General features: G+C 42.0%; 1 protein-coding gene across 1 annotated transcript; it reads right to left on the bottom strand.

The window, feature by feature from the left end:
- Positions 1–34,826: 34,826 nt before the first annotated feature.
- LOC148016352 (Zn-dependent exopeptidases superfamily protein) lies at positions 34,827–130,099 on the bottom strand. Its single transcript, XM_087664470.1, has 16 exons — positions 129,879–130,099; positions 101,035–101,145; positions 100,765–100,882; positions 100,583–100,674; positions 100,393–100,469; positions 49,327–49,404; positions 49,170–49,238; positions 49,005–49,078; positions 48,675–48,804; positions 48,463–48,534; positions 36,847–36,966; positions 36,692–36,754; positions 36,408–36,557; positions 36,224–36,308; positions 35,710–36,142; positions 34,827–35,590 (listed from the first exon to the last, which is right to left on the bottom strand). Exons 1-16 carry the CDS (start codon positions 129,952–129,954, stop codon positions 35,326–35,328), a joined length of 2,013 nt encoding a protein of 670 aa, XP_087520596.1. The 5' UTR covers positions 129,955–130,099; the 3' UTR covers positions 34,827–35,325.
- Positions 130,100–144,179: the final 14,080 nt, after the last annotated feature.

Raw genomic sequence — 144,179 nt, 5'->3', positions numbered from 1 at the left:
GTTGGATGGTACCAACTATGGGTATTGGAAGTCCCAGATATGGTGGGTTTTGGTGCAGAAGTTGTAGATTAAACCCTTGCATTTCAAAGGTGTCAAACTCGAGGATATGGATGATGATGTTTGGATGGAAGTTGATGAGCTATGCAAGTCTACCATTATTTTGTCACTCTCAGAAGAGGTCCATCATAACGTTGTTGAAGATGAGAATCAGAGTGCATGAGATTTATGGGAGAAGATTCAGGAGCTTTATGCGTAGCAGAGTCCTGTGTCACCGATGTATTGGCTGAAGCAGTTAATGGACCTTTGCATGAAGGAGGGAACCTCCCTTTCATCTCATTTCAGTCAGTTTCATGCTATCATGAAGAGCCTGTTGTCATAGGGTATTGAGTTCAAAGACAACTTGCACCCGTTGTTTCTGCTTGGCACCTTGCCTGAATCATGGGATGTCTTCTGTACTGCCATATGCACGAACAAGCTTGATGGGCTGAAAATTAAAGATGTTGAGAGTGCTTTATTGATTGAGGAAATCAACAGGAGAAACAATGATGCTTCCCGCTCTTCACATGCATTGACCGTTAGAGGTGGCAGATATGGCATGCATGATAATGATCATAAGGACATGGAGTCTCAGAAGTCCAAGTCTAAGTCACGTGGTCGCAGTAAGTCCCATGGACGGAAGTCTGATCTTACCTGTCATTATTATGGGAAAGCATGACATATTAGGCCGCAGTGCCATAAAATGTGCGATGATAAGCACAAGGAAAAGAAAAAAGAATAAGTGTAGGAAAAGTATTCTGAGCGCAATATTGTACTTGCAAAGTCCAGTGTGAAGGTAGAAGAGGTTAATGTCATGCAGGCCACTGATTCAGATGATGATTACATACTTGTAGCTTCTTCATGTGATGCCTTACAGACTTTTGAGATACATTCTATGTATGCGCAGTGCTGGCTCTTGGATTCGGGTGCATCCTTTCATGTGATACCTTGTAGAGATTGGTTTCATATCTATCGTACCATGTCTGGTTCTGTGTGTCTTAGTGATGATAGGTCTCTTGACATTGTGGGCATTAGAGATAGACTGCAGTTTCCTTCTGGTAGCTCTTTTGTTTTGCATGATGTAATGTACCTGCGTTGACTCAGCAGCCTTATGTCAGTTAGACAGCTTGATGATGCATGGTATTTTGTGTCTTTTGGAGACTCTGCATGGAAGATTACTTGTGGCAGACTTGTACTTGTAAGAGGTGCTAAGTCTGGCAGCCTCTATCCCTTACTTGTATCTGGAGCTACATTGGATCATGTTTTGTCTGTGGGTTCAATTCCCCATATATTCCTTTGGCATGCTCGTTTGGAGCATATGTCTCTTAAAGGAATGAAAATGCTCTGTGCTTTGCAGTATCTTCCGCCTTTTGACTCTTTGTATTTAGATTCTTGTGATCATTGTTTGTATGGTAGGTCGGCTAGAAATACACATAAAAATTCTGGTAAGAAATGCATGGGGGTGAGCCCTTGGTTCTTGTGCACTCAGATATATGTGGGCCCATGCCTTGTCAGCCACTTGGTGGAGCAAAGTACTTTGTTAATTTCATAGATGATTACTCACGTAAGGTTTGGGCTTATCCCATAAAGAGAAAATCTGATGTCTTAGACACATTTATGCGTTGGCTTGCATTGGCAGTGAACCGGTCTGGGAAAAGGCTCAAATGCCTAAGGTCAGATAATGGGGGTGAGTATGTATCACGTTCTTTTGAGCAATTTTGTGATGAGCGGGGTATTAAGTGTCAGTTGGCTGCCCCTTACACCCCACCCTAGAATGGTATGACTGAATGCATGAATAGGACCATTTAGGAAAGGGTCCGTAGCATGCTTAGCCAGGCTGGCTTACTGCAGCACTTTTGGGCTAAGGCAGTTACTACTGCAGTACATCTCATTAATAGGTCGCCTAGCAGTGGCATTGACTTTTAGGTTGTAGAGGAGGTATGGGCAGGCAAGTCTTCCTCTTATGATAATTTACGTGTCTTTGGATGTGAGGCATTCTGCCATGTGTCCAAGGACAAACGCAACAAGCTGGATACTAAAAGTGTTAAATGCATTTTCATTGGCTCTGGAGATGTAGGAGAGATGGGTTATCGTCTATGGGATCCGCAGGCGCGAAAAGTGATCCGTAGCCATGATGTCATCTTTCATGAGGACAAAATGCATATGCAGCCTGAGAAAGTGGTTGAGGTACACAGAGTTATCTTTCATGAGGAGCCACCTGCTCCCATTCAGTCCGCTCCACGGCTAGCTAGATAGCATGCAGTATCACTTGATGCCCATGGTCCAGATGCTAGACATGTTGATGTTAGACAAGATGTTGGTGCCCATGGTCCAGATGCTAGACATGCTGATGTTAGACAAGATGTTGGTCAGGCAGCAGAGCCTGGATTCAGGCGTTCTACTAGAGATCGACAACCTCTTGACCGTTTTGTGCCCTCTATGGATTATGTTCAGGTTATAGATGCAGGAAAGTCTCTCACTTATGATGAGGCTATGCGCAGGCGTGATTGCCACTCTTGGGAGAGGGCTATGCAGTTTGAGCTTGACTCATTGCATAAGAATCACACTTGGGATTTGGTTTCCTTGCCTCAGGGTAAGAAGGCTTTGCCATGCAAGTGGGTATACAAGCTGAAAAGTACCCCTGGACACCCCAAGTCGGTATACAAGGCTCGATTGGTTGTTAAGGGTTTTAAGCATGAGCATGGTGTTGACTTTGATGAAGTCTTTTCTGCTGTGGTCAAGATGGCCATCCTACGCTTAGTCTTGGCCTTGGTTGCATAGCTTGACATGGACTTGTACCAGATGGATGTCAAGACGACTTTTCTACATGGGGACTTGCATGATGAGATTTACATGGAGTAACCTAAGGGCTTTGCAAACCCTAGTAGGGAACACCTAGTGTGCAAGCTAAAGAAGAGTCTATATGGCTTGAAGCAAACACCTAGGGAATGGTACCATAAGTTTGATGCATTCATGCAGTCACAGGGCTACAGCCGCAGTGCTATGGATCCGTCCTTGTACACCAAGCAAGCTCGTGACAGTTCTTTACGAATTTTGGTACTCTATGTGGATGTCATGCTTTTAGCATGGACAGCTCATGAGGAGCTAGATGCTCTTAAGACTCAGCTTAAAAAGAGCTTTGAGATACATTCATAAAGTCCTTGAGCCCCTTCGCATGTAAGATGTTAAGCCTATTGGCTGCCCATTACCTTCTCACATGTGAAGGTTTCACAGGCCGATTGTTCGCAGACAGATGAGCAGAGGGCCGAGATGGCCAAGGTTCCCTATGCATCAGTTGTGGGCAGTCTTATGTATGCCATGATAGCCACCCGTCCTGACATTGCTTTTGTAGTTGGGGTTGTGGTAGTCAGGATACAGGAGTCGTGGGGTACACTGACTCTGATTATGCAGACACATAGATAGTAGAAAGTCCACTTCTAGCTATGTGTTCACTTATGTTGGAGGGGCTATCTCTTGGATGTCCAGGGCGCAGAAGTGTACGACTCTTTCTACTATAGATACCGAGTATATTGCAGCCACAGAGGCTTGCAAGGAGGCTATCTGGTTAGGCCGTTTAAATGTAGACCTTGGTATGATAGATGCTATGCCTACATTCCATTCGGAGTTTATGAGTGCCATTCAGTTGGCCAAGAATCCTGTCTTCCATGTGAAGATGAAACGTATTGAGATGAGATATCACTTCATTCGTGAGGTCGTTGAGGATAGGTCTGTTGACCTTGTCAAGATTGCGATTGAGCAGAATCCTGTAGACTTGCTCACGAAGAGCCTCACTACTGAGTGCTTTGCCTTCCTTAGGAGATTGATGGGCATTGGATGAGATGATGTATTTTTCCTCATCCTGTTGTACATGTGTACATCTTGTACTGTGTTTTCTTTTCTCTCTCTCACTGGGGTAGATTCCCCTTTAAGTGGGAGGTTGTTGGGGGTAAAGGCGCCTCTGCCTAGCTGCCGATGTATTACTACATTGACAATACCCGCCACTGCACACTGCAAGTGGCGGGCGCCCGTCACAGTCACATATTCTTTATTATTTTAGTGACATTTTGAATAAAGGAAGGCCCGGCCACACATTCTGGTTGTTGGAGTTCCCACTTTTGAGTCTCTCTCTCTCTTGGCTCTTGCTTTCCATTCACCATAGCTCTTATCGCCAAGCTTCTTCCTCTTGGGTTCCACTTCCCTTTCATCTCTCTCTCTCTCTCTCTCTCTCTCTCTCTCTCCTATTACATTCGATGCCTTGCAATTGGTGTAGTCCTTGTTTTTCAACAAGGCCTCCCTATGCTTGTGTTATAGTAGTTTTGGATACTAGATACAAAGAACTTTAGGATATGACTATTGGGGATGTTACGTCTCATCTTTCCAATGGTTTCATTTCTTTTGAGCTTCGCCCAAAGTTTCATATTTTGTGAATGATCCTTATCTTGATATTTTGACCCTTAATGTTTGGACCACTCATCTAGAGATGAAGCAATCATCTATACATATTATTGTCCAATATTGGTTCATGCTCATCTAGTCTCAATGGCCATTCCTCTAGTCATTGAAGGGATCAACTCTAAGAAGAATCAATGCTAGAAAAAATATTATGAAAAGTGATGACAAGACCCAAAAGTATCTCTTGGGTAGATGTCAAACTCCCCAGGAATGGTAGATGAATATCTCTTGCTTACAAGTGTGGAGCTAAAACAACCTCAAGATATTCAAATCTACTTCCACACTGTAAAAGGCAAATATGTTATTGGTGCCCCTTCGACAACTAAATCCATCCAAAAGGAGAAGAAAACCTTCCAGGTACAATAGGATTTGTTCCCTTCCTTTGCCCACTCAATGGCAATCGGACTCTAGAGGAGCATGGCCTAAATTGGATGCATCTCTCCCGTCACCAACTCAGGGAACAAGTTGATTAGACTCATTGAAGTATTCACTCTCTCAATACCCATCTTGGTACTATTGAAGACTCTCTCAAACCGGTGGAATCCTTTGCGCTGTGAAGTCTGTCCACCCAACTTTCTACCACCACCACTTCCTCTTCTAAGAAAGTCCATCCCACTAGTATTGATAAGGGGTAGGAATTCCAACTACCTAACCTCCACAAAATTGACACCCTTTTAGCTGAAGACCATCTAACTCCTTCCTTGCCATGAGTGATCTCATGTATTGGGAATTTGAAATGGAATCTGAAGAAGATGATGAGGATGGGGAGGAAGAAGAAGATAACCTCTAAGCTATACCAAATATTAATTCTATTGCAACTATTAATGAACATGTTGTCTCTAGTTCTACTTCACCACGGGACATCCTTGAATATACCCTTGATACACCATTACCTATCCTTGCTCAATGGAGGACTTTTTGGGAAACAATGCAAAAATTTTCCATGTCCATTGCCCCTAATGAATAGACATTATTAGAAAGATCATGACATTGAAAATTTCCTTATGGAGGAGACTCTATGGCATCCAGATGGTATTGAAGAGAACTACTATGAAATCGATGATGACTATAGGGGCATCTATGGAGGCTATCTAGATTCTTTAGTAGATGATTAATATCGGCTAGATGATATTGCTAATATTGCTCTCAATGATGAAGATGAAGATGACTCCTCACAAGATAGTAATGAGTTTTAGGTAGTTTCCAGATTTCTTTATATAAATGCTCACTCTATTGCTGATGTGCTAGATAAAAAAGAATATGGTTCAAGTTTCTTCATTGAGCTTGATGCTATTGAAGCCAACTACCTTGATGCACATGGGGTAAAAGAGGAAGCTTCAACCTCTAGTATATCAAAGAAACTAGCTTGCACGGTCTTTCCAAAGTTCGAAATTTTCCCATCTGGAATTTTGATGACAAATCATAGAAAGAGATTAAAACTATCTCTCTCAAAAGCTTGGGAAAAATTGACCTGATTAATGCTCTCACTCATGGATTTGTGGGTATGCTTCGACTCTGGTGGAAAAGCATTTCCCTAGATCTCAAAGAAGAAATTGCTAGTAGTATTGATCATGTTTTCCCCTTTTTTGAACTTCTCCTTGTGGACTTTGTTGGTGATAGATATGATGATAAAACCAAAGCTAAAGAAGCATTCCAAAGGGCTTAGCTTTGTGATGTCAAAAGATACAAATAATACCAAATTTATATGAGTGACCTATTGTATGAATGGCCAGGGGCACATGATGCCACACTTAAGGAGCATTTGTTAAATTCATTCCTTGATCCTCTACCTACATTAGCCAAAAGCAAGATGAGTGAAGAGGGTTATGACTTCTTTGAAAGTTTTGGGCAACTTAGTCAGATTATGTGGAAAGGTGATGAAGGAGGTTTGCAATCAACAAAAGGTGGCCAAGTTACATCACCAAATCACCGATTCCATTTGTAAGTATGAACTAAAATTTCAAAAAGATTTTGGCTTCCAAAGATATGGTCATTGCTCTTGTCCGTGTTCTTATACCCATTATAAACACTATTCTTCTCACCATAAGAAGATGCCAACCCATTAAAAAGATTCACCCGAATAAAAAAAGGAAACTAAAACTCTATATTTGTAGAAGCTCTCACCATCGTCTAGCCCACCAATGCCCTCATCGCTAGAAGAAACTCAATGCTCATCAAGTTCACAAACCTAAAAGGCCTCTTTATCACTCTTTTGATACTGAGGCCATCAACTCCAAAGATACTTCTCATGATTTGGGTTCTGAATTAGAAGACATTGAGTCTTCTTCTTCTTCTTCTTCTTCTCTTGACAAATATAATCTCAATGCTCACTATTTTTCTTGCCACACACAAGCTCATGGTTTCTCCTCTTCCTTCTTTGATCGAGATGCATCAACCTCATTCTCTAAGAAAAGATTTGACCCCCAATACCTTGGACCTTCTAGTTTCCCCCCACAATCATTAAGAGAATTAGACACTTTGTCCAGTGACCATACTTCATCCCTTGCAGAACAGTGGCAAAACAAAAGGAAACAAAGAGAAAGAATACAATAAGAATTATTACAAACACCCTACGATCTACCAAAACCTCAAAGCATTCTTGGAACATTGAGTGAAAATACTCTCAGAAGAGGAAATCAATTTCTCTCCCCAATTCTAAATGAGATGACCAAACCACGATCTTCTGCAGTGATGCTAAGTCATAGACAACTTTGGATTATTGAAACTAATCTCCAGCAAATCGCCTTGGAAATCAGGCATCACTGTTCTCCTCCAATCCTTGGTGATTATACTGCATCTGAATTTGAAGTAGTACAAAGAATATCTTTCTACCCTACATAGTTCTGTTTAGCAGGAGACAACCCACACCAAGGAGTGAGTACTAGCCATTGCTAAAGGCAAAGAAAAGATTAAAGAATCCTTTCCTCTCTCAAAATCAATGCATTGAATAGAAATGGCTCAGCATGTTTGTGATCCTCAAAGATTCTAGATACTTCAAGATATTCGCTGATGCACTTATTAATATAGGCTCTATAATGGTTGTTGCCCCATAAGAATTATTCCCTCATGCAAGCTAGTAGAAAAGAGGTCCTCTCCTAGTAGAGTTCTTGAATTAAAATGATGGGTTGTTAATACTAATATAGTAGGAAATACTTGACTACATGGATAAATCTCAATAACACAATCAAACTCTCTTTAGGTTGAGCATAGCCTTCTGGATAGGCTCAATGACATCCTCTACGAGATTCAGATTAGCTTTAGGACACATAGAAAATCTTAATCCTAAGCTTAATACAATGGTGAAAGAGAGCGCAATTTTATAGATGGCATGCTTCAATATTTTTCAATGCACATAAAAGTGTACCATATTCTAAGGACGCTTGACATGAATCAAGTTAAAATACACCTAGTTCTAAGCATATGACTTGACAAGATCTAAGTACTATAAAGAGCTAAATTAGGGGCATATAAAAGGGCAAAGGCCACATGTATAGGCAATCAATTTTTACACAATAATACAACTTTTTCCTTCTTCTCTCTCTAGCTCCTCCTATCCTTTCATGGCTTCCAACCATCTCTCTTCTTCTTCTCAGTCTCTCTCTCTCTCTCTTTGTAGTCTTCTCTCTCCTCTTTTCCTCTATCCAATTCACTTCTTGACAAGGACAATGTTAAATTAATTTTCATGACATCAAAGTGAAAAGTGATATCAAAGTATACCCTAAAATATGCAATCAATTGATGATGATGAAGATCATGAAGCTGATTATAATGATGTTTGGTTCCTATTGTTACTCTAGATGATAGAGATGATGATGATGATTGATTTGTTGGTGATGATCACAAAGATAAAGAACAAGACTCTGGTAGGCTGAGCTTCTTCAAAGTCTTTCCCTTCTTTGTGAAAGCTAAAATCATGAACATCAAGTCTTGAATGACCTCCATCAAAACTTAGTTCACCATTTATGATTGATTCCATGTAACCTAGCTAATCTGAAGTTGTATTTTTCAGTATAGCTTGACTACTCTTCAGTTATCTAGTCTCCGTTGATCCAGTAGGATTTAGATCAACATGTTTCAGCTCTCTAGTGGAAACAACAAGCATTGAGCCAATCACCATCTGACCTAGGCATCTGAACGGAATCAAGAGTCTTATCAACAACTCAAAAATGGTTAGAGACTAGGAGGAAATGAGTTCAAGTGAAGAAGATCGCATTATCTGCTTTGTTGGTGCTGTCAATCTCTCATAAGGATTTTTTTTTTCTAATATTCAATATTGAAAGCACTTTAGAGTGTTGGCTCCACATAATGTAACACGCTTTTACATCAATAAAATGAAGAGATGTCTTTCCTATACTTTGTGCACCTGGAGTAGTTGATGTCATAAGGGCAGTTGTACTAAGCTTTCTAGGCATCACAAATCATTTACCACAGACGTTGGAAGCAAGTTGGATATTTCTAGAAGCAAGCTGGATATTTCTAGAAGTAAGTTGGATATTTCAAAAGAACTAAGTGGATTCTCTGACATCTGCTTCAAATTTGGAAACATAATTTCCAAAAGCAAATTTGTCTCCTGACATACTACTTGAGCTACAAATTTGAAAAAACATTTGCAAGAGCAATTTTGTCTCCCGACATGCTACTTGAGCTATTCTAGCAGATATGAGATGTTATAAGGGCCGCCATCATGTTTGGTGTTAAATGGATGTGTCAGAAGTGCATTTGCCCTAGGTCTGTGAGTTGGATCCTTCACCACGACTCTGAAGTGTCTTATAGGAGACAAGAGGCATCCAATAGCAATATTAGTGGTGCAAGGATCACTAGTCACTACTTTGGAGTAACTAAAGGAAGCAATACATGGGCGATACCTTCAGATGCCCTATCACACCAAGAAGATGAATGAGTTATTTATCTTGCACCAACAAGGATTGAGCTTAGAGTTATTTACCTTGCACTAGCAAGAATTGAGCTTAGAGGCTTATTACTCAAAATTCATTACACTCCAAAAATATGCACCATCCATGGACAATGCTCTAAATTTGCCATATTTTGTGGTGCCAAAATTTATTCATTTAATTAGTGACTTTTATGTTTGATGGGATTGATGTTTTAAGCTTAACCCGTCCTTGGATACCCAACTTGAAGTGATGCGACCCAAGGATCTTCAAGTTTTTTCACTTTGAGCTAAGCCTTTGTAGCAATAGATCTAATCTAACTCAAAGTAGAGAAGATGTTGGGACCAAGGCTCCCCAAACAAAGGACCACATGCATTCATCAAGATAACTCAATGTCTCCTGACCCAAGGAAAAGGGCTATGGCAACTGCAATAGGTAGTTTTGTTTCCATAATAAGAAACACTCAATGGTGATATCACTATAATGGGATGTGAGATTTCAAGAACCAATGCCTAGAATTGAACCAAACTATTTGCCAAGGGAAGATATGCAACCAAAATAAGAGGACAATGGTCAAAGGAAAGAAAAAGATTGCGGTAATTACCTTCAAGGGAAAGAAGAAGACTAACCCAGATTGGAAGCTAAAATTGAGAAAGAAACTATTCATTCTACCCTCAACAAGGACCAAATCACTATTTTTCGGCGATTCAAACCCCCACAAACTATCAAGGTAAAAGTTTCAAAATTCTTGTTAATTGTGGAAGCACTCATTTCTTTGTTTCACGAGATAGCAATTGCATCTACATCCAAGCTTTTGGTTGAGTTAGCCAATTGGAAAAAATTCTTCTCCACACAAATTTCTAGAGAAGTTGGATTCAATCTAGGTAGTGAGCCTACCAATATGAGGTTCCACGTCATGAATTTAGGTGCATGTGAGTGCCTTCTAGGGATGGATTGGTTAATCCCCAACAATGCCCACATCCATCGTGGGAAAGGCCAAAGTCACATATTGAAATGCAAAGGGAATTCAAGTGACTACATAGGGTGAAGCTAGAAGACCAAAGATACAACTAGCAAAGGCGTCATGAATTGTCCAAGGATGAAGAGAAGGGTTACCAATCTATTTGATCTGTTAGAAGATAGGCATAGGAACCCACTGTAAGCAAGGGTGCATGAGGGCAGATGCGTGTGAATAGCCTTAGGGGCAGGGGAAACCCTACCCTAGCTTGGCAGAGGCTATATAAACAGCCTATGGGTCACTATCAAGTGTGGGAGAGTGTATCCAAGTTGTACTTGTAAGCAACTTAGTAAACAAGATGTTGTTCTTGTACTTTGAGCTCTCTCCTTTCTCTTGTGCATGCATTCCAATACTGCAACTCTGATTTCTCACATGGTATTAGAGCCTTCTCTGATCTCTTCAACTTCCTATACCCTCAGCCTCACTAAGTGCACATGATTTTTTTTCCCATCATCTTCATCTTTTACCTCTTGCCTCCATAGCCAGCCAGACCCCTTGACCTTGGAGGAGTTGGTGTGGGCAAAAGGAGTTTCAGCTCCTGATTCCTTCTGGATATTTTCTTCTCAGCTCAGAGAAAATCATCCTAGCACAACAAAGCCTGGGATTAGTCGACGTGGTGGGTAGCATTCTCCAAATCTCAGAATTGACGCAGTTTCTGACAACGTGACGTCTTCAGGCTTGGAGTGGGCAGCAGGCGGCGCAATCTCCTTGGCCACCATAGGGATTCCATAGTCCCCTAGTTGGCCATCTCCTCCTAAGAGGGCTTGGGGAAATTTCATCTCTGTTGGCTGCTAGAAGCCAAACCATAACTGTTAGTCTGGCAACCATAGCCAGGAGCTTCAAGCTTCATCCATCTTCAATTTTTTTTCAATGTTTGGTCATCAATAGTGATTTTAATCACTGAATTAACTCTTCCAGAGTGAGTTATGAACCTGGGAACTTCATTTTAGTGGTTTTTCTACTCGAATGGTCATCATCAAGCTCATAAAGACCGACATTTACCATCTCTAGCAACATGAGCTACAGATGAGTGCTTGTAAGCACTAAGGCACATTGCCTAATCATCATTGTTGCTAATACTTACATAATCTGAATGTTTTTCATTAGGAAAATAAAACAACTAAGTACCCTGCATCAAGTTGTAAGGCTATGTGTACAACTTTAAACACATAGACCATCATACACTAGAAGTGTATTGCATAGCTTGAGCGATTTCTTCTTAAGTATATTGGTCAATGAAATTAGAGGGATGAGTGTCATTGTACTCTCCTCAGAATCATCAACAACAAGCATTGAAATCATAGACCATCCTTGTCCTACACAAGGGTCATCCACTGAGCCATACCACAAAGAGGAGCCCAAAGTCCAGTCTAGGTTCAAATCATTGAAGCCTAAAAAGACCATTAAACCTCAGAAGAAGATTGCCCCTAAGAAAGGACCACCAAAGTCATATTTTGAAATATTACATATATTGTTCTAACAAGTGGTAAGACCTTCCCAATAGCCACAACATATGTTGATGTTCGTCCTCAAATTCAAAAATTTGATGGCAAATATTTCCACCCATGGCAGGTACTTATCAAGTATAAAATGATGGAGAGAGGGTATTGGCCTCTCATTCAAGGCACTAGAGCTGCTAACTCTGCAAACCTAGTTGATATAGAGGATGACCAACATGCCCAAGCAATCATTATGTTACACTTAGATGAGTCATTGATTCATCATGTTGATCAACTAAGTACTGCTAAAGAAAAATAGGATTAGCTTGAAAAGATCTATGGAGCCACTGGTGGTAAAAATAATAAAATCTTCCTTAAAATTGAATTCTTTAGCTTGGAATATCGATCAGGAGAAGACTTGGGAGAATTCATCTCTCACATGAAGGGACATGGCACAACTTGCCTCAGTACAAGCTCCAATACATGAAGAAGATGCTATTGCTATTCTCTTAAAAACTGTAAAATAGGTGTTTCCTACTCTTGTGACCACTCTTACCAACATTCTAGATCCTACATTGGCAAGTACCATCCAATCCTATTTGGATGAAGAAAAGAGAAACCACAAAGAAGGCAACAACAGTCATGCATCTTCAACTTCCCATGATCAAGTATTGGTACATACAATTCTCACTAGATGTTCTTTCTGTAAGAAAAAAGGACATGGTGTAAACAACTATTGGAAGAAGTATCCTGAGAAAATGAAATGTAACAAATGCAAGAAGACAGGGCATATCACTAGTAAATTCCCCAACACTCCTGATGTACCCAAAGAACTGGAGGCCAATTATGCCTCCAATTCATTTGAAGATCGACCTTTTTGAGTCTTTAAACCATCTACCTAAAAACACTCTTGTAGCCTGATTTATAAAGGCATCCCGGTTGTTTAAAAGGGGGGACATCTTACATGCCTTGTAATCCAATGCCACCATGGCATTGAGGGGGGGTGTTAGAAGATAGGCATAGGGACCCACTGTAAGCAAGGGTGCATGAGGGAAGATGGGTGTGAATAGCCTTAGGGACAGGGAAACCCTAACCCTAGCTTGGCAGAGGCTATATAAACAACCTATGGGTCACTATTAAGTGTGGGAGAGTGTACCCAAGTTGTACTTGTAAGCAACTTAGTAAACAAGATGTTGTTCTTATGCTTTGAGCTCTCTCCTTCCTCTTGTGCACACATTCCAATGTTGCAACTCTGATTTCTCACATGATCAAGCTTAACAAGTTTGATCAAGATAAAGGAGGGGAGGAGGAACCTTCTTGGATGAAGAAATATGCCAATGCCTTCCAAGTAGAATTGACAGAGCATCCTCCACTAAGGAAAGTTGACCATAATATCTAGACCAAGGATACATTAGACCAAATAATTCACCATGGGGAGCCCCATTTCTATCTCAAAAAAAGAAAGATGGTACTCTCCATCTTTGCAAAGATGAGCATGGGCTAAACTAGGTAATATTCAAGAATGAAAATCTAATTCCTAGGATTGACAAGCTTCTTGATAAGCTTCAAGGAGCAAAGATTTTCTCAAAAAACAACTAAAGATTGGGCTATCACTAGATTAGCATCAAAGAGGAAGACATCCCAAACTACCTTCAACACAAGGTATGGACATTATGAACTCATTGTAATGTCTTTTGGGTTCAACCACTTTCAATAGGATGATGCATGATATTTTCAAATCCTACCTTAATGAGTTTGTTTAAGTCCTCTTCAATGATATCTTAACTTATTCTAAAGAAGAAGAAGATCACGAGGCACAATTGAGGATTGTGTTGGAAACCTTATAAATGCACAAGCTCTATGGCAACAAGAGCAAGTGTATATTCTCCAAAAGGCAAATAGAATACCTTGGATTTATTGTATCCAAGAAGGGGATTTCTAAAGTCAAGGATCTGAAAGAGTGACCACCTCAAAATTCAATCAAAGAAGTATGAATCTTTCTACGCCAAGGATCAACAAAAGGCCTACACTAATCTACGGAGGCAAGCATAAAACTTCAAGGAGGGAGAATGGTTTTTCTCCATGTCTATTCCCTATCATTGGGAGAATTCAAGCTTAACAAAGTGCTTGATGTAATAGAGAGTCCTTAGGAGTAGAACTCTTAGAGAATACCTCATCCATTGGAAAGAATGTATGTGGTCCAAAGACGAGTTCCCTATCATTGGGAGAATTCAAGCGTAACATAGTACTTGATGTAATATAGAGACTCATTAGGAGTAGAACTATTAGAGAATACCTCATCTAGTGGAAAGATTATCCCCAAGAGAATGCTACTTGGATTGAAAAGGATATCTTATTTTTGAAAGGTGAGAAGGATCAAGCAAGAGAGCACGGAGGTGAGAGCTATGGCAGATGGAGCAAGAGCAAGAAAGAGAGAGACTCCAAATGTGGGAACTCCAACAGTCACAATGTGTGACTGGCCTTCCCTTTATTCAAATGTCCACCACTGAAAGAATAAAGAATGAAGTGACAGTGATGGGCACCCATCACCTACAGTGTGCAGGTACAGGTATTGTCAATGTAGTAATACATAAGCGACTAGGCGGAGGCACCTCTACCCCCCAACAACCTCCTACTTAAAGGCGAATTTGCCTCATTAAGGAGTGAGAAGAAAAAAGAAAAAAGACAATACAACATGTACATAGATACAAGAGGATGAGAAAAGACATTATCTCATCCAATGCCCATCAACTGCATTTTGTAAAGAGGCTTTTTGTGAGAAAGTCTTCAAGATTTTGGTCAGTTGAGATGTTAACAAGGTCAACAAACTTGTCCTCAACAACCCCATGAATGAAGTGATACCTTACCTCAATGTGTTTTGTCTTCGCATGGAAGACCGGATTCTTGGGTAACTAGATAGCACTCATAGAATCCGAATGCAGTGGTGTAGGGATAGCATTTGTAATACCAAGGTCAACAAACCAAATGACCCAACCAAATGGCCTCTTTGCAAGCCTCAATGGCTGCAACATACTCGGCCTCTATAGTAGAACGAGCTGTGCATTTCTGTATCCTCGACATCCATGAAATAGCACCTCCAACAAAAGTGAACACATAGCCAGAGATGGACTTCCTACTATCTGCATGTCCTACATAGTCAGAGTCAGTGTATCCCACGACTCTTGTATCTTGGCTGCCATAACATATGCACATATCAGTAGTGCCCTTCAAGTACCTCATGATACCCTTCACGGTATCCCAATGCCTCTTGCTAGGTGTAGCCATATAGCATGCCACAACACCAATTGCAAAAGCAATATCTGGACGGGTGGCTATCATGGCATACATAAGATTGCCCACTGTGGATGCATAGGGAATCTTGGCCATCTCGCCCCTCTACCCATCCGTCTGTGGACAGCCAATAGGCTTTACATCCTGCATACGGAAGTGCTCAAGGACTTTATGAATATACTCTCTTTGCGATATATAGAGTAGTCCTTGATGCCTATCACACGTAATACACATACCAAGAATATGAGAGGCCTATCCCAGATCTTTCATCTCAAAGATTTTCTTGCACAGAGCCTTAAGAGCATCTAGCTCATCATGAGATTTCCTTGCCAAAAGCATGTCATCCACATAGAGTACCAAAATCAATAAAGATCCATCACGGGCTTTCTTCGTGTACAAGCACGGATCCATAGCACTATGGCTGTAGCCCTGTGATTGCATAATGCATCAAACTTATGATACCATTCCCTAGGTTCCTGCTTCAAGCCATAAAGACTTTTTCTCATTTTGCACACTAGGTGTTTCCTACCAGGCTCTGCAAATCCCTTAGGCTGCTCCATGTAAATCTCATCATGCAAGTCCCCACAAAAGAAAGCCATCTTGACATCCAACTGATATAAGTCCAAGTTAAGCTGTGCAGCCAAAGCCAAGACTAGGCATAGGGTGGTTATCTTAACCATAGGGGAGAAGATCTCATCAAAGTCAACACCATGCTCCTACTTAAAACCCTTTGCTACCAAGCTGGCCTTGTATGCCAGCATGGGGTGTCCAGGGGTACTTTTCAACTTATACACCCACTTGCAAGGTAAAGCCCTCTTGCCACTAGGCAAGGAAACCAAATCCCACGTATGATTCTTATGCAATGAGTCAATCTCAGACTACATAGCTCTCTCCCAAGAGGGACTGTCATCCCTGTGCATAGCCTCATCATAGGTGAGAGGCTCTCCTACATTTGTAACCAAGACATAATTTATGGAGAAACACCATATTGGGGAATATGGGGATTTCCCATAAGTTTGGAACACATGGTCGAATCTTTGGATTTGTCATAACTTGAACACTATAACTCCAAATCAAGCGCTCTATAGCTTAATAGATTCCATTTTTCAAGTGCTTTCCAATGATAGGTTAGATCATATGGTTTTGAGAAACTTATCGGCACATTATTTGGGTGCCACATTTTTAGTATTCAAAAAATGGGAATTGAGAGATTCCCAAACTCACTAATATTGCGTTGAGGGCTCATAGCGGTTAGGAGGTCATCTATCTCTAGTAAAATGCCTCAATGCAGGTTGTGCTGCCTATCTAATATCCTATCTAACATCTTGGCCATGAGGATTAGCTAGTGCAGGCTATCTGGCTAGCTGTATGAGAGAAGGGGCTCCTCTTGAAAGATAATCCTGCATATCTCAACAACTTTTTCAAGCTGCATATGCATTTTGTTCTCATAGAATACAACATCATGGCTGCAGATCACTTTCTGTGCTTGCATATCCCAAAGATGATATCCCATCTCGTCTACATCTCCATAGCCAAGGAAAATGAATTTCACACTTTGAAGCTCAAAAGGTGTGGCTATGGCTACCAAGAGTGAAGACAAGAGTGTAGGTATTTGAATTAATGCTCAAAGAGTGCCCAACCACATTCAAGACCTCATAGAACCAAGCTTTGATACTAGTTGAAAGCTGAGAAAGATCAAGTAAGAGAGCACGGAGATGAAAGCTATGGCAGATGGAGCAAGAGCAAGAAAGAGAGAGACTCCAAACATGGGAACTCCAACAGTCACAAAAACACCATGCCTACAATGTGTAGGTGCGGGTATTGTCAGTGTAGTAATGCACGGGTGGCTAGGCGGAGGCACCTTTACCCCCAACAATGTTAATAAGATCCCCAGTTTCTCTTGACATAAGGACATCTCAATTCCTCTAAGGGGGACAGGATGTAATATCCTCATGTCTAAAAGGAGATAATAAAATCATAATCTTGTAAGATTATCCCAAATAATTTGAGTAAAAAAACACAACACACATCATCTTCACCTTCATGCCACCATCATCGTAAATTTTGTGAGATTGTCATCTTCTTGAGAGAGAGAGAGAGAGAGAGAGAGAGAGAGAGAGAGAGAGAGAGAGAGAGAGAGAGAGAGAGAGAGAGAGAGAGAGAGAGAGAGAGGGAGAGGGAGAGGGAGAGGGAGAGGGAGAGGGAGAGGGAGAGGGAGAGGGAGAGGGAGGGAGAGGGAGAGGGAGAGGAGGAGGAGGAGGAGGAGGAGGAGGAGGAGGAGGAGGAGGAGGAGGAGGAGGAGGAGGAGGAGGAGGAGGAGGAGGAGGAGGAGGAGGAGGAGGAAGAAGAAGAAGAAGAAGAAGAAGAAGAAGAAGAAGAAGAAGAAGAAGAAGAAGAAGAAGAAGAAGAAGAAGAAGAAGAAGAAGAAGAAGAAGAAGAAGAAGAAGAAGAAGAGAGGAGGAGTAAGAGGGAAAGAAGGAGAAGGAAGAGGTAGGAGAAGAAGACAAGAGGAGTGAGAAGAAGGGTAAGAAGAAACAAGTACCATCGCCAACCATCGCATAAGCAGCAACACCTCTCTGATGTATGGGAGCTTCATCCACCTTGTCTCTAATATTTGTGGAATCCTCCTTCTCTCCACAAGATTTCCATCTCATAAGGAATCACCTTTAGCTGCTTCAGGTTGCTAATCAAGATAATCAAAGTTCAAAGCTAGTGATGCGGACTCTCTACTCATGATGGCCCCGAAGAGATGATATTCTGGAGTGGGGAGTGCGAGAGCTACAAATGTAGCCATGAATGTGGATAATACACAATCACACACAATTCCATCCCAAGTTCTTTAAAAAATTAAATTAGTTCAATATAAGGATTAAGAATGTAAGACAAAGATTTTTCAATAATTGGTGAAGAATTTATAGTTTACAAACTAGGTGAAAGTGAAAAATTCAGCAAGTAGGAACCATCTATTTAGATGTTTTTGAAAGTTAGAATAGATTGAATGACATCATAATACATTGAATGATTGCATGTAAATAAATAAATCAATTTTGACTCAAGAAGGATCATTAGAAAAGTCCACAACAATCTAGAAATCAACTAATAGCAAGGATATATTTTTTGGCTGTTATAAACCATGTAAACCTAGAGAAATATTTTCTTTGTATTCATAGATCATGTAAACATAGTGAAATATTTTCTTAGCCTTTATAGATCATGCAAACATAGATGAATATGATCTTGATATTTATAAATCATGCAATGTGTATTAAGAATATTAAAATAGGATATTAAGTTCATCAAATTAAAAATCATTCTTTAATATAAAAAATTCATCCATTGTTGATTAAGTCCAAATTATTAAAATCACAAATGTAGCTATTAGAAAGTTATGGAATGGCACAAGTAGCTATTAGAACCTAGGATATTCGAATCAATTCATTTTGATGACATGGGAAAGTGAAAATACGAACCCTAGAATTGTGAAGCAACCAAAGAAATAATATAATCTTCTTTCAAGAAAATTAGAAGCTTAAAAAAATTCCTAGAAAAAAATACTTGCTTGTGACTTACATATCTTCCAAAGAAAAACAATCAAGAATTCTAAGATTCCATTCCAATAACTAAGATTAAAAAAAAAAAAACTAATTTCCAACACATAGGAGTATAGAAAGTTAGTCAAGACTGGTAATAATGTCCATCGACCAACCTTAGATTATGAGAAATGACCATAATAAGATAGAAAAAAAAAGTTAATACTAGCCAAAGGAAGATCCAACAAAGGAAAACAAATTAGAAGGGAACTTACAGAATATAAAGGGAAGAGAAATCTAGAAAAAGGAGGGGGTGGGTAAGACCAAGTTGGAAAGAATTGCCACTAATTTAAAATCCTTACTCTAATTACCTCTCTATTTTGCATAAAATTATTACTTGGGAAAGAAGTATTTGTGTTTGCAAAATGTGCATACAAGTTTGCTTGATGCACTTAGGAAGTTGATTAGATTAACCAAAATTCTAATATACACCATACTTACCACAATGTAAAAAAAAAGCATGCTAGACCTTCCCTAAGGCTAGCGCGGCAGATCCCCTTTCCAAGGGGGATTTGTATTTGTTCCACCTCTGAGAGTTCAGATGGACCTCGATAGTGAGAGGTCACTTCATAGGGTGATTCTTGGGTAGGAGGAGTCGAGGGTGCGAGGGAGACTTTGACTAGTAAACTCTTAGACTCTTAGGATTCATCCAAACCCTTGCGTGACTCGGGATAGACTTCCTGAGGGCCCCGATTCTAGTTAGGGGTAAAAATCTTGGTAAAATAAAGGCCTTCAAGTCATTTTTCCATATGGACAAAAGGTAAACACTTGTATAAGAATTCTTTATTAAATAAAGAAGTTGACCTCCAAAACATTGTTTTCATTGTTTATGTGTTGTGACTTAAGTTACATGAACAAATATTGTGACTAAAGGAAGTATTTAAGAAAGCTAATTTGATATATATAACATAGATGTGATAGGATAATTAGATAACTAAAAACAAAACCTAAGGAAAGAAACAGGGTGAGATCCTCAATGGATCCATCCTACAAATGGGCGGTCTTGGTGAGTCAAGTGTTTTCCTCAGCACTAGATTTAGAAAGTGACTAACCATCTAGTGTAGATCCCGATCAAATGCTTGTTTAGGGGAAGAGAGTTGAGACTATATCCTATGGGTAGAGGGGTCAATGCATATTGCTCCCCCTCGTTTCTCACTTACTATGAACCAAGTGGGGCATTGATCTACTTCAGTTAGAGTTGACTTGCAAACATAGTGGTTTAAAGACCTAGGTTAGTTAACCTAAATAGGAGACCTTACTTTACTTGGAACCCAAAATTCAAGTCAATTCTCATGGGAACGGCCAAGGTCTTCCGATTGCGAAGTGGACTCGAGAGAGTATAAGTAGCAAACCTCATGTTAATCGAAAGAGTAATGAGTGATGTCGCCTAAAAAATCATCTTGATGGGTCACTAGATTGTGCCATTGAGGTTGTCTCAAAGTGGGTGTGTAGCATTACTTTCTCTACATTGTCTATCTGCCCCATTGTAATGGAGCATCCAAGTCTGCTCTCCTGCAATCAGGCTTTCCTCATCTGTCTCATGGGAAGATACCATGTAGTCGGGTTGAGGACCAAAAAGGCTTTTCTGCAATCGCTTAGAGTCCTAGTCGGAGATGTCGTACTCTGGTGTTGCATCCTTAATTTTCTTTTGGATGCTCACAATGGCAAAGATGTCATCGATATCGAGCTACCTCATCCACATGTGGTGGGACATCATGTACATCAAAATCTATAAAATCATCTGGTGCATCATGCACCATGATACAATATACTTCTTCTTCCCTTATCTTTGGAATCTCCAACACATCTAGCATGAATAGGTTTTCAACCCCCTCAATGGTGAAAGCATGGAGAGAAGCAACGAGTGGTTCATTGCTCAACATCTCAATAAGGCAAGGAGGTGAGTATACAATAGCTAAGCTCTATGCTGCCTCCTCACTTGGATTGAGAGCAATCTCCTTAGGCTCCCTCTCAAAATATTGTAGCTATAGTGAGAGGGTGCCTCGATATCTTCCTCACTGTCCTCGTGCACATCAGTGCATAAAACATAGATGGCAAAGGCTACATTATGCTCTCGATGAGATCCATTGTGATGTGGTCTTGGGATGAGGTGAGTATAACTCTAGCACAAAGTTGTTGCCCACATGCACCAGAGCTCGATCTATTACCTTTATATGGCTCGATCAGGTATATAGACTATATAAAAAATCTATTAGAATCCACCTAAGAGCAGAGTTCCGAATGGGGCAAGTGACAAGGTCCACCTTCTCACAAAAAATGATGCCAATATGCTTGAGCTAGGATCTACCATGGAAAGTGAGCTCTCTAGATTTAAGATCATACAAAACCTCAGGTAAATCTAGCCTCCTATAGGCACATAGCTTGTGGAGCTGATCCACGTGGCAAAGGCGAGAGTAGTAGCCATGGCACAGAGAGAGAGAGAACGAAGGAGAGCACATGTATAGAAAAGTAGAGAATGAAAGTAAATAGACAAACACTTCATTATATCCTCAAATATGTTTGGATCGTGCTGAGTATGTTCAAGTCTAGCTAGAGAAAATATTGGATTTTTAAAAGAAAAGAATCTAAAAGACCTTCAAACACAACTACTAGAAATCTAAATACTTCCAACATTTATTTTCATTTCTTTTAACAACAGAGCAAGTGCTCAAAAAGTGAGTAGAAGAGATGAGCTACAATATATGGTTGTGCAAAGGCAATATTCCAAAGGCTATAGAACTCCAGCCTGCAATTTAATCGTGATTTTATAACAAGTGTGATTGACTAATTACAACATATATACTCACATGCTTGGATCACAATAAACCAGTTGTATTCGCTCTTTATAAGAATTTTTACAAGAATTCAACTACTTCAAGGATATGTGGAGAAGCACATTGCTTACATGTCAAGGATTGTTCACTATGGGTCCTAATCTTTCTATTATCTAACTTGAAATAGAAGTTGCATAGGGGCTCATTGGGGACATTAATTGGATTTATTGTCTTAGAAAAGAAATGGGCCAATGACTCTCTACGCTGACTACAAAAGGATTATGACCATTCCACAAGATAACCATATATATGAGAGATGTATGTGTCTCATCTCAGGTATCTTGATCCAAGCTGATCTACTCCCCTTGCAAAAGTCGTCATCTTTTATATCGAAAGCAAATGCACAAAGTTTGTCTAACGATGAAATACCTATAAGTAAAACAAAAAATATGGTAAGTAAAAGTGACTAACACAACAATTCATCTAAGCAATACTTATATCAATTAAATCAAGGCATACAATTCAGTAAAAAAAGATTTACGTGAATGTAAGATCTGATTGGTTAACCCTTTACTCAATCATCTCATCAAGATGTGTTCTTTTGACCTGCCATGACTCGCCCAATAGTTGACTCATCCATTTCTTAGACGAACACTTGCATTGATAAGTAATCTTTATTTTTTTCAGAACCTCATATGAACCAAATACATGTGCAAACAATAAAAATGAAATAAACCAACTAAGATGCACATCTTTGGAGCATGTGGTTGGTTTTATAGCACTATTGATGTCAGATTTTATCTTTGACTTACATGCTCTTAACAACTCCAAGCTACCAATCAACCATTCATAACTAGATAATATCGGCAATGGGACATACTACAATCTCTCTTTCTACTATATACAATGAATTATAATAAATGATATTTCAAGTTGCAAGTTGACTTGCATAGTTATTATCATAGATCAAAGAACCAATGTCTTTATGCCAAACATGTATTTTTCCACTCAAACATTTCACATTTTGCTATTCATGCAGAGTCCATGGGGATATAAAGCTGTCAGTAAAACACATTTGAATTAGAACATTGCGAAGATTATAAAAAACAACTTTGATGCAAAAGAATAATCAATGATAAAATTTAGAAGCTATTTTGTTTATATTTTGCAATGTAGTTCTCATCGTACACATATTTGTTTATGCATATAAACATGTTGGATCAATGCTTCTGTTATTGTACTTGTCCCATTAAACACTTTTTTGAACTCTAAATTTCTACCTTTCCAATGTTTGCTCGGGTCTGCAATATCCTTATGCTTAACCTTGAAAATTTCTCGAGTACTTGGATGCATCAAAATCCAATCTAACTTATAGTATTTATCACAAATCCAATTACTGTAACTATCTTTCTTGTTGAAGATCTCCATTGCAAGTTTGCTACTGATGTTTTTTCTCTGTGATGACATCTACATTAACCAAATACAAAAGTTACCTATTAATGAAATTTTATGTGCTTTTATTATTATATAATAAATTAGAATTCTAATTAAAAACAATGGTTTTATAATCACATGATCAAATACATTGGAAATTAATACTCCGTCCCTCATGTAACTATGTAGATAATCATTGACTATATTTTTATGAGCCCCCTATATGAGGAGAATATATTTATGAGTAGAAAACTTACTTAGCAAGTTCTAGTTTCAACCTTAGATGGTGGCCAAGTTGGCTAGATAGCTAGAGGCAAACCATTGACGTCTTGCCACATTGCCATCTTGGCTTCATGCATATAGTCATTACTACACTAGGTCATTATGAGGAGGGTTTGTCATGTGTGGCTTTTTCCACTAGAATCCTTGGGGGGAGGTATGAAGGGGGGATGGAGCCCTCTTTGTGGGGATCCCACAGGGGGAGGGGGTAGCAATAGGTCCCCCTAGCCCAAAGGACCATTATTCTAAATACTATGCATAATTAATGGACCTATTGAATATACATTTGGTGCTTAGTTTTAGTCACATGCTCAAAAAAGTATCCATGGAATGATCTATTTAACATATAAATTTGTGGCTCATTTTAGTCACTCCACAACAATGTTTTTTTTGTATGCACAACCTTTGCTCTCATCCATTTTCTATGTGATATCGAGGCACATGATTGGAAAGCATTAACTATTTATTATACTCATCTATAATAATCAAAGATTTTATTTCTCTTATTCTCTATTCATGACTTTCTTACAAATTTCCTATATTGTGACGTGTCTTATTGTCTTGTAAATTGTATATGTGAGACTGCGTTTATTTGTTTTAAGGTATAAAAGGGTTAATATTTCATTATATTTTTTATTTGTAAGGATCAATAATTGCAAGTGAAACCCCTCAATCATCAATCCATATATTATTTTGAAGAGTACATTTTAAAAAATACCTAGCCATACAAGAATACAGTGAAACTTCACATGTCCACCCATGAATGCCACACTTCAAGTCCTTCATAGTACTTTTTTGACCACCTCACATGAGTATGGTTGCGAAGTTCTATCAGATTCTGATAAAAATTTAGGACCTTACAATCACATGATCAATTATACATATGAAACTACATTTAAATATTTTGAGGTATAAAAGGGTTAATAGCTTATCCTCCTTATTTTCACTTTACCAGTTTCATTCTTTTCTCCATTCTAGTATTCTTGGCTTCCATATTTTCTCTATTCTACTTTTCAAGCTTCTATGGCATGCACTAAGCAAGCTACTCACCGCTTCTCACCATCCAACAAACAATAGCAAATGAATACTTAATTGATATATTCAAGGATACATAGTTGGCCTCTATTAATGCAGAGCAAGTAAAATCACACATTGTCATCCATACACATATCATGCATGATCACATGTACATGTACCACATCTGTATTCAATGTATTTGGATGATCTTATTTCATATACAAGTACCCCACATTTATCTAATTGATTTGGATAACATGGTCAAAAGTTCACATACAATATATTTATCTAATCAAATTGTATTATGTTATCACATGTAGATGTATCACACATTATTGCATGTAAATATACTACATGTTATCATACATACATACGCCACATTATTGCATGTAGATGTGTCACACATCATTGCATGTAAACATGTTGTGTGTTATCATTTCATACATATACCACATGTTCATTTAACAAATTTAGATTTAATGAGATTAACCGAAGTGTCTTGTATTAATAAGAAACATGCAATATATTAGCAAAATATAGTGGGTTATAAGGAGGGGAAGTGCCCCTCCCTTGCCCCCCCTCTCCAATGGTAGGAATTTGGGTGTATGAATCCTATCTCAAAAAGGAATGCATGTATACATATTCAAAAAATTTAGAATGAAGTCTAAATATTGTGGGATTGGTATAAACCAACTTAGATGTACATTCATTGAGCTAGTTCTTGGCTTTATAGAGTTTATACGTCTACTAAAAACTTGTGTCTCTTTATAATGCATATGTAATAATATTATTATCAGAGAAAATATTCACAATGCCTATTTAGGTAGGTTCAAGGTACAATTATGTCATACCTTACATAAACCTTTCTTGAAAACCTTGTAGACTTTGTCTCCCATAGCTCTAAAGCTCTCAAGTCCTACCAAAATCTCTCCTTTATTCCTTATCCATCTATTCGTAGGAGCCTTAAAGCATTAGCGTATGATCCTCCGTTGAGATAGGTAGAGAGGAACCTAAGTCGACTAAAGATTAATAGACAACAAATTGAGGAAATATGGAGCTCATGACCCCAAGAAGAATGCAAACTTGACATGGGTAATTCTAATTTATTAAGCTTTATGAATAAGTTGCCAAGAAGGAATCAATAAGTTGATCACGATACCTTCTCTATAGGAGAGAGAATATATGTAGAGGAGATTTTCGTGATACAAAATCAAGGGATATTTTTCCTATAAGAGAGAGAATAACATCTGTAGAAGAGCTTTTGGTGGTATAGGGTTAAGGGATAGATTTTTGGTTCACACAAAGTAAGGCAACCCAACTAGACACCCTAGATACTATCCTTCTTTTTGCATCTTTTGTTGTTTTTTTGATAGGGTTTGATATTGATTTTAAGAGAAATGAGAATTTTGAGCATTGCTCTTAACTCTTGCTTTTATTCTTCTTGCAACAATCAAAATTTGAGGAAACATTTCCTCTCTCCTTTCCAGATCTTTGTATTTGTAAGTTTTCACTTCCTAATGCTAAAGATTTAGAGTTTGGTTACTCTTTTTGGGTTTGTAGGAAAGTATTTAACTTTTACAATGTGGAAGTGGAATATGATATCATAATGAAGTTTTTCTTATCTTAAAGAGTACCCTTGATGTGGTAAGATTACTATTTTTATTTGATAAGAGCAAACTTCTCTCCCTCATGTCACTATCCTACCGATTCTTTGGTTGATTTAGATCTTTGCGCTAAGAAAAATTGATGCTTTGAAGTGTGCAATCTTTATTCATAGTTCTCTATCACTTTTTTGTTAGGTTTGATGAATCATCTAACATAAATGAGTTTTGGAGCAATAATCATAGCATTGGAAATGATTTTGTTTGCAACAAACTAGGCAAAGCACATATCCCATATTGTCTTCATGCTTATTTTCTTATGGGTAAATTACCCTTCAATAATGTTTTTTTCTTGGAGCCCCAACTAAAAAATAAGATGAGAGGTAGGGATTGGTCCATTGCAACTCTAATGGGACATGGAGATACCATGAATGTTAAGATATCGAGCTCCACTCGTGATATGCCAGGGTGACCATTGTGCATTTATGTCACCGACTTGTCAGTTGGCAGATGCGGTTGGTACACGGCCCATGAATAATAGCTACATGATAGCTATCCTTATCTACTCTAGTTTGTGGCTCAGTTAGTATGCCACCTTAGTTAGTTGAGTTTGGTTTGAGACCCATATATAGGATTCTTTTATTTCCTTGTACTAGAGTTCTTTTGGCTTACACAACTAAGAAGAGGAAAACTGTTTTCAGCCTCCACTTGTGTGTGTATTTCCCCATTGTGCAAGCAAGAAAGCTACAAGTGAGACTTCTTCCTTCTCTCCCACAATCTTGACATGGTATCAGAGCCTTGTTCGTGGTAAGGAGCTCAAGAAAGCAAGCCAAGCTTGCGGTGTTCTAGTAAGAGGAGCAGTGTTGCTTTCATTTTCTATTTTGGGAGCAGATCTTTGCAGGTAGCACAGTCGGAAATTGCAAGAGTGCATTGTCTCAGGTTGAGACGCCCTTCGCGGTGAAGCAAGAGGGCAGTATATGCTGCGGGAGAGGGCTTTAGCCCATGGCGACCCTGTTTTTTTTATTTGAGGCCATTTCGGGGCCTGTTTTGGAGGCGAAAGTTTTCTACACGCACTCAGGAAAAGGCCCAGTTTTATGCTGTGCAGCCACTATTCTACAGGTCGGTGAAAAGTTATTGTAGAAATTGCATCGTATGCTTGTGCGCAGAGACATTGGGAGTTACAGAATCATCCTTGTTGCTTGTTGATGCAAAATCGTCACTAGGAAGTGACTGTGTGGTCAAATACCACTTTCGTCAGTTTTGCAGATTTGCCTTTGTGAGGCTGAAGCTGTGTTCTTTGCAGTGACAGAATTTTTTGCAGTGTTCTGTAATGGCGTCTGATTCTCTCTCACAGATTGTCACTGAAAAGCTTGACAAGAACAACTTCCAAGCATGGAAGTTTAGAATGACGAATTTCCTTATGGGAAAATGATATTGGAAATTTGTTGCAGGAAATGAAGAAGAACCAGTTCTTCCTGATGTTCCCAATCAACAGCAAATGCAGGCATTTAAAGCATGGCATGAGAGAGCCAGGAAAGTTATGTACTGGCTGTCTATTAGCATTTCAGACTCTATGATTGTGCATATTCAAGATGCAAGTACGCCAAAGGAGGCATGGGATACTTTGTCAAAAATGTATAGCACAAATACGCAAGCCAGGAAAATGCAGCTCAAGCAAGAGTTGCATAATGTGCAAAGAGAAAGTATGAGCATCAATGACTACCACATGAAGGTGAAGAAGATTGCAGATGCACTTGCTTCCATTGGGTCGCCAGTGGAAGATGATGATTTAGTTTCTGTGACCTTGAATGGTCTAGGAAAGGATTATGCACAGTTTCGAACATCCATTTCCGTCCGTGAAAGATTTCCTGATTTTGAGGAGTTGATTGCTCTTCTAATTTCTGAGGAGTAGAGAAATGGTGGTGCATCCTCTTCAGGAGGAACTTCAAAAGAAGCTCTCTTCTACTCAAATGCTGGAAGAGGTAGAGGCAGAGGTAGAGAAGGCCGATTTGGAGGCCGTGGTAGAAATCAGAATATGCAGCAAACTCAAGAAAACCAGTCCTATGGAGGAGGACGTGGTAACTCTAGACGCAGGGGGAGCCAAAGAGGTCGTGGTGAATGGCAAAGAGGCCAAAATGCAAATAGTAATGTTGAATGCTACTATTGTGGTAAAATGGGTCATATGGCTAAAGACTGCTATAAAAAGCAGAATGACATCATGAATGGAAAACTGCAACAAGGGAATTATGCATCTTCTAGTAGACAGGGTGATGACAGAAATGAGCATTTGTTTATGGTACAGCACATGAACAATTCTGTGACAAGTGCAGAAGAAAGCAATGATGTATGGTATGTTGACTCAGGTGCATCAAACCACATGACAGGTCATGCAGAATGGATGGAGGATGCAAGGAAAATGGAAAAACCAGGATTTGTGAAGACTGGTGATGATACTGCACATCCTATTGTGCAGATTGGAAAAATTCCTTTGTCTATGCAGGATGGGAAAAAGAAATACCTGTCTGATGTATTTCATGTCCCGAATATCACCAAGAATCTGGTTTCTGTTGGTCAAATGGTTGAGCAGGGCTTGCAAGTTAGATTTAATCCTCATGGATGCTTTGTTGAGGATATGAAAAATAAAGGTCGCTTGATAGCAAAAGGAAAGAAGAAGGGCAGAATGTTTACGTTGGATGCAGACATGTCTGAATTGAGTGCAGCAATGTTTGCACATGGGACCGGTGTAGTTGCAGATATTGATATCTGGCATAAATGCATTGGTCATGTTAATGTACAGCGACTTAAATCAATGCAGGCCCAAAATATTGTTGCAGGATTGCCAAAATTCAAGGTTACAGAAATGCATAAGGTATGTGAAGCCTGTCAATTTGGAAAACAGGCAAGGAAACCATTTCCTAGACATGTTCAAGAGAGTAAGAAGCCATTGGAATTAATCCACTCTGATGTGTGGACTACTAAAGCTGCATCTCTTGGAGGCTGTCATTATTTTGTCACTTTTATTGATGACTATAGCAGAAAAGTTTGGGTGTATTTTATGAAAAAGAAAAGTGAAATTTTTGGGCATTTCAAAACTTTTAAAGCTATGGCTGAAAAAGAAACAGGTCTGCAAATAAAATGCCTAAGGTCAGATGGAGGGGGAGAGTACCTCTCAAATGAGTTTGCAAGGTTCCTGCAGGAGCATGGCATAAAGCAGCAATATTCATGCAGTCATACCCCACAACAAAATGGAATTGCAGGAAGGAAAAACATGCATATTGGAGAGGTATCTCGTGCCATGCTCAATGAAAAAGACATGTCAGATTTTTATTGGGCTGAAGCAATTGCTACAGCAGTCTACATAATGAACAGGACTCCCACTGCAGCAATACATGGGATGACTCCAGAGGAGAGGTATATTGGTAGGAAACCAGAAATTTCTCATTTGAAAATTTTTGGTTGCATTGCCTATGGAGATCCAAGTTGGATCCAAAAGCTGAGAAGTGCATCTTTATTGGTTACTCTCTGCAGCAAAAAGGGTATAGATGCTATAACCCTTCTACTCGTAAGTTTACAGTGAGCAGAGATGTTGTTTTTGATGAGATGAGTAGCTGGTATAAACCAGTAAATGTGATTGATGATGTAGATGCACAAAATGGTAATGCTGCACAGAATTCACATCAGCAGTCACAAAATATTAGTGGACCTAGAGCGTCCTCTAGCAGTGGTTCACATTCTTCGCCATGGACAGGCAGATTGAGATCATGAGAATCTTCTCAAAGCAATGCAGATAGTGGTATGCAGGTATCACGAAAAGAAAAAGAGAAGGTTGATCAGCCCATGTTTGATGTGAATGCAGGTCACTTTTATGTGGATGGTGAATCCAGTGGCTCAGAACAGAGCATTGATGATCAGTTGGGTATTCCTTCTATTGTTACACCTGGAGTAAGGAAGACCAGGGATGTTTTGAGAGCACCTGGGAGTGAACCTATTTTGTGCAGGTATATGAGAGCTAGGTATCTTGTGGATAGGCTGAAATATGATGGATTTACAGCCATTCACTATGCATATATGGTCAAAGTGATACAGTAACCAGAACCCACTTCTTTTGAGCAAGCCATGGGAAAAGAAAAATGGGAGAAAGCCATGGATGAAGAAATGGATGCCTTGGAAGCAAATGCTACATGGGAATTGGTACCTTTGCCTAAAGGTAAGAATGCAATTGGCTGTAAGTGGGTTTATAAGGTGAAGCACAATGCAGATGGTTCTGTGAACAGATACAAGGCAAGATTAGTAGTCAAGGGGTATGCACAAACATATGGCATTGACTATGAAGAAACATTCAGTCCGGTTGCAAGGATGGCAACCGTAAGAGCAGTCATTGCTATGGCTACATCAAAGGGATGGTCTTTACATCAGATGGATGTAAAGAATGCCTTCTTGCATGGTGATTTGCAAGAAGAGGTCTATATGGAGCAGCCACCAGGTTATGTGCATGCTGTTCATCCTGAGTTTGTTTGCAGGTTGAAGAAAGCCTTGTATGGCTTGAAGCAAGCACCTAGAGCATGGTCTGACAAGATAGGACAATATCTTGTCACTATTGGCTTTCAGATTTCCAAGGCAGATTTCTCACTTTATGTGAGAAAAACAGAGAAAGGTATTATGCTACTTGTCATTTATGTTGATGATTTGATTATGACAGGTGACAGTGATGAAGATATCCTTCATGTGAAAATGGTATTGAAGCAGAAGTTTGAGATGAAGGATTTGGGAGAGCTGCGTTGTTTCTTGGGCATTGAGGTGATTAGATCACCAAGTGGGATACAGCTCTTGCAGAGGCAGTATGGATTGGACATGCTGTCCAAAAATGGGATGACAGGCTGTAAGCCTATTTCAGTTCCTTTGGAGCAGAATGTGAAGCTGAGCGCAGATGCAGGTGAGCTTCTGGAAGACCCTACTATGTACAGACGCATAGTAGGAAGCTTGATTTATATGACTATTACCAGGCCAGATTTGAGCTATGTTGTTAGATTGGTAAGTCAGTTTATGCAGGCTCCAAGGAAACCGCATTTGGATGCGGCTAGACGCATACTCAGGTATGTGAAGTCCACATTGCAGTATGGACTATTTTATGAGACTGGGGTTCAGATACAGTTGCATGGATACACTGATGCTGATTGGGCTGGTAGCATTTCTGATAGACGATCTACCAGTGGATATGTGTTCTCTTTTGGGAGTGCTGCAGTCACTTGGAGCAGCAAGAAACAGCCTACAGTTGCCTTGTCCAGCACAGAGGCTGAGTACAGGGGTGCAGCAATGGCTGTATGTGAGGTAGCTTGGTTGTATAAACTACTTTATGATATGCATCAGCCTACAGATGGGCCAGTTGTCATTTATTGTGACAACATGAGTAGTATACACTTGGCAAATAACCCAGTCTATCATGTTAGAACAAAGCACATTGAGGTGCATTATCACTATGTGCGGGAGAGGGTTTTACTAGGTCTTATTGATCTAGTTTATGTCAGCACAGAGGATCAGGTAGCTGACATATTTACGAAGGCATTGGGCGTAGAGAAGCTGTGCAAGTTCAGAGACCTACTTGGTGTGCAGGAATTGGGATTGAGCTCGAGGGGGAGTGTTGAGATATCGAGCTCCACTCGTGATATGCCAGGGTGACCGTTGTGCATTTATGTCACCGACTTGTCAGTTGTTTGCGGATGCGGTTGGTACACCGCCCATGAATAATAGCTACATGATAGCTATCCTTATCTACTCTAGTTCGTGGCTCAGTTAGTATGCCACCTTAGTTAGTTGAGTTTGGTTTGAGACCCATATACAGGGTTCTTTTATTTCCTTGTACTAGAGTTCTTTTGGCTTACACAACTAAGAAGAGGAAAACTGTTTTCAGCTTCCACCTGTGTGTGTATTCCCCCATTGTGCAAGCAAGAAAGCTACAAGTGAGACTCCTTCCTTCTCTCCCACAATCTTGACAATGAATTGTTAATATGGGGGCAAAGCATGGAGGGTGCTAATACATAGCCCATTATGTTGGCACCATGTCAGTGAGGGTAGCATGTGAATTTACTTACCTTGCCATCATCACACTTGAATAGATAGCTAGTAGGCATATTCAATTCTTGTTAATTTTTCAAGTTCATTTCTAATGACATAAAGAGCTAATTGATCTTACATTAATTACTATTAAGAGCCTATCCTTAAACCAAAACTCTAGCATAATTTTATTGTCATCCTATAAGTCTCGAGCAATTTCTATAAGATTTCCAACTACGCAATGGCATTGCATATAATAAAATGTCAAAATTAATATTCATGATTCATTTTTATAAGCTATGGGGAATAGATTTTTGTTGTACTTTGGAAGTGACCCCAAGTACTTCACATCCCAACTTTGACCTGACAAGTCCATGCATTTCTCCAATTTGCATACAAACATCGATTATGTTTCAAACCAAGAAGTCCACACATGTAATGGCATAAACATTTCAGTCTTCATATGTTGACTTGCTATAATAGGTCACAAAATTATTTGAATATTGCTACAAAGCTTTAATCTAAATTACTCATTTTTGGCTCCCTTGATGTTGACCATTTTACATTGGCCAAAGGAGGGGGTGGAAGAGGCTCTAGAGATCTATATCATGTAATGCTTGGGGGTAATGTGTACGTCATAAAAGGAAATCTCTTACTCATCCAAGGACCTATTTAATCTTGCTCATCCAAGGACCTATTTAAGAGAACCATGAAATGCATCGAAAATCCCAACTATACTATTGATAGGTTGTTGATCTTCAAGGTTTGGACAATATATATCTACAAATATACACATAAGAGAACTTTAGCAAAAAGCTCAAATACACAATCAATATGATGCCTTATTGATACACTTAGAAATCGGTCTATGGAAATGCATTTTAATGGGCCAATTTTGTAAGTGCAATCCTAAGTGCATATAGGCTTGTTGTATAAGCACTTGGTTAATCTTATCTCTTGTCTATTGGCCTTGAAGTCTCCTACTTGGCTCTTGTAAGTATCGATGAACTCGTTTCCATGTATGCTCCTATTTCATTGTAATATAATCCAACCACTAATGGAGATAATGGTAGGAATCCACATGTGATTATCAAAATCAAATTTATCGTATATTGTGATGAGCTACCATTCATAATAGAAATCTCTTTGGTCCATCTTCTCCTTGCGTAGTATGGCTACGCCCCCAAGTCCACTTCATAGGGAAGTGTCAATGTGACTAGTGTATCGAAAAGCCACATCTTTGCTGTGGATTCTAGAACTTTCCATAGGTGCATTCTCTCTCAAATACACTAGTGTTGCAAAATTGCATGCTAGCTTGGCCCCTGTTGCCTCTCACATAGAGAGTTATGACCCTTTGAGGTTAACACAATTATGCATATCATTTGATATCTCAAAAGGTTCTCTATCAAAGTGACCCGGTGCTTTAACTTGGTTGCCCAAGCTTGTATAATTAGATAAAATGACATTGGTCTTCCCAAGATTCATTGAGTGGTCTTTACATGTAACAAATGGTTTATAGGGGATCTTAGGTTTGTAGGCTCTTAAGAGGATTTGGAGAAGCACATTGTCACTTGCATAGAGCGAGGTGGGAATTTGCACTTTAACAAGGCTTACACTAAAGCCTCCCAATTTGTCTATAATTTGTTATCTCAGCAACATAGAGACCAAAGAAAGTAGGTGACAATGTGCATCCTTTCTTTATTCAAATGGTGCTAGTCACTGTCTTACAGTCCTCTAGGCGCTCAGACTCTACTTGCCACTAGCTCATATAGAGTGTGTATCCTCCAATGAGGCTTCTTCGACATGTGGATTTCTTATAGTGTTGTGGTAAGCTTGGCACATGGTACAATGTCAAAAGCTTTGCAAAAGTCTAGAGAATAACAATAAATCCTCCTAGCACATACATGTCCTAGCTATCGTGAGAGCACATATAATCAAGAGTAAATAGTGACAACACCCCACAATATCATTAGAGCAAAGTTGGGCTCTAGCATGGTTACAAAGGACCTCTTCAACGCAATGCCATTCTATCATAACCAATGGGAGCTTCCTTGACAAAGATGCCCTTGCTTGGTACTGATATCTTCCTAGGAAATTAGCAAAGGAGGGTCATACTTAATGTTGGTACACCCAAATGCGGACTTTGGATGAGCTTGCATGTGATGAGTATAGGTGCTTGTTTGACTACAAGCTTGCTTGTGTTCTCAACCTGATCTTAACCACCCAAAGCCAAATAGAGTGATTAGGATGGATATTGTGATATTAGATACTGAGTATACTTGGTTAAGCCCCATGCAACAATACCAAATACACTTCTTACAGCTCTCATGATGGATTTGTTACACTCCTGGCACACATGGATACATGCCTCACACACATATCAAATATGCCATTTGCCAGATCCACTACAGGACCCCACTACTCGCACCCTCTACACCCCTGTACAGACATAGGGTTTTACAGCTTGATTCATCTTTTAGATATAATTGAATTGTCTTTATGCTGGGCATCTGTTCATTTACACTATATGCACACAGGTCTCATGTTAATATATCCTCCCTTTCTTTCTTTCCTCTGTGTGCACATGTTTGCACATGGCTTAGTGATGCATGGCAATGTTTCTAGTATTGCGAAGGTTAAAAGTTGAACGATGTGCTATCATTAATGCCTTTTTCTGATCAACATCATAACCATGAATGTAAATAGATGAATATTGTCATGCTTACGTACTCAACCATGTATGTCATAGGCACTTAAAGCTAAAGCATCCCCTCAAAGAAACTCTCTTAATTTTGTCTTTAGAGTTTCTGCATATGCTCAAATGCAGACACCAGATAAACAGAAGTGATTGACCTGTGCCCTAGCTTAAAAGTCTTTGCACATGATATAACTGCAGTGGACTTTGCATTCCACAAAGTGTAACTCAAAGCACTTGCACTCTATGAACCCAAAAGGTGAAAGGTGCATGACCTTGCAATTGTGAAATTGAATAATGAGTAAGGACCATCCCATGTCCTTGTAAAAATCTACAAAGTTCAGTTTTGGGCCTGTCTTGCAGGTTCTCCTTTTCTACAAATGAAAAGAGCATATAAATAGACCATCCAAAATGTTACAATTTGCCCCAATCTCTCTGGGGATCAATTAACAAAGGAGCAATCACTGCACGAGGCATAAAATTCATAACTGGATGTTCACATGTTCCATGTATAATCATCCCTTTGAGTAGCTGAGGTCTGCCAACAGCACTCTATAACTCAGTCTTTACGAAAGATCTCATGTTCCAGAATGGCTTTCCGCTGGGCTGCTGCAAATAGGATTTATGAAAGACTGTTATGAACACAGTTAGATTGTGGCAGAAACATGTACACAGGCACATTCAGTGGTGTATTAACTTCGAAAGTGGGTGCCAACTGCATGGGAATCATCACATCAGGTCTCCTGGTAATTGCCATCATGCACACTTGAGCCGTTTTCTAAAAACAGCCTTTGTAGTTAAAATTGCAAAGAAAGATCCCACTGTTAAAAGAAGACCCATGACAAAGACTACAAAATTAAATGTAGAACTTTCTTTGGCATACACCCTCACTCCCAGTGTTTTCCAGTAACTCTCTGTGTAAACAGGATCCACCTCCCCCATGACATCACCAGATGCTGCTGGGACAACTCTCCAGCCATTTGTTCCGTACTGCAGCCTTGTTGAATAGGCTGGTACATACCTGCAAATGGAATATTCGAACTTTTTAGACTATAAAATGGGAGTGGACAAGAATGCCACCCGAACAGTATGCAGTTGAGCCTTGGGTAGGTGTAACAAGCAAATAAATGGTTTCCCCACCTTGTAGTAGAGAAAACACATGTTCCTTTGTGATCTATGGTTGATCCAACACAGACTTGCTCAGAATCTGTGCAAGTTGTTGAGCATGCTGAGCTTACATCAGCAGCTACTGCTGTGCGATTTGCAAGAAAGTTCCAAATGAATCGGCTGGTATCCTCGATATTCTCAAGAGCTGGTTCTGCAGATGGATCTCCAAGGAAGACTCCCACATAATGGTTAGGGCATGTCTGGGTAGGGGTAATGAATGTCTTCACAAGGCTGCAAGACATCCCTGGGTCACAAGTCAACAAGCAATCTACTAATTCCTCCACTAATGAGCTGTTCACAGAAATTGATGTTAGCTCTGAAACTGAGCTGGAATTTGTCACGAGTAGGTACAAAGTGCGTGCTACCAGTGAAGCTGCTGCAACTATTGAAGATATGTTTATATGACCTACAAAAGCACATTCAAGTCCTAAATGAGAAAAAAGGCCATGGCTGGAAGCAGGTGAAAGAAAAGCTGTTTAATAATAACCTGCATCATCCAAGCTGCTATAGAAATACTTGTTCAGAAAAGCAGTGTCATATTCTGTAAGCACCATGCCTGCAACTGACATATTCTACACAGAACAAGGATTTTGAAAATACCAAGCTGTTCTTGAATAAGGAGCATATGTATGGGAATGAAACTAACAAGTCATATATTTATAGGAAGCTACCTCATGCAGAAAAGACATCAACGATGATGGAGGTACACCAGGGTTGGTTTTGCTTGCAGATTTTACGGTTATTTGAGTTGAATTTTCCACAGATAAAGAGGATGCTGCACTTTGAAGTGCCTCTAGCAGTTCTTGTGTAGCAATTGAGTCCTGAAGGTAAATGTTTAACAGACAAGTGTTATCATGTAAGGAGGTACCAATTCTTTCCCTGCACCTAAAATACCAAAGTTCTTCTAATCAAAAGAGCAAATAAAAAGGCCTGATATCAATCTCCAACTAAATACCTGGCTGTGTGCATAGAAGCTGTTCTCTACAGCAAGACCACCCACAGAACCAACTTCCAGTATCTACACCAGCTTTGGGTACATGCAAATATTAGAAAATTTATAAAACACCAAGCGGTAGAAACAGAATCAAAACAGAAATGATAGAATCTGACCTGATATATAAGCGAGCTGTTCAGACCTTGGACAGAAGAACCCCCATTGGCAAGCTCACTCAGAAAATGGCGACTCCCCAAATAACCCCATGCTTCTCCAGTAAAGATAGTAACTATCAACTGAAAATGACAATATGGTAAAATATATAGCAAGCACTACCTGCATATAAATGCAGTACATTGTACTGAACAAAGAAAATGTACAAGAAATTTGAGGTTCACACAAATGCTTTTGTGCTTGATTTAATGAAAATAAGCTGGAGAAATATCATATTTGCAAACTGTGTTACCAGGACAAGAACCTGAAACTTCAAAACGAATCCCACTGTTTAACCTGTTGGCTTCACTCAAGGCCAATCAGGTGGCCCCAGAATGGTCCTCCTTGGAGCGATAGGTTTGAGTACATCTCTTACAAGGTGACTTTAGTAGCAGCTTTTATTTTCAAAAGAGCAATTGCCATCTTAAAGCAGACGTTTCAGAAAACTCTAGCAGCTCCAAACCATGATGTTCCTAGAGGGCCTCATGCACAGTAAGTGATCTTACACTAGATTCCATGAATCAATTTGATCTATAGGCTGATGGTATTCAGAGCTCTTGCACTAAGTTTGTTCTGTTGCAAGCCCCCCAATGAATCAAAACCCTAAAATGATGTACAGTTTGAGAGAGTTTTAAAACGGTGTGTGGTATGAGGTCCCAAAACTTTCTATGAATAGGCATGCTGCCCTCCATTCAGCCCAATCTCGTTTTTGCATGTTTCAAGCTCTCTAGCTTCGCTACCCAAACCCAATTCACAGTGGACACCTTAGCCAAAGCTGCCAATTGCTGTCTACATCCATTAGGCACCTCTTTCCAACCTCCATCACGTATTCTACATTGATTTCTGCTATGTTTGCTGATTAGCCACATCATCTACTGCTGGCGAACTGCTGAACTGCTGCGTTTGTGATCTGCAGCTGCTGTACAGATTGCCACATCATCATACCTGCATTTCTACTGCCGTCAGTCTGCCACCATCATACCTTCGTTTTTGCTGCTGTCAACCTGCCACTTCATCCTAGTGCTTGCGTTTGCACTCTTGTTCTGTCACCCAGTTTTTCTTTCTCCTCAGGTACCTGCGTTTTTATCTTTCTCTCTCCTCACTGCCTATCTACATTAGATCCAAATTCCAAAGCAGCGTTTGCTGGTGTTGGACCCTTAAGAGGCTACCTTGTTGCGTTTCAAGTTCCGTTCAAAGTACGACACTCTCTCTAGCTCATTACCTCTATCTTGGTCCTTGAGACATAAGGGTTTGAGGTTCAGTATTCATTCACTACATAGTGTGTTTGCTGCATAAGCATTGCATTTTCAATAGACATTCACTTCAATATTATCCGTCTTCATTGTCTCTTACTTAACGTAACCCTAATTGTGTTCTATCAGTTTGTGCTTTGTCGTACAATTGCTTTTATGTTTTCTATTTTAGAGCATTTATTCACATGTATCAAAGGCAAGTTCTCTTTGAGATACCTAGGAATTTGATCGGAAAGCTCATCCACAAAAACAAGAACAACAAAAGGGTCAGGACTCAGATGACTTCATATACTTCCACACCACTTCAATCTCCACAACCAAACATGTCCAAAAACAATCACAAGTGGGCCTCGTAACTTGCCACTAGATCTGGCATGGCTAGAGAAACTTCATACCACCATGGAGTCCACCGATCATATGAGATTTCAGCTGCGGAGTATGATCTCATCCTTATGCATAGGGCTCAGTAGTAGATTGAACGTAAGACTGAGTTTTCTCCTTTAGATTCGATACGTAGAACTAGTGACCATGCAGAAAAGACGGAATCTTCACCACGGACTAGCCGTCCGCGAGTGGAAACTGCCATGGACTATACACCACTTCTATCATTCATTTTTAGTCCGGTGTTAAGTATAAACACATGTTTTCTATTCAAGCTAATTCCTCTTTTTCTCAAGGGTCAGGAGATCCTCTTGATGAAGAGATTATCCATAAGGACTTTTGGTTTATGAGCAATGAAAAAGACAAAATTTTCTTTCTAAACTCAAAAGAAGGTAAGAAAAAGAAGCAAGAAGTTGTAAGCATCCCTTTTTCCTTTTCCTTCAAATGATTTTGTTTCTCATGGTCAAACTGGAGTAGATGCATCCACATCCATATCACAATCATCTTTTCAATTTGATGCACTTAATGGACAAAAGGAATGCACTTGGTTTCCTACTATTACACCCATCATAAATCCATTTCGTCTTAATTTTCACAAGGAAACCGCATCATTTCCCACTTCCATACCAATCACAAATCCTTTTGGACTCCCAACCATCCCGCTCTCATATTCCACCACACCTTCCTTTCAGCCTCCATTAAGTGCAGTACATGTTCCACCACACACTACCTTGGGGAGTTCCGCACACTTAGGCATAGCCTTTAGGACACCTTACACCTATCCAAGTAGTGTACTCGTGATAGAGGCTCGACCTTCCCCACACACACTTTCGGGCTATCCCTTTGGAAATGCCTCCCAAACATACTTGAGTGTGTGTTGAGCTAAAAATACATTAGCTTGACTTAAGCAACTCCAAATCATCTTAATTAACAAAAAAACCATCTTATTTTAAAAAGAAATGCGATCCTAGAGAGTTACCGTGTTCCACATGCACAACCCTAATTTGGGTACCCCAAACTTTCTATAAATAGGCATGCAATCCACCACTCAGCCATATCTCTACTTCCCACACCTTGTTCGTAGAGAACATTGTAGTCAGAGCTTCCCCTAGCCATCTACTACCATCTAGCACTTGATTCTAGCCTTCGGCTTCACTCTACAACAAGTACCCTAAAGCTATTGCATACTATCAAATTGTTGCATTTGTTGTGCTGATGTCATCATCCAGTACTATCCCCATCAGTCAAACACTGTCGCCATCTCCAAAATCTACATTTGCTGAGTTTCTCTCTCCTCCAATACCATTATTATGATTTTTGTATTATGGATGTCGGTTCTGTCACCTGCATCTTGTGCACAATCACCTGCTGATTGCAACTATTACCTAGTTTTTCTCTACTCAAGTATCTGCGTTTTTAGTTTGTCTCTCTCCTGCACTGCCATCTGCATCAGATCCAGCCTTCCTTGGCTGCATTTGTTGATATTCGACACACGGAGGCTGCCTTTGCTACGTTTCAGGATCCGTTCAAAGTACGACACACTCTCCAGGTCATAACCTGTGCCTTGTCCTAGAGATACGAGAGTTCGAGGTTTGGTATTCATTGCATAGTGAGTTTGCTGCATGAGCATTGTATATTCAATATTTATTCACTTCATTATTCATTGTGTTCATTGTCTCTGAGTTACCCTAAACCTAGCCCTAACCGTGTTCTGTGTTTATCAATCTTTGCTTTATCGTATGATAGGTTTGTGTTTTCTGCGTTTAGAGCATTTCTTTACATGGTACTAGAGCTAGATACTCTCTGAGAAACCTTGGCCTTTGATCGGAAAGCTCATCCACAAAAGTAAGAATAACAAAAGAGTTAGATGACTTCGAACACATTCACAATACCGCTCTAGTCTTTACAACCAAACATGGACAAAAATGACCAAGAGTGGCCTTCCCAGCTTGCTTTTGTCCGCAAAAGCGAGAACAACAAAAGGGTTAGATGACTTCGAACACATTCACAATACCACTCTAGTCTTTACAACCAAACACGGACATAAATGATCAAGAGTGGCCTTCCTAGCTTGCTTTTGCCCAATCTAACATGGGCGGTCTACCATAGAGTCCGCAGACCATACCAAATTTCTACTACCAAGTATGATCTCATCCTTATGCATAGGGCTCAACAAGAGGTTGAAGATAAGTCTCTGACTTCTCTACTTCAGATTCAGTGCACAAAACTAATGATCTTGCAGTATCTTCAAAATCTCCACTACTACGGACTAGCCTTCAGTAAGTGGAACTTGGCTCAGATTACACATCACTTACACAATACAGCTTTTCTCCAATGCTGGGTACAAATCCTATTATTTCATATTCTATGCTAACTAATTCTATATTTTCTCTTGGATCAGGGGATGCTCGTCAAGAAGGGACTCTTCAAAGCAACCTTTGGTTTCTAAGTAATGACAAAGACAGGTATTTCTTTATGAACTCAAAACTAGGTAAGAAACTGAAAAAAGAACTTGTAAGTATTCCCTCCCTTGCTTTTCCTTCAAATGATTTTATTTCATCTAATGCATTTAATAAACAAAAGGAACCAACCATGTTTTCCACAACAACATCCATCACAAATCCATTTGGTCTCCAAACCATCCCTCCCTTATCTTCCGTTGCACCTTTCTTTTCACTTCCATTAAGTGCACCCCATTATCCACTACACACCACATTAGGGGGTTCTACACATTCACGCATAGCCTTTAGGATCTCTACATACCCATTTCCAAGTGGTGTACCTGTGATGGACGCTTAACCTCCAACACATTCATTTTTGAGTTATCCCTCTGGGAGTGCATCGCAGACATACTTGAGTGTGGATCATTTGGTATCATACTTTGCCTCTATGGCATTACCTAGTGGACCATCTAGTCATTATGTTGTGCCCCAACCGACATTTGCATAGGGCTATCCTATCCCATTGCATCCACCTCCACTTATGGTATCGTATGGACCCATGTCTATTTCGGTACCTCTGCAATGGTCGGCACTCATTGGATATCAACATCCTATTTCTGCCTATCCGTCCTTACCTCCTCCTTACGCATTACAAGTTGATGCCACCATTATGGATGATACATAGTTATAGCATGCCCAATTTGGTTATCTCAATTATGGCAATTTGCTTCACTTGAGAACTAAAAATATGGTGCTTGATCTACCTCTGTTGAAAGCATCTACTCATAATGTATGTGAGAGTTGTATACTTGGCAAAATGCATTGCGCTCATTTCCCAAAAGTGGATCTATGCATGCTGATAAAAAATTACAGCTTATAATAGTGATATTTTTGTGCCTATACATATCAAACCCATTGAAGGATACTTGTTTTTTGTTACCTTCATTGATGATATGACACGCCATTGTTGGATATGTTGAGATGGCAAGCTCAACACGTGCGGACATTGATGATAGACCGCCTGGCTAGATGAGTCCGCATGTCTACACTTAGCACGTTGGTGGTCATTATGATACTCACATGGCCACTGACTTATCACTTATTATATTTAGTTTGTTACACCTACCTACAGCTGGCAAAGATATAACGCCAGTCGATTAGTGTAGTCGGTTATGCATTGTTTGACTTAGAAGGCCACTTTCCTTTATGTTGTATCTTATCTATACTTGGTGTACATTGTATAGTATGTGGTAGAAGAAGAAAAAACCAGCAAGAAAACGTTATTGCCTCCATCTCTCTTCTTGTGTTCTTGAGTGAGTTTCCTCTTGTGTATACCGTGTTTGTTTGGCGTAGCAGCTCAAGCATATCCCCCCATCACGCGATTCTTGACAGGATATATACTTTGAGGCACAAATTAGAAGTGTTTGCATGTTTTAAAACCTTCTTGGCCTTGGCTAAAAATGACAATTGATATAAGTTGATTACACTTCGTACAAATCGAGAGGGAAATATATGTCATGCGAGTTTAACTCTTTTTTGACTGAAAGGGGCATTAAACATCAATGCATACACCTTACACACCTCAACAAAATGGTATGGCTGAAAGAAAGAATAGGACTTTGATGGAGATGGGACATTGTATGCTTTCACACAATAAGCTGCCAGAGCTGACTACTCGAGTGCTAAGATATGGCCTTCAAGAACGGGAGCTTCCCACATGCACGGGAATCACGAAAGAGCAGCAATTTCACTACTTGCGCCGTGCCGGGATTTCTACTATTGAGCTTAAGAAACTAGGGTTCGAAGAACAGGAGCAGCCAACACCACCACCACAAGTGGGCCCAGCAGTGGTGAGCAGAATGCCGAAGAGGGTCTGGACTTGGAGCAAGATGCTGAAGAAGAACACGAAGAATGCCCAGTCTGCCTCTACCAGACCTCCCGCCTGAAGAGCCCGAAGGTGCCCACATGCCTGAGTGCATTGTGGTAGCCAGAAGAAGAAGGTTGGAACTGGTAGAGGAAGCACTATGCAGAGCACGGTCACTACCCAGACAATTCCTTAAAGAGCCGGTGCCACTATGAGAGGATCCCAACCCTATCGATTGGCCTCAGGAATTGATCATATGGCGTGACCGAGCGTTCCAGACGAGACCATTTGAGCTTTCATTTGCTTATCCATGCTCGTTGGACCGTGCGTTGCCTCTAGGCATTCTAGCCAAGATCAAGGACCTGGCCAATGATCTGGCGAACAGATGGATAGAAGAGAGGAGCCTCATAATAACCAGGTGGAGGCAAGAGCTTGCAGATTACTAGCAAGACAAGGTAAACAGGGTTCCCAAAGTTTTGGCTTGATGTGATTATGAGTGCAGTGTATGTGCTAAATTGCAGCCCCACTAAAGCATTGGCTAAATGTATGCCTTATGAGACTTGGATTGGCTAGAAACTAGTGGTATCACACATTCCTATCTTTGGTTGTTTAACATATGCTTTGGTGCCACAACCACAAAGACATAAATTGCAAGACAAGGTTGTCGAATGCATTTTCACTGGTTACAGCACAGAAAGTAAAGGGTACCGCTTGTATCAACCCTCCATAAACAAGGATTTTGTTAGTAGAGATGTGGTATTTGCTGAACATGCTAGTCAACCCTTCATAGACTGCAAAAATCAGCCCAATGTGGAGCCTATGCATATATATAACTGTTTGTTGCCATTGTTTCAACAAAATGTACCCCTTTTTTGTCAATTTCAGCACCCTATTGAGGGTTTACAACAATAAACACGTGCTAAACAACAGCCTGATTTTCAGCCCATTGATCAAGGCATTGCTGATGATGACGTGGCCAATGAGAGGGTTGCTATTCAAGAAGCTAAAACAATCCCTAGATGGTTATTGGATACATTACAAGACAGCAAACAGTCTGTTCCACTTCCTAATAGAACTATAGTCGCCACTCGCCATGCACAAGGTAACTTAGTTGCAGATGCACTTGTAGCTATTGCATGTAATGAGGAACCTATTTCTCTACATGATGCTTTAGAGGATGAGCATTGGATGATAGCTATGCAATCAAAGTTGGATTCTATCTATAAAAATGGCACATGGAAGTTAGGTGACTTGCTTGCTAGCAAGCGTGCTATATGCACGAAGTGGGTTTACAAATTAAAATGCAAATATTATGATAGCATTGATCGCTTCAAGGCATGTCTCGTTGCCAAAGGGTATGCCCAACAGCATGGAATTGACAATAACCAGCTAGCTCTAGATAGTAATTACAATAGTTTGAAGGATGTGATAAAAACTAGAGTGTGTTGAACAAGTGTTGAAGCAATTATGGAGGCTAATTGAGATGATGACAGCAATTGAATAATGACTAGAGTGGGATGCAAAAGGGATGCAAGTGACCTAACACATACACTATTCATAGAGATGGAACCAACAAAAGTATGTGGGTTTCTTCATAGGACATTGAAGCACACTTAGTGCATTTGGGTTTTGGGGCTGTTTAATGAGCTAATGATGGTCTAATGCATAATGTCCCTTTTTTAGCTTTATAGTTGGGTTTGTAATTAGTTGTACACTAGCCCCTTGACCACTTTTGTGCAAAGCCCCTAGGGCTATTGCATACTCATGAGCTAGATCCTCTATTGCTGCGCTTGCCTTGTTTTGGAGCAACCCAACTTGCTGGTCACCTATGCTACCTCTTGCGATCATCATTAAATAAAGCCACATCTGCCATTTCCAGCCACTACTCATTATCGCCTAGCTGGTAGACTGCTCTGAGAGACTGCTAATCATGCCGCCCTAACTGCCACATCATCATCCAAGCTGCCAACTGCTGCATTTTGAGTTTTCTACATCAGCTTGATTTGTGTTTTCATCTATAGCAGGTCATTTTTGCATTTTCAGCACTTTTCTTCATCGGCCTCTGCTCAAATTGGCGGTAACTGCACTCTGGATTTGTCTCTAGTGGATGTATGACACACTCAAACACCTTCCCCAACCCACTCCCTCCAGTCACATCAGCTGTCAGCCTACTCTACCCTTGAGCATTGTGTATGTACATTCATTCACTTATTTATTCATGATTTAACAGGCCTCATTCATTCAATTTATCTTAATGCTTTAGTTTGGTTTTTGCATTAGTCTCTTTGTTCAATATGTTTTAGTTGTGGTTGTACACTTTTTTTTTTTGCAAACCCTAGCATATCTTCACATGGTATCAAAGCCAGTGCTCTATGAAGAGTATCCTCTGGCTACCGTGGATTGCTTGGTTTGCTCTTAACTACATTATCAATCACACATTGACTAATAATGGCTAAGGTCACTCCATCTTGGGATCCTCTTGTGTATTCTACCACCACTCCTTGAATGGAGGTCCTATTGAGGCATTATGGTCTTGATGTAGACAACAACACTCCCATCATCATCTTCTATTTAATTTTCTTCTAGGAATCATTCACCAAAGCCCAACTCTTATTTTTTTCATATTCCTTCACAAGGTGCCTCTTAGTTGAGGCACTCAGTTAACAAGATTGATCACCTCTCAATCGAGGGAAGACAATCCACTTGAGATACAACCGGAAGCCTCAAGTCTTCATCACAGTCAAGCTTAGAGGCAAGTACATACAATCCGTTTTTGTGAGAGCCTAATCCTGTCCATGTTGCTCCTCCTAATTGCAAGAACCATTTGTAAGTCACCTTCAAGACCCAAATTTGTACCAGTATGGACCGGAAGCCTCAAGTCTTCATCACAGTCAAGCTTAGAGGCAAGTACATACAATCCGTTTTTGTGAGAGCCTAATCCTGTCCATGTTGCTCCTCCTAATTGCAAGAACCATTTGTAAGTCACCTTCAAGACCCAAATTTGTACCAGTATGGATATGGAGAAAACTTTGTATCAAAGGTGCTTCAAAAGGTAATTGTATACCTTTTGTTTCATCCGACTATGAGTTTGGAGCTTCACACTCACAATTCCCACCCTTTTCTCCCACTTTAAGTACACAATTAGATTCGTCTATATTAACTTTAGGACCCTATTTTATGGTAGCCTGCCATTTTGTTTTGTCAGTCTGTCATCTCCAGGTTGTGTGCTTCGTCAGAGTTTGACAGAGACATTGGAGCTCTAATTATATTTCCACGTAGTTTTGTGTGTGCATTTCTAAATTCTTCCCCTGGTTAGTGCCAGTCATATTCACACAATGTATGCAGCCATTTTCTAGCCCTGTCAGAGGCTGCACTGCCATATGATTGCCATCAGCCCCAATTTGTGCCACATCATTGTTTTGGTGGGATTTATTGCTAGTTGGCTAGTTTCTGATCTGGGTAACTTGTAACTACGGCCTGGCTCCTCCTATAATGTTGTGGACACAACTTGACTTGCAGATGAGGCCTCCTAGCTTTGCATAGCTCTAGCTCTTTCTAAGTGCCCCAAAACAGTCTTATATTATATGAAGCTGGTGCTAGTGGTCCAACCCATGCTGGTAGTGCTGTCACCTTGAAGATGTTTGGAAGTGTTTGCTATCTCATATCCTATACACCTACTACCACCACTGTTGCTCAGGTCCATGTCAATGGATCTTAATGCCAATGAATCCTTCATGGGATTATCCTAGAGGGATATCAAGTCCTCTATGATAACAGTAATGAATTGAAATGAATCTCTCTCCAGAACAGCCAGCTATGTTGAGAGATGATAGCCAAGGTCCTATACTGTCGTGGACACTACTTGGTAACTCGTAGAGGAGGCATTCATGAGGACCCAATGGTGTTGACTAATCACCTAGATCTCCAACTTTATTTGAATATATTTACTTGTGAGAATATGTACTTTAGAAACATTATATAATAATCATATTTTTTTCCATACATTTCCATATGGCAAACACACTTGGAGTATGATTGAGCCCCTAGGTCTTAATCATACATGACCCTAACCCTATCTATTAAGAAAACAAGGATATACACATTTTCCAAAGAGTTATAAATCTTAAACTTCAAATTCCATCTTTCAAACTTCATCGTCCTTGCATGAGACATGCTATTGCAAAAGTTGCAAATTTATTATATCTGGGACCCTGATCTGTTAATCTCACAATGATTGAGTATGTTTGTTCTTTTCCATACCGGTATGAGATTATTCATTTCCTGTGCCAGTTCAATCAACCATATGAGTATGATTCCTACTATGTCATGTTATATATAAATATTGTTGTATGAAGCTTGATTGGTGGAGGAAACCAATAAAAATTAGAAACCTGTCCTTTCTTTCCTTTTCCTGCTTTTTGGATATCTAAAATGTGTTTCTATGGCTGAATGGTTGTCGAGAGAATAATGGGGTTGCTGTCTACTAAAGTTAAGTGCCTGTTCTCCTCTCCCTCTCACTATTCCTTTGTCTCCTACTGCTGCACCAGTCTGATTTTGCCCTTGGATAACGTGCAAAGATTGTCCAATAACACTAGGCTTACTTTCCAAACCTTGATTACAGTATGTAAACTGTTTTGAAGAGCATTTCTAATGGCTGTGACAGTGGGGCAGATTGCTCTTGGTCCTGTTTTATGTCCCAGTGGTCAACAGTGGGTGGGCACTTTCAGGACAGAATATTGTTCCCCTTTGGTTCACCATTATAGATAATGGGCCGTTTATCGGGAACTCTCAATGTTTGCAGCCTACATCTCTATCTTATGTTGTTCTAAGGCTGAGAAGTGAATAGTAGAAAACATGCAAATGCCAATGGGATTGTGTAATGCCATGCCAGGAGCTTGTGTGTTGCAATCTTAATTTAATTAATAAAACCCACAATGGAGTCATTCTTCGGCTGAGAGTCAAGACCAGTTTGGTATCTATATATGCCTAGGGGCTCCCAGGCCACCTTGTCACCCTTGTCTCATGTGTTTTATTGATGTTATAAATACCCAAGGGATGTAATTAAGCTGTGAAATCAGCAACAAAAGTGCTGTGACTTGTAACAGATTCATAGCTGAAGCAAGCATGCTCCCTCAATCTCTTTATTAGTCTCTCTAAAGTTGGTTTTAAAGACTTGGACAGGCATTCAAACTTGCGAAGAAGCTTTGCACACTCAAGCACGCCTACATGTCTGAAGGATGGGAAGATGAACCCAATGCCCGTCGTTATCTTGGACACACCTCAAGATAACTTCAGAACATGGAGACTCGAGAGGAGTGGTTTAGATTAGATTTTGTTAGAAGCTGAACAAAAGGCATTGCCATCTCCATCTATAACTTGTAATTTATCATTTCAGACAAGGACACAAGCTCCTCCTGAGGGCAACTCATTTTGAGTGCACTTTACATTGTTGTTCTTTCGGTATGTTCCAAATTTTCTAAACAAAGTTAGTTCTTTCCTTTAGACACTCTCATAAAAGGGAATACTGGCAGGCTGAAAAGAAGAGTAAACATCACAACACTACACAAACTTTTCAATCTCATGACAAATGCCATCAATTGTGACTTTTAATATCTTTAGCATAGAGCATCTAGTACTTACTTGTTTTTCCCAGGCTTCTGAGTTGAAAATTTTTGATAGTGCATCCACAGCTACAAGCAATGCTATCATTCCCTGTAGATCTAGAGTTTAGATACTAAGATGAAAGAACTATACAAGATTTTAACTCACATAAGTATTCTTGATACTCTAAGAAAGAAAGTCCAAACCTACAGAAAGTCGAAATGACAATTGAAGTAACTCTGGATGCTTACAGAAAGTGGAGAATCTGCTCCTATAGTCTTGTCCCTAAAAAAGGAGGCAGCATCCATAGAAGCAACTGCTAATACGATTTGTTTTTCCAAGGACGCAGACGTGTTGATAGGTGGCAATGAAGACCAAACACTGCATAAACAAATGCAATGAATTGACAGAGTCCACTTTTTAAAATACACCCAACACATGAGTATGGGCAGAACCAAATCTGAACCTCAAATCGGCTGCTCTGCCCTGGTTTGCCTTCAGCTGCACTTTAAATCTTTGACTGATGGACACAAATATATGTACAGTGAAACCAATTTTGTCCTCATTATTTGTAGACTGACCTATAACCTCCCAATGGTAAGCAGGACCATTCTTGAAGGCATGCATCCGAAGTGGTAGTTCCCAGCTTTGTTGTCTGAAAACAAGTGACAGCATGCAAGTCAATCTAAGAAAAACTAGACATGACATCAGAAAAGACAATGTTTAAATGCCATCGCAAGTCTTACCTGCATCACCATGTCCAGTTCAGCTACATTGATGGGGTACTTGAAATCTTGTTGATTCTCTATTGCAACCTTTAGAAGCCAGAAATATGATGGTAAGAACCAATTTTACAGTTAAGTTTATCAACTAGCTCCAGCCAAGTGCACAATGTCAGTCTACCTCTTGAATCATTGAAGCACTATCCTCAGAAAGAAGGTACACAGGAAAATTATAACCCTGCCTTAATATTCCTGATCCCTGCATAGATATGACATTGTGAGCTACTTATTCTGAATCATCAGCATGCTATAATAACTGGAACATGTCAAGGCAACACAACCAAAAATCAGATATTGCTCTATGCATGCGTGGAACTAAATCACGAAAGATACTTGAAAATCAAACATACTGCCCTGACTGGACAACATGCAGTCATAAACACAAATGCACGAGCTAAAACTAGGGCATCGTCTATTGGAAAACCACATACAAATTTGAATATCTGTGATACTCAAACACTGACTCTACACGCATATTCATGTCTCATGCATCTTCCAACTTACTTGACTTCAATTGTGGCACATGATACATGCAAAATCTTGACAAGTGAGCTGGGTCTTTCTAACGAACCTAATCGCTTTGCTGCCAAGCACATTTTAAGAATAGCAACTGAATTCATGTTTGGTAGTTAGTATAGAGAAGTCACTATGGCAGACAACTACGTTGTGCTATCATCTTCTCTCTTTCCCCTTATAGGGGTTACTAATTCTTATCTACAGAGGCATCCTAGGGAAATGTTTAGGTCAAGAAGTCAAATAGGAACTAGGGCTGTGCGACACTTTTTGAGCCATGGATCTTGGACTATGGACCCTAGGCAGGTCCATGCACATGCTGGGATGGTGTGGGCTGGTGGTATGGGACATCAACCCTTGGAATGGCAGACATGTTGTTGGCTCCCAGGCTCAAGGGTGAGCCTATTAGGCTCTAGGACTTGGAGGTGTGCTTGTATGGCTTCTGTCATGTCGTGTGCAGGTAGGAGATCTCCATGGGGATATCAAGAGTGCTTTAGTGAGGTTGGTTGAGACATCTCTAGAAGTGTTTCCATGTGCTCTTGAATGCTGAGCTTTTCAAAACAAGGCTCAAGTATCAGTCACAAAGCATCCAAGTTTGGTGCCATGTAAGGAAATGCTCGGATAAACAGAGAAACACGGAGTGCACAACACACAATAGACACAATCTAATGAATGCTCAATGAAAAAGAGGGTGTATAAAAATGTGAATGATACAATGGGGCCTCAAGCCTCTATCTCAAGGAGTAGGCCAAAGGCAAGCTGAAAGATGTGTGAAAGATGCTGAGAACAGGTCCAAGAGTCTGTTGTACCCAAGAAGGATCCCAAACACAACAAATCAATGTCACTCAATAGTTGGGGATGTGGATGAAGACTCTAAGGCGGAGAGAGTGCAAAAATCTGTCAAACGGAGCCTTCGGTGTTAAAAGTGCTGAGATTGCAACGGAGCCTATCACAATAGTTAGAAATTGGGTTGGGGGCCCTACACCTCCCCTTCCCGAGAGGTCACCCATCCCAAATATTGTTCACACCAATGTACACTTAACTAGAAGATTCCCACAAATTGGATTAGCCATCTAGCCCCAAACCTTAAGGTGATGGATGACCTCTAATCTATCCAATTATGGAAATCTTCTAGGTAAGCACGCACTACCATGAACGAAATTGGGATGGGTGACCTCCCAAGAAGGGAAGGTGTAGGGCACCACCCAGTTTCTAGCTTGGTATTAGAGCATATCATTTTGCCCTTCAACATGGTATTAGAGTAGAGGTGCTCAGAGAGTTAAAGATGTTAGCAATCACGTTTATCATGCCTTGTTATCTCCTGCCTGTGAGCCTCAATTTGAGTCAGATGAGGACTTTAGGAGCTCTCACCTATCTATCACTTGTTTTGACAGGGAGGTAGCTCATTCTAGAGCACTCGGTTTATTGCATTTCAGTGCATTTTCTCCTCCAGTCAGGATTTTATGTGCATTTCCCGAGCAGTTTCTGCATTCTTCAGCCAGCCTCACTTGCCAGACATTGTCCACCCTTTTCGGGATTTTTCTGAGCATTTCTGACATTTTTACCAAGATTAAATGCTGGTCAGCCATATTTTTTGCCCCAAATTTCAGGTCAGTCAGTTTTTGGGATTTTTGGCTATTCATAGCCATTTCCCACTTGGTAGTCAGTCAGATTATCATCTTCCCTCTTCCTTGGCAGGTGCACACTCTGGCTCCGTCATCCTCCTCCGTCTCCGGTGCTGCCATCATCATCAGCTTGATCTAGTACCCTCATTGACATTGTGGGTTGCATGCAGGGACTGGTCAGTCCTTCTATATTCAGCATTTATTCCTTGTTCAGTGCAAGTTTCTTTTCTTGCAAATTGTCTCTCTCTCTCTCTTCCTCTATGTTTGAGTTTCTTCTTCCATTACACACTCTCACATGGTATCAAAACATGGTATCATTGTCTAAGAGAGGGACAAAGCTGACTTCTCGTGGAGGAGACCACCCCAAACTGCCAGGCGGCCTTGCCACATCAGCGTTTTGCTGAAAATGTAGCTTTTTGCTGCCCACTTCCTCTCTTGCTAGAGGCAACAATGTTCCTTGGTTAGGCGACAACTCTCCTCAACAAATGCACATAGTCATTGTGCAGATGATAGTCTATCTCTCCCAGGCAAACCCTCTACATCAACTTCCTTGTGATCCTGTAGCTGTTTCCTCTTGTTTCGGGGCTGTCTATCGCCAAAGCGCAAATTTCTTGTGGGTGTCTTGCAGGACATGAAGATGTCGTATCACCAGTTCTCTGTTGACTCAAAGGATGAGATCTTTGTTCCTTCCTCTAAGAGACGAAGAGATTTTCGTGCAAGTTCACGCAACGACCGAAGGTCACCAAGCCCGTTTGATCGAGATCCCTCTCCTCCATAGTTGTCAGGTATGAAAGGTACGATACGATACGATGTTGGGAATAAAGGGCCATCGTGCCTTTTATATGCACACGGGTGTGAACACACCCTTAGCACATTTGTACTTTCATATATATCTATCTAAAACCTAAAGAGGTACACACAAAAAAATTGTACCCAAGAACATCGTACATCTTTCTCTCTCTGACTCTGACTCTCACTCTCTACTCTTGCTCACGTTTTGCACTCTACCTAACATTTTTATCGCAGGACATTGCATCGCCACTATGCATTGTTCACTTCATACGGTACGATAAAATACAATACTAAATGGTACCTTATGATTTTATAAGGTACGGTACGATATTAGTATGAAAAAAAATTATGTTGATTTTTTAAATAACAAAAACCATAAATCATTAAATGATAGATCATAGAATACATGTTTAAAGTGGAAATAGCCATTTCATTACAGAATAAGATGAATACATGAGGGTGACCATCACGGTCACTTGGGCTGCGCAAAACATTTGATACAACTACAGTCTAGTATATCTGATACAAAAAAAAAAGGAGACCTATGTTATATGAATCTATGATGAGGCATCACTATCATCATCATCATCATCAGAACCATCTGAGTGCTCATCAAGAGAGTCTAAAGATGACTCCTCGGCATCTGATGATGAGACACATTCATGCTCATCCTCACTAATGAGGTTACCATCATCATCAAATGATGGCTCCCTAGGTGGTGGTGTGTGTAGGCAAAGGGGGGGGATTGTTGAGAAATCCTTCACCCTTCACTCGTAGTTTGCGTTTTTATGTTTCCTCATTTTGCGTTTAGGGTTTGCAGTCCCAAAAAGGGGTGCCATCCTAGACTAACTCTGCCTATTTATAGGCGGCTCTCTCATTCATTCCTTACGGCTGATTCATTCAGTCCGTCACTTCTTCTCTCCAACCTCTCCACTGCCCTCACACCCCTTCAGGAGGACATTGTGGTTCATGGTTCGTGACTGTCTTCATCATTTTCCTTGCGCTACGGCACCCTTGTTCCCTTGTATCACATTCACTCCATGATTCAGATCTTCATCATTCCATTCATCAAAGTTTCTTCTCTCTTCTCTTTTCTTCTCCATGTTTGCCGAGTTCATTCCATGTTCCTCCCCACAAACCCTACTGTCTCACTGGTACGTCATCTTTTGACATGGTATCAGAGCTGGATCTGCTCAAACATCAGCAAAGATCCTCCACTCCAATGAAGGCAAAGACTGGTGGCGGGTTCGGCATCCACTTCTCTTCTTCTTCCGCTGCATCAAAGTCTCGTTTTTGCAAGTTTCATGTGTTTTCAGCTTGCTGACTACACCTCTTTCACGGAGGACATCGTAGTCTCAGCTGTCCCTTGTTGTCATCTATAGTCTGGCGCCTGTTTCCAACCTTCCACCTGCAATTTGCAATTGTTTACAGCAGACCGACCGACTGTTGCTGATCACTCTCCATTCAGAAAATAATCTCGTTTTTGCAAATTTCAGTCTTTCTCTCTCCTGTAACTTGCATTTTTAGTCTTTCTCTCTCCTCCTCATCAAAAAAGGCAAAGCCTGGTGGCGGGTTCGGCATCAACATTTGATTTCTCTATCATTTCCGTTGCACATTGGGAGATATTCTTATTCTCCCTCCCACCCTCCCTTCTCCGATTTGCCACATCGGTACCATGGCGTCTCCACCGACAGATTACCCTTCTACTAAGTGCTACTACTGCGGCACGAACAGTCATCCCACCGAAGACTGTCGACATCGACCTTTGCTCTCCACCCCTCCGGAGTATATGCGTCTTCCACCAAGCACTCCTTGTGCCACCTCTCATTTTTGGGCCATAGAAATCATTCTGCTTCAGCTATCAACGTATTTTGCTCAAGGCAATAAGCCGCATCTGATGCGCACTAAGTCCTTTCGAGCACACGGAGGCTCTAAAACCTTACGAGGCGATAAGCCCTCCTAGAGACCACCCCACTGCGCGGAGGTTTTCCCCACCCACTTTCGGGTACAGTGGCTTCCCCAGCCCACATCTCCTCCACAGTCCACTCTTCTGAGAGCTCGCAACTGTTCCCCACCCTTGGCTCATCCTGAGCCCCCTTCTTCCCCACCCTCTTCCACTCAGGTTCGAGAGGCCACTTCTGGGTGCTTTTCGGCTTCTTTTTCCGAGTACCAGATACCTTCTTCGGCACAACTGGTGGCACTTCCTTCATCATCAGATGCTTCGCAGTCCATGAGCCGTGAGTGGTTGGATTCCCTTTCTCTCTAGGACTGGGATTCAGAGGGGGATTTTCTTACTTCGCCCTCAGAGAGGGCTTCTAGTTCTTCTTCGGCTTCACAGAGGGCTCCTACTTCTACTCCTTCAGATTTAGAGAGGGACCCTATGTGCCATGAAGTTCTCCACACATCACCACCTTTCACTTTCGAGGAGTGGCTCTCCTTTGAGCAATCATTTCCTCTACTCATACCCAAGATCTAGAGGATCTACCTAGATTGGGGCCCTTGGGTCTTCAACAGCAGCTTCGTGGCTAGGCCTTCGTATTCCTTTCACCGTGGAGTCACGGAGCGAGTGGCTTCTCTCCCAAGGTTGAGTTTCGGGTTCTACAGCTCATCCAGTCTCCTCACAATCTTCAAAGGTCTCCTTTCAGGTGGTATTCTCAGATTACAGGGTGGATCTTCTTCGTCCCTTGGTCAGCATGAAGCCACCTCCCGAGATCGAGTACGGGCATATCCTTATGGTTCTCGACACCACACAAAGTCCAACATTCCTTCTATGCATTGCATGTTTTCATCATCTTTGTACTAGGGGCGCTTGGGCAAGTAAACAATTTTCCCACGAGGGACACTGTCCAAGTGGCACCTGTTGCTACATGAGCATTCTTCAGCATGTAGCATTGCATCTCCAACTCACTCTTCTCGTTCCTCTTTTTGGGCCTGAGAGGGGGTGTTGGGAAATCCTTCACCCTTCACCCGCAATTTGCATTTTTGCGTTTTGCGTTTAGGGTTTGCAGCCCCAAAAAGGAGCGCCATCCTAGACTGATTCTGCCCATTTATAGGCCATTCTCTGATTCATTCAGTCCATCACATCTTCTTTCCAACCTCTCCACTGCCCTCACACCCCTTTAGGAGGACATTACGGTTCGTGGTTCGTGGCTGTCTTCATCATTTTTCTTGTGCTACGGCACCCTTGTTCCCTTGTATCACATTCACTCCATAATTCAAATCTTCATCATTCCATTCATCAGAGTTTCTTCTCTCTTCTCTTCTCTTCTCTATGTTTGTCGAGTTCACTCCATGTTCCTCCCCACAAACCCCTATTGTCTCGTTGGTATGTCATCTTTAGATAGGAATATCATCATGAGGTACAGGATGTGAGCTACTAGAGCCCCACCTTACATATGTCAGCAAGCCACTCAAGCTACCCCTCCTCGATGATGGAGGGCGTCAAATGACCATGCCCCTGCTACCACATACTCGAACTCCTCGCTCGCGAGCACGCTGAGTGCGAGTGTCATGAGTATCTGCTGCTATAAGCTCTCTATAGAGCTCTGCAAAAATTGTCTCCTCCTCGTCCACCTCCTTATGTATACTCAGAAGAGTGCTGCCTATCAACTTGAATGTATCAACATTCACCTACACAATGCAATGATATACGTAAGATTGATCATTGTAAATGCTCAAGTCTAAATTGTAAAGTATAAACTTCAAAGTTCAAAGTTTAAAAGTTAAAACAACAAATTTTAAATGTTATGGTTAAGTGTTTACCTGCTTCGGACTACCCATACTCATCATAGCCCTCATCGTGCATAAGTTAGTGTGGCAATAGACTAGCCGCTCTAACTGTCGTGTGCTAAGTCGATTGCGAATCTTTGTGTGAATGAGAGAATAGGCACTCCAGTTTCTCTCACATGCACCCGAAGAGCAATCTTGGGCAAGGACCCTCATGGCTAAGGGCTGAAGGGTCTCCAAAGTTTTGCCACCAAAATAACGGCTTTACAAGTGACTCTCTCCTCCAACAAGTGGGAGAAGCAAAAGCCACATGCCCTCTCTGATTTGTATAGCATTCTAGCTCATCCAGCACTGCATTGTGGTCGTCCATAGGGACCACACGAGTCAAATAAGCAAGCTGGTCCGAACGGAACTCTCTATCATCCATGACCGCCGGTGACTTATAGGCCGTATGTACCAATGCAGCAAAACCATGGATGGGCTTATACATCCACGCCCATCTCCCCTCTGTTATCTCTAAAACATGTGCACACTGTGTGATCACTGTACAAGTACGTGCCTTCGCCAATGCCGTTCTAAAGAGGTGAACGAGAAGGCCCATGGTGGACACCTTGCAATCACTCATACGTAACACCTTATAAAAGGGAGTCATGACAATGACAACGGTATGGAGTTTTTGCCAAAACTGCTCATTAAGGCACAAGCGTTGTATGGCTTTGGCCTCTTCTATCTCATGCTCGTCTCACTCATTCCATAGAGTCACCACTATCTGGACCACACCTCATAAAGGCACTCCAGTAATAACCACATGTAAGCAAAGCGAGTTGAAGAAGGCTTCTTCAACTCCAGTGTGCTATGCTCATGATACATCACAAGCACCTTTACCTTTATCATGAAGAATGTGATAATTGATGTAGCTTTACGAACCACCCTCTTCACCCACTTGAGCTTCCCAATGTCCTCCATGAGCAAGTCGAAACAATGACTTGCACATGGAGTCCACACAATCGTAGGGAACTTGGTCTCAAGCAAATGGCCCATACGCCGACAATTCGATGCATTATCGATAACAACTTGCACCAGATTTGAGGGGCCCACCTACATAGTACAACCACAATTTACAAATTACAAGTATACTTATTACTAACAATACTTGAAAATTGGAGGTTAGAGAGAGAAAGAGTCTAGAGAGAGTTGAAACTTGAGCCTTTCAAGTTTCAAGTTTCAAGTTTCAACTTTCAAGATTCAAGAATAAAGAGAGATGGGGCCTGGGGGTTGGGGGCCTTGCGGCCCGCGGGGAAAGAGAGAATCAAGATAGATCATAGATACTAGAGAGAAATTAATTATTAGAATAGGGAGATAGATAGTTATGAATAAATCAAATTTCAATTATGAATCATGATTTTATCATAATGAAAGAAAGTGAAACAAATTTAAAAGGCAAATTGCAATGTATACCTCAATGATAGCTTGTCGAATGTGGTGGTAGATAAATGCCCCCGCCGTTTTTCTCCCCCTCTTGTCGGTATCTATGGCCCGCAAAAAGTAAGTGCTGAGTGGACATGAGACGAGTATGTTGATAATGCCCTGTTTCTTATGATCACTCCATCCGTCCGTGAGATTGGAGCAACCATATTTTATCCATGCGGCCCGAATAGGATCAAGGGCTCTATCAATCCTCTACTTCTATTCATCAATCTTTTTCGTCTTCATGTCATTGTATGTAACACCGGTCCATCCTTCATATAGACCCACATTGGCAATGGCTTTTACCATCTTCCATTGCTCTTGCTTTAGGACATTGAATGCAAGATTACACTCAATCACCGTGCGTACAATTTCAATGTCCACAAGTCGTTGCCTTTCTCTAAGAAAGGCAACAGATCCACGTACATGACTGGGAGCTTGAGAGAGAGAGAATTGTCTCTCCGGCACTGCATGAGCCTCCACTCTTTGTCTTTTACTGGAGCCGGATGCGAATGTGGAGCCCCCACCCCAATGGTAGAGGTCTCTCCCGCATCGGTTGAAGATATGCCCACATTGGATGCTTCCTCATTAATAGGTATAGGAGTTGGTGCCGATAAACCACTTCCTCCTCCTCTTGTGGATCCCCCTCTCATCTTGGCGAGAATCTCCTCCACAATGTTTGGAGGGATCTCCTTGCATGGAGCAACTTGCCTCCCCGACTTGGAAAGATGTTGGAGAAGCCGAGTTGCACCACTTATATAGCACTTCCCGCAATACTTGCATGTCCAATGGTGGGAGTTGGACTTCTTTGTACCCCTCTCCACATGGATCGCATGCAAATTGAAGGCCTCTTGCTTCTCACAAGTCATGGTGCCGATGACGGATAAAGAGGCCACAGAGAGAGAGAGAGAGAGAGAGAGAGAGAGAGAGAGAGAGAGAGAGAGATGCCTGAGTCTCGACTCTTTAAACTTGAGTCTTGAAAGTTGAAAGGGAGGAAGGCTCGAGAGGCCCCAGGGTTGGGTTAAAGTTGAAATAGCAAGAGTGAGAGAGAGGGGATGGAATGGGAGATGACAATGGCAAATGCTTTGATAGGGTGTGGGATTGAGGGGATGGGAGATGAGATTTAAGAATGGCAAATGCTTCGATAGGGTGCGGGAAAGAGGGGATGGGAGGTGAGATTTGAAAATGAGGAGCACCTTTTGTAGATGAGAGAAGGGTCAAAGTTCAAACAATCAAAGAGGGTCAATGGTCAAAGAGAGGGCTTCCAGCTAGAAGGAATCCAAAGAGGGTTGGGGGAAGGGGGGGGGGGGGGGGGGGGCGGGAAGGGAGGGAGTGCATGGCTGGAAAAGGGGGTGGGATAAGGTATCCAAGGCTTCCCACTCCCCCCCCCCCCCCCCCCCCCCCAAAAAGTGCCACGCAAGCAAGCGGAACGTGCAGGAGTAAAGGCGAGGGCGCATGAAACGCGGGACGTGGGATCCAGGACGCGCAAACCAGGTGGCCCAAATAGGCCCAAAATCATGTACGAATTCGTACGGATACGTACCGTACATTACCGTACGAATCGTACCATACGGACAGTATTGTACGTCGTACAGAGGCAACTATGCTATCCTCCCCGTTCTCTCCATATTTCACAGAAGGCCCGTTCTACTGGCCTTCATATGCCTTCCATGGCATATATAGGTGTCTGTACTTCGTTGCCCAAAGAAGACTACTTGATAGTTCCAACTACTTGCTTTGGTAATGTAAGGTGAAGTATATCCTTGATACCTTCGATCTTTGGGAGTTTGTTACCCACTCTATTCTCCATCCAGTGGGAGTATATCCTTGATACCTTCGATCTTTGGGAGTTTGTTACCCACTCTATTCTCCATCCAGTGGAGGATCCCACTGTTGGATCATCGATGGATCGTGCGGCCTTATGGGATCAGCTCAACTCAACAGCTCGATCTTTTCTCTTTATGAGCTTACAAGCTTCTATCCTAGTGCATAAGTTACGCGAAGCACCGGAAGTGTGGACAAAGCTTACTTCTTTGTAAAATCAAAAGACATTTGCCCATCGGATTACTCTTGAGAAGAAATTACGAATGCTTGATGTTGATGATTCTTTTTCTATGAAGGATCATATCAACAGGTTGGACGTGAGGGATGAGCTTGCATCCCTTGGCAAGATGATCTCTTCTGAGGATATGGCCATGGTTCTTTTGACTCAACTACCATCTCCCCAATTTGATGTCTTCTACACCAACCTTCTTACATCAAGGACCCGTGAGAAGCTTCTATGGGAGGAGCTTGCCCCGCTTATTTTGGAGCATGATGAGCGCGCCAAAGAGGTAGCTAGTGGGATCCACCTCCACCAAAGCTTTTGTTGCACATTCGAGAGGGGGGACGAAGAAGAAAGGAAAGTCAAAGGCTAAAAGACAAGAGAGTTCTTCAGGTTCTGACTCCAACTCAAAGAAGCCTAAATGCCTATACTATAGGAAGGGGATACATCCAGAGGAGAAATATTGGAAGAAGTACCCTCACCTTCATCCAAGAGCAAAGGATGGAGCTAACACATCCGAGTCTTCTACCTCTACTCCAGCAATTACCCATGAGTCAATGTTCCTTCGTATTGTTGACTTGGAGGAACCTTCTTCAGTGGTTGCCTCATATTTTGAGAGGCCTTGGCTAGTTGATAGTTGAGCTTCTAGTCATATGCCTCCATTAGGTGATTTGTTGCAAGATCTATGCCCTTCTAAGGGTTCAGTCTCGCTGTTGGTGACATTGTATCGGTGCCTATTTGTGGAGTTGGCACTTTGCCTTTATTTTCACGACTGCACATCAAGTTCCCTCTCACAGGCCCTTTATGTTCCGAACTTGGGCTCTCCACTCCTCTTAGTTTATGGCCTCACCAGGCTTGGTACCCAAGTTGTCTTAACCGAACAGGCCGTTTGTATTGAGGATTCTACTACAAGGGTGAATCTCGCGACAGGTTGGCAGGAGAACGGGCTTTACAAGCTCCATTCCCCTTCTCTTATGCAGGGTCCTCCGAGGTAGTTGTCTATTGCTACACCCATTCCTCCTTGTGCACCCTCTTTTCTATAGGTTCCTTCCTATCCCCCACCCTCTCCTCTGGTGGTTCCCTCATACCCCCCATCCCTTTTAGAGGGGGACGATCTCGGTGATACAGCTATGGCCCCAAGTGTTTCAGAGGGGGCTTCCCAGGATCGTGAGGAGCTTCTTCATTAGCAGTCTTCATTGATGGACTTCATCGACATTGGCATTCCTCTTGCCACCCTAGGATCCAATTCTTGTTTGGCCTTTCGCTACATCCACAATCTTAGAGGGGGTATTAGCAGTCAAGTTTATCATGCCTTGTCATTTCCCACCTGTAGAGACGAGGACTTTAGGAGCTCTGACCTATCTATCACTTGTTTTAACAAAGGAGGTAGCTCATTCTTGAGCACTTAGTTTATTGCATTTCCGTGCATTTTCTTCTCCAATCGGGATTTTATGTCCATTCCCCCGAGCAGTTTCTGCATTCTTTAGCTTGCCTCACCTACTGGACATTGCCCACCCTTTCCGAGATTTTTATGAGTATTTTTGGCATTTTTACTAGCATTAAATACTGGTCAACCATATTTTTGGCCCCAAATTTCAAGTCAACCAATTTTTGGGATTTTTGGCTATTTATAGCCATTACCCACTTGGCACTCACTTAGATTATCATCTTCCCTCCTTCCTTGGCACGTGCACACTCCAACTCTATCATCTTTCTCCGTCTCCAGTGCTAACATCATCATCACCCTATATTGGTGCCCACACTCACACTGTGCGTTGCGTTCAAGGATTGATTAGTCCTCCTTCTGTATCCAATATTTATTCCTTGTTCAGTGTAGGTTTCTTTTCTTCTTCTCTTGTAGATTCTGTGTGTGTGTGTGTGTGTTCAAGTTCCTTCCTCCATTGTGTACTCTCACAAAAAAACCTCTTTATCAAAGAAGATCAAGAAAGGTGTAGGATTGGCAACACTTTCAAATTCCTGTTTATTTTTGTTGCGCCATCAAGGGATGCCATTATCTTCTTCTCCCACCAACCCCCCTTTTATACGTTTGCCACATTGACGTTATGGCTTCTCCAAAGATGGAAGCACGGACCACTAGGTGCTCCTATTGCAACAAGAACAGTGATTCTACTACAAGTTGTTATCATTGACATTTGCTCCCTACCCCACTGCAGTATACGCATCTACTCCCGACACTCCTTGTGCAACCTCGCCATTCTAGGCAACAAAGATCATTCTACATTGACTATCAAAGTTTTATGCTTAGGGCAATAAGATGCGTATGGCGTGCACTAGGCACTTGCAAGCAAAAGGAATCTCTAAGACCACAAGGGGATGAGTCACCTAGAGACCATTGCAATGCACTATGGACATTTTCCCCAAGTACTCTAGAGTCCACTAGCTTCCATGGTCTGTAGCTTTGCGTTCCGCCCCATCGAGAGACAAAGGCTGTTAGATTCCACCTTTTTGGTAGTGCGCTCCACCGAGAGACAAAGGCTATCCAACTCCTTTGGGTTCTAAGAGGAACCTTTTTCTTCATCTTCAAAGGGAATCTACTTCCTTCAATTTCAGAGGAGGTCCCTACTCATTGTACAGTTCTACATAAACCTTGGCGAAAATCCTTTGCATTCTTCATCTTCCCTTGGATGGGGTAGTTGACATCGAGCTGTCATCTTGCCTATTGATACCTAGGATCTACATGTTCTACCTAGGTCAGGGCCTTGGATGTTTCATCCATAACTTTGTGGCTACACCTTCGCGTTCTTATCAACATGGAGACACAGAGCTAGTGGCTTCTCTCCTGAGGTTGAGTTTTGGAATAGTTGGCTAGTCAAATTATTTATCTAAGCCATAAAATTATTAAATTAATTTTTAGAATCAATATTCTGAGGCTAGAGGAGAGAGAGAGGGGGGGGGGGGGGGGGGGGGGGGGGGGGGGGGCGATTCAAAAGAAGCATTGCTCTCTAATGTGCAGCGGGTTGTTTAGCAGTATGGGATCCATCATGCCTCTCTTTGTCGGCGGCGTCGACAAGTAGCGGAGGATTTACTGGCTTTGGTTCGTTCTCTACTGGTGGAGACTCCAGATGATGAATTTCTGTTGCCACTGGCTATGCGTTTGGCTGATCTTATTAAAGAGTTTCAATTGAAATCTTATTAGCAGGCCAAATTGCAAAATTTGACTGAGAATTTGCAAGATAGTGCTTGTCAGACTCATAAGTTCTTTCGAGCTCTACATGCATCTCCTGCTCGAGAAAATATGACTAGACTCCAAGATCCAGAAGGTCAAATGGTCATTGATCCTCAAACTATTGTGAATTTGTGCAGGAATTATTTTCTAGACCTTATTGGTTCTACTTCTTCACATTCTGACCAAGTTACTCATGCACGCTCAGTTTTCTATGATTTGGTCCGCAATCAGGTTCCACATGACATGCAAACTACTTTGGAGACAGATATTGGTGAGGCGGAGGTTATGGATGTTTTGTTACACTTGCCCAAGGATAAAAGTCCCGGTTGGGATGGTCTCAGCAATGAATTCTTTGAGGTCTTTGCGACCCAACTAGTGAAAAAATTGACGGCTATGTTTCAACAGGTTTTGATAACGGGGTTCATGCCTTCCTCATGGAAAGAAGTCTTATCAAATTGCTTCCAAAAGTTCCTTCGCTGTCAATGTTGAAACATTGGCGACCAATTTCTTTGATGGGTTCGATGTATAAAATCTTTTCCAACAAAGTGATGGCGAATCAGCTCCATAAGCATCTTCCTGCCATTGTGCATCCTCTTCAATATGGTTTCATTAAGGGCTGAAACATTCTACATAATATCTTAAATGTGCAAATGGCTATTGACTATGCAAGGCACTCTAATCAGGAGGTGGTATTGATTCAATTGGACCTAGAAAAGGCTTTTGATTATTTAGGCTGGTCCTTTATTGCAAAACTTATGTCTACTATGGGCTTTCGTACTCGGATGTCTCGTTTGATCTACACCATTAGTGCTGCGGCTTCTTTGCGAGTTATGCTAAATGGTGGTGTTACCGAGCTATTTGTCCTTGAACGCTCTGTGAGACAGGGTTTCCCTTTGAGTCCTCTCTTCTTTGCCCTTGCGACTCATCCAGTTCTTTCGATGTTATCTCATATGGCAGCTTCTACTCAATTGGCTGGATTGTCTCTTCCTTTTGGATAGCACTTCATTAGTCAATCCTTGGCTGATGACAACTTTATGATTTTGCGTGCGGACAAGGATAATCTTCGCAAAGCATTAGATGTTTGGACTCTCTTCGGTCATGCTTCTGGTCTTCATATCAATGCTTTGAAATCATCCATTCTCAGTTGCACGGAGTCAAATTTACAGTCACTGGACTGGCAGGGAATGGTTGTTCCCCGTGGTTTCATTGTCAGGTATCTTGGGTACCCTTTGGGTGTTGATGTTCGGCCAAAGCAACTACTAGAGTGGATTTCATAGAAACTCGCAGCTAAGTTTCTGAATTGGAAGTCGCAGGCTTGGCCCTTCCATGTTCGCCTTAAAGTGGCTCAGACAATTATGTTGCCAATGCTCACATATTTTTTGCCATTACTGCCTTGGACTACTACTACATTGAATGCTCTTACTCAGTACATTCGTTTCATGTTGTGGAATAAGGACTCCTTGCATGCAGGCATTTCATGGATTTCTTGGTCGCATGCATGTACCCCCAAACGCATGGGTGATGGGGCTATTTTGGATGTTGAAACTCATATGTTGGCACTTTGTTGGTCTCTTTTTCGTGCCATGTGCTTGGATCATCATCCGTGGGTCTTTATAGCCTGTTACTTTCTTGAGGATCACGGGCTTGTGCATGGTAATACTCAAATTCGGAGCTCCTCGTGGCATGTTCTTAATGTAGACTCTCGGTTTTCTAGTTCTTCTTCATCCCTGCTTGCTCATTTGGTATGCTCTTGGAAATTGGTTCTCCAGAAGGCTCGGTGGCATCCAACGGAGGACCGCTTAGATACTAACTCTTTTCAACTGGAATTGTTGGCAACCTCGTGATTACTTTCTTGGGAAGGCAAACATAAGCTCAGACCAAAATTTAACCGCATGGCACGTTTAGGCTTGACTTCCACCCTTGCCAGTCGCAATGTGTTGATATCGTTTCGTACAGCCAGAAGGCTTTTCAGGATCCCTCGTGGATACCGTGATTTATGGGAACAACTTTTGCTAGTGCTCCAAAGCAAGCAACCCTTTCCTGCCCTTGCTTTGGATTGTCCCTGGCAGGACTGGGACCTTGTAGATCGGCTGAATTTGGAAAAGGCCTCAGCTAACCAGGTGTATCATCATCTGATTAAAGATCATCAATGGCTGGTTACTAAAGCTAATACTGTATGGGGATTGCGTAAATCTCAGTCATGGTGGAAGGCAACTGTGATGGAGGGCTGGTTGAACAAGACACCTTTCAAATGCAAGGTCTTTCTTTGGAGGGTGATGATTGGTGGTCTTCCTCTTGCTTCAACCCTTTCCAAGCGTCGAATCTCCAACGGCAATTGTTTCTTTTGCACCACCAGTGTGGAATCGGCCCGTCATCGATTTATTTCTTGCTCTCTCGCTAAGAAAATCTGGTCACTCTTGTCAGCGGTTTGACACGCAGTGGTTGGTTTCTCGCTAAGCCCTTTTGATTGGGCTTTTGTACGGCCCAAATACCCCACACCGGCACAGTCGCATATGAAGATCTTGTTCCACTTTCTTAGATACTGGGGCTGCTAGCACAATTGGACCATTCGGAATGCTTTTCTTTTTGATTCAGCCTCTATTGTTCAGGGACATATTGCGAGGCTTAAAGGTCTCTTGCATTGGCAGATAGATCTCATTCGGTACTCTGACTTACTCCCTCGGGAGGACTTACTTTCCTGGCATATGGCAATTTCCTCGGCGTCTTTGCCATGACTTTTGTAACTCTTTTGTTGTGTAGTACTTTATAAATATAACATCCATTACGAAAACAAAAAGAGAGGGGGCGATTCCAACCTTGTGCAAGCTGAGAGAGAGAGAGAGAGAGAGGACTGCCATTGTTGCTGCAATAGTTGACAAGCCATTTCCAACCAGCAGGAGACCCTCTAAGAGGCTGACATGCCTAGAAGAGCCTGTAGCAGTAGATGACAACAATTTGGGGCCTTTTTCAACCAAGCAACATCATATTCGGGGTGCTCTATTAGTGGAGACAGCTTTCATGGCTGTCTAAACAGGGCAACAATTGATTTCTTCCATTTTCTCGTGATGAAAGTTTGACATTTCTCTCTCCTCAGCATTTTCTCTCATCCTCCAACCTATTCTCATCCTTCTTCAGAAGTTTACACCAAAATCAGCCATTGGAGATGGAGATTTTGACTAATCTCAGCTATAAACCCTAATTTACAGTAGAAATTAGGGTTTGACAACCACTTCAAGAAGCATGCTCAGAGATTGAAGGCCTAGAGGCTTGAATTTTGGTCATTGAAATCGGGGGGATTTCAAGAGATTCAAGTGATCATTCAATCAACAAACATTTGGGGTTGAATTTGTCACCCAAGGAGCACAATTGAAGGTCAATCCCCGAGCAAACCAAGGGGCGAATTTGTTTGAAGGCTTGCTGGTTATTTATGACAACAAGAGGCAATTGAAGAGCAAAGGAGATTTAGGAAATATCATTGTATTCCATCTAGATTGCAATTCAAGATAAAGAAATATTGCAAGGGGCGCCATTTTGGGGCCAACAGGCTGTCCATTGTCCAAGATTAAGTGATGACATTTGCATTTTCAGTTTATGTGAATTTGATGCTTGCTGGGATTATTATTAAATTAGGTTATTACCACCCTCTCCGAGGAGAAAGACTGGTTTCAGTCACTTACACAAAGAGATCTTCATCAAATACTCTTGTGTTTTCTTCTCCCATTGGCTGCCCCCTACAGTCGCCTTGATAGCAACCATCATCTCGGAGAGGATTGAACATATCCTTCATCTCCGATAGCAACGAAGGACTGTGTTTCTCTCCCTCTACTATTGTCCTTCATCTTTCACTATCTACTCTAACATTCCACTACCCGGAGGAGTGTGTTTCACTCCCTCCATAGAGCAGCCCTTTTCCTATTCATTGACACTTCTACCTAAAGGATTGCATTTCAGTCCCTTCACAATGCAGATCCCTTCTAGGTGCTGCCACTTGATCAACCAAGACAGTGCAATCATCTCCGAGCTCCACTCCATTGTATAAGCATGATTTAGTGTTCATCAATCTTCATTCTTCTTCTGTATTTTGAGTTTTCTTTGTCACAGTGTTTGTTGTACACACTAAGTTTCTTCCCACAAGCCCTGCTGCCTCTTGACATGGTATCAAAGCATACAATTTTGTCTTTCAATAGCAATCACTCCACTAGCTAGAGAATGAAAGAATGCAATCACAGCAATCTAGGGACAGCCGTTGATGGCACGTGGGAGTAACACATCGCCAACAAGACGAAACATAGTGATAATGATGCCATGAAAAAAGCTCCTAATGTTACCCAGCTCTTGAAGGTGTCACCTACAGCAACTCACACAACCAGTACTGCAATGATGTTGCTGATGATAACAGTGTGGTGCAGAGATGATAATAGACAGCAGGATGATGTGTAGGCTGATGGCATATAGCTATAATGGTAAAAGGGATGAGTAAGTCATTCCCAAAATGTAGGAGATTTTTGGCCATTTGTCCTACCATCGATTAAATATATTTTCCTTTTTAATAATTCTTTTTGGAGTTGTTTTAGTAGAGTTTCACTAGGCCTAAACTCATGATAATTTCTCTGAAATTGAGGCCCTGAATTTTACTTGCTCAACATCTTGGTCACAAGTTAGAGGATGATTGCAACTCACTAATCACGTTATTGAGGAGGTTCTTAGCCACATGCATGTGGGTTTCTACTCCCTTGTGGTAATAATTGTTCTAGTGGGCAATTTGATGGATACAAATATTATACAATTTACAGTTCTCGAGGAGGTTACGTCAACCGATCTTCCAATGTTAATGAGGACACCACATTTCCATAAGAGTGGGATATTGCAAAAGACACTACAGAGCATCTTAGAGGCTTTTGCAAGACTCTATAGAAAACATGTAAACAAGGCCGAAGTCCTTTGTATGCCATGGTGATTTACACTAGGTGCATCGTGACATACACACATTTTTTTTCAAATATCCTAAACGAGCACACACCACACACACTTTGCCTTGCTTGAATAATAATCAGCCTTTGATGGAATAGTTTTCCACTATCATGTCTCATGGAGGACATCATGATAAGGGGCATAATGAAGCAAAATTTGAATGACCTATGGATTGAGGCTATCATAAAATCAATCATAGGCTATCCATTCATGCACATAGATCATCTATACATATATCCCTTAGTTGTATGAGACACATTGTAATTTGTAGTTGTACACTTTTCATGATTAGAGAAGTTGTAAGTGTTCATGATTCCACTTCTTTTCTTCTTTTCACATTTTGAATACACACTCATCTTCATCTTGCTAAAAGTTGTCAATGCAATGACAAGGCCTCGCTACAAATTGTCAAGAAATACCCTAATGCAAAAACACAAATAAAAGCATACGAAAAAGCATAAACTCAATAGAACACAGAGGGTAACTCACAACACTAATAGTAGAGAGTGTGTCATACTCCTGATGGATCCCGAATCGCAGCAAGGCAGCCTTCAAAATGTCGGACAGCAGCAAACACAGCTAATGATGACGTGGCAGATTGATAGCAGCAAAACACAGGTTTGATGACATAGCATGCTGATGGCAGCAAAAAACGCAGGTATGATGACATGGCAATCCGTACAACAGTAGAAGATTGTTGCCAGCTGTAGACGATGTGGCTGATAAACAAACAGAGCAGAAATCGATGTAGACTGCACGATGGAGGCTGGAAACAAGTGTCGAATGGATGGAGAGCATGTTGGGCAGCCTTGACTGAGATGTCTTCTGTGAACAGAGTGTGGGCAGCGAAGCTAGATCACCTAAAACCTACAAAAACGAGATTGAGATTGCATGGAGAGTAGCATGCCTATTTATAGAAAGTTTTGAGTCCTCAACAATCTAAAATCTCTCCCCGTTTTTACTCTCTCAAACCACTCTCTGTTTTAGGATTTTTATATTAAATAAGCATTTTTGGGGCTGTTCAAGAGGCTAATCAGCATGTAATGCATATTTTAGCTCAAGACGAATATGTAACAGACAAAAAGCAGCTGCAAACATCTGTCTCACGTGATGGTTGGAGTCTATCTTGGAGAAATGTATAGTACCAACAACCAATCCCGTGAGGGTCCACCCAATACAGGATTTAAGAAAGCTATTCTCTATCACCTGCTTATTTACAACTCAAAAATCCAAACGGCACATATGCTGAGCTAAAAATACATTAGCTTCTTTAAGACAGTCCCAAAACATGCTCATTAATGAATTAAACCTCTTTATTAAAAAGAAATGCATTCATAGAGATGTTTGTGTCCCATAAGCACAAACCCTATTGGAAGGACCCGAACCAAGACTGCGGGTTTTGGAGTTCCTATTGTCAATTGCATCCATACAATTGCCACATCATCAACATATCTACATTTTGTTGATTTGCACACTCTGCTACCGTGTCCGTCATCATTGATCTAGCCTTCACAAGCTACATTTACTACTGCAAGACACATTCCAAAGTTGCTTGCTGTCAAAAGATGAGGTACCAACGAGACAGTAGGGTTTGCGAGGAGGAACACGGAGTAAACTCGGTAAACAACTAAGAAGAGAAAAGAAGAGAGAAGAAACTTTGATGAATGGAATGATGAAGATCTGAATTATGGAGTGAATGTGATACAAGGGAACAAGGGTGTCGTAGCACAAGGAAGATGATGAAGACAGTCACAAACCACGAACCGCAATGTCCTCTTGAAGGGGTGTGACGGTGGTAGAGAGGCTAGGGAGAAGAGATGATGGACTAAATGAATCACACATATCAAATGAGTGACAAAGGCAGCCTATAAATAGGCAAGAGACTGCTCTTCTATTTCCTCAATAACAACACTTGATACCACATTTGCTTTTTCTATCTCTTTAGGGGTAGAGCTGCCATCCTTGTCATTCTTTTTGCCTTTTGCATTAGCTTGCTTCTTACGTTCTTGTTCCTTTTTAAAGTACCTGCAATTAGGCTTTTTATGCCCTTTGCGACCACATTGATAACAAGTTATATCTTGCTATTTTTCCTTGCTTTTGCTGCGATTTTTGTTTTTATATGCAACATTATATCTTTTTTCAGGTCTTCCTCTTACATTATAGGCTGATCCACTGTTTTCCCCACTTGCCTTGCATCTAATCTCTTCATTCAGAATAGAACCACGCACACCATCAAATGCCAAGTTGGGGTTATTGCTCAATGACACAACCAATGCTTCCCATGAATCGAGCAAGGTCATGAGCAGGAAGATAGCCCTCAATTTAGGATCAAAAGCTGGCAAACTTGCATCCTGTAACTGACTCAAAATACCAATGAAAGCATTCAAATGCTCTGAGGTAGATTTGGACTCATCAAGCTTCAAGTTGACCAACTTCCGCATGAGATGTTCTTGATTGACAGGAGTTGTATTCTCATAAGTAGCCTTGAGTTTCTCACAAACTACATAGGCAGTATCAAGCCCCTTTATATCAACCAAGATATCATCTGTGATGGCCATTTTAATGTAAGTAATGGCTTTTTTATTCATTTTAGCCCAATCCTCATCTGACAAAGCAACAGGCTTATGTTCTTCTAAAGCATCATCACAATCCTTTAGAAAGAGTATACCCTGGATACGATCTTTCCAAAGATCAAAACCATTTCCGTCAAACTTACGGATCTCAAAGAGATTCTTTGTGTCAGATAAAGATGCACTGCCAGCCATCTTCAGCAATACACAACTGCAATAAAGGGCTCAATGCTTTCAGCCAATAGCAAGGTTTCTGAATGTAACAGCAAGTACACACTCTTGTACTTCCAAAGTGTCCAAGAAGCAGATGTTTAGCTGCAAATTTCAGTCTCAAGTACTAATTACAGCATATGCACGATTCAAATCTGATACAATTGCATTAAGGATAGCTCCCACTTCAGTAGTACATCACTAAAATTTCCAAATGCGATGACCCAAATGCTGTATTTACCACTGTTTCACTGCATAATGAATATTCACCAATACATGTACCAAGAGAAGCTGCCCTTTTTCAACATTTGAAGCATCCAAAACTCTAAAGACTCCCACTTAGCAATGAATCTGCTGCAAATTTCATTGTCCAGTCTCAAAACGACTCAAAAGTACATCACCAATGTGAAAAGTCCCAAAATTTCTGCGGTGAATCTACTCCAATTGCATAAATACATCTTCCTAAGCATCAAGTGCGGGCTAATGTCGCAAAAATTTCACAATTTCTGCAAAAGCCCCAAATTTCGGCGTCCAACAATGCACAATTTCAAAGAAATTGGCTCATCCAAGCAAAAATTTCACTTGCATTTGAGAATCCCCAAAAATTTCTGAGGCCTGTGCACTCAATGTCTGCAATTTATGGTCCAAAGGTCACTGCAATATGTGTCAAGCACCAAATTTGGGAAAAGCCCCAAATTTTAAGACACAAATTTGCACTCTGTGCTTGTATGTGTGAACACCTGGTAGAGAGGGAAAAATAAGGTGAAGAAAATTAAGGGAAAATGAGCTGTTGACCTTCTGCCCGTCATTCGTGCGTCCAAACACTCTATCGCTTGTCGCGTGGAAGCGCTCCGGTCCCATCGTGCAACGGTCGCCTCCCGCCCCATCATGCAGCAACGTCGTGCAACAGTTGCCTATCGGTTGTCAGTCCATCTGACGCCCATATGCTTGCATCCGACTAGTCGCCTACATGTTACACGCGACTAGTCACTCAACCAGTCATCGGACTAGCCAATCGACTTTATGTCTGCTCGTCTACTCCTCAATGGCTTGCGTGAGCCATTGGCTCTAATACTAGTTTACAGAGGCAAAGCGGAAGCAGATAGAGAAAGAGAGCTAAGAGCAAAGACAATGATTGCGGAGTTCAATGACTCAGAGCTGAACAGTGTTTGACAGTGATAGTTTGAGTGAGTCGTTGGATAGATGTGTACCAATGTGGTACACACAAAGAATAAAAGAATGTATTTATACTTAGGGTACGGTACACTTACACCCGTTAGGATGGGTTCGCATGTGTGAAGTAATATATACATGGGAGAGCACGTAAAGGGCCTTTACACCCAACACCTATGAGTGTTCAAGTCAGCTGCCATGTCTGCATCACAATAACCCTACAAACTAAGTGCACCCTGCCCATAGCAAATACACTTTCTTTGTGTACCCTTTAGGTATCGAAGAATACACTTGACAACCTCCCAATGTGTTTTGCCACGATTTGACATAAACCTGCTAACAACTCCCACTGCATGAGCAATGTCTGGACGAGTAGCAACCATAGCATACATAAGAGAGCCACAAGCTAATATATAAGGGACTCCCTTCATGGCATTTGCTTTCACATCATCTTTGGGTTGTTGGCTTTACTAAGCTTAAGATAAGGAGGTAAGGGTACCCCAAAAGGCTTAGCTTCAACCATGTTAAATCTGTTCAATACCTTTTCAATGTACTTTTCTTGAGATAAAAACAGCAATTTCTGCATTCTATCTCTACGAATCCTCATGCCCAAAATATGCTTTGCATTCCCCAAATCTTTCACGGAGAAGGCTGATTTCAGCTGATTTTTGAGAGCATCCAAGCTAGTCTTTTTTTCCCCAGCTAGCAACATATCATCCACATACAAAACAAGTGTGATCGGGCTGCCATCTGTAACCTTTTTCATGTACAAACAATGATCTGCATGGCTGCGTGTAAACCCATGAGATAGCATAAAAGTGTCAAACTTTTTATACCACTGCCATGGTGCTTGCTTCAGCCCATAGGCTGTGTTTTAGTTTACGCACCATCTACTCTTTTCCAGGAACTACAAAGCCCTCGGGCTGTTTCATGTAAATTTCCTCATCAATGTCACCATGCAAGAGAGCTGTTTTTACATCCCTTTGGTACAGCTCTAAGTCCAATACAGGAGTGAGAGCAAAAAGCACACGTAGTGTGGTCATCTTCACAACCGGTGAGAAGATCTCTTGGAAGTCAATCCCTTTCTTCTGTGCATACCCTTTAGCAACCAGTCTTGCCTTGTACTTGGGTTTCCCATCAAGTATCTTTACTTTGTAAACTCATTTGTTTGGACTTCCTTTCTTTGGGCAACGACACAAGATCCCAAGTATCACTAGCATACAAAGATTTAATCTCTTCCTGTATAGCTAGCTCCAACTTACTGCTGAATTGGCATGACTTGGCCTCTTTGTATGTAAGAGACTCACCCTCATCTGTAAGCATCAAATGATGCAAGGAGGGGTCAAACCTGTGTAGTTGCCTTCTTACACATGTAGACTTGCATACCTAATGATCAACATTTTCAGGAATTGGGTCTACATCTAGAGGTATGTTATTTTCAGCATTTATTCGCTGTTGTAAGCCATTTTCAGCATGCTGTTCATGCTGTACAACACCTTCATTTTCATTACCAGCACCTGCATTTTCATAATCAGTAAGTCTATCTTGTTGTCCATGACCTCCTTGTGCTTCTATTTGGTGTCCATCATCATCTGGCTCAAAAATAACCGGCTGATCATCAGTTTCAACCTGTGGTACAGCACCATGAGGCTCATTATATGAAGTAATAGGTGAATGCAAATTCTAAAATTTGACATTTTTCATATTTTCATCACAGGCTAAAGTACCTTTCAACAATTTTGCCTCATTAAACACAACATTATGGCTGCGAATAATTTTCTTGGACTGAGGTAACCACACTCTGTAGCCAAATTCACCCTCATCACCATAGCCCATGAAAATGCCTTTGGTGGATTTTGGGTCAAGTTTGTTCCTCAATTCATCTCTAACATGCACAAAAGCATCACATCCAAATATGCGCAAATGGTCATATGAGGCCAATTTGCCAAACCAAACCTCCTCATGGATACCATTATTTAAGGACTTGTTTGGAGAGTGGTTGCAAATGTGAACCGCAGTTTTGAGTGCCTCTTCCCAAAATTCATGAGGAAGATTAGTAGTGGACAGCATGCATTGCACTCTTTTACATAAAGTCCTATTATTTCTTTCAGCCACCCCATTTGAAGAAGGGCTGTAAGGAGTGTAAGCTCCCTCTTAATTCCATGCAAGTCACAAAAGAACTTGAATTCAGTAGATGTGAACTCGCCCCCATTATCAGTTCTCAAGCATTTCAGCTTTCTACCTATCTGAGTGGTCACAAATACATGAAAAGTTTTAAAAATAGCAACCACTTCACTTTTCTTTTTCAATACGTATATCCAAATCTTTTTGGAACAATCATCAATAAAGGAGACAAAATATGCAGCACCGCCCAACAATTTCACTGGCATACTACATACATTAGAATGCACCAAGTCCAAGACATTGAACTTACGAGAGACACCATAGTAAAAAGAATTTTTTATTTGCTTTCTAAACTAACACTCATTACAAAAGTCAAGTTTAGAGCCTTTTCCATCAACCCTCTTCAGAGAGATAAGAACATCAAGTCCTTTCTGGCTCATATGGCCTAATCTCTTATGCCATAATTCCAAGTGACTGCCAATTTTAGCAACTGCAAGAAACTTACCATTCAAAACTTTACAATGCAAACAATACAAAGTGCCCTTCTTGGTTCCTTTTGCAATCAGCATGAAACCCTTTTTCACTTTCCACAAACCACCACCAAACAATGTAGTGTAACCATGCAAGTCAAGCTGACCAACAAATAGTAAACTCTTTTTAATGCCAGGTACATATCTGACATCTTTCAACACAAGCTCTTGTCCATTGTCTAAAGACAAGTGTACAGTGCCAATCCCATCAATGCTGCAAGCATGGTTATTTCCAAGATACACCTTTCCATAACTGCCTGCATTGAACATAGCAAAACACTCCAAGCAAGGAGTTACATGGAAAGAGGCACCAGAGTCTACAATCCAAGTTTGAGTGACACCATCATCAACTGACAAAAGTGCATCAATCACATCAGCCTTGGTAATCTGCATATCCTGCATGTGGCATACAAGGGCATCATAATCAACTACACATAATACATCAACCTCTGTATCCGAAAGCTCCTCTATGACCATACTGGAGGCCACATTGGCATTTTCCTTGCCTTTGGCTACCTCAGATGCATTTGCCTTATTCTCCTCCTCCTTTTTGTCTCCTGCATTCTTCTCTCTCTTATTCCTTCTTGTAATACATGCAATCAGGTTTCTTGTGGCCCTTTCGACCACAATGATAGAAAATAATGTCACTCTTTTATTTTTCTTTGCTCTTGCTTCTGTTTCTTTGTCCTGCATTTGCATTTTTCTTTTCAGCCCTGCCTCTTACATTATAAGCTGAGTTGCTACCTTCTCCACTAGACATACGTCTAGTTTCTTCATTCAAGATTGAATCCCTCACCCCATCATATGAGAGATTGAGGTTATTGCTAAGAGAATCCACCAAGGTCTCCCAAGAGTCAGGCAGTGTCATGATCAAAAAGATAGCCCTCAACTTATCATCAAAATCCAAATTTGCATCCTTGAGCTAATTTAAAATGCCCGTAAATGCACTCAAGTGCTCAGCTGCAGGCTTTGACTCATCCAGTCGCATATTCACCAACTTGCGCATTAAATGCACCTAATTAACAAATGTGGTGATCTCATAGGTAGTTTTCAACTTCTCCCATAGTGCACAATTTGTATCTAAACCCTTAATTTCTGTCAAGATGTCATCAGTGACACCCATCTTAATGTAAGCCACAGCCTTTTTGTTTACTCTGGCCCAATTTGCATCAAACATTTGTGCGGGTTTATCTTTCTACAAAGCATCCTCACAATCCTTTAGGAACAATATGCCCTATATATGGTCTTTCCAAAGGTCAAACCCATGACCATCAAACCATTTGATTTCCATCAAACTCTTGATGTCTAAACTAGAAGAAGTTGCAGCCATTTTATTACGAACACAAGAGTAAATGCCCTAGACTGTAAAAACACAAGCTGAACCAGCAAGCACACTGCTGTTCTTCCTCAAACAGTAATAAATCTCTGCTGTTTGTACATGAACCAGCCACCACACAGGCAAAGAATGCAGAAATTTACCAAATTCTGCACAAAGCCCCAAAATTTCAGGTCCAAAAGTGCATAAATGTCAACCAATCTGACCCAGCTGAGCAAGATTTTACCAATACATGAAAAACCCCTTTTTTTTGGGATCCAATGTCAAGAAATTTTACTCAAAAGAGTGAAATTTTGACAAATTTGGCAAAATCCCCAATTTAATTTAGGTCACCACAAGCAATGTCTGCAATTTCTCACCTGAATGTCGTTGTCAAGCATGGACGAGATCAAATCCGGGAAAAGCCCGACTCAAAGTTGCACAGAATTGATGATTGTGCTTTCACATGTGAACTCCCATCAAGGGAAAGAAATGAGAGAAATTAAAGAAAAAATTTCTGACCGAAAGGGGGTTTGTTGACCCACCGACCTGTTGCGTGAGTCACACGACACGACCGGTCGCCTCTGTCCCGTGGCCCATCACGCCTGGTGCCTGCATGCCCTGCAGTTGTGCTGCCCCCTGCTGGATTGGTGATGGTGCGTGCTGCTGAACATCCCGTGCGCCTGTTGCCGACTACCTGACGGTCACGTCACGACCCAAATGCATGTTGCTTGACGATCACACACAACCCAGTCGCCTGTTGCCTGACATGCTGGTCACTAGGAACTCCAGCCGTCACACCAACTGGTCATGCTGACGACAGGTCTCCACATCGACCTGTCGCCAAGTCACTCGCTGGACGTCAACCTTGTCACGTGTCAGTCGGCTACACCTTGATCTTGAAAAGCACGCAGAACCTTAAGCTCTGATACCACTTGTTGAAGCTCACCTGAGGATGTGCAGCAGTTCGAGAAGTGAGAGAGACAGCGAGAGAGAGAGTGTGTGTGTGAAAGTACAATTAGATTTTGAGTGTACCAACAAAATATATTTATACTTAGGGCATATAAGGGTGCATTCACATGTACAATTGAATAGTGTGTGTGTACTATACATGGAGGTCAAATGGGCCTTTATCCCAACACCCTAGTACAAAGATGATGAAAACATGCAATGCATAGGAGGAATGTCGGACTTTGTGTGGTGGCGAGAACCATAAGAATATGCCCGTACTCGATCTCGGGAGTTGGCTCCATGTTGACCAAGGGACGAAGAAGATCCACCTTGGAATCTGGGAATACCACTTGAAAGGAGACCTTTGACGATAGTCAGGAGACTGGATGAGCTGTAGAACGCGAAACACAACCTTGAGAGAGAGAAGCCACTAGTTCTGTGACTCCATGCTGGAAGCAATACAAAGGCTTAGCCACCAAGTCACTGTTGAAGACCCAAGGGCCCCGATCAAGGTAGATCCTCTAGATCCTATGTATGAATAGAGGAAATGACTGCTCAAAGGAGAGCCACTCCTCGAAAGTGAAAGGTGGAGGTGTGTGAAGAACTTCATGGCACATAGTGTCCCTCTATGAATCGGAACAAGTAGAAGTAGGAGTCCCTCTCTGAAGCCGAAGAAGAACTGGAAGCCCCCTTTGAGGGCTAAGTAAGAAATCCACCTCTGAATCCTAGTCTGAGAGAGAAAGGGAATCCAACCACTCATGGCTCACGGACTACGAAGCATCAGATGACAAAGGAAGTGCCACCGATCGTGCCGAAGAAGGTACCTGGGGCTTGGAAGAAGGAGATGAGCCAAGGGTGGGGAACAGTTGCAAGCTCTCAAGAGAGTGGACTGTGGAGGAGATGTTGTAAAGAAGGTTGCCTCTTCAAAGGAAATTACACAAAGACTAACAAGAAATGCTAAATAACAAGAAATATTGAGAACCATAGCTTGCCATTTCTTGATTCAAGATGTCTTACAACCAAGAATTACAAGAGATGTTGAAGCCCTAGAAGCTTGAGAATCAATTGATGACAGTTGTGTCAGAGCGTAGCGATGCGGAAGCGTGGGACCAAGACTAAGAGAGAGAGAACGCAGAGAGAAGAGAGAGAAAGAGACAGTGGAAGATGAAGATCTGCTGTATAAAGTGTGTTGTATACAAAGATATGCAGATATGTACACGGGCGCAATGCGCGGGACTGCGTGTCTCCACCTCGACGATGCAACCTGCTGTTCACCTCGAAGTCCGTTGCAGTCTGCACGATCTCCAACCTGAAATCTGCAGACAGAGATGAAATCTGCACGAGCCTCCAACCTGAATCTGCGAACAGAAGTGGTTGAAGACTGCTGGAATATCGGCTATAAATAGCCACAAAATAGGCGCCCAGTAAATGCAGGTCGGCTGCATTAAATGCAGCTGCAGCCGATTGTCCAGAAACAGGTTGGACTGCCACATGGCAGTCCGACTATAGTCCGACAGGGTCTGATCGCTAACACCCCCTCTCAGAGCCTAGGCGGGGCAGAAGCCTGAGGGATCTGGCATGTCTCTGAAGTAGAGCCTAGGGAAGCGCCTTCGTAAACAAATTTGCAAGATTGTCCTCCGTCTTGCAGTACTCCACCGCGATGGTCTCATCTAGAGGCTTCTCTTTGATGAAGTGGTACTGGATCTCTATGTGCTTCGTCTGGGCATGGAAAACAGGATTCCGTGCCAAGGCAATGCAACTCTCATTGTCACATTGCAGCAAAGTAGGACGATTCTGGGGGCAACCAAGCTCCTCCAACAATCTCCGAAGCCACACAGCCTCACATGTGGTGGAAGATGCAACCTGATACTCTGCCTCAGTAGACGAAAGGGCTACCATGGGCTGCTTCTTGCTACTCCACGAGATAACACCTGCACCCAAGGTAAAACAGTAACCTGTTGTAGACCGCATGTGGTCCACATCACCAGCCCAATCCGAGTCGCTCCAACCTGCAAATACAAGATCTGAACCACCTGTGCCTGCTGGATAATGAATCCCTAAATCAGATGTCCCCCTCAAATACCAAAGTATCCGTTGGGCAGCCTGCCAATGCACCGTCTGAGGTTCACTCAGGAACCCCGCCAAGAGCCCAACAGCAAAACAAAGATCAACACGAGTGTTGAGGAGCCAAATCAATGCTCCAATCAACTGACAATAGCGGGAAGCATCCGCCATGGGAGAAGCTGAATGTGAAGTGGCCTTCCAGTTCGGATCCATAGGAGTAGAAATGGTCCGACAATCCTCCATCGCAAAAGAAACCAAGAGCTCCTGTACATATCTCTGCTGAGAGATGAAAATCCTCATCTAAGATTGATAAATCTCATGGCCCAAGAAGAAATGGAGTAGACCCAAATCCGTCATCTCGAAATTTTGATGTAAGGCTGCCTTCGTCTCTTTGACCTTCTGTGCATGATCACCTGTGACAATCAAATCATCAACATACAACACAAAAAGCACACAACCAGCCTCGGAAGTGTGTATATAAAGCTGCGGATCGGCCTTGAAGCGTCGATATCCCAACTGTGACTCAAGGAACAAATCAATCTTCTCGTTCCATACACGCGGAGCTTGCTTGAGGCCATACAAGGCCTTCTTCAACCTGTAGACTTTTCCATCTGGGGGAAAGCCTCTAACTTCAACTGCAAAAAATAAGCCCATATTATTTTACAAGCTCCCCTTAAGAGACTCTGTCCTCATAGGTCCACAAAGATCTGTAGAAACAAGCTCCAAGGGTAGTAAAGATTGCCGCGAAGGCTTGTTGGGAATGGCATCACGATGTTGTTCTCCACAAATGCAAGATACCCATGTTTGCTAGCTCACCACAATGTTCGGCGTACCTCGAACGTGATATTCCCTAGACGCCTTTCGAAGGTAATCATAATTAAGGTTGCCGAACCGAGCATGTTGCCAGGTGGCACTTACGCAAAGGGATGAGCGCCTTAAATGGTTCTCCTTTGTGTATACGTTGGCGGGATGAGCGCCTTAAATGGTTCTCCGCTCTCGATCCTGCATAACACAAGTCATCAAACAATAGTTAGAGCAAACAAGCTTCGTAGAATGTGCCTGGTGCCTCCGTGACTGCCGCGGACCATCCTGCGATTCCCGCTCCTCAAGGACCCCCTCGATCCTTGAATCACGGAGTGTGTCACGGGCCCAACAAGAAGGAGGCCGGACCTCTCCTCGTCTCTCTCCATCAGCTGAAGACTCTGGGATATCCACCGGTGGTAACTCCTCAGGGGTGATCAGTGGAACAGTAGACTCTGTATCGGAAACAAAATCGGAATCAAAAGGCGCAGGCTCCAAAGGAACTGTCTCGAGAGCCCAACTCTCCCCTGGATCTCCAAGAACGGGATGCTCCTCACCCGCTACTATGGCCGGAACCTCCACGAACCGCACATCTAGACTGGTGTACACATCCCGCTTGACGGGATCATACAAACGATAGCCTTGGGACTAAGAGCTGTAGCCAACAAACACCTGTCTTCGGGAAGCTACTTCAAATTTATCACGATGAGCCTTGGGAATGTGAACATAGGCGTCACACCCAAAAACCCTAAAATAAGAAACATCAGGCTTAGTCCCAAAGTAAACCTCAAAAGGTGTCATCCCATCAACGGCCGAAGTGGGGGATCGATTAAGAATGTGGACTGCAGTAGCCACAGCCTCGGCCCACAGAAACTGAGGTGTCTGTCGGAGCTCCATCATGGTGCGCGCCATCTCGATCACACTTCAGTTCTTCCGTTCAAGAATGCCATTTTCTTGAGGTGGTGTTAGCAAACTCCTGGTGAATTTCTTTATCTGCACAAAAACGAGCAAACTCATTAGAAACAAATTCACCACCCTTGTCGAATCGCAAGGTCTTCAATCACCGGCCTTATCGGTTCTCCTCAAAGAGAAGCCAATCCTTGAAGTGGGAGAAAGCTTCTGACTTCAACGCCAAGAGATAGGCCCAAGTCATCCTGCTGTAGTCATCTACGATCAACATGAAGTACGAGCTTCCTCTCAAGGACTCGTTCCTCATAGGGCCACAAAGATCCGTAGATACAAGCTCCATCGGTGAAGTAGACCGCCGCGAAGCTTCGTGGGAATCGCATCCCTATGCTGTTTCCCACGAATGCAGGAGACGCATGGCTGCTGGCTCACCACTATGTCCGGCAACCCTCGAACAAGCTATCCACGTGACGCCCTCAGAAGATAATCATAGTTGAGGTGACCAAACCGAGCATGCCATAGCTCTGACTGTGTCTGAGAGGTAAGAAGAATAGGGAGGGCGGTAGAAGACGTCAATTTGTAGATACCGTTCTCCTCATATCCTGATGAGAGAACCTTCCTTGACCCACGATCAAGGACTCGCACCGAATCACTGTCAAACTCCACCAAAAGTCCAAGGGAACAAATCTTATGAACCGAAAGTAGATGATACCCTAAACCTGGCACATGCAAGACCTTTGAGGTATGGGTACCACCACGTCCATCTGGAATAAGCTGCATCTCACCCCGTCCTGCAATAGACACCGAAGAGCTATCTCCGATGAGAATCTGCCCACGCGAAGGTCGCAACTGGGAAACACCAACTAATGAAGGAGTCATGTGCCGAGAGGCACCACTGTCAACGATCCACTCTCGAGCCTGGGGAGCTGTCATCGCAGCATCAGAAGCATTCGGTGTAGAGTCCTCAATGACAGCTAGATGAAGAAATGCAACTGATGAGGGTGCAACCACCGCTCCAGAATCCTTCGTGTCCTTCTTGTTGGTGTTCTTCTTGTCTTTGTCAGGGCAATCCTTCTTCCAATGGCCAGTCTTTCCACAAATATGGCATGTGGATTCTTTGTCCTTGTCCTTCTTTGACTTGTTCTCCTCCTTCTTCTTCTTTTGGTCCTTCCCTTTCTTCTGAGAGGCTTGACCTGTCAAGGCTTTCGACTTGGAAGCATGCTGTCCCTTCAATTGTTCCTCTTGGTCCAAGATCATAGGAACCAGCTCTTCCCACCGAAGAGTAGACTCGCGTCCCGAAGCAATAAGGGCGGAGTAGAAAGCACCGAATCGTGGCGGCAACTGGGACAAAAGTGTGATCGCCATGTCTTCGGAGGAAATTGGCTTCCCCGCATTCTGAACCTACATCTAAAACTGTCTAAGCTTGTTGATGTGCTCCCGTAACGAAGAAGACTTGTTCACGGACAAGGTCCGCATTTGCACCTCCAAAGAAACCCGCTTCATAAGGGTCATCTGGTTATACATCTGATCAAGCTCCAACCATATCTCCCGAGCCACCGTCAAGTGCTCGATGTGGGCTATCACAGCTGTAGTACAAGACAAAAAAAGGAAAGAACGAATCCAGGCATTCAATTTGTCCCAGTGAGACTATGCCTTGGCCAACTCCGCACGATCATCGGAAGAGAGTTTGGACTCATCTCTTACCGAGGGCCGGTCGATCTCCTCCTGTACAAGCTCCACCAAATCATAGGACTCAAGGATGGCCAACATCATCACACGCCATATGCGGTAATTGTCGCCATCGAGCTTTTGATTTGCGAGAAGAGCCAGTAAGACAGGCACCTTCCGGTCCATGATCGTCTGAAACTCCAAGTCAATCTCTGTAGACATCTTCACCTGTAATGCCTTCACAAACACAAAAGCAGCCCCCTCTGACTGTGAAAACACAGCCTGCTAGGGCTCTTTCTTCTGCGTCCCAAACCTTCTTCACCCGCCGGAGGCAATGAAAAAGCAAAACCTGCACTTGAAGACTGAAAACTCAGCCTTCCTCCTCTTCAAACAGCAGCAAACAGCAGCAAATCCACCAACTGGACTCCTTTCCCGCGCCCCCACACTCGCTTCAGCCTTGTTCCGAGGCGCAGCCCTCCTGCTCGCCCTCAAACACTGGAAACGCAGCCTTGTGTCATGATGGAAACTCCTCTTCAGGTTGGTTCTTCACTCAGTCAACCCTTCTACACTGCTCTGATACCATGTCAGAGTGCAGCGATGCGGAAGCGTGGGACCAAGACTGAGAGAGAGAGAACGCAGAGAGAAGAGAGAGAAAGAGACAGTGGAAGATGAAGATCTGCTGTATAAAGTGTGCTGTATACAAAGATATGCAGATATGTACACGGGCACAGTGCGCGGGACTGCATGTCTCCACCTCGACGATGCAACCTGCTGTTCACCTCGAAGTCCGCTGCAGTCTGCACGATCTCCAACCTGAAATCTGCAGACAGAGATGAAATCTGCATAAGCCTCCAGCCTGAATCTGTGAACAGAAGTGGTTGAAGACTGCTGGAATATCGGCTGTAAATAGCCACAAAATAGGCGCCCAGTAAATGCAGGTCGGCTACATTAAATGCAGCCGACTGTCCAGAAGCAGGTCAGACTGCCACGTGGCAGTCTGACCTGCTTCTGCAGTCCGGCAGGGTCTGATCGCTAAAAAGTTGCTGCAATGAACTCACCCCTTACAATGGTAGGGAAGGAATTACCTTCAAGCTCCAAGAAGTGGAGATGTGAAAAATGACTAACAAAGATGCTTTACATTGGCACCCTCTTGCCTTTTATACTCTAGTCTAAACTAGACTAATTTTCTAACTAAGGTAGCATGAAAATTGCTTTATTACAGATGTGGACCGTGGAAGCCACTGTACCCGGAAGTAGGTGGGGGAAACCTCCACACAGTGGGGTGGTCTCCAAGGGGGCTTATTGTGCTCCCTTAGTAAGGTCTTAGAGCCTTCGTGTGCTCGAAAGGACTTAGTGTGCGTCGGTTGCGGCTTATTGCCTTGAGCATAATACTCCGATAGCCGATACAAAACAATCTCTGTTGCCCAGAAAGAAGAGGTGGCACAAGGAGTGCCTGGTGAAAGACACATATACTCTAGAGGGGTGGGGAGCAAAGGTCGATGTCAACAGCCTTTGGTGGGATGACCATTCATGGCGCAGTAGTAGCACCCGGTAGAAGGGCAATCTGTTGGTGGAGACGCCATGGTACTGATGTGATAAACTAGAGAAGAGAGGGTGGGAGGGAGAAAAATGATATCTCCAATGCGCAACAGAAATGATAGAGAAATCAAATGTTGATGCCAAACCCACCACCGGTCTCTGTCTTCTCTAATGATGAGGATCTTTATGGCTCTCTGAGCACCTCCAGATCTGATACCATGTCAAAAGATGACGTACCATTGAGATAGTAGGGCTTGCGGAGAGGAACACAAAGTAAACTCGGTAAACACTGAGAAGAGAAGAGAATAGAAAAGAAACTCTGATGAATGGAATGATGAAGATCTAAATCACGAAGTGAATGTGATACAAGGAAACAAGGGTGCCGTAACACAAGGAAGATGATGAAGACAGTCACGAACCACAAAGCGCAATGTCCTCCTGAAGGGGTGTGAGGGTGATGGAGAGGCTGGAGAGAAGAGGTGACGGACTGAATGAATCAGACGTATCGAATGAGTGACAGAGGCAACCTATAAATAGACAAAAGACTGTCTAGGGTGGCGCTCGGAGGGAGGCCGTCAGCTGTCTAGGGTGGCGCCACACTATGGGCGCCCAGTCCCTTTTTAGGGCTGTCCGCTGTGAAACCCTAAATGCAAAACGTGAAACTACGGGTAAAGGGTTTCTCAACACTTGCTACATCTTGCAATGCATCAAAGTACAACACATTATTTTACTCATACTCTCTATCCTAGTCCTTGAGACACGCAAATTCGAGGGTCAATTTTCACCTTGCATAATTGTTTGCTGTATTGAGCATTGTATCTATTCATTCTTTATTCAGTTTCATTATTTTCTATGTTCATTGTCTCTGTGTTAACCCTAACCCTAATTGTGTTTCTTTATCAGTCTATGCATTTGTCGTGTCCGATTTTATTTATATTCCATAGATGAGCATTTCTTTGCATAGTATTAGAGCTAGGTCCTCAGTGAAGAAGCCTAGACCCTTGATTGGAAATCTTTGTCTTCAAAAATAGGAACAACAGAGAAAAGTTAACATCAAACACATACCTACTCAGTCTCCAAAGAAGCCTTTGCCGAGAACTGAGTAGGAATGGCATCCACTGCCAACTCTGCAAGGTTCCGACATGGCCCTTTGACTACAGTGGAGACACATATCATTATCCTATCACAAATGACGAGCTGCATTCATCATGCATCACAAAGCCAAGAAGAGTGAAGAGTTTAGGAGAAAAGACTTTCGACAAAAGCTACTTGAAGAAGGTATAAGTGATTCTTTCTCCTCAAATGTTGTGCATAAATCTAATGATGTTGCAACATTATCAAGACCTCCATCACGGATGGACCTCCCTCTTGGAGAAAGAGATCCAAAGTATGTCCCTTACTTTCAAACTACAACTACTTCTCCGATACAAGGTATACCAGTTCCCACTTTTGTTCCTTCTTCTTTTATTACTTCACCACCTTTGCAGCATTTTGGTGAAGATCAAGATGAACTAAAATGCCATATATATGTTGATCATGGCAAAAGTCCTATTGAAGATACATTTTTGTATTTACTACACGAAGGAGTGACTATAAGAAAAAATTTGGTAACTCTTCTTCTTTCTTTCCTCCTTTGAATTTTGGTTCTCTGAGTAGAATGTGTATGGTGTTTCTCTTCTATGCACACTGCATCATCATCATCATTTCAATTTCCATGTTTAAATCAAAATCAATTTAATGCATCTTCATTATCATTCAAACTATTTTTTCAAAACCCACCCATCTGACCCACTTCTTCTGCTGCATCACCTTTGCCATTCACACAGTTCACACTTCCATTTCAAACACCTCATATTATTGCACATACCCCACCGGGGGATTCTTCAAACATAGCCACAACCTTTAGGACCTCTATACCTTCGGTTTCAAGTAGCGTTTGTGCACCTTTGAGGGAGGCTCAACCTCCACCTTACTCATCTTTAGGCTATTCACAACATGGGATCCCTATCAATACTTACCCAATTGTCAACCAGTTGATACCACAAATTGCCTCCATGGCCATTCCTAGTGGGTCATTTTCTACCTACCCGCCTGTCCTGATTCCCCTTCCTTATCCTCACTACCCTTCTTACACTCAAATACCTCATAGTTTTTCATCCTCATCGACCAAGCATGCATTCAGTGACAAGACTCATTCTAACAAGTCTAACTATACCACTTGGTCAAATCTGATGAGGCATATTCTTGAATCTAAGGACTTGTGGAACCTTGTCCAAGGACTAGAATCCCAACTAGGCCCATGCCTTCTAGTGGACTCATGGAAGGCTAGAAATGTCTCCACTGTCATCAATCTAATGCAAGGTCTCCTACCTGAATTTCACTCACAACTATAGCATTTTGACCTCCCTTAAGAGTAATCGGAATACTTGGCTTACCGGTACACAACTTGGGATAGGATCCATTGTATAAATCTCGATTATTAGCTCCAAAACTTCAAAATGACTAACCAAGATTACCTTAAGATCAACTTGACTGAGTATTGGCAACTTCTCACTAAATTCTCCACTACAGGCTCCAAGGGCTCCTAAGTCCCCTAATGACTAGGTTACATCATTTCTAAACAAGTTGCCTAGAAAATACTTCCATTTTGTGCAATAGGTGATCTCACAATCCACCATGCCTGCATTCTATGAATTCAAGTGACAGCTACTACGTTAAATTCATTCGTTCGATCAGTTTCATAGTGCATGTCATGTGGACATGTATTTTTAAAACCCCACTTAACATGTGGATTAATTTTTAACCACATGGTTAGGTAAATGTTGCACATGTGAGGTGTAATTGGAGTTAGAATAAATTTACGACACACGATCCGAGAAAATCATGGGATGTCAAAGGCAAATGTTGCTACAGGTTATACCGCACAAGTACTTGGTGGTATCTGGTGCCAATTATTGGCCTAGGTCATTCATTTGGCCATAAGTGTCAGTTGGTGACACTAGAGAAGTGGCGTTTAATGGTACCTAACACCAATCTGATGATCAAAGATGGTGCAAAGACACTCAAGAATGGAAGTTGCCTAGCCAATTTAATTATTGGCTAGTCAAATTATTTTTTAAGGCACTGAAATAATTATTAGATTAATTTTTAATATTTTAAGACTGAAAATTAATATTTAATTATGAATAATGCTAGAAAAACCATTACGGAAGGCTGCCACTTGTCAAAAATGCCCATACAAGACTGAAAAACGTCTTTAGAGACTAGAGAGAGACATTTGAATATATTCAGTCTGCAAGAGAGAGGGAGGAGATGCTGCTGATCTGATTTACAGCCATTGGAGGACCTTTTAAGGCAGCTAAGGGTAGGAGAAAACCAATCAACAACAGGTGACAATATCTATAGGTTGATGAGACAAGGCAACAATAGTAAATGACTGATTTTCTTCAGCTCTTTGCATCTACAAGCTATTGAGACAGTGCAACAATAGTAGATAATAGATTTTCTTCAGTTCTTCGTGAAGAAAGTCTGAATTTTCTCTCTCCTCACCATTCTCTCTCATCTCCTAGCCTTTCTATAACCTTGCTTCAAAGATTACAGCATTGAGATCACCAGAGGCTGAGAAATTTCAGATTTCTTTGCTATAAACCCTAATCTACAAGTAGAAATTCGGGTTTAGCAGCAACCTCAAAAAGCGTGCCAAAAATTGGAAGCTCCAGGACTTGGATTCAACAGGGCTGAAGTTGTTTAGCAGCAAGGGAAATTGAAATACTGAAAGGGATTGGGAGAATCCCATTGTACATCAACTTCTTCTTCAATTAAGTTAAATAAATACCGAAAGGGGCGCTAGTTTTGGGGCCAACAAGGTATCCAATGTCCAAGATTATATGGTAAAGTGTGCATTTCAGTTTTTTGAATTTGTTAATTGCTATAAATAGTGCTTAATCAGGTGTTATGTGGATACGTGAAACAATACTGACGAATAGTCGAATCACTCAGAAAACGTCTAACGATCCTGAGATACAGTGGCACGAGACTCGTATCTCCTCCCAACCTCGCCTAGATAGTTGTTGGCACTTTCCTTTCCGTTTCCTCTGCCAGCCGTCCACTTCAAGTGAGTTCTACTATTCTCGGACTCTCTAACTCTCTAGGCTCCCCTAAACCCCGTTCGGGCACCCAAGGCCCCCGAACGGTCATCCCTCGCACCCGTTTCCCATAATTTACCTTATTAATGTAACATTTCCTTCCCCTTAAGAATCGGTTTCGTCCTTGAAAACGATACTTGGAAGGTCCAACTGTAAATTGGGAAACCTTTTCCTTAGGGTACTTACTCACTCCCATGTTGAGCTTTCTTCTGAACAATCTTTCCACTTAACCAAACATTCTTGATAAATAGTATTCCTTGTTCGTCTGTTACGAACATTTAATATTCTTTCTGGTTCATGTGGATTAGATTGATCATCTAATAGCTCCTCAAGTTTATCATTTAAGATTAGATTATCCAGATCACCCAGCTTCTTCCTTAGCTTGCTTACATGAAAAACTGGATGTATTTTACTTCCAGCAGGTAGTTGGAGCTTGTAAGCCTGTTCTTCCACCTTTTTAAGTATTGTCAAAGGACCACAATACCTGGGTGAAAGCTTTGGACATCGTCCCGTTTTCATGGTTTTAGTTTATTCAGGCACCTTAAGATAGACCAACTCTCCTTCTTCAAAGGAGATGTCTCTTCGGTGAGGATTTGCATAAGCTCTAGCTTGATTTTGAGCTTTCTTAATATTTTCTTGAGCAAATTTTAACATACTATTCATATCTTCCAAAAAATCCTTGGTTGCCTAAATCTTTTCCTTATGCAGTCCCACTGCATGAGGAGCTCTGGGCTAAAACCCATACATTAACATAAATGGACTATATCCAGTGGAAGAGTTCTTGGCACTATTATATGGAGACTCAACTATCGGTAGATACTCTTCCCAATTAGTTTGCCTTTTACTTACATATGCCCTGAGCATATCTTCAAGGATTTGGTTAACTCTTTCAGTTTGCCCATCAGTTTGAGGGTGGACCACCGTGTCAGAAGTGGTGCAGCAATGGAAGCGTAAAGAATATGCTGAAATAAATGCTGAAACACAAGACAGAAGAAAGAATGAACACAGTAGACAGATGAGAACTCAGATGTATGCTCGGGAAATGGAATCCATATCGAACACGAGACAGCAGCATACAACGGTGAGTCACTGGCTGCGTGGGCTCCTCAGCACCGGCTCCTCTCTCCCAGAAGGATCTCCACTGATGGCTGAAGCACCACAGACTGTGGAGGAGCCCTATAAATAGCCACAAAAGTGGGGAGCATAAAATGCAGGTCGGCCAGCAATAAATGCTAAAAGTACATCATAAATGGCCACAAAAATGCACCATAAAATACTGCATAAAATGCTACATAAGATGCCCAGCCTCTGCACACAGACTCACACCATGAGCTGACTAATATCTGCTAACACACCGTACTCATGCTAAGTTTAGTATCCAACTTCCTAAATACCGCACGCCAAAATTGACTATCAAATTTTCTATCCCGATCAGAAACTATATTTGCCGGAAGGCCATACAATCGATATATGTTCTCTACGAACAATCTAGCAAATTCTGGTGTTTTAACATCAGTTGAAGTTGGAATAAACCTAGCCATTTTGGTTAACCTATCCACAATCACCCACACAGAGTCGTGCCCCCTCTGTGTTCTGGGTAGTGCAACAATAAAGTCCATGGAGATACTCTCCCATTTTCCTGAAGGAATCTCTAATGGATGGAGAAGTCCTCCCATTTTCAGTCTTTCAGCTTTATTAACCTGGCACTTATTACATTTGACCACATAGTCAAGGACGTCCTTATTCATTCCAGGCCAATAGAACTGCCTTTTAATAAGACTATAAGTCTTATTAACTCCTGGATGTCCCACGCTACGGGTATCATGACACTCAAAGAGTATCTGGTGCCTTATTTCTTTATCTTTCGAGACACATACCCTACCCTTGTAGAGTAAATAACCATTATCAATGGTAAAGTTCTTCTACTTGAATCCCATTTGAGCAACCCCTGATGCTCCATTTCCTTGTTGAACATCATCAGATATTCCTTCCTCAGTGGAGGCCCTTCCATTTGGATCCCCATTTTTTATTACTTCCATATGTTGGAATATGCCGGATCAACCTAGCATTTCCCTTTTAAGGATTCAAGCAAATCGGAAGTAAACTGAGTAAAACTCAATTCATTTATGATGGGCATTCTGCTAAGTGCATCAGCCACTATATTATACTTTCCTTTTCTATATCTTATCTCATAGTCGAACTCTTTGGAGGAGTTCGGCCCATCTGGCTTTACGCCCTTGTAGATCCAATTGGTCATTAAGCCACTTAATGCTTTCATGATCCTACAGGATCAAAAGTTTGGCACCGTACAGATAGTGCCTTCATTTCTTCATTGCATGTACTATTGCATACAGCTCCCTCTCATAAACAGAATAATTCTGTTTTGCACGGTCTAATTTCTTGCTTTCAAAAGCAACTGGTCGACCTTCTTGTAATAAGGCCGCACCTATCACCTTATCACTAGCATCACCTTCAACCACAAATGGTTTATTGGGATCCAGAATTAATAGTACTGGAGCTGTAGCAATAGCTACCTTAAGTTTTTGAAAACTTTCATTTTGGTTTGTTCCCCAATTAAAACTCTTCCCTTTCCCTTTAAGTTGGTCTGTCATTGGAACAGCTATTCTGACATAATCTCGAATGAATCTACGATAAAATCCAGATAATCCTAGGAAGATCTGCAGCTCTTCCAGGTTCCTTGGAGATGGCCATTCAATAATTGCCTTTACTTTTTCTGGATCCATCTTGATTTCCTTTTTCGAGATAATATGCCCCAAATATTTGACCTCTTGTACAAAGAATTCACATTTAGTTTTCTTCGCATAAAGGGAATGTGTTCTTAACAATTGGAATACCAATTGTAAGTGTTCCAAATGTTCTTCTTTTGATCTACTAAAGATCAAGATATCATCCAAGAAGACTACTACAAAATGTCCTAGATAGGGCCGTAACATACTATTCATCAGCTTCATAAAGGTAGTTGGTGCATTAGTGAGGCCAAAAGGCATCACCAAAAAATCATCATGCCCGTATCTAGTATGAAATGTTGTCTTAGGAATATCTTGTGCCTTAATTATTACTTGGTGATAGCCTGATCTTAAGTCTATTTTTGTGAAGAATTTTGCCCCTTGTAATTGATCAAAAAGATATTCCATTCTGGGCATAGGAAATTTATTCTTCACCGTTATCTTATTAAGTGCTCTATAATCAACTCAAAGTCGCATAGAATCATCTTTTTTCTTTACCAATAAAATTGGTGAAGCCCAAGGTGAATTGTTGGATTGTATAAACCCTTTATCAAGGTAATCCTTAATTTATATTTTAACTTCTTGGTGCTGTGTTTCACTTAACTTATAAGGTGGTTTAGAAATAGGATGTGTATCCTTATTTGTGTCAATTGGGTGATTTATATCACCCCTATCTGGTGGAAGGCCACTTGGTAAATCAGAAGGAAACACATCTTTAAATTCATCTAACAAACCACTTAATTCATTACTTACATTCAACTCACAAACATAAGAAAATTGTTGCTTTATATTACAGAAAGTAAAAGTGTTTTGTACAGGAAGAGACCATAACATATATACCTCACAAGCTTCCTTTTTTATCAGCTTCTGAACTTCAGTGGAACACAACAAAGGATTATCAGATACTTTATGTTCACCTTGAATCACAAAAGTCTTACCATCCCTTTCAAATTCCAGTGTATTATGATGATAACTACGTTTTAAGGATGGTTCCAATCCCCATAGTAACTCCCTCCCTAATGCAATATCGGCTCTCTCCATATTCATAATTTGGAAATCAAGTTTATCTTTATATCCTTGGATCTCAATTTCCAAATTGGATACCATTGTATCCCATATTTTATTATCCTGACCTTGCATCATACGAACAACATATTGATGCCCACTCTTTTGTTGGGGAAGTTTCAATTTTTTGACAAGTGCATAATTTATGAAATTGTGGGTAACAGAGTCATCAATCATGACTCTAACCCTCTTTCGAGCTATCAATCCATGCACTCTAACTAAATCATGTGGCTCAAAAGTAGACTGCAACATAGAAGTTGACATACAACACCTGTGTTGTACATCCTTGTGCAAAACCTCTAAAGATTTATACTTTTCATGCCTCCTTAATTCTAGGGTCTGCACTACATGGATTTGTTTTTCTTTTCCCTTTCCCTTGTCCTTATCCTTTCCTTTATCTTCCCCCTTTTTCCTTTGAGGGCAATTCCAAGCAGCATGGTTAGGGAATAGGCAATTGAAACATAGCTTTTCTTTTTTGGCCTTATCAAAGTCATCTGGACTTAACTTTGGCCTTACATATTGTTTTTTTTCAAAGGGTTGTTTCTTGCCCTTAAGAAATGGCATTTTCCTTTTAAATTTGTCTACAAATTTTGAGGTTTCTAATTCTTTAGTCTTAAGCTCCGTATCAGTGAGACTAGTGAGTGTACCTGGACGCGTACTATCTTCATTGATTAATGTAAATTTAATTGCCTCTTCAAGCATCTTAGGTGAACTCCTTTTCACTTCCTTTTTACAGGCCTTATCTAGTCCCCTAATGAATCCTCTTGTCTTTTGAAATTCATCTATTCCTTCCAATTTAAGGATTATCTCACGATATTCCTCCAAATATGTCAACAGGGGTCTTCCCTTTTGTTTGACATAATCCCAATCTTCCCAATTTCTTTCCATTTCATTTTCAGGAAGGAATTCTTTCAAAAAGACCGATTCAAATTGAGCCAAAGTTTCAAGTATTTTATTTGCCTCCTTCAAAGTTCGCCACCATTTATATGCCTTTGGCCCCAAAGTTAAACTAGCCTCCAGCGCTTGGAGATGTGGTGGGGTATTTTTAAGTTTGTGCAAATCTTCCCATTTTTGGAAAAAATTAAAGATAGTGTCTTTATTTCTATCTTTTTCCTCCCCGTGAAACTGAGGGGGTTTCATATCTTTTAAAACTGGATTATCCCTCAACTTGTGGTGGGGTTCTTTAGGATCTCGCATAGTCATATCCAAATCTTTTGATGAAGATGGAATATCCGAGGTTTCTAGCTTATTTTTATCTCTTTTTAATAATAAAATTAATTGAGCTTTTATTTCGGTGAGTGTTTGAGTTAAAAATTCCATTTGAATCCCCTGTGCCTACACATGAGCAATTAGATCATCAAATTGTTCTCGTGTGGCAAAAAATTCTTCCCATTGCTCTTCTTGTATCTCCGTTTCATGGGGATCTACCATAGGGTGGTCCCCAGAACTAGAACCCTCAATTACTCCCTCTCTCCCTTTCCCCTCCATTAATACACTGGAATTGGAAAGCAAATATAAGAAATTTGCGTACAAAGTGAAGTACTTCCCTAGTTATAATGATAGGGCAACTGTTGATGGCTTTTAGTAATAACCCCGAAGAGTGAGGAATAGTTTGTCTTTCCCAAACTAACCCGGTCACATTGAAAATAAAGCTTATTGGTAGAAACACCGAGTAAGGAGGGGACTAAACACACCCCTTCCCAACGGTCACGTGAACCAGCTGTACGCCTGCTATGTCAGATTCGTCAAACCGGCTTCATCCGACTAGCTTTAACTGCCATTCGATTGTTGCGTCAGCCGAAATACTGTCATTCGATTGTTGCGCCTCACGAAATCAATCGTGACAGGATACGAGTCAGTGTGACATATAACATGTGGGCACTGTCTTCTCAAAACTGGTACCCGTATGACGTGTGGGGCTCCGTCTTCTCACCTGACCCATGTGACGTGTGGGGGGGTACCGTCTTCTCCCTGACCCGTGTGACAGGCGCCGGAGAAGGCCTTCACGAGGACAATCGAAAGCTTTCATGAGAGACAAGCTAAAGCACGACCGGGCGGCTCTAACGACCGGGCGGCTCTAATACCAATGATACGTGGATACGTGAAACAATACTGACGAATAGTCAAATCACTCAAACGATCCTGAGATACAGTGGCACGAAACTCGTATCTCCTCCCAACCTCGCCTAGATAGTTGCTGGCACTTTTCTTCCTGTTTCCTCTGCCAGCCGTCCACTTCAGGTGAGTCCTACTATTCTCAAACTCTCTAACTCTCTAGGCTCCCCTAAACCCCGTTCAGGCGCCCAAGGCCCCCAAACGGTCATCCCTCGCGCCCGTTTCCCATAATTCACCTTATTAATGTAACATCAGGTTATTTACCACCCTATCCGAGGAGGAAGACTAGTTTTAGTGCGTTTTCCACGGAGGGGGTTCTTGTTGTCTCTTCTTAGAAGGGGCAGCAAGGACAACGCAAGAAAAATCAAACTCAAAACCAAAGACAAAACCAACGCCTAACTCAAAAATCAAACCAATCTAGTGAGACATAAGGAAACTCTCATTTATCCTTAGAACCTTGGTAGCAAAATGTTTCAAAGTAAAACTCGTATTGCCAACATCATCAAAAGGCTGGCCATTTTGATGGCGAGTATCGATCAAAGGTAAGAGGCACGCAACCAAAACAAAAGATTCCAATCCCAACTTTTAATTAGGTAATCCCAACAAGGGGAGGTAGGGTGGTGACAACCAAAATTGGGGATAGTGGCGAGTCCAAACCTACACTGCCATCGGTCAACCATCACAGCCAATATTGTTCTCAACTCCAAGGGGCATGTTTGACTAGTCTGTTAGACATGAGGCTCAAGATCTTCAACAAAAACCTAGCATAGATTATGAAAAGACCTTTACATCCACTACACGGCTAACATCGTTTAGTTTGTTGGTTGCACTTGCTACTCATCACGGTTGGCCAATTTATCAAATGGATGTCAAAAGTGTCTCATTGAATGATTATTTGGAAAAGGATGTCTATGTGAAGCAACATCCCGAATTTTTCTTTGTTGACTGTAAAGACAAGGTCTTTTGTTTGCATAAAGCTCTTTATGGGCTCAAGCAAGCACTGCATTCCTGGTTCCATTATAGGATGGACGAGTTCCTTAGGACTCATGGCTTTCATTCTACCCCTTATGACCCAAACTTATGTGTAAAAACCACTTCAAAGGGAGTCAGCTACATTCTTCTGTACGTAGATAATTTACTTTCATAGGCTTAGATTCGATCTCCATCATAAATATTAAGACCTAGCTTTGTTCCACATTCGAGATGGCTAACCTTGGTCAATTATCCTATTTTTAAGGGATGGAGATAGTTCAATCTAGGATAGCATTTTTGACTCACAACAGAAATACATTGTTCAGTTAGTTAAGCAATATTGTATATTTGATAAGATATGGCTTGCAGTCACACCTCTTAATCCCACTGCAAAACTTTCCAAGGATATTCTAGATCAGCCCTTTGATAAGCACATCTATAGACCTATCATAGAAAAATTTCTTTGGTTGATTTATAACAAACCAGACCTTGCATATTCTGTATTTTTACTTACTCAATATTTCAATGCACAAATGTTGTAACATTGGATTGCTTGCATACCTTTGTTGATATATGTTCGATGTACTTTTTCTTATGGTCTGTGACATATGGTCATGGTTTACTTTTACAGGGGTACACTAATTCCGACCAAGGTCGAGATCCCAACACCTAATATTCTCACAGAGACTACATCTTTTCTTTGGTCACAACTCCCATTTCTTGGTCAAAGCTATAAGCAAGAGACGGTGGCTACTTCCACAACCAAAACAGAGTATTTCATGGCACCACAGAGGCTATCTATTTAAGGGGATTACTAGCAGTTCTACACTTCTCATGTGCTTCACCAACTGTGCTCTCCTGTGAGAACCAGAGTACCATTGCACTAGCTAGTATTTGATATGACCGGACAGCCTATGGATGCCTTCCAAGGTATTTTGGGCAGGCTTCCCTTGCACTTCAACTCATCCTTTCTAAGTCATGTTGTCTTCAAACAATATATGAGCCAACTATTGGAAAGGTTTCTATGTGATTTTCCATTGGAAGGTTTGACCTTGTTTGATAGACAACTTTCTAATGTACAGATGGTAGCAAGACACTATGGGATTTACCATGCTTCACTTACAAGGCAGCATTTGCATGTTGCTGAGGAAATTCTGGGCCTGGTTCATCTCCTATTCCTTGATTCTCTGCATGACACTTTCTTGGCTTCATTATCAAAAAAGCTAGATGAACTTATACAAAATTTTCCACTATGACCTTATCAGCAAGCTAAGCTTCAGGATTTGACTAATGGCCTTTGGGATAGTTATTGTAAGTCTCCTAAAAAATTTTCAAGCTTTGCACACTTCCCCTACATGGGAGAATATGATGACAGAATGCAAAGGGTGACATGGTTACAAACCCCCAATCTATTGTATGTATGTGCCAGGACTGCTTTGTAAAACTCGGGGGTTCTCAACAAGTGTGCAACTCAATCATCAAACAACAAATGCAGCATGTTGGTGTGCACTACTATTTCACCAAAGACCAAGTTGAGCTAGGCACCATCTGCCTAGGGTTTGTGCCTACATTAGACAATTTTATAGATATATTGATCAAAGTTGTCAATCAGCTAGTTCTTCAGTACTCCTATCAAGGATTGGTATATGTGCACCATAGTACCCCGAAATGGCATTTCGACAACCCCGAAACGGAACAGCCGTTTTGGACCGAAATAGGGACAAAGAAACGCCATTTTGCACCTTGCCATAGACGAATAGACTGGTTATACAGAGAAAAGCGTATCCTTTTTTTTTTGTTCTGCCTTTGTCTTCTATGCAGTAGTCTCCTCCTCTCAAGCATACTACCTCTTGCAGCTCCCTTCTTCTTCTTCTTCTTCTTCTTCTTCTTCTTCTTCTTCTTCTGTCCTCCTTCTAAGTTCTTATCCTTCCAAGTTCCTTCTTTTTTGTCCATCCTTCTTCCTCTTTATTCTTCTTCCATCATCATCCTCCTCCTCCTTCTTCTAAGTTCTTGACTTCTTTCCAAATTCCCATTACCTAATCATGGTGCCCAATCCATTTTGAAGGCACATCACTCCAATTAAGGGATACAAGGGCTTTGATGGATTGAAGAAGTGGCAATGCAACTGTTGTGGATTGGAGAAATCAAGGACTGTAACCCACGTGAAAGACAACTTTGTGTGCATCCCCAACAAAGATATCGGGGGCCTTGTGCAAATGTGCCGGTGGAAGTAACAATAAGTCTCTATCTTTAGCAATGAAAACGCATGGGGATTGAGATACAAGAGGATAGATTCTCTCATCCAACACCACGTGGGGGTAATGAAGCACAAGTGGGGCAAGGAGAGACTAGTGGACCTAGTGGGGCAAGGAGAGGCCAGTGGACCTAGTGGCGCTAGCCAAATTGAAGGTGCCACTAGCCCATCAAAAAGAAGTGCATCCATATTTGTATCAGGTCAAAGTGCAAAAAGGACTCTGTTGCCATCTTCTAGTAGGGGCGGGCGAAGGGGCTCCTCGCATGGTATAAGTCTCCATGCAAGACTTCAGAGGCATGCTATTGTGGAGGCAACTAGGGAGCTCACATGCTTATGTATTCAATGTGTCATCCCTTTCAATATGACCACTACACATCAAAGGAAGAAGACAATTGAGACAATGAGCCATATAGAATGTGAGTGGGAATGCCCCTCTGCAGGTGCATTAAGCACATGGGAGCTTTGAAAGGAAATAACATTTATAGAGGTTCAATTGGAGCCCTTAAAGAAAACATGGGTGAAATACGGATGCAGAATTTTTATATGATGGATAGTCAGATATGCGCCAAAGGAATGTATACAATGTTTTGGTGCCTTCATGCAAAGGCACCATGTTCATTAAGGCCATCGATGTCTTTACCTCAAGTATTGCCATCATAGAATCTTTCATTTAGGAGCACATGCGACAGGTCATCATGGACATAGGAGCCCAAAATGTTATGCAAGTGGTGATAGATAACCGAAGCAATTGTGTGTCCATGGTACATATACTTAAGGAGGAGTTTATTGGCATAACATAGACTCTATGTGCATCCCCTATTGCCTTGACTTGCTCATTGAAGATGTTGGGCAAATTTCTTGGGTAGATGACGTCTTCAAGACGGCAACAAGCATGGTAAGATTTATGAAGAAGAGGCCATCTGTCACACAAGCATGTTTCGAGCTAATAGCATACTGGAGCTATTAAAGCCCTTTGCCACTAGATTTGCTTATATGTTTATTGCACTAGAGAGATTGATACGGGTCCATCCAAATTTGATACGGACCATTACATGCCAAGAGTGGCTCGTATGGAGTAAAAAAAAGTCTCTAAAAGCTCTTGCTTTTATGCATAACATTTTGAATGAGAGTTGGTGGGTTAAGACAGAGACGTTAGTAAAAAGTCTCACTTCTATTTACATTATATTACACATCACTAACATAAAGGGAAGTACTTTGGACCTTTCATATGAGTATATGATAAAATTAGCGAAACCTTGCTTTGCCACAACTTTTTTCCTCAAGACAAGTAAGTTATTATTTAACTTTTACATATGTAGTATGGATAATTGTTTAGTATTAACGACTCATTGATAATTATTCCAACTTCTAATTTATTTTATCTATAATCCATCATCCATCACTCTTAAGGGTTAATGAGGTTCGTACAATATGGAATGCACAATGGGATCGGTTCCCTAAACCAACCCATGTTGTCGCACATATATTGTATCCCCTTTGACACAATGCGAAACAATACACTAGCGAGAAGTTGGAGAAAGGCTTCATGGAGTATATGAGACAACTCACTAAGAATAATCTAGATATGATGAGAAGAGTAGAGGATGATTTACTAGCATTCCACAATCATTCTCTTCATTTTGGCCAACCCACAACTAGACTTCAAGAGATACAACTTTAGTCTCTCTCTTGGTGGGAGAGAGACGGCAATTATGCTCCTACTTTGGTATCTGTGTCATGACTTTTATATTTTGAATCTTGATAATCTAATACGCTATGCAACCTAGATTCTATAATCTATTGCCTACTTAAATGTTAAATTTACAGCTTGTCTATTAGCAATTATCTAACCTCAATCTCTTAAAGTTGAATAGAAACGCATTGCCATTCGTATACTCTCACAAGATTGTAGTTCAAGGCATGTCAAGAGAAACTGAAGTACACGGGCCATTTTCCACACAAAAAAAAAAAAACAAGCTCACAACAGCTTAATTTGAGCATTTAGTGTTTTTCCATTGCAATCTTTAACTTTTTGAGAAAATCGCTTTGTCTCCTAAGCCTTCACATGTAATGAATTGTATTATATATATCTTAACTTTTTAACCTTGTCACTACTTGAAAGTTAGATTATAAATTGTAATATGTATGAGCATTGAACATGTTGAAACTTTCCTCATATCTTTGTCTCGTTCACCTTTACAGGTGGTTAGCTTAGCATTGCAATTGTCAGTTATTCATTGATGTTGATAAATATTACTTAGTAGTTATTAATACTCAGTGCTCACTGAACTTTGGACAGATTATTCACATGACACAGTTATATATATCATTGTATCATGATTATATTTATTATACATCTTACTTCCACCTTTCTTAATGTCAATCTTCAAATGAGTCATAAGTTATAAATTATAATTCATTTTGTTATTTAAAGTTTTAAAAAACTAAGTCTTAACTATGTTAAATTGTCTTAACCATTGAGTCTTCACTTGTGACAGGTGTAATGAATCATATGACATTAAGGCAAAGTTTTGTATGAAATTTGGAGTGTCAAAAAAATTCGCACATTACACACTGTTGGCAAACTTTTTTATTCACTAGTAGAAAGGAGTCATCTTCAAGGTTCACAGTACTCAGATCAAACGTAAGAGGATCAGTAGTCTCCAGCACCTATCATGGTAGAACCAAATTTTAGCAAGAGGATCAGCAGTCCCCAGCACCTATTGTAGCAGAACCAAATTTTAGGATATTATTACTTTTCCCAAACATAGGGTGATTAAACTAAATGCTCTAACATAGTTCTTTCTACTTGATATGCAAAATATGTGGCTGCCTGCACACACTTAACCTCTGATCTTGAACTTGCAAAAATCGACAAATTGCACAATAACAGGTATAAAGAGAAATAAAGACTGCCTTCTATGGGCAAGAATGAGCTGATCCAACAGTATTGCACTCAGCATGTTCCATTTTACCCCCTCCGACCAGTGACTGCTGGTCCTAGCTAGCTGCCAACCTGCATACCAGTCCATCACACAAGCATGATCATAGAGGTCAACCTCGTGTCCTTGTTTTGGTGTCTGCAAGGTCTACACCGGTCACATTCCCATCCCCGAATATCGAGGTGTCTACAATGAGCCATAAACATTATGAACTACAACCTTCCAGCAGCTATACACAAGCAAAGATGAGCAGACTCAAAGTGTGGGAGGTCTTACTGTTCTTTTAAAGAAGAGAAATCCTATTGTATAAAACAATGCTACCACCCCGGCTCTCTATTCAGGGGAAGATGTCAGTTTCCAGTACAAGACTAGCACGACAGCCAGTCATGCAGTATGTAATGCCACACAAGAACATCACTACTCATGACAATAATAAAGCAGCACAGCATTCTGACCCTTTTGGGTGGTCAACATGTGTGGCAAACAATAATCAATCGACTACCACTGGTAGAATCTCTAGTGAACAAGGAATTTTGCAGCATAACATCTGGCGAACAATGATTTTCACAGTTATACAAGCAACAATGAGTGGCCTAGACATTGTTATGCAGTCATAATAGATGCTAGTAATGTCACCAGCAGCATCACATAGTGGCATTGAATCGCAGATATTGGCAATGTAATTATCTTTTTTTTTTCCCTATTCGCTTGAAAGCCATTTTGATAAAACTGAAAACCAAGATAACAGAGCTTGACCTAAAGATGACTTACCAAAGAGTTCCAAACATAGCTTTTGTTTGCATATGGAGCAAAGTTGGCGAGTGGAAACTTGTCATCATCAGACAAACCTATAAATTCATTTATTAGGCTCAAGACACCAAGATATCAAACAAAAAGTGAGAAAGCCCCATGTAAAAGAATAGTACATGACCAAATGACTATCGTAAAGAATCCGCTTTACCCCATGTATCTTGCGCATTAATGGCAACATCAGCTGTGAGTTCAACCAGCAAACCTGCAACTTTTTTGGAGAAAGAGGAATTACTGTATGTCCTGTCAGTAACCAAGACATATGAGTTCCAGTTGGAAGTTACACAATCAATTTGCTCAACCATTCATGCAATAGAACTCGAGCATGCATGCCTGTGCAAGAAAGTACTAAGCTCCGAGTAAGGTAACAGGACAGCAGCTTTTTGATCCAGATCATCGTTAGCAGTGGAGAACTTCACTACTGGAGCAACAACCTTAGCACGATCTGGATCTGTCATTTAGAAGCCAAGAATAATTCACAATATACCTTATTTTCCTAAAAAGAAAACAGCAACCTCAGAATTTCAAGTCAAAACCTTTTCACTAATTTGTAAACCAAAAAACAATAATTATTAAAAAGAGACAACATGATTAAGAACTTACTGCCACATCCAATCTCTCCTGAAAGAGTAAGCAGTCGTACACAAGCAGTGCCATCCACTGCTTTATACATTGCCGCCTCTAGTTCAGGTACTGACTTCAAAGTCGAAATAGCTGAAACAAATCAAGAAAATTTTACATTTACTTTATATAAGAGCAGTGTGTAAGTGCTAACTACTACAAGCCTTATGGTTCCTGATTCTACAAAACTAAAGTTCATCTTCAAGCCAGATGTGGATAGGATTCCATGCATCTCAAGTCATCCTTTCTTGACAACTTTGAAAGAACATACTGTCATATTCGTATGTAAATTATGGTACTTCTAGAATTATTGGTAAGATGGTGACATTAATAAGAATAGAAAAGCAAGCTCGTTGAATCTTCTTTTCATTCTTTGCAGTGCCCAAAGTGTATCATCTATATGTTGTTTGAAGTGTCATGGCAACAGAAAAAGTTGGAAAACTATAAGTGACTGCCATATGCAGAAGTAAAAAGGATGTCACTGGAATCCAGCCTGTCTAGTTAAAACATAAAACTGGGCACTACTCAAAGAACTACACACAACAGTGTCTTCTACACGTGAATAGGATCTAGGGGAACCACTCCATAACCATGGTTGAACACCGAGAGCCATGCTTACCAATATGGTTAAATAGGCTAAGCGCTTAATGTAAAGAAATGTTAGGGGAAAACACAAAAGTACCCACAAGATACGAGAAATGCAATAAGCACAAACTCTAGAACACTCGAAACCTCCATGTCTCAAGGACTGGGAGCAGAGGTGAGCTGAGTGAAATCAGCCTTCCTTCTTGGAGACCGTGGTAAACAACCTGATTAACCAGTTATTACAGCAAGCAATAAATTCAATAAAAAGAAATGAATACTCTATCAATCAATAGTGGACAGCCTACACCTGATTAGCCCCAAAATTGGTGCCCCTTGCAGTATTTCTTTATATTGTATTCCTCAAAAATTGTAGTACACTAAGATTGATCTCCAACCCCAAAGAAGAGTCAGATCTTGCCTCGGATGTAAGAGGGATCGATCTCCAAGAATCCCCTCTTCCCCAACCAATTGGTCAATCTCTCTACAAGTTTAGGAATGAAGGGCTGTCACAAATGCCCAGCAGCATTAATCCCCAAATTGCCCCTTAAGAAGAGTCAGATCTTGCCTCGGATGTAAGAGGGATCGATCTCCAAGAATCCCCTCTTCCCCAACCAATTGGTCAATCTCTCTACAAGTTTAGGAATGAAGGGCTGTCACAAATGCCCAGCAGCATTAATCCCCAAATTGCCCCTTGCTTTCATGCATGTTCAGGCACAAATGTCTTGAACACTTGCAAGCATGTCTTCTCAATTTAGATGGGCATCCCTTGTAGTTCTGCTGCAATCTCTTCAATTTACAGTAATCTCCTCAGTTACAAGGCTGAAATTTAAAGGCACATAAAACCAACCTATACATCTGATCTTTAGGACAATGAGCATAAATTTACAGCACACACACTATTCAACTCAACAAAGAAAATAAATGGGTAGAGCACTCTTGCATAGTAGATGACACCAGCTTGGCCCCCAAGATAAGCACTCCTTACAGTATTTATTTAGTATTGAAGATGAGCCTTTACACAAACCACTTGTGACCCACCCGCGTAATCAACACAACTATCACAAGCCAGCACTCCTTTTGCTAATGATGCCTCACATGCCTAGCTCGTCAATGGACCAGATTTGCTCCAATGACCATGTCCTCAGTTGCTCTCCCAGCCTTGACCAACGCGCTTTGAATCTATCTCAACTACATACTCAAACCAGTGTGTCTTCAAACATATAGAGCTGCAATCACTCCAATGTTGACCAACGTGACATTGAGAAGTGCATCCATGGTCTCTCATTGTTGCCACACTGTAATCAATGAGGAATTCACATAAATCTCAGTCTCAAACCGATCTGTTTCATCAAATGAGGTCTATCTTGATTGTCCAAAAATCTCAGAGCTTTGTGCTGACCAATACACCTTCAATTCACCATCAAATTTAAGTAATTTACATTTGTAAACCTGCATCCATAAACCTTAATCTTAAACCAATGTGTCTCAAGAATACACAGCTGCAATCACTTCAACGTTGACCAACATGACATTAAGAAGTGCATCCATGGTCTCTCGTTGCTGCCACACTACAATTGACAAGGAATTCACATGAATCTCAGTCTCAAACCAATTTGGTTCGTCAAATGAAACCTAAATCCTGATTGTCCAACAATCTTAGAGCTTTGCCCTAACCAATGCACCTTCAATTCACTATCAAATTCAAGTAATTCAAACCTGTAAAGCTGCTGTCCATAAACCCTTGATCTCTAGCATGCGTTTGCCTTGAGATTGGATACTCAACTTAATGCTTTCAATGGCTAGAAAATCAAGCCTACATGTCTAAATACATTTTCCCTAATGTCTGCCCTGAATCTTCAATGATTTGGCAACCCAAAACGAGGGGCGAATTGGGGGGTTTTGGTTGGAATTCTTCAGCAAACAATTCCACACCCAAAATAACTAATTTATACAAACCCTAGCCACTCATCTTCTGTAAACAGCAAGCCCTAATTTTGGTATGTTGTAAAATAAAGCTTTCTCAACCCGAGAGAGAAAAAGGATGAGAAAGAAATTGATTCCCGATTGTCAAGCACCTTGGGATTATTGCAAGACACTTCTCTCTTCCTATTCATTCACAATGAACAGCAAGCATGCAACTCCTTTTGCAGCTACAATTCTCCAAACTTGCACTGCTCCCAAAAATGAGAGAGAAAGAGAGACAGAGAGCCCTGAATAGCCAAGATCAAATTTCCAAATGAATAACCAGCTGCTTCTTAAACAAATTACGTTTTTAAATAAGAGCTAATTAATTACTTAATCATTAATCATAAGTTGAGCTGCTCATTGGACTAAACTTAAGCTCAAGGCCTACTTAACAACTTAAGTGTCCTAGGTGAGCTACTTTTACTGGGTGAAACTTTCAATGTACTCAATTCTAAGGTACACACTTTCAATCTAATGAAAGTTTCACATTGCACTTCATTTCTTTTGCCATGTCCTTGCATCACATAGCCTAATACACTTGTCCGATGTCAAATGCTTCACTGCAAATGCGATGGTCACCATTCCAAGAGCTATGGATATGAGAACTAAGAGTTCATTTAAATCAATTCATTAAGTCCATTTTTCATTTTAGTGACAATATAATTCTTGAGATGACTGAGAAAACCCCATTACAACAATAATTAGCTTCAATTCCAGTAAAGCAGTGTCTCTCTCTCTCTCTCTCTCTCTCTCTCTCTCTCTCTCTCTCTCTTACAGAGTGTAGAGTCACCAAAATAGCTGGTATGATGATGAGTGTAGAGTCACCCAAGCTCACTTACAGAGAGAAGTGGAGCTAGGCACTCGGACACATTGCCAAGCAAAGGTGTTCTTCAAACGCCTTGTGGGGAAGAAGAAATGAGACTACTTAGCGAAAGCAGAAGCAGAGATATATCAGTTATTTTTGGGGCAGGATAGCAAGAGCGCAAGGAAGATGTTTCATGAAAGACAGCCCCCCATACAGATTACATCACTAGATGCTTGGCTTGACTATAGGAGACAGCTGTATGACCTGCTAGGACAGCCACCTATGCAGCCTCCACAAGCTTGTAGGCCAACACAGTGGTCTTTCTTCACATGGAAAATGGTTAGAGATGCAATTTATAGATTACAACATGGGAGAGCACAGGATGAGGATGGACTAGTAGCAGAACATTTCTCACATGCTTGTGACATATTAGTACCCATATTAGCACATATGTTCAATAGAGCAGTATATGAAGGATTCCCTATGAGTTGGTCAAATAATACTATAATCCCGCTATTTAAAAGTGGTGATCCCCTGATACCTAGCAACTACAGGACTATCATGATCGGTCATACTTTAGCCAAGATATATGGATCTATATTGGAGCATGAACTCAGTGAGTGGGCTGAAATGCAAGGCAAGAGAGCACAAGGACAGGCAAGTTTCAGACGAGGATATACCACGCTGGACCATATTCTCACACTTAGAGCCATTATTGAGGAGGGTCGAGCTCGAGACAAGAGGATCTATTGTTGCTTTGTAGACTTTCGCAAAGCTTTTGATACAGTGCCTCGTACACGCATCATGCAGAGATTGCAGGACATTGGAGTACCAGAGGGTATACGATGGGGTGTCTATGCATTATATGAGGCAGTGACAGGTCATGCACGAGCACCTGGGGGGCTATCAGAGAGGATTGACAGTACCATAGGAGTGAAACAAGGATGTCCAATTTCACCCACATTGTTTGGTCTATACATAGATGAAGTGTCTGATTGCATAGACCGAGGAGGAGGAGATGGAGCCAGCCTGGCAGGGGTGCTGATACCAATATTACTGTATGCAGATGATATTGTTCTCATTTTAGATTCACCGGAGGGATTGCAATGCCATTTAGACGCTTTGCATATCTTCTATAGAGATAAAGACCTCACAGTGATCCTTGGGAAGACCAAAACCATGGATTTCAGTACTTCAGCAGCATGGGTGACTAGATCTATGTACCAGTTCACATTTGGGGGAGACATATTGAAGCATGTGAGGAAATATGTCTATTTGGAAGTCAACTTCTCTGGCCCACGATGAAACAACACTATACATGGTCCAACCCTAGTATAGTCCCATCGTATAGTTATTTTCAGTATTGTTTCATAGGCCACCCACTTATTTGTAATGTTATCTTTACCTTACTGATGAGATGACATTAGACATGGATGTACTCTGGATTTTGTCTCATAGGCCACATTGGCCTTATGCAGACGTTAATATATCTTTCTTTCTCTCTTTCTCTCATCACATCAACTGATGATTGAGACAAGTCGATAGAGCCATGTTGCAGCAAATAAGAGGATGTGTCAACTTTGTGGATGGGAGGTAGAGATGGAAAAGCACTACATTTATAGATGCATTGTATACTATGATATCCGAGGCTGCTACCATTGCCTCTTTAAGGAGGGCTTTGGACCATTGACACGCGTGATGGATTGTGAGGATAAGAGATGTTTGGGCCTGTTCTCATTGGAGCTCCAATAGTACAAAGCAGTATTGTTACGGGATCAGAGGCAACCCTAGTCACATCCACCCCTCCAAAGAGCAGTTACAAACTTTTTCAGTATAGCTAACCTCTCGGCTGCTGCCACCTTAGACACTACATCTACTAATAGGTGCCATCGAGGGACATCAACAGGTGGCATCACAGTTGATAGAGCTAAAGCGTTATGCAGAGCACCACGCCCTAGGCTTCTTGCTCGGCAACTAAGACATGCTCATATGTGACACATTCGCGTCATGATTGCTCATTACAAACGAAGATTATCACGTCGAGTCTGGCGAGGGTAGCTTGCAAAGTCTTGGTGGATTCCATACACTGAGAGAGAGATATTCTATACTCTTTTCAGTTTCTCAATTTTTCATATTCTTCATTTTCCATATTCTTCACTTTCCATTTCAAATTATCATGTAGACTTAGACATAATTTTGTTTTCTTCTCTAATGAGAGATAATGATGCCAGTTGTATTAGTTATGGTCCCATAGGCCATTCTGGCCTTCTGGAGACGTTAATAGATCTCTCTCTCTCTCTCTTTTTTTTCGTAAAAGGTAATTGTATTAATTACGAAGAAAGTACAAGATTACATGATTACACGAGTACAAGAGGCACGAGGGCCATAGGCCAACGTGCGGGAAATCCCCGGACTAGGGTACTAAAAAGTTACACCAATCATGGCAAGGACCCAGAGGCAATTGCCAAATGCCAGGAATACAAATCCTCCCGAGGGAGCAAGTCAGAGTGCCTGATGAGATCTAGCTGCCAATGCAAGAGCCCTTTAAGCCTTGCAATATGTCGCGGTACATTAGAAGCCGAATCAAAGAGAAAAGCATTTCGGGTGGTCCAAATGTGCCAGCATCCCCAGTATCTGAAAAAATGGAATAAGATCTTCATATGTAACGGTGGTGGTGTGGGATACTTCGGGCGCACAAAAACCCAATCGAAGGGAGTCAGTGAAGACCCCACCACCGCGTGCCAGATTCGTGACAAGAGTGACCAGATATTCTTGGCGAGCGGGCAAGAAAGAAAACGATGTCGGGCCGATTCCGCCGAAGTGGTGCAGAAGAAGCAAGTGCCATTCGAGATTCGACGCTTGGAAAGGGCCGAGACAAGAGGAAGACCACCAATCATTACCTGCCACAGAAAGACCTTGCATTTGAAAGGTGTCTTGTTCTGCCATCCCTCCATCAGCGCTGCCTGCCTCCATGACAGTGATTTCCGCAGGCCCCAAACAGCATTAACTTTCACGCCCAACCATTGGTGATCTTTAATGAGAAGATGATACACCTGATTAGTAGAGGCATTTTCCAGACTCAACCGGCCTGCAAGGTCCCAGTCCTGCCAAGGGCGATCCATAGCCAGGGCAGGAAAGGGTTGCCTACCCTGAAGTTCCGAGGAAAGCTTCCCCCACAAATCACGGTATCCGCGCGGGATCCTGAAAAGTCTCCTAGCAGTCCGAAATGATGCAAGGACATTGCGAGTGGCAAGGGTAGCATCCGCAATCGAAGTCACACCCAAACGGGCCATGCGGTTAAATCTTGGTCTGAGCTGATGTTTATCTTCCCATGAAAGTAATGTGGATACCGCCAACAATTCCAGCTGAAAAGAATTTGTCTGCACGCGGTCCCCTACAGGATGCCAACGGGCCTTTTGGAGCACCACTTTCCAAGAGCCGACCAAATGCACTAACAAAGAGGAAGAGGGACTGGAGAAACGAGCGTCAGCATTAAGGACATGCCACCATGAGGCTCGAAGCTGTGTGTTACCCTGGCGGAGGCCGCTGTCCTCAAGAAAATAACGGGCTATGATGGTCCACGGGTGATGATCCACACACATGGCACGAAACAGAGACCAACGAAGAGCCAGCATATGAGTTTCTGCATCCAAAATAGCTCCACCACCCATGCGCTTAGGGGTACATGCATGTGACCATGAAATCCAGGAAATGCCTGCCTGCAGTGAATCTTTCTTCCATAGCATGAAACGAATGGGATGAGTAAGAGCCTTCAAAGTACTGGGCGTCCATGGCAGTAATGGCAGGAAATACATCAGCATTGGTAGCATAATTGTCTGAGCCACTTTGAGGCGGACATGGAACGGCCAGGCTTGCGACTTCCAATACATAAACTTCACGGCCAGTTTGCGTGAAATCCACTCCAGCAGGGCCTTTGGCCGTACATCCACCCCCAATGGGTATCCAAGATGCCTGACAATCGCGCCACGAGAAACCACCTGGCCCTGCCAGTCTAATGACTCTAAATCAGGCTCCGTGCAACTGAGAATGGCTGACTTGAAGGCATTGATGCGAAGACCAGAAGCTTGACCAAAGAGCGTCCAAACATCTAATGCCTTGCGAATGTTATCCCTGTCCGCCTGCAAAATCATAAAGGAGTCATCAGCCAAGGATTGGCTAATGAAGTGCTGCCCCAAAGGAAGAGATAACCCTGCCAGCTGGGCAGAAGCCGCCATGGAGGATAACATTGAAAGGACCGGGTGAGTTGCCAAGGCAAAGAAGAGAGGACTCAAAGGGCAGCCTTGTCTGAGCGAGCGTGCAAGGAGAAATGGCTCGGTGACCCCACCATTAAGCATAACTCTTGAAGAAGCCTCAGTACTAATGGTGTAGATCAATCGGGACATGCGGATCCCAAAGCCCATAGCAGACATAAGCTCTGCAAGGAAAGACCAGTCCACACAGTCAAACGCCTTTTCCAGGTCCAGTTGAATCAAGACCACTTGCTGATTGGAGTGCCTCGCATAATCAATAGCCATTTGCACATTCAAGATATTGTGCAAAATGTTGCGTCCCTTAATGAAACCATATTGGAGGGGGTGCACAAGAGCTGGAAGGTGCTTGTGAAGCCGATTTGCCAGCACTTTGGAAAAGATTTTATACATCACGCCCATCAACGAAATTGGTCTCCAGTGTTGCAGCTTTGACGGCGAAGGGACCTTGGGGATCAGTTTGATGAGGCCTTCTTTCCATGAAGAAGGCATGACCCCTGTTTCCCAAACCTGCTGGAACATGACCACCAAAGGCTTTACCAACTGCGTGACTGAGTGCTCAAAAAATTCATTAGTGAGACCATCCCAACCAGGACTTTTATCCTTAGGCAGGTGCAACAACACATCCATAACCTCATCTTCGCAAATATCCGCCTCCAAAGAGGCTTGCATATCAAGCGGAACCTGCTGGTGGACCAGCTGATAGAAGACCGAGCGGGCATGCGTAACCTGGCTAGACAGCAAGGATGAAGAACCAAAAAGATCCATAAAATAATTTCTGCACATATTGATAATGGTCTGCGGATCAGTGACCATGCGACCTTCCGAGTCCTGAAGTCGAGTCATATTTTCGCGAGCCGGAGAAGCATGCAAGGCGCGAAAGAACTTATGAGACTGGCAGGCATTATCTTGCAATGTGTCAGTCAAGTTATGCAGCTTGGCCTGCTGATAAGATTTCAAGCTAAAGACTTGAATAAGATGGGCCAAACGCCGCTCCAGTGACAGCAGAAAATCATCATCTGGGGAATCCAGGAGCAAGGAACGGACCAAGGCCAATAAGTCCTCTGCTGCAAGTCGACGGCGGCGACAAAGAGAGGCAGTGTGAATCCCATACTGCCGAGCAACCCGCTGCACATTAGAGAGCAGGCGTGCAAACGAAGCCAAGCCCTCAGAGGCGAAGTCCAATAAGAACCTCTCAATCAGTTGCTGCATATAATCCTGAAAAATTGGATGCTTCAAATAAGAGGAGTTGAAGCGTAAAGGGAGCTTATCCAGGAACTGCATAAAAGGTGCAACAGATTGTGCCCGCATCTCAAGCTGGAGGGGAAAATGATCCGACAACGCATATTGCTGCAAGACCTTCATCTCCAGCATCTCGGGAAGAAAATCATCCCCCTGCATGATATACATTCTGTCCAATCGCGACCAAGTGGTTGCATATTGCGCAGAATGAAAAGTAAAACCTGAAACAGAAGGGTGAAGCCACGACCAAAGATCTTGCTTAAGTATGTGCAAAGCAAAGGAGTTCCACACCCGGCTTTCTGGCGTGTCCATTACCGAATGCCCTGAGGTGGACTGCGAAGAGTCAACACACATATTGAAATCTCCCATCAAAAACCCTCTGCGGCCAAGTGCCATGGAGCCCTGCAAAGTCAACCATAGATCCCGTCGGGATGTGGGATCATTGGGAGCATAAAGTCCCAGCAGCCATAAAATCTCACCTTCAAATAGGACCTCGATTACCAGAAAGCGGCCGTGCACATCATTTTTAACAAGAACAGGCTGGTATTTCTCATGAACAATCATCAGCACGCCCGAATAATGCTTAGCATGTGTCCCTGCATAAAACAGACGAAATCCACGACAATCCACAACCTTTCCTGCCTCACCATGACTTTTGTGCTCCACTGCACATAATACATCCCACTGATTTTCATGCAAGACAGACCACATGGTATGCTGCTTATGGCGAGAGCAAATGCCTCGCACGTTCCACGTGGCAATCTTCATATAATTTCAAACAAAGGAAGTCAGGAACGAGGCGCCTGTTGCCTCGATTGCATCTTTTCCGCGAGGGCATCCAGGACACCCTCATCCAGAAAATCAGCCAATACTGCAAATGAATTCGGGCGACCTGCTTTAGAGGTAGAAGGGAAATCCACTACCTTGGGAGCAGGGCGGGGATAACGCCTATCCCAAGGAGTAATCACGTTGCCTTTCGCATCAAACGCCAGCTTAGCAGGTGGGCCCTTGGGGCCCTCGGAATAGACTTTCCTTGAAGACGGATTGCGGGGGGCTGACGGGGCCATGGTACGCACAACCTGCTGTGGGGTGATCATGTCTTTCCTGCGCGTGTACGTGCGCACGGAATCCGGGGAAACATGAGGCCCAGGATCTGCCAGGCCTGCGTCCAACTTTTTACCTTTTTTTTGTCGTGCCTCAATCCAATCAGAGCTAGGAGAATCCAAAGCTCGGACCTGTTGTTTACCTTTTTCCATGACAGTAGGGGGCTGAAGGGTCTCCTGTGTCTGGGCATCAAGCACCATGTCATCCTTGGGCTGCACAACCTGCGCCTCCTCAGAAGACAGTTGCCGTTCCGGGCATTCAGCTACAAAATGCCCTAATTTACCACATGAAAAGCAGTGTCCGGCAAAATTGCCCCATTTCAGGCGAAAATGCAAAGGATGCATGCCAGCGCAATTGAGGCGAAGCCACGCAGGCCGTTTCCTGGCCGTATCCCATAACATGCATAGACGGTTTCGGTTCATAGCCCTGAGGCTGGGGGGAACCAGCACTGTGCCCACAACCGCCATCGCGTCTTTCAACAATGGCCAATATACCGCTGGACAATTTTCCACTTCCACCCACACCGGGCATTCGCGTTGAAGCAGACGCTGGAAGTCAGCCATAGGGCGCCATGGTACCACATGGACCAAGCGGCGGTCAAAGAATAGTGGCAACTTGGACAGTAGCTCAGCTCAATGCGATTCAGATTTCAACAGCACCTCATAAAAGCCGCGAGGGCCAAGGAAGATCTCCTCAACATACTCCCCTTGCAATAAGTGGTGCATCCACTGGCGAATATGTGAGAGCACTGGGATCCTGCCGGTGAAAAAAAGTATAACTGCACGGTCATAGAACACCGAGAAGGACCGCAAGACTGATTTTGGGTCCACTGTCGCTTCCAGCACATCATCCGCAGCCGCAGCAGAGAAAGTTTCATTATTATGCTGGACATAATCGCCAAGCAGAGTATTGGCAAAGTCCAGCAAATGCTCCCAATCTATTTCCTGCGAATCCACAGGTTCGGAGGCAACCTGCGCATAGGAACGGTCCTGAGGACCCATTGGCTCGTCTGAAGTGTGCTTAGAGCGTTTGCCTGCCGGCGGCAGTTCAGAACCCGGAGGCGGCTCCTCCGTGCATGGCACCATATCCTCCGGCTCCTCGGTATCGGAATCAGGGCCAAGGGCTGCCACCGTCCGGTCGAGAAAATCCATATCCAGGCCAGCCATACCGCTGTCTTCTCTCTTTCGCTCGCTCCCTCACTGCAGCAGCAGGATGCACTGCCTACAGTCTCTGCTCTTCAATAATCTGCTGCCTCCTCAGCACAGATCTGTCCTTGTAAAATGTCTATCTGCCTGTCCCTTCCTCTCTCTCTCTCTCTCTCGCTCTCTGTCTCTCTCTCTTGCTCGCTCCGCAAGTCCCGCAGACCGGCACAATCAGGGAACCGCCTGGCTGCAGCAACAGGATTGCAACGGGGCACCTGTGCAGAACAGGACAGACGCGTGCCGGTGAACCCCTGACGAATAGGGCGTGTGAAGGCAGGCGAGCAGCTGTGAAGTGCGGGTGTCGTCGGCGGGTGGGACTTCAGGCAGGTCGTCAGGCGGCGCGCAGGTCGTCAGGCATCAGGCAGGTCGTCAGGCGGCACGCAGGTCGTCAGGTCGCCAGGCGGCGCGCAGGTCGTCAGGCGGCGCGCAGGCAGGTCGTCAAGCAGGTCGTCAGGCAGGTCGTCAAGTCGTCGCGCGGGCAGTCAGGCGTCAGGCGGCAGTCAGGCGTCAGACGACAGGACGGGGCGCACCGACGGCAGCATCTCTCTCTCTCTCTCTCTCTCTCTCTCTCTCTCTCTCTCTCTCTCTCGCGTTTCGTCTGCACGTTGGGCCAAACAGAACTTGCGCAGCCCTGAGGGAAGATCTCAGGTTGCTGCGCACAGAGCAAGGAAGCGTGCCCGCTGTACAGGGCAAGTCGCCAGGGCCAGACCGCAATATTCAGCCGTCGGTTGTCAGTCCTCCATCTCTCTCTCTCTCTCTCTCTCTCTCTCTCTCTCTCTCTGAAATTCGATTAGTAATCACATGAGGAGTACAAGAGTCATGGCAATTGAACAAAAGAGACTGTCGTATGCTAAGGGTTTCTTTGTGTGTGTGTGTGTGTGTGTGTGTGTGTGTGTCGCGTGTGCACATATGTGCTTGTGTGTGAGCGTGCATGGGCGCCCGCCATGTCACCACAGCCAACCAATTGCTATCTCTTAAGTCCCTACCATTGCACCCACCTTTAACCACATCCACATCCTCATCTCGTATTCCATGTTGCTATGTCTCATATAAGTCTTAACAACAAGTGTGGTGCTTGCAACTCAAGCAATGATTCGGTGAACATTGCGGGTACATGAGACTTGGGAGTCTATATCTTCGAACTCCATATAGAGGCCCTTAAAGATGTCCTCTTGCTCCTTATCATGCTCTTTGTTTAAACTTTACACCCTTTAGAGCTACAACTGCTAGCAAATGTCTCATCCTTAGACAATTAGAGGTATTGTTGGTGACTACTTGTACCATGTTGGTCACATCAATCTACATATCACATGTGAAAAAGGAGATAGGCAACATAAATGAAGTAGATGAAGTAGAATGGGTAGATATTTTAGATTAAGGTAGATGACACATTGAGGTTACAAGTATATTGAGGTAACTGAGGTAGATGAAAAATATAAGGTAGATGAATCATGAGATAGAGGAAGTAGAATTTAGATTCTACATTGGCGAGTACTATAAAAATTGAAATATGAAATGAGCTCGAAGTCTTGACTCTTACCTCAATAATCACTTACTTTAGTTTTTGTAGATGAAGGCCAGAGTTGTTCTTTTTCCCCTTTAAATGGAACCCTCAGCCCATTAGAAGAATGTACTAAGAGAAGAAGAAACGAGAATGTTGATGATGCCTCATTTCTTCCTTTCACTCCATTCATCGAAAAGAATGGATCATCTATACCATATCCATTCGACGGGCATGAGCTTAAGAGAATTGATTCTCTTTCTTTGCACGTCAAGCTTTTTGGTTCACATGTCGTTGTAGGTGATCCCATACCACCCCTCACATGGGCCAACCGCAGTCATGGCTTTGACTATCTTTGGCCATTAATCTACTCAAAACAAATGAAATGAGAGATTGCACTGAATCATAATGCATGCAAACTTATTTCCATATTATTTTGTCTCTCTTTGAGAAAAAACAAAGAACTAGAAATGTCTTCCAAAGCTTCTTGTAGAGTGGATTGCATCTTGGGCCCCTTGCTTCCAAGTGTGGGCAAAGAAGGTCAAGACCGCTGAGGCAAGATTAGGAAATTCAGAAGCATCTATTCCCATATCGAGGGTAACAGCCTCCTCTTGAGCTTTGGCCATGCTTGAAGAAACATTGCCACTTTGATTGGAGATAGGAGAGTATTTCTTTATTACCTTATCAGCTAAGGCTTGAGGAATTTAAGGATATGGGCCAAACTGTCCACTCATCTTGGACAAGTGATGAAAAGCTAGTCACGCCGCTTGTTTAGGACTTTCCACAAAAGTTGCAAGTCTATCAATGGCAATAAGACTTACAAGCAGCCTTCTCAAGATTTGTGGTGTACAATACAAATGCTTTATGAAGATGCTTAGGTATCGTGGTAGAGAGAGTGAGTGTGAGTATTACATAAAGATAAAAATTAGACACACATAGAGGTATACACACAAGAGAAAGAGAGAGAGAAACAAATGGAGGTAGAGATTCGAGATAGATGAAGGAAGAAGAAAGGAGGACAAGAAAAAGGTGAGGAAAGCTCAAAAGTAGAACAAAGTGAAAGAGGAAGAGAGCTGTAACCTTTGGTTATTTGACTATAGCTGTTAAGATATACCACTTGGACTTGGTATCAAGTTTCCCTCTCTTTTTCTTATCAAATTGTACATAGACATTGCATCCAAATATATGGAAGTGGGTAACAGAAGGTTTCTTGCTAAAGAAGGCCTAATAGAAGATCAAATCATTGAAGGCAACAATCGGTCACTTGTTGTGGATATAAATCACAATATAAACAACTTTAGCCCAAAGGGTGTGAGAAATTCATCTCGATGCTCAGGCATAGAATGTCCTAAAACAAACTAGTCAAGGGAATCGCTTCCAGGCACTAGCCATATCTTGGGAGCCTACGAACAATGAGCGTCTTTGGCATTTCCGCCTAGGGCATATTGGCTATGACTCTCTTTATGAGTTGACTCACTGTGAGATGGTTGAGGGCCTTCCTCGCTTGAAGCTAGCTCGAGATGTTTGTAAAGCATGTTAGCTCGGGAAGCAGCACCGCACCCCATTCCCTCAGCAATCTACACATAGAGCTAAGGTGCCTCTTAGATTGATTCACATTGATCTTTGTGGGCCAACATCCACTGCCACCTTGAACAGCACAATATACTTCTTTTTTATAGTGGATAATCATTCAAGATACATGTGGGTGTACTTCCTTAAACATAAGTCCAATGCTTTCATATATTTCTCTGCTTGGGTGTTGCTGGTTCATAACCAAATACGCCATCATATTGGTTACATAAGGAGTGATAGCGGTGGTGAGTTCATCTCCCACGAGTTTTCCAAGTTTCTACAACAACATGGCATCTCTCGTCAGCTCACCTCTACCAACTCCCCTTCTCAAAATGGAATCGTAGAGCGTAGGAACCGGACAGTCATGGAAATGGCACGCTCTATGCTGTTCACAGCAGAGCTCCCTAAGCGCCTTTGGATTGAGGCTGCTAACACTGCAATGTACATCCTCAACCAGTGCCTGACTACAGCTCTTCCTCAGAAGACCTCGTACGAGGCATTCTTTGACTCTTGGCCTATCATATCCCACTTCAGAGTCTTCGTGTCATGCATACACACACATACCTGATGATAAAATAAGAAAGCTCACTCCCCGAGCTGCTCTCCTATCTTTTTCGGATATTCCTTCAAAGCAAAAGCCTACCATTTGTTTGATCCTCAGACAAACAAGGTGATCATTAGGAGGGATGTCATCTTTGATGAGAGGGATATCATACAGTCCTCTACACCGGATTTTGATCCAATTCCTTCTTCCACATCACTGAAGATCGTGCCTACTGAGCCCGGTCTACTACTTGCTCCTGCCCTACCTATGGATTTTTCAGCTCCTAAGCCTCCTCCGCAAGACCCATTATCTCGCTGGTACCAACAGACCATGCGGGATTCGGGGATCTTACCACCAAATTCCACTCCGGAGAGGGACCTAGAAGATCTATCCAGCTTGCACCTTGGGCATCATTTGTGTTGCTATTTACAGCTGATTACATAGCGCATTATGAGCCGGATACATGGCAAGAGACTCTTCAGCACTCTCAATGGCAAGAGGCCATGGAAAAGGAGCTAGAGAGTATTGACTGAAATGAGACTTGGACATTGGTGGATCATCCGAGCCACAAGAAAGTCATCAGGACAAAGTGGATTTTTAGGACCAAGCTAAAGGCTAATGGGACTTTAGACGAGTACAAGGCTCGCCTTGTCGTGAAAAGGTTTCAACAAAAGCAAGGTATTGATTATGAAGAGACCTTCACACCTACTGCACGATTGACATCTTTTCGGTTACTACTCATACTAGCCGCTCACCGGGGTTGGCCAATATATCATATGGATGTCAAGAGTGCCTTCTTGAATGGTTACCTAGAGGAGAAAGTCTATATGGAGCAGCCACCAAGATTTCCTTCTATGAACCCGAGAGTTCTTACATACTCATGATTCATGAATACCATTCTACCCCTTATGACCCGAACTTATATGTTCGATCTACTGCAAAGGGGGCCACCTACATCCTGTTGTACATTGATGTCTTACTCCTCACAGGTTCAAATTCTGTTGCCATAGCGAAAATCAAGACACAACTTAGTGCTACATTTGAGATGACAGACCTCGGTTTGTTGTCTTACTTCTTGGGAATGGAGATCGTTCAATCTAGGGGTTGTATTTTTGTGTCACAGCAGAAGTATGCACTTTAGCTCATGGAACAATTCACAAAGAATCAAACATGGCCAATGCCCACGCCTCTCGATCCTATTGTCCACTTATCGAAGGATATCCTAGGTCAACCATTCAATGTGTATATCTATAGGTCTCTTGTAGAGAAACATCTTTGGTTAATTATACTAGACCAGACTTAGCTTACTTAGTCAGCATTCTCAGTCAATATTTCACAACACCTAGGGTGTCACATTGGATTGCATGTCTTCGTATGTTGCGTTATTTACAGTGTACTTATTCTTTGGTGCCTTCATTAGACAATTTTACAAACATTTTGACCAAAGCAGTCAACCGGTTGGTTCTTCAATACCTTCTAACTAGTACTTTCTAACTAGGATCAGCTTGGGTATGCCCTTCCCTACTTTAGATTGATGGGGAGAGGGCGCTTCCCTCTTGCTTTCCCTTCTAGTTTGAGAGGGGACGACTACTTCTCTTGATAGTAATAGTGATTATGCTTACAGTTTTTAGACATTCATTCATTCTTTTGTGTTGTACTTATGGACATTTGTAACTTCATCTGCATTATCAGGATGACATGATTGTAAAAGGGTACTTAGGCAAGTGAACAATTCTCCTACTAGGGCACTGTCCAAGTGGCACATTGCATTGCATTTTGCGTGAGCATGACATCTTGCATCTCTCTTTGCATTACCCCATGCATTGGCATTCTATTCATGTAAACATGCATCTATGTGCATTTATCCATTTTCGGTCTTTTGGAGTGGTCGACTCTGGATCCACCAACTCCCACCCTACAGATTTGCTCTCTCCTCCAACTGTCATTATCATCTCCTCAACCTCTCACTGCTGTTTTCTCTCTCTTGCAGCCTGTGTTTGCTATTTTCTCTACTCCCAGCTTGCGTTTGCTGTTTTCTCTCTCCTCCCAAATGCACTCATTGTTTTCTCTCTCCTTAGTCTTTCTCTCTCCTCACATGCATTTTTAGTCTCTCTCTCTCTCCTACATTGCCGTCTACATTAGATCCAACCTTCCTTGGCTACGTTTGTTGGTGTTTGATATCCAAGGCTACCTTGTTGCGATTTGGGATCCGTTCGGAGTATAACACACTCTCCAGCTCATTACCCCTGTCCTAATCCTTGAGATATAAGAGTTCGAGATATAGTATTCATTCACTGCATAGTGTGTTTGCTGCATGAGCATTGTATATTCAATAGTCATATCACTTCATTCATTTTCTGTGTTCATTGTCTCTAAGTTACCCTAACCCTTACTGTGTTCTTCTATTAGTCTTTGCTTTGTCGTACAGTGTTATTTGTGTTTCTTTGCTAGGGTATTTTCTTCACTTAATAGGTCTCCATCTATGGAAGTCCATGAACTAAAAGTAGGTTGAAGCTCAAAATTGGAACATAGTGTTGTAGATCCTTGTCTATCAAGATAAGTGGGATCATGTAGACCCACACCAACCTTGAACACATATTGATGAATTGTCACCAATGGTGATGTTGCCCCCTTTGTCATGGAGATCTTGGATCCAATCACAACAGTAAGTCGCATGAGATGACATGCTACTTTCCACAAGCCAAGGCTTCTTTGAAGAAGAAGCTAATGCAATGTCTTCCACCTCATAGAGATGGAAAAATATGGGCTCTTTAGTCATGCCAATGTAGCCTTTAAGTCTTTTGTGCCATCCTCCACTCCAAGCTAGAGATGGGGGTATTTCCTCCAACAGTTCTCTTTTGAATGGGTTGGCTTTCCATAGTGCAGATACTTGGGATAACCCTTGGACTTCTTGTCCTTCTTCTCTTACTCTTTCTTCTATTTCTTGCCTTGCTTTTGCTTCTAAGTGTCACCCTTTCTATAGCTTCCAACCGCAAAGATGCGATTGACATTTTTGACTCTATCGGTACATGTTTTTATGGAGTGCATCTTGCTCCAAGATCATGGACACAAGCTCCTTCCATGTGATGGTACCCCGAACTATAGAGGTTAGGAGATTGACATAGAAAATATGATATTTCAAAGATAAAAATGTTGAGCTAACATAAGTATTACATGCTAAACTAGCCACTTAAACAGCCCCAAAAATGCTTAATTAATGAAAACCCTAAAATGGTGCATGGTTTGAGAGAGTTTTAAAATGGTGCGCATTACAAGGTCCCGAAACTTTCTATAAAAAGGCATGCTGCCCTCCATTCAGCCCAATCTCGTTTCTGTAGGTTTCACGCCCTCTAGCTTCGCTGCCCACACCCCATTCGCAGAGGACATCTCAGCCGAAGCTGCTTGTTGTTGTTTGTATCCAACCATCAAAGACCTGTTTCCAGCCTTCATTGCACAGTTTTCATCGCCCACTGCTGCTGTCCAGCCCTGACACTTGCTGCAGATCACTGTCCTACTGCCACCAACTGCCACGTGGCATCCATCTGCTGCGTTTTCCACTGCTGGCTGCCGTCCTGCTGTAGGCGACTGCAGATCAGCCTGCGTTTTGCACAGCTGGCTGCCGTACAAGCTGCCATGTCATCACTTGCAGCTGCGTTTACAGATTCTCTCTCTCCTCATTGCCTATCTACCACCAGATTCGACATATACTATTGCATTTGCTGGTGTCTGACACTTGGAGGCTGCTTTGCTATGTTTAAAGATCTGTCAAGAGTGCAACACTCCCCCGCTCAGCATCTCTGCCTTGGTCCTCCAGACATGAGAATTCGGAATACAGTTTTCATTCCTGCACAGTTTGTTTGCTGCATGAGCATTGTATGTTCAGCATTCAATCATTGATTCAAATTTCCACAATGCTCATTGCCTTTGAGTTACCCTAACCCTAAATGTGTTCTTTTGAGTTTATGCTTTGTTATGCGCTTTCATTCATGTTTCTATGTTAGGGTATTTCTTCACATGGTAGGTTCTCTTCCACAAAACCTTGACCTTTCATTTGAAAGCCCTTCACAAGAAGCAGGAACAACAAGAAGGGCAAAACGACTTTGCTTGAAGCTGTCATGGGATGTCTGTAAAGTTTGTCAACTTAGGAAGCAATATTGCACCCCATTCCCTTAACAATCTACACATAGAGCCGAGGCGTCTCTGGGATTGATTCATGTTGATCTTTGTAGGCCAACATCCATCGTCGCCTTGAATGACACACTATACTTATTTTTTATCGTGGATGATCATTCCCATGTGAATGTACTTTCTCAAGCATAATTCTAATGCCTTCACATATTTTTTTGCTTGGATGCTACTAGTACATAGCCAAACTAGTCATCTTGCAAGATGCATGAGGAGTGACAGTGGGGGCGAGTTTACCTCCCACAAGTTTTCCGAGTTTCTACAAGAGCATGGTATTTCACGTCAGCTTGCCTCTACCAACTCCCCTTCCCAAAATGGAGTCATAGAGCATAGAAACCAAACCATTAGGAATATGGCACCCTCTATGTTATTCACAGCAAAGCTCCCTAAGCACCTTTCAATCAAGGCTGTTAATACTTTAGTATACATCCTCAACCGATGCCCGATTGTGGCTGTTCCTCAAGGGACTCCATATGAGGCATTCTTTGGCTCTCAACCTATCCTTTCCCACTTTAGAGTCTTTGGAAGTTGTGCTTACATGTACATCTAATGATAAGATAGGCAAATTCACTCCCCGAGTTGATCTCTTGATTTTACTGCTCCAAAGAAAAAGCCTATCATTTGTCCAATCCTCGAACAAATAAGGGGATTGTTAGAAGAGATGTAGTGTTTGATGAGAGGGACATTGTGTCAAAGTGCAGCGATGCGGAAGTGTGGGACCAAGACTGAGAGAGAGTGAACATAAAGAGAAGAGAGAGAGAGAGAGAGGAGACAGTGAAACGCAGAAAATCTGCAGTGTAGAATGCTGTATAAGAATGCAGAAATATACACAGGTGCAAAGAGAATATCTGTGTATGTCTCCGCCTTGAGGACCTCAATCTCTGTCAATCCACATGCTATCTGTCACCAGCAGGCTGTCTGTGTTAGATACAAGTGATCACAATGTGCTAAAGGATTGCTATAAATAGCAGAAAAGAAAAGGCCAAAAATGACCAGGTCAGCTGCAGTAAATGCAGCCGATTGACATAAATCTGTCCGACTGCAGGCCGCTGCCACGTGGCACCTGTGCTGACTGCTGACGTGTCCTGCTAACGTGGTGATGACGTGTCTTGCCTACTGCACTATCCAGGGAATGACATCTCTACCACCCCCTCTCAGATCCTGGACAGATCAAAAGACTGAGGGTCTGACATGTCTCCTAAGAAGAGCCTGGGGAAGCGCCTTTGTGAACAAATCTGCAAGATTATCCTCCGTCTTGCAACACGCCACATCAATGGTCCCATCCAGAAGCTTCTCCTGAATGAAGAGGTACTAGATCTCAATGTGCTTCGGCTGAGCATGGAATACAAGATTCCGTACCAAGGCAATGTAGCTTTCATTGTCGCACCGTAGAAGAGTAGGACGAGTCTCGGGGCAGCCAAGCTCCTCCAACAATCTCCGAAGCCACACAACCTGACATGTAGTGGAAGACACGGCCTGATACTTTGCCTCAATAGAAGAAAGAGCTACCGAGGGCTGCTTCTTCCTACTCCATGAGTTAACACCTGAACCCAAGGTAAAACAATAGCCTGTAGTAGACCGCAGGTGGTCCACATCTCCAGCCCAATCCGAGTCGCTCCAACCTGCAAGAACAAGATCTAAAACATCTATATCTGTGGGATAAGAAATCCCGAAGTCAGAGGTCCCCCGCAAATACCAAAGAATCCTCAAGGCAGCCTGCCAATGCACCTGTTGGGATTCACTCATGAACCCTACCAAAAGACCCACAGCAAAACAAAGATCAACATGAGTGTTGAGTAGCCAAATCAAGGAGCCAATCAACTGACGGTAGCAAGAAGCATCCGTCAAGGGAGAAGCTGAGTGTGAAGTGGCCTCCCAGTTCGGAGTAGAAATGGACAAACAAATCTCCATTTCAAAAGTCATCCAGAGCTCCTAAATGTATCTCTACTAAGAGATGAAAACCCCCCTCTAAGACTAATAAATCTCATGACTCAAGAAGAAATGAAGAAGCCCCAAGTCCGTCATCTCGAACGTCTGATGTAAAGGTGTCTTGGTCTCGTGGACCTTCTATACATGGTCACCTGTAAGAATCAAATCAACATACAACACAAACAATACACGACCAGCCTCGGAAGTGTGCACATAAAGCTGCAGATCGGCCTTGGAGCGCCAATATCCCAACTTTGACTGAAGGAATGAGTTAATCTTCTCGTTCCATGCACGCGGAGCTTGCTTAAGGCCATACAAGGCTTTCCTCAACCTGTATACTTTCCCATCCGAGGATCCAAAGCCAGGAGGTTGCTCTACATAGATCTCCTCTTGCAAGTCACCATTGAGAAAGGCTGACTTCACATCCAACTGATATACACACCATCTCTTATGGCCAGCCAAGGCAAGAACAGCTCAAATAGTCCCCATACAAGCAGTGGGAGCAAAAGTATCATGGAAGTCAATGCCTAGGCACTGAGCAAAACCTTTAGTAACAAGGCGAGCCTTGTGCTTGTCCAAAGAACCATCGCTAAGGTAGTAGGTCTTGAAGACCCACTTGACGCCAATCACCTTCTTGTGAGAGGGACGAGGCACAAGGTACCAAGTGCCATTCCTCTCAATAGCCTCCAACTCAGCTTCCATAGCTTTCCACCAATGGTCAGACTACAAAGCCTCCTTCACGGAATTGGGCTCTCGATCCTGCATAATATGGGTCATCAAACAATAGTTAGAGCAAACAAGCTCTGTAGAATGGACCTGATTCCTATGTGACCTCCACGGTCCATCTTGCGGTTCCCACTCCTCAAGGACCCCCTCGATCCGTGAATCTCAAAGCGTGTTACGAGACCAACGAGGAGGAGGCCGGATCTCTCCTCGTCACTCTCCATCTGCTAAAGACTTGAGTACATCCACAGGCGGAAGCTCCACAAGGGTGGCCGCTGGAAGGGAAGACTCTGAATCAGAAGAAGAATCTCCATCAAGAGGCTATGGCTCCTAAGGAACTGTCTCAGGAGCCGGACTCCCCCCCTGGATCTCCAAGGACGGGGTGCTCCTCACCCCCCTTTGTGGCTGGAACTTCCACGAATTGCTAAGGATGTGTTCACACCCGAGCACATTTAAAAGGCTCCAGGCCTTTATTCCCAACAACCTTCCACCTAAAGGCAATGTGCCTAAGGAGGAGAAAAGAATCAGCTAAGTCTAGGTATGTACAAAGCTGAAATACATATATCTATCCAACTCCCATCATCTATCGGCAATGAGCAGACCACTCTGCTAGAAGACCCTTCATGAGAAGGTCCACAAGATTATCATCTGTATACACTTTGATAAGCTCAATGCTCTTACTGTCAAGTACATCTCTAATGAAGTGGTACTTCACCTCTATGTGCTTTGTCTTTGCATAAAAGACGAGATTCCGTACTAGCATGATAGCACTCTGACTATCACAATGGAGAACAGATAACTCTAAGATGCCAAGCTCTCCCACCAGACATGAAAGCCATAAAGCCTCCTTGCATGCCTCAGTGGCAGCCACATACTCTATCTCTGTAGTAGACAATGCAACACACTTTTATAGCTTAGAGATCCAAGAGACTGCTTCTCCTGTGAAAGTAAACAAATACCCAAAAGTAGACTTCCTGCAGTCCGCATGACCAGCATAGTCTACATCCGTAAAACCAACAACAGATGCCTTCTGCTTTCCAAAGCAAATGCACAACTCCTTTGTGCCTTTGAGGTATCTCATAATACCTTTTACTGCATCCCAATGCTTCTTGCCAGGGGTTGCCATGTATCTGCTAACCACTCCCACTGCAAAGGCAATGTTAGGACGTGTAGCAACCATAGCATACATCAAACTGCCAACAGCTGAAGCATATGGTAACTTGGCCATTTCAACCTTCTCATCATCACATGTAGGGCTGTCCTCTGCACTGAGTTTCACATATGGAGACAATGGAACCCCAATTGTTTTCCCCCCCTCCATATTGAAACGCTGCAAAACCTTGGAGATATACTCCTGTTGAGATAGATGGAGTAAGCCTTTCGATCTCTCTCTAAGTATTCGCATGCCAAGAATGTGATTTGCATCACCAAGATCCTTCATGTCAAAGCTACCATGAAGACTTTGCTTCAGTGAGTCCAAGGCATGAGTATCCCTGCCAGCAATCAGCATGTCATCAACATACAAAACCAAGATAATCAGGCTGTCATCTGTTGCCTTCTTGGTGTACAAGCAATGATCCACTTGACTTCTATGAAAGCCTTGGGACTGCATGGATGTATCAAACTTATGATATCATTCTCTCGATACTTGTTTTAGCCCATACCATTTTTTCTTTCCCTTGTTCAACAAACCCTTCAGGCTGATGCATATAGATGTTTTCATGCAGATTACATGGAAGATAACATCATTGCTGCGTACTACTTTCCTTTTCTCGGGATCCCATAATCTATACCCCATTTCACCCTCGTCACCATATCCTAGGAAAATGCATTTACAGGACTTTGGCTCAAGTTTGCTGCGTTTTTCTTTACGAATGTGCACAAAAGCCTCGCAGCCAAACACTTTCAGATGAGCATATAAAGGTGGCTTGCCCGACCACGCTTCTTGGGGAACTCCCCTCCCAAAAGACTTGTTTGGTGACCGATTAATTAAGTGAACGGCTATCATAACAGCCTCTGCCCAAAAACCATGGGGTAATGCAACATGAGACAGCATCATACGGACCTTATCCTGTATGGTCCAATTCATATGCTCTGCAACTCCATTTTGGAGCGGATTATGAGGGGCAGTGAGCTCCCTCTTTATCCCTTTGCTGTCACAAAATACTTGAAAGGCCCCACCATTATCAGAGTGAAGACACTTAAGTGTCTTATGTGTGATTTTCAGCCATTGCCAAGAATTTTTTAAACTTGTCAAGCACTTCATCCTTGCTACGAATAGGATAAACCCATACTTTCCGTGTAGCATCATCATCAAAGGTAACAAAATAGTTCTTTCCCCCTAAAGATAATCCTGGCATTTGACATACATCCGAATGTACTAACTCTAGAGAAGAAGATTTCAAAGAAAGAGACTTTTTGTGAGATGTCTGTGCATATTTACCATAAATACAATTATCACAATGCTCAAAATCAACATAACGAAGACAAGGCAAGTAACCCAAACGAGAAAGTACTTTCATTCCTATTTGACTCGTATGTCCCAACCGGCTATGCCACAAAGAAACGCTTGGCTACTCAGTCACGGCAATAACATGGTCACGCACACTAGATACATGAAGTGAATACAAAGTATCACTCTTGCAACCTCTAGTAATAACCCTAGATCCCTTACAAATCTTCCATTTTCCATCACCAAAGGTGGTATGAAAACCATCATCTAGCTGCTCTGTGCTAGTCAAGCTCTTCTTGAGCTGAGATACATGCCGTACATGCTGAAGTGTACAGACAGAGCCATGCTGAAACTGTAACTGCACACTGCCAATACCTGAAATGTCACATGCATAGTTGTTCCCAAGATGGACAACACCATGTCAACCCCCTGTCTAGGCGGAGAACCACTCACAATAAGGGGTGACATGAAAGGAAGCACCTAAATCAGGAATCCATGTATGCATGTCATCATCCGTATCTGCAAGTAAAGCATATGCACCAAAGTGTGAAGAGACAAAGAGTACATCACTCCCATTATCACTGTCATGAGTGACTACATTCACCTCTTCAATTTTTATATTGCTCTTCTTAGGCTGATTGTCCTTCTTCTCTTCCTTGCTATCATCTGTCTTCTTGCCTTTTCCTTTCTCTTTATTTCATTTATAGCAATCACGTTTAAAGTGACCCTTCTTGCCACAATGATGACATTCAACATCTTTACCACATGATTTACTGCGTCCCTTGCTATCATATTTGCCCTTTTGCTATGATCTGCCCCTAGTATGCAAAGCACTAGAAGACTTACTGGATGCATTGCTCTGCCAACTCATCTCTTGCATAAATAGAGCACTCTCTACATCAGCATACAAAAGGATTACATTAGAATTGCTCATAGCAGTCCTAAATGTATCCCAACTCTCCAGTAGAGTGCAAAGCAAGAAAGTAGCCTTGAATTCCTCATCAATCATGAACTTCAAGACAACCAGCTGGCTGAAAATGGAGTTAAACTCACTCAAGTGAGTAGAGGACACAAAGGATTCTGGAGCGGTGGCTGCACCCTCATCAGCTGCATTTCTTCATCTAGCTGTCATTGAGAACTCTTCACCGAATGCTTCTGATGCTGCAATGACAGCTCCCCAGGCTCGAGAGTGGATCGTTGATAGTGGTGCCTCCCGGCACATGACTCCTTCATCAGATGGTGTTGCCCAGTTGCGACCCTCGCGTGGGCAGATTCTCATTGGAGATAGCTCTTCAGTGTCTATTGCAGGACGGGGTAAGATGCAGCTAATTCCAGATGGACGTGGTGGTACCCATACCTCAGAGGTCTTGCATGTACCAGGTTTAGGGTATCATCTCCTGTCAGTTAATAAGATTTGTTCCCTTGGACTTTTGGTGGAGTTTGACAGTAACTCGGTGCGAGTCCTTGATCGTGGGTCAAGGAAGGTTCTATCATCCGGATATGAGGAGAACGGCATCTATAAATTGAAGTCTTCCACCGCCCTCTCTACTCTTCTTCTTACCTCTCAGACACAGTCAGGGTTATGGCATGCTCGGTTTGGTCACCTCAACTATGATTATCTTCAGACGGTGCATTGGCTTCTCAACACTCATTGGCTTCACTCATTGGCTTCTCAACACTCGTATTGATCTTTGTTTTGCTGTTGGGCTCTTGGTAGGGTTCATGAGTGAATCTCAGACGGTGCATTGGCAGGCTGCTCAGAGGATACTTCGGTATTTGAGGGGGACGTCTGATTTAGGGATTCATTATCCCGCAGGGACAGATGGTTCAGATCTTGTACTTGCCGGGTGGAGCGACTCGGATTGGGCCGGTGATGTGGACCATAAGCGGTCTACTACAGATTACTATTTTACTTGGGTGCAGGTGTTATCTCATGGAGTAGCAAGAAGCAGCCCACGGTAGCCCTTTCGTCTGCTAAGACGGAGTATCGGGCCGCGTCTTCCACCACATGTGAGGCTGTGTGGCTTCGGAGATTGTTGGAGGAGCTTGGTTGCCCCCAGACTCATCCTACTTTGCTGCAATGTGACAATGAGAGTTGCATTGCCTTGGCACGGAATCCTGTTTTTCATGCCCGAACGAAGCACATAGAGATCCAGTACCGCTTCATCAGAGAGAAGCTTCTGGATGAGACCATCACTGTGGAGTATTGCAAGACGGAGGACAATCTTGCAGATTTGTTTACGAAGGCACTTCCCCAGGCTCTACTTCGAAGACATTCCAGATCCCTCAGGCTTCTGCCCCGCCTAGGCTCTGAGAGGGGGTGTTAGAGATCAGCGTCTGTACGGGACTGCACAGTCCAGCAGTCAGACTACCACGTGGCAGTCCGACTATCTGCAGTCCAGTCGGCTTGCCTTGGTTTTCGCCCAGTTTCCTAGCTATAAATAGCTGAGGACTTCAACAGTCTCCTACACTTCTCTGCTCACAGATTACAAACTGGTAGCACGCGTAGATTCCGTCTCTGTTCACAGATTTCAGACAGGAGACAGTACAGACTGCAGTGGACTTCGAGGTGAACAGCAGGTTGCATCGTCGAGGTGGAGACACGCAGTCCAGCGCACTGCACCCATGTATATATCTGCATATCTTTGTATTCAGCACACTTTATACAGCAAATCTTCATCTTCCACTGTCTCTTTCTCTCTCTTCTCTCTCTGCGTTCTCTCTCTCTCAGTCCTACGCTTCCGCACCGCTGCACTCTGACATGTCCACGATCCACTCTCAAGCCTAGGAAGCTGTCATCGCAGTTTCAAAAGTCTTCGGTGTAGGGTCCTCAATGACCGCTAAGTGTAGAAAAGCAGTTGATAAGGGTGCAGTCATCGCTCCAGAATCCTTCGGATCCTTCTTGGTGTCCTTCTTGTCCTTGTCGGGGCAATCCTTCTTCCAATGACCGGTCTTACCACAAATATGGCAGGTCAATTCCTTCTCCTTGTCCTTCTTGGATTTGTTGTCCTCCTCCTTCTTCTTTTTTTGGTCCTTCCCCTTCTTTTGAGAGGCTTGACCAACCAATGCCTCTGATTTGGAAGCATTCTGTCCCTTCAACTATTCTTCTTGGTCCAAGACCATAAGAACCAGCTCTTCCCATCGAAGAGTCGACTCTCGCCCTAATGCAATAAGAGCAGAATAAAAAGTACCGAATCGTGGCGGCAACTAGGACAATAAAGTAATCGCCATGTCTTCATAGGAAATAGGCTTCCCCGCATTTTGAACCTACATCTGAAGCTACCAAAGCCTGTTGATGTGTTCCCAAAAAAGCGAAGAAGAATTATTCATGGACAAGGTCTGCATCTACACCTCCAAAGAAACCCTCTTCATCAGGGTCATCCGATTATACATCTGGTCGAGCTCCAGCCATATCTCTCGAGCCATCGTCAAGTGCTCGATGTGAGCTATCACGGCTGTAATACAAGATAGAAAAAGAAAAGAACGAATGCTGGCATTCAATTTGTCCCAATGAGACTGGGCCTTGGTCATCTCTACACAAGCATTGGAAGAGAGTTTGGACTCATCTCTCACGGAGAGCCGGTTAATCTCCTCCATCACAAGCTCCGCCAAATCATAAGACTCCAGAATGGCCAACATCAACATGCGCCAAATGCGGTAATTATCACCATCAAGCTTCTGATCTAATGGAAGAGCCAATAGAACAGGCACCTTCTGGTCCATGATCGCCTGGAACTCCAAGTCGGTCTTTGTAGATATATTCACCTGCAATGCCTGCACAAACGCAAAAGCAACCCCCTTTGACTGTGAAGATGCAGCCTGTTAGGACTCTTTCCTCCGCTTCCCGAACCTTCTTCAGCCGGAAGGCGCTAAAAAGGTAAAATCTGCAATGGAAGGCCGAAAATGCAGCCTTATTGCCCTTCAAACAGCAACAACCTGCAGCAAATTCACCAACTGGACTCCTTTCTCGCACACCCACACTCGCTTCAGCCTAGTTCCAATGCACAACCCTCCCGCTCACCCACAAATGCTAGAAACGCAGCCTTGTGTCGTGCTGAAATCTCCTCTTCAAATCCCCCCCCCCCCGGCCCTCCCCCGAGAGGTTAAGGAAATAATTGCAACCGCATATGGCAAAGGCCAATACAACAAGAGGGCATTCAAGACATAACTGAAGAATGGGTATGTGTTAGAGCTCATAAATGAGGCTGCCTACATGTGTACATTCCTGATTTAAGTTTTGGCTTTTGTTTAGTAGGGGATCAAACAATCTACTCTAAACTAAGTGTACCAGGCTTAGATAGACAAACTAAGCCCCATCCTTAACAATATGAACTCATGATTGACCAGTCAATCACCTATATACAGGTGGTACTGGGGTCTTTAAGGCTCTGTTCACAGTAGCATGCATGCTACTACATAATTGTAATCACTATTGAGTAGATAGTATATTCGTCTACTAATTATCATTTAGTCAATCACCTACAATAAAGTGATTACAATTATACTACATACGCATGGTAGACGGAGGTATAGTGATACAACTATGAGGATGTTTTTCAGCGTGAAGCTACTACAGGCCCATATGCTAGAGCAGAGAGAGCTCTTTCCTCGGAAAACCAAAATGCCAGAGCTGAATTCACTGGAATTCGTATGGGAGAACCTGTAAAATCCTAGATATGATGAAATTGATTTCCGATCGATTGAAGCGTTTTACTTCAAGAGCCTTTGACCACAGGAGCGAAGCAGTACCTGAATGGCAGAGACTCAGTAGGATGATGATGATGATCGAGCTCGTCAGAGGAAGAAGACGATCGTGCAGAGCCATCGCAAAGGACCGACTCTGTCGCGACTATGAGAGTCCTCTACATATAGTTTGTCTTATGTATGTGCGTGTGTGCGTAAATCGATTCGTACTTTGCTATTTCGCGGCGGGACTCGTAACGTAGTGACGACTTTATGTGTGTGTTATTTTCTACCGTCCGTCTTTGCTGTAGATTTCCACATTATTATATGTTTTATCTTTGGAGGAGTGTTCACCACTGCCAAGTTATTTCCACATTATTATATGTTTTGTCTTTGGAGGAGTATTCACCAGTGCCAAGTTCCAACAGGGTCGTGGCATAGTGGTTCGGGTGTGGGTTGAGTTTGAGTTGTACGTGAGCTTGGAACCAGTGTTCACCAATACCAATGGGGTCATTGCATTGTGGTTCGGGTCTGGGTTGAGTTTCAAGTGTGCGTGAGTTCGAACCCTACTCCCCACTTCCCCAGAGGCATAATAGTACGCTACAACAACCTTTCAAAATTTTGGAGGGATTTTTTAGTCAAACTATATGTATTTGTCATCTTTATAGTTACAAATTTTAAACGTTGAAAGTCTTAAACTTTCAAAACTTAAGATTTTAAAGGTTTTTCTGAGAGTTTTGAAATTCTTTTTAAATTAAACCTCGATTACAAGTTTGGAGGACACCACATGCTAGCTCCTTTGTGCATTAGTAGACTTATGACCTGCATTGTTGGGTGTAAAAGGTTTTATGAGTGCAACTAAATTACTTAATGTTTAATAAATAGTAATTTGACTAAGAGGAGTAACTAGTGGATACACGTGACATTTGACTAAGAGGAGTAATTAGTGGATACACGTGACATTTGGGGCCATTAACCTAGCAATTTTACTAATCAAAATAGCATTAATAGCCTCAAGGATGTTTGATGGACACCATGCCCTATGGACACATAGGAAGCATCCGATTACGTGCAATTGTCTGTATGGAGCCTTGCCCAATGCAACTTGCACAAAGCTGAGCATAGATTTATGCTCGTGCAGGAGAAAACCATATATGAAAACCAAACAAGAGTAGTAGCTTCCATGCACAAGAGAAAAGCAAGAAGAGATGGAAACAAATGACACCAATAGTGGTTTTGAGGAGCTTTAACCTAGAGAGCACAAAATTGCAAACTCCTTTATCAACACTATGGAGGACAATAAGCCCTGCTTGGAGGCGAATTTACAACTTGTGTTAGGAATCATAGAAGTGATTTGACGTAATATGGAGGAAAGACAAGAGAATCGTCTAAAAGGGGGGTGCTTAATGTCAAGAAGGTTTGTAACAATGTCCTTCGAGATTAATGCAAAGCCATGCTTGTCTTTTTCATAGACAAACCCCCAAAAGCCATGGATATGGCCATATGGTTTGGCAACATTCTTACAAAAGAGAGGAATGGCCAATCAAATCTATTATGATGGGAGAGGCTTCTTCAAAGTAATGTTTAATGAGCAGAAAGCCATGCAAAAAGTTCTAGCTCAAGGAAATAAATTCTAGGGCTTAGGTTTGGTATTCATCATGTTGTGGTACCCAATTTATAAGATCAAGAGGGATTCACCCAAGAAGAAATGCTCGATATGGGTGGAGATACATGATCTTCATGCATACCTCTATGACTTGTTACCTAACAATGCCAAGGGTCTAGGGAAACATAAGCCCTATATGCTGGAGATACATTATCTTCTTACATGCTATTAGAACTTGTTGTCTAATGTTGTTAAGTGTATAAGGAAACCTATCTACATTCCCCTACTCAATAGTCCCTTTGTTAGGGATAAAGGTGCCTATGCCTAATTGCCCATGTATTCATTACATTGACAATACCCATACACTTATACACTACAGGTGGCGGGCACCCATCACTGTTACTTTATTCTTTATTCTTTCAGTGACATTTGAATCAAGGAAGTTGAAGTTCCCACATACGATGTCCCTCTCTCTCTCTTGCTCTCTTACTTCATCCACCATAGCTCTTGCTTCTACTTATGTGCTTCCAATCATGCTCTACATTTTAATTGGTATTAGAGTCAACCATTCAAAGAGCTTCTTTATCCTTTGCTTTATCTTGGATTCAAAGCTTCAACTCAAGGTTTCATGGTAGCCACTCTCTCGATATATGCATTGAGTCTTTCCTTCTTCCGGCTTGTTCCAACTTGCTCTGCACTTGCTAAGAGCTTCCTAAGGCTTAGCTAAGCTTTGTTGAGTACTTATTGAGCTTAGAAGTAGCTATTTTATCCATCTTGAGTGGATACAAAGCATACTATAGAAGTCGTGGACAACTATGGTTGGCAGCTTAACAACATTGTCATATTTTGGCTATAACTTTTGCATACGGTATCGAATTTAGGCATTCTATAGCTAGAAACAAAGAGCGCGATTAGAGCTATAGATTTGGGTACTTTGGGAGTTGATTCTGTGCAATTTTCTATTCTCCATTTTACACATAATAGAATAGTTCCAATTTGGATAGCAAATAGTAAATTCCATAATGCATGTTTGATACTTTGAGGATGTTATTTATGGTGCTTGGATAGTATGGTTATGCCTTAGGGACTGATTTGAGCTTGAAATAGCTCAAATTTCACTATTATTTTAGTGATGTAATAATAGGTCAATAAGCATTTATCAATGAAAATCTTATGTCTAATGCTCTCGCCAATGCTTTACGGGATACTCAGTGGATGCATTGCTACTTCTGTTGTTATATATACTTCTTAATATGCTATGGAGTACTTTTGAGCTAAGATTTGGCTCCATTACATTAATCTTGGCTAGGGTTATATGCCTTCATTACTTTAATGGATTATGCAATTATGAGCTTGAAGAATCGATTGGGTTTCATGCTCTTAGCTTATGCTTCATGTATCTTGGATACTTGAATGTCATGTACTAGATGTTTTGAGCTTGCATTACTCATTTGGCACTCGATTTTGTTCTAGTGGGAGTTACCTATGCTACTTTGGAAGTTACATAAAGCTTTGAATTTATGCTATTGAGCTTGAGCTTACTTTCACCAAGACTGTGGGACACTTACATGTACATGATCTTTTGATATGTATTGGATGCAATTACCCTATAGTGGATTGATTTGATCACTTACTTTGGACTTAACGCTTATGTTTGTCAATGATATTTATATGCTTCTAGGTTATGTATTGAGCTTTATTCAATGGATTATCCATTTGGCAGTTCTCCTCTCTTTACCTTGAGATCTCCCATGTGCATAATGTCTATGCCTACTGCATGTATGATTACTAACACATTGCAATTGTGACAGCTTTCAGTGTTGGTTGTTCTTGGTCTTTCTTTCTTGGTTGCTCATAGTTGATTGTTGGCATATTGCTGCAGTTTATTATAGTAGCTTGTCAATTTAGTTTTATGAATTCTATATGAAAGGCAATCACTTGGATTTGACAATCACTTGATTATAGTTTATGGACAACTCACAATTTTAGCAAATTCTCTTGCTTAGCCCTTGATTTGGTTGTGATTTTGGGGCTATTTTGATGTCATTTACAATAGCTTGTTTGTCTTGGAATATGCTTTCATCTCTTGTATTATGGCTAGTGGGTTGAATGCTAGTGTTATATTTAACATTAAGAAGTCAAATGGCACAATTTACAGCTATTGGAAGACACAAATCTGGTAGGTTATAGTGTAAAAATTGTAGATTAAGCCATTGAGTCATGAGGATGTAAAGCCCAAACACTTTGATGCAAATGATTGGGCAAAATTTGATGAGTTATATAAATCTACAATCATTTTGTCACTCTCTAAGTAGGTCTACTATAATGTTGTCTCTGGGCAGCAAACCGCATGGGAGTTATAAGATAAGATTTGTAATGTCTATGACAAGTAGAGCCATGCCTCTCATATGTATTGGCTAAAGTAACTCATGGATCTTTGTATGAAAGAGGAGACCTCCATGTCCGCCCACTTGAATGAGTTTCATTCTATTTTCAATCACTTGCCTTTGCAAGGAATTTAATTTAAGGACAATCTTCATCCGTTATTCTTGTTGGTTACATTGCTTGAGTCATGGACGCATTCCATACTACTATGTGTATAGATATACATATTGATGGGCTGAAATTATAGGATATAGAGGATGACTCTTAAATGAAGAGGTTAATAGAAAGAATGTGGATGCATCTTGTACTTCTCATAGATTGACTCTTAGGGGTAGACATGATGGTAAGCGTAGTAATGACCACCATGGTAGAGACTCATAGAGGTCTCAGTTTCATGCACTATCTCGTAGTAAGTCTGTTAGAAATCAAGCTCACCGTCAGTGTGTCTTCATCTATGACCGACATCTATGACAGCTAGTGTGTACAGATGTCTACACGTGACTACATTAAATAAGTCGGGTTAGTAGTCAGTCAGTGACTTGACTAGAGTTAGTCAGTCTAGTCTACATTTACACTAGGTCACTTTATCTTGTAGTGTGTGTGTGTTTTTCAGTATAGTGTGTGGAAATGAAGGAATGAGCTTGAGAGCCTGAAGGCTCATGGATATGGAGTCTTTCCCTTTCTCTCTCTCTACTCTTTGAACATGGTATCAGAGCTTCATCCATGAGGCTGTGGGAGAATGGGCATGACAACTTGCAGTGCAAAGGAGATGGAAGTAAGGAATGAGGAAGAAGCTGGACACTTGCAAATGAAGCCATAGTCAAAGGAAGGAATCAGCGTGGACTGCCTTCTGAAAATCGTGGACTGCCTCTTGAAAATCAGCAACCTGTGTCTGAAAATCGTGGACTGCCTCCTGAAAATCAGCAACCTGTATTTGAAAATCTGCGCCTGCTGATCTGAATGGACAGCAACCTGTATCTGAAAATCTGCGCCTGCTGATCTGAGTGGACAGCAACCTGTGGCTGAAAATCTGCGCCCCCTGGTCTGAAAATCTGCGCCTGCTGATCTGAGTGGACAGCAACCTGTCAATCTTCAGTGGGGCACCTGGACAAGGTTCATAGAGCATGTATGCTCACTATTGAAGGTATTTGAAGTGTGCAAGAAGTAAATGCTTGTGTGGGAGCTCTGTTATGAGCTGGAGTGACAGACACAGACCTGTAATCATTTCTGAACTGCTGTAAACATGAATGGACAGCATGCATTCAGTCATTACTGACACACAGGAGCCTTGAACTACACTCAGAAGGCATCTTTGAAGCACAAGAATGTGTCAAAGCATGTATACATTGGATCAAATGTCTTGGACCTGAGATCTCTTGCTCAGAATACTCAGATCTGAAAATCAATGACAAGCTGAAAACTGTCATACACAGTCAATGACAGAATACTCAGATCTGAAAATCAATGACAGGCTGAAAACTGTCATGCACAGTCAATGACAGAATCAGATCTGAAAATCAATGACAGGCTGAAAACTGTCATACACAGTCAATGAGAGAATACTCAGATCTGAAAATCAATGACAGGCTGAAAATTGTCATACATAGTCAATGACAAGTACTGTGCATTACTGAAGCAATACAGGTCATCGTGGGGGTTCCATCATCTATATGAACTGGCCTATACATGTTGAATGCATGGAGAATTGAAGCAAGCAATGAGCATCATTGAAAACTGAATTTTGAAGCTGAAATAAATGCAGTTACACTGTCCTGGTTAATTACAAACAGCTCATGAGGTTTATGCCATTGGTCAATGAAGACAGGTTGTCTATGCCTACTCAGATGCTCATGTATCGAACTTGCCACTACAAAGTAAATGTATGACATGGTCAAAAGACATTTTGGAGCTGCTTGGAGCTTGGTATGCTGAATTCTGGTTGACTGCAACCTGAAATTGAATTTGTTGACACACTCAGTTTTGGACTTGAAATTGCTGTTGGTTACTCACAGTTTACAGTTTTCAGACTGCATGTATGTACCCTGGCAGTGAGGTTACATAAGCTTAAGCTGAAGCAAACACATAGCTTATGTATTGACAGTTATATCTACAGTTGAGACCACTTGTTTGAGGGTTGTTTTGGGGTGTCAGTGGGCTGAAATACCCTGGTTTTTTCTGCAATTTAGTGCAAAAAACTGTCATAAACTGTTACGGACTGAACTTAGTCAGTCATACTTATTGGACTGCAGGGAGTTAGGCACTTGATAGACAATCTATTGCATCATGGCTAATGCACATGGGACTGACAATATCACTCAAATAGTTGGAGAGAAGTTGGATAATAAAAACTTTACATTATGAAAATTCAGAATGAAAAACTTTCTGGTTGGCAGAGGTTATTGGGATTTATGTACAGGAGATGAAGTTGCTCCTGAGTTGCCTACACACAATCCAACAAATGAACAGAAAAGAGCCTACAGGCTATGGAATGAAAGAGCATGCAAGGTGCTGCATTGGTTTTCCTTATATATATATGATGCAATGGTAAATCAAATCACTGGATGTGAGACTCCGAAGGATGCTTGGGACATACTGATGAAAAATTATGGAACCATGACACATGCAAGGAAGATCCAGTTGAAACAACAGTTCAACAACATGTCTAGGAATGGCAAGAGCATCCAGACGTATACCACGGAGATTAAGACCATAGCTGATCAACTTGCTACTATTGGCTCAAGTGTATCAGAAGATGATATGATTGTTGTTGCTTTGAATGGCTTAGGCAAAGAGTACAAAGCTTTTGACACTTCCATTTCTGTCAGAGAAGAGCCCCCTAGCTGGGAAGAGCTAGTTGCTTTGTTGCTGCATGAGGAAGTCAAACTTGGTTTGAATACAGGTTCTAGTGCATCTCAGAGTAGAGACACTGTGTTGTACTCTAGCCACCGTGGCAGAGGATCTAGAGGTCGTGGTTCATTTCGAGGTCGTGGTGACACTCGTAATACTTATGGACAGCAGCAGCAGCAGAGTAATTGGCATGGTGTAAATACACAAGGCCAGCGTGGATTTGGTGGGTTTAGAGGTAGGGGGAGATCACCCCGAGGTAGAGGTGGTGGGTTTTGTTCATGGCAGTCATCTGATCAGTCCAACAGGGACAAGGACTGTCATTATTGTGGTAAGTATGGGCACATAGCGAAGGAATATTACAAAATGCAGAATGACATGAAGACAAAAGGGAAACAGCATGGGCATTATGCATCCTCTAGTGGTGCTCATGATGAGTCAATTGATAGACTCTTTGCCATGCAGCATGTATCTAAAAATGCATCGAGACATGATAGAGATGACAGATGGTACATTGACTTTGGAGCGTCAAACCACATGACCTCGCATGGAGAGTGGTTTGATGAGATGGTTGCAGGTACACATGGTCATGTATGTACTGGGGATGATACCCAACATGACATAAAGCATAAAGGGATTGTTCCATTGATGATGCCTGATGGCAAGAAGAAAGGCCTGCATGGTGTCTTACATGTACCGACCATAACAAAGAATTTGTTGTCTGTGGGTCAAATGGCAGAACAGAATCTGCAAGTGAGGTTTAACAAGGATGGATGTTTCATTGAGGAGTATGGAAATGGCTGCAAGCTAATTGCCAAGGGCAGAAGGGATGGCAGGATGTTTACTTTGGAAGCGACCATTCCTGAACTTAAAGCAACTATGTTTGCTCATGATGAGAGTGCCATTAGAGATTAGAGATCTGGCACAAGAGAATCGGACATGTCAATGTACAAAAGTTGAAATCTATGCAGCAGAAAGAAGTAGTACTTGGATTACCTAAATTCAAGTATAATGATTTTGGTCATGTATGCCCTGCATGTCAGTTTGGGAAGCAGGCACGGTTTCCTTTCATGAGACATGTAAAAAACAACACTAGGCCTTTACAGTTGGTACACTCTGATGTTTGGGGTCCTTCACATAATGCTTTCTTTGGCGGTGCACGATATTATGTCTCAATTATTGATGATTTCAGCAGGTACACTTGGCTTTATATCTTGAAACATAAGGATGATGTGTTTGATGCATTCAAAGACTTCAAGAAACATGCTGAAAATGAATTGGGCTGTTATATATCATGTTTGAGATCAGATGGAGGAGGTGAATATGTCTCAAACTACTTTGACAGGTATCTTGCTAAACATGGGATCAGAAGACAGCTCACATGCAGTTATACACCACAGCAAAACGGTGTTGCAGAGAGGAAAAACAGGGTTTTGATGGAGTCAGCTAGAGCTATGATGAATGAAAAATGTTTGCCAAATGGTTATTGGGCTGAAGCAGTGGTGACTTCTGTATATGTGCTGAATCGAACCCCTACAGCAGGGATTCATGATGTCACTCCGTATGAACAGCTGTATGGTCATAAACCTGATATTTCACACTTGAAGGTATTTGGCAGCATTGCATATGTGCATATACTGGATGAGAAGAGGAAGAAATTGGATCCTAAGGCAGTGAAAAGTGTGTTTATTGGATATGCACAGGAACGGAAAGCTTATAAGTGTTATGTACCTTCTACGCATGAGACACTCATAAGCAGAGATGTGGTATTTGATGAGTTAGGATCTTGGTATGGGAATCCTGTTGCAGTGCCTACTGATGGCTCACCTAGTATGAGTCATGCTGAAAATACTCCTGCAGAGAGTACTTCCATGACTGGTCAGACAGGTGATGTATCATCTACAGTGAGTCCTTGGACAGGACGATTACGGAGTCGCACTACTGCATCCACTGACACGGATATGTCAGTGAGGGGGAGAACAAATAAGGGAAAAGAAAAGGTGTTTGAAGATGTAACAGGTCCACTCACTGCAGGTTATGATTCATCTAGCAGTGACAGCTTAGATAGTGAATTGGGGATTCCTTCTGTTATGACGCCAGGTGCTAGACAGAGCCGTTATGTGCCGCCTCATGAGAGGCAAGCTCACAGTGAGCCACAGCTCAGGAGATCAGAGAGGGTCAGACGACCTGTTGACAGGTATACTTACACTGGATATTCAGCCCGTCATTATACTTATATGATGAAAGTAACAGGTTTTAGAGAACCAAGTAAGTTTGATGAGGCAGTTTCAGATGAGAATTGGCGTGCTGCTATGGATGAGGAATATTCGGCTTTGGCTGAAAATTGTACATGGGATTTGGTACAGTTGCCTGAGGGCAAAACACCTATTGGATGCAAGTGGGTGTATAAAGTAAAATGTAAATCAGATGGATCATTGGAAAGATATAAGGCCATGCTGGTTGCAAAAGGGTATGCGCAGCAGTACGGTCTTGATTATGAGGAGACTTTCAGTCCTGTAGCAAAGATGGCTACAGTTAGAATTGTGATTGCTTTGGCAGCAGCTAGAGGCTGGAAACTATGGCAGATGGATGTAAAGAATACATTTCTCAATGGAGAATTACAGGAAGAGGTTTATATGAAACAGCCTGAAGGCTATGTACATCCAGAATTTCCAGCACATGTATGTCGGCTGAAAAAGGCATTATATGGGTTGAAACAGGCACCCAGAGCATGGAATGCTCGCATCAGCAGTTATTTACAGCAACATGGTTTCCGATTGGGAGATGCTGATCATAGTCTGTTTGTGAAGAAGACAGATAGTGGCTATGTTTTTCTAGTTGTCTATGTTGATGACTTAATCATTACAGGAGATGATGAAAATGGGATTGCTGAAATAAAGACGTGTTTACAGGCTGAATTTAAGGTCAAGGACCTTGGAGAGCTGAAATACTTTTTGGGGATTGAGGTTGTCTCTACACCTCGAGGCATATGGCTGCTATAGAAGCAGTATGCTCATGACATGTTACAGAAATATGGTATGGCTGATTGCAAGCCTATGGATACGCCTTTGGAGCAGAATGTCAAGCTGCAGATTGATGTTGGGACAGAGATTGAGAATGTTACTATATACAGACAGATGGTAGGTAGCTTGATCTATCTCACAATCACTAGACCTTACTTGAGTTATGCTGTGGGGCTGATCAGTCAGTTCATGCAGAAGCCTCACAAACCACACGGATGCAGTCAGAAGAATTCTGAGATATGTAAAGGGTACCACAGATCATGGGCTGTTTTATGCATATGGGAAAATCCTTGACTTGATGGGGTACATTGATGCTGACTGGGCTGGTTGCACATATGACAGGAGGTCAACTAGTGGCTATGCATTTGGATTGGGTAGTAGCATGATCAGTTGGTAGAGTAAGAAACAACCTACAGTTGTATTGTCCAGTACGGAAGCAGAGTATCATGGTGTGGCCTTAGCGGCCTGTGAAGCTAAGTGGTTACAAAAGTTACTGAATGACTTGGGAGTACACTTGGACAGCAAAGTCAAGATGTACTGTGACAATTTGAGCAGTGTTATGTTAGCAAGCAATCCTGTTTATCATGCAAGATCAAAACACATTGAGGTTCACTACCATTTCATAAGGGAAATGGTTTTAGCAGATCAGATTGACTTGGAGCATGTGAAGACTGAAGACCAGATAGCAGACATCTTTACCAAATCACTTGGTAAAGATAAGTTCATTCACTTTAGACAGCTACTTGGAGTGATGCAGATGATTTGAGTTTTGTTTTTGAGCTTGAGGGGGAGTGTTAGAAATCAAGCTCACCATCAGTATGTCTTCATCTATGACCGACATCTATGATAGCTAGTGTGTACAGATGTCTATATGTGACTACATTAAATAAGTCGGGTTAGTAGTCAGTCAATGACCTGACTAGAGTTAGTCAGTCTAGTCTACATTTACACTAGGTCACTTTATCTTGTAGTGTGTGTGTGTGTTTTTCAGTATAGTGTGTGGAAATGAAGGAATGAGCTTGAGAGCCTGAAGGCTCATGGATATGGAGTCTTTCCCTTTCTCTCTCTCTACTCTTTGAACAAAGTCCTTGTGGTCGTAAGGCCTCTCTTATATGTCATTATTGTAGGAAGTGGAGTTATATTAGGCCACAATGCCATAAGATACCTAATGATAGGCACAAGGAGAAAGGCAAGAACAAAGTGTAGGATAAGATTGATGACCATAGCATTGTTCTTAGCAAGTCCAGCATAAAAATTGAGGAGATGGATGTCTTGGAGCTTGAGTCTGATGATCATTACATATTGACAGCTTCTTCTCTTAATATTAATCAGTTGGATGATGCCTCGCGTCCATTTTTTATCACCGTTGGCTACTTGATTTGGGGCTTCTTTTCATGTTACCCTGCATAAGGATTGGTTTCATTCTTACTATAGCATGACAGGTTCTGTGAGACTAGGAAACAACTTGGCATTGGATATTATTAGTATTAGTGATGTTAAATTGCAATTTACTCAAGCAGCACATTTGTCTTTGTTGGACAATTGGATGATGTAGGATATCATATATCTTTTGGTGATTCCATGTGAAATAAAGCTTTAGCACAAAATAGAAATAAAGCTAATGGGCGGTGCCCAAAGAGTCAGGCATACCCACTACAATGTCCAAGTACAAATAACATAATTGTGTGCCCATGCGCATACAAAATAATAAATAAATATCCAATGCCTCAATAAATAGGCGCGACAAAATATAGGCGCCATGCCTAAGGTATGCGCGCATCAAAATATAAATGATAAATCGAATACTCACTATCCTCCAATGCTTTCCTCCGCCACCACTGATGCTATCTCTACACATCAACTGAAGCATTCCCAATCGTTAGTAAAATAATACAATTAAACCGACAAAAGTGAATACCTAGCAGTCTTTAGCTACATAAATAAATCGACTGGTTAGAAATCAATCCTAACCTTAATTTATTACGAGTGCGCACTCTAAACTCATAAACGTTTATTAATTTAATATGCATTTTGCGGAATCACCCGCTATGGAATCACCCATGTACACACTAAATTAATGAAACGCCCGAAAAGGATAGGCGTCCCCATCAACTTCTCGCACAAAGAATCCACTTTGTGTATGAGCCCCGGTCATCAAAGTTTATGGAATCCACCGTAAAACCTCACGGAATGCACCGTGGCACGGAATCCACCGTGAAATATGCCTCCTGGCATCATACCCCCGGGGTGGGATAGCAATTGACCTCAATTGCTATTAGCTCAATGTGGAGCTAGCAGAGTGGGGAAAGCATTTAAGTCTCTAGCGTGCATCCATTGGGCTTCCTCTACAGGATGGTTCTTAAATTTGACTAGATATCTAGAATATCTTCGGCCAGTTCTAGTGGTCATAAAGTCAGTATCTATGATAGCTTCAGGTTCAAGTATTTCAGTCTCTTCCTCTAAAAAAGGTGGGTTTTCATAAACAGGGCGTACAGGTGATTGGCCTCTAAAGGGTCTTAATAAACTAATGTGAAATGTATTGTGAATTTTCCAGTGAGGTGATAATTGTAACTTGAATGCATTGTCATTAATTTTGTAAATGATCTTAAATGGTCCATAAAATCTAGGTGCTAATTTCACAACTGGGTGTCTATCTACACTTTGTAATCTACGTTTTTCTATTCTCAGCCACACATAGTCATCAACTTTGAAATTCATTGCTTGTCTTTTCTTATTGGCTTGCTTGGTATATGATTGCTGGGCTTTGGGAATCATGGTTTTAACCTCATCAAAAATAGTAGCGTGCATACTAGCAATATCATTAGCACTCTGAATTCTATTTGATAAAGATGCAACAGGTGTAGACAATCTATAACCATAAATCACTTCAAACGGTGCTTTCTTTGTAGATGTGTGTGGTGTATTGTTATATGTAAACTGTAATAAATGCAAGTGTGTATCCCATGTCTGTGGTTTAGAAATAGTGTAAGCACGTAAAAGGTCTAGGGTAGTACTATTAGTGGCTTCTGTTTGTCCATTAGTTTCAGGATAAAATGCAGATAAGAAATCAATTTTTGTTCCTAGGTTAGCAAAACAAAGTAATCCAAAAGTTGTTACAAAATCTAGAATCACGATCAGAAATAATAACTTTTGGTAATCCATGGTTAGTGAAAACAGTTTTCAAAAACAATTGTGCTGCCTGTGATGCTGTTAAAGTTTTCTTACATGGAATGAAATATGCTTGTTTACTAAACATATCTACTACAGTCCAAATCATATCATGGTTAGCTTTAGTATTAGGTAAACCAGTAATAAAATCCATAGAAATTTGTTCCCATGGTCTTGATGGAATAGATAAAGGCATAAGTAATCCATACTGTTTACCATGATGTCTCTTAACTCTTTGACAAATCAAACATTCAGAAATAAAGTTAGATACATCAGTGTCCATATGCGGCCAATAAAAATCTTCAATTAATGTACATAAAGTAGATATGATACCTCTATGACCTTGATATGGAGGACAATGAATCTCATTCAAAACAAAAGATCTGAATGGAACTGTAACACATAATCTCTTTTCATAAAACATGAATCTATCATTATAAGATAGTGAATCAATAGGAATCCAGTTATTTTCAACTAATTTATTTCAATCAGCATGAAAAGTAATGTCCTGGTGATAAGTATCTTTCATAGGAGTTAAAGAATCAAATGATATAACAGAAATATTATGAATGGCAGGTCTTCTACTTAATGCATCAGCCACTACATTTTCTTTACCAAGTTGATATTGGATAATCGGATGAAAACTCTGAATAAAGGCTGCCCATTTGATATGTCGGTCAAATATTTGGGGTTGGCTAAGTAAATGTCTAATAGTTTGTTGATCGGTCTTAATCATAAATTCAGAACCCATTAGGTAGTGTTTCCATTGTCTTAAAGCTTGTACTACAGCTAATAATTCTTTATCATATGTGGAATATTTTAGTTCAGAGGGTTTCAGTTTATAACTAGAATAGGCTATAGGATGATTGTCTTGCATAAGTACGGCTCCTATTCCAGATCCACTAGCATCAGTCACTACTAAAAAGAATGGTCTATTAAAGTCAGGCAGTTGTAATACAAGAGCATGGGTTAATGCATGTTTCAATAAATCAAAGGATTTCTGTTGATTATCGGACCAATAATAAACAATATCTTTCTTTAAAACTTTGGTCAATGGTAAAGCAAGTAATGAAAAATTACGCGCAAACTTCCTGTAGAAACTAGCAAGACCTAGGAAAGATCGTAACTCATGCACATTTTTAGGTATAGGCCAGTTCAATATTGCTTCTATTTTCTTAGGGTCAACCTTAATACCATTTGATGATACAATATGACCTAAATATTCAATTTCTGTTTTAAAGAACTCACTCTTTTTCGGATTTGCATACAGCTGATTATCTTTTAATAACTTAAAAACCAAGGACAAATGTTCATAATGTTCTTTCTCATTTTGACTAAACA

The sequence above is a fragment of the Lygodium microphyllum genome, chromosome 23 (genome assembly GCF_053477565.2).
Source record: "Lygodium microphyllum isolate KBCC chromosome 23, Lygodium_microphyllum_v1.1.10, whole genome shotgun sequence".
NCBI lineage: Eukaryota > Viridiplantae > Streptophyta > Polypodiopsida > Schizaeales > Lygodiaceae > Lygodium > Lygodium microphyllum.
This window is presented reverse-complemented; position numbering and strand designations above follow the sequence as displayed.

Bases quoted from the DNA above. Each gene is read 5' to 3' on its own strand.
- LOC148016352 (XM_087664470.1), bottom strand. From the start codon at position 129,954: ATGGCTCTGCACGATCGTCTTCTTCCTCTGACGAGCTCGATCATCATC. The intron at 49,239-49,326 runs GTAGACTGACAT...TGGCTTCTAAAG, and splicing joins GTGCTTCAATGATTCAAGAG to GTTGCAATAGAGAATCAACA. The intron at 36,967-48,462 runs GTAAGTACTAGA...TGTCATTTTCAG, and splicing joins CAGAAGCCTGGGAAAAACAA to TTGATAGTTACTATCTTTAC.